Below are 143,721 nucleotides of genomic sequence, written 5' to 3'. Positions count from 1 at the left end.
GTCAAGTGATCCATCCCCTGTCATCCAGTCCCAGCTCCTGGCAGTCGGAAATTCAGGGACACCCACAGCATGGGGTTGTGTCCCTGACCCTCTTGGCTAATAGCCATTGATGGACCCACCATCCATGAACTTATCTAGTCCTTATTTCAACCCTGTTATACTTTTGGCCTTCACAACATCCGCTGGCAATGAGTTCCACAGGTTGACTGTGCGTTGTTTGTCTGCCTGAGGTCAGACTCCGCCTGGTCTCGGCAGTGTTACCCCAAGGGGGTAAAGTTCAGGAGACCTGAAGATCACAGGGTCTGCTCCTTGCTGGTTGCCCAGAGGGGGGAGAACCACCACTTGCTCCATGGTTTTGTGGCTTCCTCTGCACCCGTGTGCGGACCAGGTGAGCCACAGAGGGCTCCAACGATGCAATCTAGCCACAATTTGGCAGCTTCACATTGTCCCCAACATGGGCCCTCCTTGGCATAGTCTGGCTGGCCCAGAATGGACTGAACTGGGTCCCATCCCCTCTGAAGCTGGGGCTGGGAAGGCAGATGAACAATTGTTCCAGTGACAATTTTCCGAGCAACTCTGCTTGCTGTACAGTCACTGTGGCCAGCCAGCCACCCCCGGCATCCTTCTGAGGTCACCCCCATCACTTAGATTGACACTCGCTTTGGCTGGAGGGAGCTGGCCAGAATGGGTGTGGGGGTGAGGGGCCCAGGTTGGAGGGAGCTGGCCTGAGTCAGGGTGGGGGTGAGGGGCCCAGGTTGGAGGGAGCTGGCCTGAGTCAGGGTGGGGGTGAGGGGCCCAGGTTGGAGGGAGCTGGCCAGAGTATAAAATAAATATAAATTAAAAATCAATTAAAAGAATATAAAACAACATTTAAAAGCATAAAATAAAAAAATACATAATGATATTTTTAAATTTAAAAAATCCTTTGAAATGGAATCCAAACGTGCTGGGTGAGAATCAAGGGGATGTGTTCTGCTCTCCTCACACTAGAGGGGTGTCTGAGCACCCCACGCCCAGGCCCTCATGGACAGGTCTAGACAGCAGTCTCACCCCGGCCCTGCGGCCACCCCAGCCCCAGTTAGCAATGAACTGTGAGACCCTCCAGGCTAAGGGAATTAGACACCCAAATCCCATTAAAATCCCAGACCTATTGAAAGTTAATGGGGGACTTGGGGTCTTAAGGTTCCTTGAGACCCCCTCCCATACAACCTTGTTGTCTACACGTGGGTCTGTCCAGACACGCTGGATTGGTTGGGTTGTCTTGAAATTTGACCGGCTGATAGGATTTTAACCTGCGTCAACGAACGTGATGAGACTGTCAATCCAAGTGACAACGGGGTGTCCGCAGAATGACACGGGGGTGGCTGGGTAGCTGAGCTCAGAATCTGGCCCCACTGCCTTCTACAGCAGAATGGCTCAGATAATGGCCAGTGGAACCATTTTCCATCAGACTTCATAGCACCAGTGTCAGAGGGGCTGAGGTTCTGCTTTGGGCTTTTAGTTCAGTCCGTTCTGAGCCAGCCAGAGGGTGCCAATGAGGCCCATAACAGGGACAGGGTGGAGCTGTGGCAGGGTGGGTGGATAAAAGTAAACTTCATTACTGTTACCATCAAGCACCCTCCAGCTCCAGATCACAAGCACCTCACTATTAACCCGTGTGGACCGGACATTTAGCAGGGAGCAGCTGTCATCAGAGATGGGGCTGGAAGATGCTCAAAAGATGTGGATGCTCTCTCATACATCAGCGGCTGCTGCTGCCATGTTCTGGGCATCTCAGTGACATCTGTGCGGACGTTAGGACATCCAGCTTCTGGCATAGCTAGAGATATATAAAGCCGCGGTTACACCAACTCTGCTGTACCACCGTGAAACCAGGGCTCTGGGGCAGGCTGAGAAGTGGCGGAATAATGGTTTTTGATTCTCGTCTATGTTTAAGCGGGGGAATAGTCCCACTATTGTGGGGAACTTTCCTGGCTTCTGCACTACCCCGGTGAAGTGGGCTAGCGAAAGGATCTGAGTCCTCGCTCCCACTTCCTTTACCCAGTGGCTTCCCTGCCCTTGAGGCCTCCCCTTCTACTCTCCTGTCTGGCAGAGTCCTTGTAACCCCAAGAAGGCTGGGCCCAGGATTCCTGGGGGGCTCGACCCCCAACCCTGCTGTGGTCACCTAGGACAGGGGCTAGGGTGTCCCCACTCCGGGGTGCTCTCTCTGCACTGGGCACTTCTCTGACCCACTGACCATTACATACAAGTTAAAGTTATTTAATCAACAATTAATTTTAAAAAGAATAAGGGAAAATGGGAAAGGTTAAAGGAAACATCAGCCCGCTCTGTGGCAGGGAACATCACAAACTGTGTCTCTGGAACGTCAGGGCAGTTCACAGTCTGTCCCTTGTAAGTCCCAGGCCTTTTTCTCAGGCCCTGGCTGTGCTGCAGGGAAGCTGTGGGTTGGACACTTGCTCTGGTGGTGGCCACAAGCTCTCAGGCTCTAAGTGGTAGGACCCTTCTTCCCAGCGTTGCCCCCGCCCTGTCGGGGTTACGATCCAAGCCTGGCCTGCAGAGCCCCTTGGCTAAGGCATCTCCCTGTGCTGGGCCCGCTGCCCAGGGTCCCCCTCGCTCTCCCCAGCTGCTCACCGCACCCAGCTCCGGACTGCTCCAGCCCCAGCTCCACCACTCGGTCTCTGCACGAATGCTGCTGCTCTGCCTCCAGCTCCTGGGCTGCTTAGAATCATAGAATATCAGGGTTGGAAGGGACCTCAGGAGGTCATCTAGTCCAACCCCCTGCTCAAAGCAGGACCAATCCCCAATTAAATCATCCCAGCCAGGGCTTTGTCAAGCCTGACCTTCAAAACTTCCAAGGAAGGAGATTCTACCACCTCCCTAGCTAACGCATTCCAGTGTTTCACCACCCTCCTAGTGAAAAAGTTTTTCCTAATATCCAACCTAAACCTCCCCCACTGCAACTTGAGACCATTACTCCTTGTCCTGTCAACTTCTACCACTGAGAATAGTCTAGAACCATCCTCTTTGGAACCACCTCTCAGGTAGTTGAAAGCAGCTATCAAATCCCCCCTCATTCTTCTCTTCTGTAGACTAAACAATCCCAGTTCCCTCAGCCTCTCCTCATAAGTCATGTGTTCCAGACCCCTAATCATTTTTGTTGCCCTTCGCTGGACTCTCTCCAATTTTTCCACATCCTTCTTGTAGTGTGGGGCCCAAAACTGGACACAGTACTCCAGATGAGGCCTCGCCAATGTCAAATAGAGGGGAACGATCACGTCCCTCGATGCCCCTACTTATACATCCCAAAATGCCATTGGCCTTCTTGGCAACAAGGGCACACTGTTGACTCATATCCAGCTTCTCGTCCACTGTCACCCCTAGGTCCTTTTCCGCAGAACTGCTTCCTAGCCATATGGTCCCTAGTCTGTAGCGGTGCATTAGATTCTTCCGTCCTAAGTGCAGGACCCTGCACTTATCCTTGTTGAACCTCATCAGGTTTCTTTGGCCCCTCTGGCTCTGGTTGCTGCAGCTCTGCTCCCAGGACAGGCTCTGCTCTCTCTGGATCTGGCACAGCTCTGCTTCCCAGCTCAGCTCAGGCCCTTGCTTTCCCCTTAGCTCAGCCCCACTCTGTCCGACCCAGGCAATTCCAGCTTCCATGGAGGACAGGACCTTCTTGGCCTCCTGACCCCCTGATTAGCCTGCCCGACCTATCATTCAGGCTGACCTGGAGCATTGGCCTCTCCCCATTGTTCCTGGGGGCTGTCACTCTCAGGGTCCTGATTCCCCATCGACCCTTCCCCCTTTTTAGTACTGGGAGCTAACAACTAAAACACCCCCACTGAATGTCAGTAAGGGGGCAACAGTCCCCTTACATACATCAGCTGCTCCATATCAAGTGGCAGGATGAAATCAGGAATGAGGATGTTTGTAGCCAAATCCAGCAACTGCCTCCATCAGCACCGGTTCGGTTCTGGCAGCTTTCTTGGTACAGACATATTGTTAGGGTGGATGACCAACAAATGCCGAAGGGGGTTTACCAAGCACTGCCACTGTATGATCAGCAGTCACATAGTCACCGAAAGCTTCAGTGGCATTGTTGCCGGCACCCAGTGCCGAGAGGCTAAACAACAGCTGAGATTGGTTTGTTACCCGGTGTGCTACACCCAATAATCACAACGGGGTGGAGAAGCAGAAAAGTTTATTTGAAGCTGCAAAAAGGTACAGGGAGAATGAAATCTCAAATCCTGCACCCAGAGCAGGAAGTTACACAGGCTTTTATACATCCTTTTTCACAGCATTCTTATCCAATAGCAAGCTGCCCCAAGTATCCAGATAGCCAGCCAATCCAGTTCCCAGCTAGTTCCTGATTCTCTGTATCATTTGTTAAACTATACATAAAGCTGCTTTATTCAGCATTGTTCTTCCATATCTGCCTTGTTTGGCCTTGCTTAGTTTCAGGCAATCTGACTCTGCATCATATTGTTGCAGATCCTCAACATAACTGCTGTGTGCGCCTCCAGGCGGGGGGGCCAAGGACACTTGGGCCTAGTATGCAGAGCTGCTGCGAGTGCCTCCAGTCGGGAGGGGGGACCAAGGACACCTGGGCCTAGTGCGAGGGGGCTTCATCGACACTCGTGGTCTTCCATCCCCTCGAGTTACCTAGTGGCCATGCCCCAGTGTCCCCAACAACTCCCTCCTTTGAGAACACTCAACAGCCTTGGCTCTGAGTTTTCTCACTTGGGCTACTTATTTCTTTACAATAGGACTTTGCATAAGCACTTTGTGATAGCCCTGAAGAGAATGACTTATTAACTTTTGCAAAAGGGCCCTAACACATGATACTGCACAGCATAATACCAGTAATACAAGCAATACAGGAAAGAGAATTTTCAATAACAGGCTAAATAAACCACCGAGCCAAGACGACAAACCCCAGCCTGAAAACAAGGTTTGCAACCAATCGTTCTCTGGGGCAGTATAGGCAACCTGTGCTCCGGCTCGGGCATGGGCCTCAGCCTGTACCACCTTTTCATAGATCTCATAACTGCTATCATTTACATATACACAACATTGGGGCCCGATGAGGGCACGAACCCCTCCTTGGGATGCCAAGAGATAGTCCAAAGCCAGCCTGTTTTGGAGGGAAAATGTCCTGAGCTGCTGTACCTCTTTATTTAATGTTTTTACTGCTGACCCTAAATCACTAACCGAGTCCTCTAACTCTAAGGCCACCTTCTCAAGTACCATCTGCAGCCTTATAGTATAGCGGCCTATGCATGCCATGGCTGGCCCGGTAAACAGTGGCGCTATTCCCAGTACTGAGCACCCTACAAGCTTCTTGGTTGTGAGGGGATTCTTCATATTGCCCTCCAATGCCTTAGTCAGTCGCCGCAGGGTCTTTTCTCATGACTCAACAGAGGTGTCTCGGGCATTTCCAATCTTTCCTTTGGGCAGCGTGGCAGTTAAGGAAAGACGAGGAACTCCATGAGCTATATAACAGCTACCTCTCCAGTTGGCTGGCAGCACCTTTAAGCCTTTCGGCCACATACAAAATAGTGACCCTGTAGGGCCCAGTAAGGACTGTTTCTTAAGGGGATTCCTGGGATATTTAAGGCTGCTTTTCCAAACAGTTCATATGCCCCTAGGGGGGCATCCCATCCTCCTGATTGGGTACAAGTGGGGGCATTTCTAATTGTGCCGTTCAAATTACACTCGCCATAGGGACCACTACAAACCCACCACTGGCTTGCTACATAGGAGATGTTAACTGGACGGCAAGTTACATTTCCAAACCCCTTTTTTGTGGTAAGATTATTTGTAAGAGTTTCCCTAAAAGGGGAGGAACCATTACACCCACACTGTTGGCCTCCCCTGTTGGTCTTTATCCAATACCCATCAGCCCACTGTGTAATAACACAGGAGCTTTTTCCCACAGGACGCCCATAGTGATCAGATTGGTTTCGGGTAAAACATAACACTCCCTCAGTGAGTACTGCAACTGAATACTCCTGGTCCTGATAGGTGGCCTGCTGTAAAGAGGTCTTCTTCCAGAACGGCAAGTCTGTTCTTTTCCTGCTCTTTGGTGGTGGCTAATTCTGCTAGGGTCAAGGGCAGCATGTCAAGGGGCATTCCCGTTTTGGGGGATAGTGGAGTTGGAGCACATACCCAGCAATCAGTCTGGTTTGTTAAATTAGCAACATAGTGCGCAAGCAAAACAAAGGAGTTATGCTCCCGATATGCACAGTTTGGAAATACCAATACAGAGAATAACAATGTTACCCAATTAATTATCACCAGAGTCTTCCCAACCCAGGGTCTCCAGTACCTGGGTGGGCCCATTTTAGCATTAAGGTGCCCGTTAATTGTGTCTTTTAAACATTAGCTTTAGCCCGAGATCGTCACTAGATGAGGAGTCAGCAGGTTGGACAGTCCACTGTTCTGCTGACGAGAGGGCGGGTACTGCCTTCAGACGAGAGTGATGGATCCAGTTCTTGTGTCCCTCGATCTTTGCCGCTGTGTGGGAGATCAGCAGGACGGTATAGAGTCCTTTCCACTTTTCCTGGAGAGGCTCCTCCTTCCAGCTGCGAACAAGCACAGAGTCACCAGGCTGTAAGGAGTGGACGGGAGTGTCCAAGGGGAGAGGCTGGGAATCCTTGGTATACCTGTGAAGAGACAAGAGAACAGCAGACAGGGAACACATATACTGTAACAAAAAACCATTACCCAACTCCCATTCCCCTGACAGAACCGGGGTGCCATTCATAGGCCATGCCCTTCCAAACATAATTTCAAAGGGACTGAGCCCTAATCTACCCTTTCGGAGAACGCGGATACGGAGTAGGATGAGGGTCAAAGCATCAGGCCATCGCAGTGAGGCTTCTTGGCACACTTTTGAGAGATGCCATTTAAGGTCTGATTGGTACGCTCCACTACCCCACTGGCTTGCAGTCTCCAGGGCGTATGGAGTTTCCAGGGGATCTGTAAGGCATGTGAGATGCTTTGAATGATTTTTGACGTGAAGTGTGTCCCGTTGTCAGATTCCATCCACGGGGGGAGTCCAAAGCGAGGAATGATCTCCTTAACAAACTTGAGGGCCACTGTTCTGGCAGTGCAGTTATGGCATGGGAAGGCTTCTGGCCATCCGCTGAACTGATCCACTATGACAAGGAGATATTTGAACCCTTGGGTCCGGGGAAACTCAGTAAAGTCTATTTGCCACACTTGTCCGGGGCCCGGAGTGGGTTCTAGAGCAGCTGGTGGCACAGGATGTCCCGGTCGGGGGTTATTCTTTTGGCAGACTAAGCAGTCCGCTTGTACCTGGGCAGCCAGGGGTCGGAGTCCAGAAGTGATAAAGTATTTTCCCATTAGTTGGATAAGTGCTTCCCTGCCAGCAAGAGTGGTTTGATGTAGTTTCTGCAGCACTGGCCGGATCAGGCCCTTTGGTAAGAGGACCTGAAGTTTGTCAGTTAGCTGTCTCTCCTCCCCAGAGTACTGAGGGGTTGGAAGCTCCCCTACTGATGGGATAAGGGCATGCATATGGGCGTTCTCAGTCTGAGGGGATGGCAGGGTGGCAGCATGCTTAGCCTCTCTATCTGCCCTAGCATTAATTCTGGCCACATCTTGATGTTTCCTCTCATGGGCTTTACAGTGTACCACCGCCACTTCCGAGGGAAGTCGTACGGCTTCTAGGAGCCAGAGGATTTGGGGCCCGTACTTGACTGGGGAGCCTTGGGCTGTCAGCATTCCCCTCTGCTTCCACAGGCCAGCATGAGCATGCAGCACACCAAAAGCATACTTTGAATCAGTAAAAAAGTTGACCCGCTTTCCTTTTGACAGTTCAAGTGCACGGGTCAGGGCTATTAGTTCGGTAAGCTGGGCAGAGGTCCCAGCAGGCAAACCTTCAGCTTCCACAGTGTCATGGAGGGTCACAACAGCATAACCCGCCCTCCTTTGCCCATCTATTACAGTACTGCTACCATCAGTGTACCACTTATAATTTGCATTTGGGAGGGGTACATCCTTTAAATCCGGACGGCTGGAGTACTGGGCATCTATGATCTCTAAACAGTCATGTTTCTGTTCCTCTGTTTCTGGCAAGAGAGTGGCTGGGTTAAGGGAGGGGCAAGACTATAAGGTGACTTCAGAGTTCTCTAACAGCTTAGCCTGGTACCGAGCAATCCGAGCCTGGGTGAGCCAAAGCCCTCCCTTTGCATCCAATACAGCTCGGACCATATGGGGAGTATAGATTTGCATAACCCCTCCCAATGTTAGCTTCTTGGCTTCCTCAAGCAATAGGGCAGTAGCTGTGACCGCCCGTAAACATGCCGGCCAACCCTTTGCAACCTGGTCCAGTTGCTTAGAAAAATAAGCTACGGGACGTCTCCATGCTCCTAACAGCTGTGTGAGCACTCCTAGGGCCACCCCCCTTCGTTCATGTACATACAACTGTACATGAACGAAGAGAGATCCGGCAGGCCCAGAGCCGGGGCTTCCATCAATTTTCTTTTCTGGATTTTAAATGCCCTGTCAGCCTCTGGGGTCCAATAGAAGGGGTCATGATCTGCTCCTTTTACACAGTCGTACAGGGGTTTAGCCCACAGTCCAAACTCTGGGATCCATATCCTGCAAAAGCCTGCCATACCCAGAAATGCCCTGAGCCGCTTACAGTTACTTGGGGTAGGAACTTGACAGATAGCTTCCTTTCTTTCGCTTGAAAGCTGACGCTCCTCTTGCCTTAGCTGTAACCAGATCCCTCTCCACCTCAGACAACAGGGTTCTCAGGAGGATGCCAAGAAGGCCAATGGCATTTTGGGATGTATAAGTAGGGGCATAGCCAGCAGATCGAGGGACGTGATCGTTCCCCTCTATTCGACATTGGTGAGGCCTCATCTGGAGTATTGTGTCCAGTTTTGGGCCCCACACTACAAGAAGGATGTGGATAAATTGGAGAGAGTCCAGCGAAGGGCAACAAAAATGATTAGGGGTCTGGAACACATGACTTATGAGGAGAGGCTGAGGGAACTGGGATTGTTTAGTCTGCAGAAGAGAAGAATGAGGGGGGATTTGATAGCTGCTTTCAACTACCTGAGAGGTGGTTCCAGAGAGGATGGTTCTAGACTATTCTCAGTGGCAGAAGAGGACAGGACAAGGAGTAATGGTCTCAAGTTGCAGTGGGGGAGGTTTAGGTTGGATATTAGGGAAAACTTTTTCACTAGGAGGGTGGTGAAACACTGGAATGCGTTACCTAGGGAGGTGGTAGAATCTCTTTCCTTGGAAGTTTTTAAGGTCAGGCTTGACAAAGCCTTGGCTGGGATGATTTGACTGGGGATTGGTCCTGCTTTGAGCAGGGGGTTGGACTAGATGACCTCCTGAGGTCCCTTCCAACCCTGATATTCTATGATTCTATGTTACAATCATCCCAGTCCAGCTTGTGACTACTGAGGCACCCCTCAAAGACTGATATAAACCTGCTTGGGTTGGTGGAAAACTCTCCTGCCTGTGCTTTGAAAGCAGCCAAATCCACAGGATTAAAGGGCACATGAGTATAAACCTGCATAGTCGTGGCCGGACACCTGTCCAATCCAGATCGGGCGACTTTAGTTTCGGTGATTAAGGGGTATAGGCCAACTATTGGGGACTTACAAGGTGTGGGTGTAGGGGCTGAAGGGGACACCGGCTCTGCCATTACAGTGGGGGTGGGGGTCTGGGTCTGAGGACTAACATTAGCTGCTACCGAACCAGTCGGAGTCAAATTACAACTCTGCAGAATTACAGCTCTGTTCTATTTCTTAAAGCCATAAACACTTGTGTATACAAATATTCATTCCATTTACCCATTCACTGACAAAACAAAACTAATTGGAGGATCGTGTTGGAATTAATTGACCCTCCTGGTGGCCACCACTCCTGGTCCTCTAGTTGATATTGAGGACAGTCAACTGTACAGAATCGTTTTAATTGGCTCTTAGTCATCGGATCCGCTCCAAATACCTTCCAGTTTGCTAGAATGCACTCTAGGGGCGTACACCGTGCCCTAACCCCTGAGCTCTGTCCCTGTCCCATACCTACAGGGTAACTCTGGGCGTCCCCAGGTTCCAACAGAGCATACAATCCGGATTTCAAAAGGTTCCTACCTTATCCAAGGGACCGGTTCTTCACCGTGGCCTGCAGCTGCTCCTCCCCCATGTCTAAGGGACCGGTTCTTCACCGCCGTCCACAACTGCTTCTCCACTATATGAGTGCATTGCACCGTTGTGCCCTCCGGGGTCAATCAAATCACGTCTCCTCCGAGGCCCCCGATGAACTCACCAGTGCGCGCTGGGCATCGGTTCTCGCCGCAATCCCCGACCTCCAGGAGGGGTCCGGGCAAGGCTAAATGGCAGCCTCGTCGCCCACCCAGGGACGCCAAAAGCTGTTGCCGGCACCCAGTGCCGAGAGGCTAAACAACAGCTGAGATTGGTTTGTTACCCGGTGTGCTACACCCAATAATCACAACGGGGTGGAGAAGCAGAAAAGTTTATTTGAAGCTGCAAAAAGGTACAGGGAGAATGAAATCTCAAATCCTGCACCCAGAGCAGGAAGTTACACAGGCTTTTATACATCCTTTTTCACAGCATTCTTATCCAATAGCAAGCTGCCCCAAGTATCCAGATAGCCAGCCAATCCAGTTCCCAGCTAGTTCCTGATTCTCTGTATCATTTGTTAAACTATACATAAAGCTGCTTTATTCAGCATTGTTCTTCCATATCTGCCTTGTTTGGCCTTGCTTAGTTTCAGGCAATCTGACTCTGCAACATATTGTTGCAGATCCTCAGCATAACTGCTGTGAGTGCCTCCAGGCGGGGGGGCCAAGGACACTTGGGTCTAGTATGCAGAGCTGCTGCGAGTGCCTCCAGGCGGGAGGGGGGGCCAAGGACACCTGGGCCTAGTGCGAGGGGGCTTCATCGACACTCATGGTCTTCCATCCCCTCGAGTTACCTAGTGGCAATGCCCCAGTGTCCCCAACACTATCAAAGACACAGAGTTAGGTCTGCACTGAGTGCTTCTGAAACCCTACACTAAAATGGGGGATTTTACTCTTGGGGTTGAAAGGCAAGAGATGTTGGGGAGGATTCCCCAAAATGTCTAAGGCGATGTCTATGCAGCAAAGAAAACCCACAGCTGCCCCGTGCCAGCTGACTTGGGATCATGGGGCTCAGGCTGCGGAGCTGTTTCATTGCGGTGTAGACTCCTGGAACGTGGGCTCTAGGACCCTGTGATGTGGGAGGGCCCAGAGCTCGGGCTGCAGCCCAAACCTGAATGGCTTCACAGCAATGAAACCTCCCCTCAGCCCAAGTCAGCTGGCACAGGCCAGCCAGGGTTTTTCTTTGCTGTGTAGACACATCCTTAAGTGTTTAAGTGCACAGTTCCAATGGACTTTGATTGGGACTTACATTCCTAAGTCACTCAGACGCTTTGGAAAAATCAGTTATTGTTCACATCAGGAGTGTTGACATTGTTCCACCATTTTTCTTTTCAAGAAAATAGGTTTTCAGTAAAATGAACATTTTTGTGTTGGCTTTCCTCAAACATTTTAATTTTGTCAGAAACAGACAACCTCCAAATAAATAATAATAATAATTAATAATAAAATAATAATAATAATAAATCAGATACAAACAAACAAAATCAGTTTTCAGCTGCTAAGTGTTTAGTTTGCATCCCAAAATTGTTAGTCCTCCACAATCTTCAGCCCAAACATTATGGTTTGTGGTTGCAGGAAAACAGAACTTTTTTAGTTTTTCAACAAAAAATGTTATTCACAATTGCTGCAAAAAAACACTGTCTTTTGACCAGCTGTAAGTCACCTTTTTTGTATTGTGCTTAAAAACAACCCCCCATGAGAAAAAAATCCCATTTCCCAACCTCTTTTTCCATGCATCTCTGTGTTATGTTCACAGTTAGATAAAAACATAATACAGTCTTGCTTGAAGGTTGCAATGTAACATTACTATATTTCATAGAATTCAGACCTATACGACACAAAAACTGAGAGACAAAGCAGGCTGCTCCCTAAAACAGAGGCCTAACTCTAGACTGGGAGGCTGCAGAATAACTCAACAACCAGAGCATATGTTTCCATACAGAGCTCCACATTCTACAAGCAGGACCAGAAAAACCCCTTACACTCAGAATGATAGCTTGTAATTTTAACACAGTTTTCAATACACCACACTCTGGATAAGGATGAATTTCTTTGTGACAAACTTTCTGGCCTACAGGGAGAGGTGGCTGATCTAGGAAGAGAAACGAAGATTCATGATTCTCATACCTATGTCTTAACCACAAGACACACAACCTTTGATGGATAACCCATTCAGGGTGTATTTCTGACCTGCCAGATGTTCTGTGGCAGAAGATGACAATTAGAGCTCAGTGAACCAATGATTTTTCATTTCTCTGGCAGTTATGGAAAATAAAAGCCTTACCACCAGGCTATGAAGTCATTCTCACTTGCTTGTCCTAGCTCAATGACTCGTCAGTGTCATTCAAGATGAGAATGAATAGTGTGGCAAAATACCTTGTTTGCCTCAGTAGGCTCAGTCCTTTTTAGCCTTGGAGACTTAGGTTTGGGGCAAGATGAATCCTTATACGTGGCACAGGGTCCTGCTACTCCTCTCCTCAGTCACTCCCTTGTGCTTGTTTTCCTTCCCTTCTGGGGATCGAATGCAGCCTTCCTACTGGGAAGGTCTGGTGTCTTGCTGCAGACAGCCTACTGGCAGCTTCCTCGCTCCTCTCACTCTCCCCTCCTTCCACCCAGGGGAGGGTTTAAAAAGGTCCCAAGTAGTTGGAGTCAGCTGAACCTAATTGGTTCCCTAGCAACCCCTTTTCCAGCTGAACCTTATTGCCCCCTGGTTATCTCTCCTCAGTGGATATCTTTTAATCCCCGAGTACTAATTACTAACCCCCTTTTGTAGCTGTTTGTCCTGAGTTTACCACAATAGTCGTTGAGCTTGAAAGCAAGTCCAAGGATGACTCTGTAGCCTGGTAGTTAAGATGCACATTTTAGCTGCAGGAGATCGAGGTTCAACTCCCTGTTTCAGTGATTATTTAATTATTTATACCAAATGGAACCACTTTAACAGGAGCAAGAGAGAGTGAACTTGTGCAGAGAGTATTCCAGTGCGGGAGACTGAAGACTCCAGCCCCGCATCAGGTAGGGGGGATATTGAACGTGGGTGTTCCACATACACACTCCACATGAGTGCTCTAACCATCAGGTTAAATGTTATAATGGGCCGGGTTGCTGCCCAGCATCGAAGTCCTGAAAGATTTGGATTGATATTTGCTGAAAATATTCAGTTAATTTGAGTTAAATTCATGAATCACTTTGCGCTGACCAAATCAACTCTTCATCCAAACAAAGCCTGATACATGAGGCCACAAACTGTACGTACCCCTGTCTATGAACCCCACATGGCCCTGCATCAGGGGACAGCAGGAGGGTGGGATGAGTGGTCAGGATAGCAATGGACACCTAACCAGTTTCAAGGAGAGCAGGGAAATCATGATATTTTTTGGCAAAACACATGGCCCAAAAATTGGGAGGAAGAACAAAAATACCAGGGAGTCTCAGTGAGATTTTATTCTTTAATTCATTTTTTGTCAAACTTTGGTGGTAAATATTTTTATGTGTATAGCGTATTTCTGTCTGTGATGAGGGAGGCCCATGTGACACTATCTAGGCTGAGATTTGAAAAGTTTTCTAGTGATTTTGGTCTCATTTCCTATTCATTTTAATTCATTCCTTTCTTTTTATTTAGGTGGGGGAGGAAAGTCAGGTCTTATGAGCAGTTCAGGGACATTCCCAAATCCTAAGAGGATGAATTCCACAATGGGCTTTTGATTTCTTACTTCTGCTTTCTCCATAATATGTACCTAGAAACAGAAAATCATTAAATATTGATGGAGTACACACAGTCAGGTTGTGCTGTCGGTTACACTGGCAGAAACCTGGAGCAGGTAACCTCGTGCCACTGCATCTCTCCACTGGAAAAGTGACGTTGTCAATAAACAGAGGAAGACTCCTATCCTTAAGAGGTTGGCACTTAAAATTAATAAGGTAAGAGAGGTAAACTAAGGGCTGGGGGAAAGCCGACAGGTGCAGAGGAGCACATGGTTTGGACAGAGACATCTCTTAGGGGAGAGTCTAGTAATGGAGACTCTCTATGTCCTAGTAAGGAGGAAAGGATGGAAGATGGTAAAATACAGGTAGGATCTGATGAGAAACAGTCAAATGTAAAAAGGCACATTCAATTACATCATGTAATGGCAGACAGCTAAAAAGTGACAAGTTTTTAAAGTGCTTATATACTAATGCTAGAAGAAAGACTGTGAAATGCTCAGAGAGATTAGAGGGAAAATTAAAATAAAAACTCAATAATAATGGGGGATTTCAATTATTCTGATATTGACTGGTAAATATCACCTCAGGACGGGACGCTGAGATAAAGTTCCTTGTCACCTTAAATGACTGCTTCTTGGAGCAGCTAGTCCTGGATCCCACAAGAGGAGAGGCAATTCTTGATTTAGTCCTAAGTGGAGCACAGAATCTGGTCCAAAAAGTGAATATAGCTGAACCTCTTGATAATTGTGACCATAATATAATGAAATTTAACATCCCCGTGGCAGGGAAAACACCACAGCAGCCCAACACTTTAGCAGTTAATTTCATAAATGGGAACTACACAAAAATGAGGAGGTTCAGTTAAACAGAAATTAAAAGGTACAGCACCAAAAGTGACATCCCTGCAAGCTGCATGGAAACTTTTTAAAGGCACCATAATAGAGGCTCAAATTAAATGTATACCCCAAATTAAAAAATATAGTAAGAGAAAGAAAAAGGTGCCACCGTGGCTAGACAACAAAGTAAAAGAAGCAGTGAGAGGCAAAATAGCATTCTTTAAAAAGTGGAAGCTAAATCCTAGAGAGAAAAGAGAAAGGAGCATAAACTCTGGCAAATGAAGTGTAAAAATATAATTAGGAAGGAAAAAAAGAATTTGAAAAACTGCTAGCCAAAGACTCAAAAAGTAATAGAAAAAATATGTTTTAAATACATCAGAAGCAGGAAACCTGCTAAACAAACTGTGGGGCCACTGGATGATCGAGATACTAAAGGATCACTCAAGGATGATAAGGACATTGCAGAGAAACTAAATGATTTTTTTCAATTGGTCTTCACAGCTGAGGATGTGAGGGAGATTCCCAGACCATTCCTTTTAGGTCACAAATCTGAGGAACTGTTCCAGAGTGAGGTGTCATTAGAGGAGGTTTTGGAACAAATTGATAAATTAAAGAGAAATTGCAGAACTACTAACTGTAGTCTGTAACCTATCATTTAAATAAGTCTCTGTGCCAAATGACTGGAGGATAGCTAGTTTGACACCAATTTTTAAAAAGGGATCCAGAGGTGATCCAGGCAATTACAAGCCTGACTTCAGTACCAGGCAAACTAGTTGAAACTATTGTAAAGAACAAAATTGTCAGACACATAGATTAATGTAATTTTCTGAGAAAGAGTCAACACCGTTTTTGTAAAGGGAAATCATGCCTCACTAATCTACTAGAATTCTTTCAGGGGGTCAACAACTGTGAGGACAGTGGATATAGTGTACTTAAATTTTCAGAAAGCCTTTGACAAGGTCCCTCACTGAAGGCTCTTAAGCAAAGTAAGCTGTCATGGGATAATAGGGAAGGTCCTCTCATGGATTAGTAACAGGTTAAAAGATAGGAAACAAATGGTAGGAATATATGGTCAGTTTTCAGAATAGAGAGAGGTAAATAGTGGTGTCCCCCAGGGTTCTGTACTAGAACCAGTCCTATTCAACATATTCATAAATGGTCTGGAAAAAGAGGTAAACAGTGAGGTGGCAAAATTTGCAGTTGATACGAAACTACTCAAAATAGTTACGTGACAGGCAGACGGCGAAGAGTTACAAAAGGCTCTCTCAGAACTGGGTGACTGGGAAATGGCGGATGAAGTTCAATGTTGATAAGTGCAAAGTAATGCACATTGGAAAACATAATCCCAACTATACATACTACATGATGGGGTCTAAATTAGCAGTTTCCACTCAAGAAAGACATCTTGGAGTCACTGTGGATAGTTCTCTGAAAACATCCACTCAATGTGCAGTGGCAGTCAAAAAAGGTAACAGAAAGTTGGGAATCATTAAGAAAGGAATAGATAATAAGACAGAAAATATCATACTGCATCTATATAAATGCAGGGTATGCCCACCTCTTGAATAAGGATGGGAGAGGCTGAGGGAACTGGGACACATGACTATATAGTGCCTTGCATAATGACAGGTTTCAGAGTAGCCCCTTGCAAGCGGCTCCCGGCACTCTGCTGTTTGCTGTGCAGAGCAGGGGGGGCAAGGGGGGTGCTGATGTCAGGGTGTCCCCCTCCCTCACTCCCCCCTGCCCATGTACCCCATCTCTGCAGAGCGGGAGCGGTGGGACAGGAGAGCTTCTGGTAGCGGAGAGCTTCTGGTAGCTGCTTCAGTCTCAGCTTTCTATGGTGTACCCGTTATCTCCTTGGTCTGAAGAGATCCATTTCAAGCACCAAAGGGCATGAAAGCATCTGCTAGGCCTGTACTAGGGCAGAACAGACATATGTCTTGTCCTGTCTGGGTCATTCCAGTACACACCTGTGAAAATAACTCCCTAGCTGTCACTATGCTAAAATTATCATCTATCCTGATCTGGGCAACTATACAATCTACTTCAGACAAAGATGACTTCAGATAATGCAGGGTGTTATGGGATACTTAGAATAAGAGAATCGGGTATAGTTAAGGTGTAGGCCAATTTAGGCTATGCTGTATTATTTGTGCTTAATATTATTTGTGCTTAATGCACACTAATGTATATATGGTGTGGATAGTACATATTATTACCTAAATCATCTACCTGCCAGTTGGACTTGTATTTATAAGTCACTTAGGGCCAGGTCCTTATAGATAATAAGGTGCCTGAAGATCAGAACTGAGCGAAAAATTGATTTTGGTTCAGTGGCTGACTCAAAAAAAGAGGAAAAAATTGGTTTGTTTGGAACCAAAATTGGATATTTGCCAGGCAGCTGGGTTGGGTCCCAGTACTGTAGCCATGTGTGCATTACGCTTTCCTGGATCTCAGCAGGCTGCAGCATGGTTTCTCCTTTCTAACCCGTCATGGAAATGGAACGACATGGCCCAGTTACCTTAGTCCCCGAGGACCAGTGCTGCTGCCCCAGATGCCCTAGTAGGTCAAGGACCCCCCATCCCAAAGATCCACCCACCTAGGTGCTCTCAGTTTACAGTTCACTGCTCCAGGGGCAGATGAAAGATAAAGCAAACAGATGCACAGGCTTTGCGAAGGCCTCTAAACACAATTACTCTTTACCTAGATTGAATGAGAAATACACTGTGTTGAACAAAACAGTAGAAAAATTTACGCATATTTCCCTGCCTCAGTTTCCTCACCCATCTGGGGCATTCTTAGGACTTGGGCCAGAATCCTTTATGGTACCTAGGATTCCCATTCCTGTAGCTCATGTCTCCTTCTCTGAATTGAATTGAATCTCTATCTCTGACCCCTGCAGTCAATGTCCTTCTACTCTCTCTTTCAACTAACTGGTGAGAGACTCTCTAACCTCCCATCCCCTTTGTCAGGTGACCACTTCCCAAGTCAGACTGAGCATGTGATCAAAGCCATGGCCTACCCTTAACCACACCCCAAGCAATATTGCTATGCCAACAAAACCTTTGGTTTAGACACAGCTATGTGGACAGAAGAGGGTACTCTCTGCATAGCTAACATCATTTGGGAGGTGCTGTTCCTAGACCAGCAGAAAAACTCCTTCTGTCGGCGTATGCGGTGTCTAGATGAGGGGGCTCGGCCAGCATAGCTAGGGAATAGCTGTAGCACCATAATGTAGACACTTTCTTCATCATCAGAAGGGGATTTTCCATCAGTTTAGTTAATTCACCTGCCTGAGAGGCAGTCGCTAGTTTAATGGAATAATTCTTCTGTCGATCTGCATCTACACCAGGGGTTAGGTTGATCTAACTACAGCACTCAGTGCATAACATTTTTCATAGCCCTGAAAGACATAGCTAAGGCCATCTAACTTCTAAGTAGTAGTAATGTAGACCCAGCCTATGCACCCTACCAGGTGATTCGTTGTTGGACACTTCCACACCTCTGGAGTTCGGTGTTAAAAAGTGGGTTTGCCCCAGGTGGCAAGGCCGTTGTGCAAGGGGGATTGTGGAAGAGTGTCTCACCAGCATGCAACCCCCTTACGGCTGTGTGCGTTGTTGCACGGTGCTTTCCTCAGTTGCCTCCACCAGACACTATTCAGGCCTGCTAGTGGTCCATTCGTTCAGTGACTTGGCCCACCAGCCAGGACACTTTCTGTCCCATCCCTTCTGGGGTAAAACAAAGAGTCCAGCAAAATACAAAAGAACATAAATTCTTCTGTCCGCCCTGGGCCCAGTCCTTGGCAAACTCTTCATCAACTCTCCCAGCCTCTGGAAAATTGTTTCCTGATCTACTACAGATTGCTTGTTACCAGGGCTTTTTTTCTGGAGTTTGAGCTCCCCCAAGTCGCTGACCCTCAGGGCTGTTCCCTAGAATTCTTCTCCCAGGCATGCTTCAGGAGTCTCTTCACCCTTGCTGCCCTTCCCCCTGCAGGGCCAATACCAGGGTAAAAACTCCCTATGTAGTCCTTTTTTACATTAATTTTTTTTGTTAAAAAAACTATTTTCTCTATTAATATGGTTGAATTCAACTTTGATGACCTTTGAGTAACTTAGGATACAGGGGCCAGAACTTTAAAGGTATTTAGGCACCTACTGAGACTTTCAGGAGCATCTAGGTGCCTAACTCCCATTTGTTGCAATGGGACCGTAGATTCTCTCCATTTCATTTTATCCTAAATAAATTGGCTCACAGTGTCTGCATTCTCGTGCAGAGCACAAATTTACTTAACCTTTTTCTCAGGGCCTCTTTTTCCTCCCAGTTTCTCAGGCGGTAGATGAGGGGATTGAGCAAGGGAGTCAGGACCATGTTGAAGACCAAGCCCACTTTGTTCAGGTCCCCCAGGGTATCATTGTTGGGTAAGACATACACAATCATCAGGGTCCCATAGAAAGCTGCAACCACCATGAGGTGAGAGGAGCAGATAGAAAAGGACTTCTGCTTCCCCGTGGCAGACGAGAGTCTCAGGATGGTGCCTATAATAGCAACAGACAACATAACAATTAACAGAATTGGGGGGAAAGTGAAAATCGAGCCGAATATGAAAGCTGTAAGTGCCATCAGAAGATGTCAGTTCTGGAGAGCTTTAACACAGGGCTGAGATCACAGAAGAAATGGTCCATTTCATTGGGGCCACAAAAAGTTAATTGTGACACGAACAATGCTATTATGGTAAGAGCCAGAAATACACTTATCCAAGAGCCAGCTGCAAGCAGGAGACCGAACCCTATTCATAAGGGTTACATAGTGCAGGAGTTTACACATTGCTAAATAATGATCATACGACATTGCTGCTAGATTCTTTAGCTCCAGAGAACCAAAGAAATACATTTGTATGATGCAGCCCTCAAAAGAAATAGTTCTGTCCCAAGTCAGGAGACTGGCCAGTATCCTGAGCAGGGTGGGCTAGGTGTAGCAAGTCTCCAAGCAGGACAATTTTCCAAGGAAGAAATACATGGGGGTGTGAAGTTGTTGATCACCCACAACCAGAGCAACAATGAGGATGTTCCTGGCCATCGTCACAAAGTCGCTAATGAAAATAGCGGGAAGAGAAGAATCTGCAGTTCAGGGAGATTTCCGAATCCCACGAGGATGAATTTTGTGATGGTGGCTTGATTTCCCCACTCAGTGTTTTCCACTGATTGCATCTAAAGGAGATAAGAAAATCAATTAAATTTGTAACTAATATCTTCCATTTAATTCCAAAGATATTGAGATTCCCCTCTCTCGGCAATTTAGCTGCCCAGCAGTTGGGTCTAGAATCCTGAGCAGGAAAATGATTTGCCTGGCATTTCAACTGTATAACCAACATTTTTTCTATCTCTCTCTAGCCTTTTATTTAGCCCTCAACTGTTTGAATGTCTGATTTCCGTAGTATACAAATTCATTTTATCCTGATCGCCCACCTCCTCTTATGAGAGTTAACACAGGTATTCTGTTTATCCTCAGATACAGCTGCTGCCATGAAAGTTTGTTCCAGCTTAGCTCATGTGGAATATGGGTACCTTACTGCCTGTGACACTTTTTAAATAGATCCTCAGATTCCAAAGCCTGAAGGGAGCACTGTGATCAGCCTGTCTGACCTCCTGTATAGAACTTCCCCATAATAATTCCTGGAGCAGATCTTTTAGAAACACATCCCATCTTCATTTAACAGTTGTCAATGATGGAGAATCTACCCCGAATCTTGGTAAATTGTTCCAATGATTAATTATACTCACTGTTAAAAATGTACACCTTATTTCCAATCTGCATTTATCTAGCTTCAACTTCCAGCCACTGGATGGAGTTAGACCTCTGTCTGCAAGATTGAAGAGCCCATTATTAAATATTTTCCCCCAAGTAGATACTTATAAACTGTAATCAAGTAACCCATTCACCGTCTCTTTGTGAAGATAAATAGATTGAGCTCCTTGAACCTTTCACTATAAGACATGTTTTCTAATCCTTTAATCATTCTTGTGGGTCTTCTCTGAACCCTTTCTAATTTATCAATATTCTTCTTGAATTGTGGACATCAAACCTGGACGCTATATTCCAGCAGCGGTTACCCCAGGGCCAAATACAGAGGTAATATAACCTCTCCTTTCTGACTTGCCATTCCCCTGTTCATGCATCCCAGCATCACATTCGCTCCTGGGATGCATAAATAGCCCCACCCTCACTCTTTGATATGCATTTCTCCCTGGCTGTACCATTGGTCATCTTATGCCATAAATTCTGAAATTTGACATATCCCCAACAGTGGCCAGATCTAGTTGTTTCAGATGAAGGAACAAAAGACTCTAATTTACACCAGGTGTGTCAGAGGAAAATGAGCCTGATTCACTCCAGTGAAGTTACTCCTGATTTACACCATGTGAGTGAGAAGAGATTCAGCTCCATTCCCTCTAATAAGGAGTCAGTAAAAAATAAGGCACAGGCTCCAAAGGGATTACACACAGTTTTTACTGCACATGCGTTTCCTTCAGTTTAAGTCAATGAAACCGATCTCTGTCATGAATTTTCATAAGAAAAGGTGCGTGAGGTAATATCTGTTATTGGACTGACTTCTTCTTCAGCTCTGTGTAAACTAGAAAGCTGGTTTCTCTCACCAAAAGAGTTGGTCCAATACAAGATATCACCTCACCCACCTTGTCCCTCTAATACCCTGGGACCAGCACGGCTACAACAACACTACATACATTAATTTTCATAACCGTTACAGCTCTTGCATATGAAGGGTACATTAAAGACTATGCGATGCTCAGATACTATGGTGATTTTTTTTAACAGTGCACAATTGCACAGATGGGGGGAGGGCTGGCAGGGTCAGCTTCCTGTGAAGCCTCAGGGATTGGCTACAACTAGAGATGGGACATGGAATGGGATGAGACAGAGCTATGAGGTGGTTCGGATAATCGTCTTTCTAGATGGCTGGCTGGTGGGTCTTGCTCATGTGTTCAGGGTCTTCAAGCCACCAGATTTGGGATGGGGAAGAAATTTTTCCCCTAGTTCCTATTGGGCAGGGACCTTGAGGGTTTTCACCATCCTCTGCAGCGTGGGGCTCCTGCTGGGATCACCTGGGCATACCTCATCTAATCCATTCCGTGCCATTGCAGGGACCTTGGTCACTGGTGGAACTTCACTCTCTCTGTTTCTGCCTGGGCTCAAACAGTTTAGTCTCCTGCAGCCTGAAAGGCTTTAGTCTTCCCAGTTTATATGGGTCAGCACCAAGCTTTGCCCAGGGATTCATGTCTACCCAGTTATTAAGATCAATAACACTCCTCTCAAGTCTGTGGAGAAGTTTTGCTACGTAGGACATATCCTGTCAGCCACACTGCCATGAATGTCAATGGGGCCATAGCCCCACAAGCTTAAATTTATTACTGTGAAAAATTCCATCAGTTTTGTTCTTTGGAGCAGGAAGCATGTTTTTGTTCGGCATCTGTACAGCGCCTAGAACAACGGGGTCCTGGTCCATGACCGGGGAGCTATTGTAAGAAAAATTCAACGAATAAATGATAAAAATATAATATCTATGTCACTTAGGTGCTTTTGAAAATTGTACCCAAACACTGATCAAACAAGAGACTTAAGTCTTTTCAGATACAAGTGTGCGGAATACAAATTCATAGGAAATAGATTGAAAACAGAGACGGGAGAGGAATAAAGAAGTCACTGAGTGAGAAGGAGAGACTGAGGGCTCATCTACACACACAAATTGTACCACACCCATATTGTTAAAAGTGTAACATCCCCCTAGTGCAGATGCTATGGTACCAATGTGATACCAATCAGGGGCAATAAGCTATACCAGTATACGATACCAGTGTAAGACAGGCTCCTTTTCTTGATATACCTGGGTCTAACTGCAACATTTAACCCTGTTATTTACAGCCCGAGGAACAGGGAGATAAACTGTGCTCTGAGGAAATCAACAGGAAGGAAAAGGTTCCCTCAGGCAAAATCTATGGTATGATACTGTTGTGTGCTGTGCTTGAGAGACTCTGGGAGTGGGGAAATTATGCAGCTCCATCCTTGTCTTAAAGAGGTAATATTCATGTCTACACCGCCTTCAGTGTTCTCCTCTCAGACAGGTACAAATCATGAGTCTCTCCATTGAAGGATTATTTCTCCTTACGTTCACAGTCATGTAAATGCATATGTCAGTGAGACCCTCACTGGAATTTTGTTCCCAGTCCTGGTGGCCCTACATTAAAAACCATGCTGAATAACTGGAATGGTTTCAGAGAAAGGTTAGAAGACTGATTCATGGTCTAGAAAACTGTCTCATGGCAGAGACTGAAGGAGCTATCTGTATTTTGCTTATTGAAGTGAAGGGTAAGTAATAACTTAATTACAGACTGGAAATAAGGCATAATTTTTAAGAGAGAGAGTAATTAATCATGAAAACAATTTCCCAGAGGTTGTGGTGGATTCTCCATCATTGGCAAGTTTTAAAACAAGATTGGATTGGGTTTTTTTTAAGTTCTGCTCTAGTTCAAAAGGAATTATTTTGGGGAAAATTCTCTGGCCTGTTCTCTATAGGAGATTAGACCAGATGATCAGAATGGTCCCTTCTGGCCTTGGAATCCGTGTATTATCTCTGGGAACACCTTCCAGAGGGGTGGGATGTCTCTCTGAAAAGTATCCTCATGTTCAGCTGAACTTGCTGGGTTATACTGAGGAGCCGCCAGCTGAGATTCTACAGATGGGATTGCCCTAAACTCCCCACTGGCCTTAAAATGTTTGATTCTATGAAAAATTCACTCAAGTCAATAGTACAGATTCCCCTCTAATTTATACCAATGTAAAACAAAAGTCATTCAGCAGAGGTAAAAATTCAAGCCCATGTTAACCTCATCTAGGTTAGAAATGCCAAGCATTTTTATCACGTATGTATATCATGGGATTGCTGAAGTTTTGATGTATCTTAAAATGTCATTCAGTGGGATCGTAAACTCATTTCTTATGGAATAGTAATTTTCTGTGAAATTTTTAGCATACCTGTGTGTGCTATAAAATAATAAATAATGCTACTCAGAATAAAATAACTCTTTAAAACCTTAATTGTTCTTGCAATCTGGAGATATTCTGTGAATACACATAACATAATGTTTACCCATAAAGCTACCTTGGATTTTAAAGGGACCTATGGGAGTTAGAAGCCCAATTCTGAGAGATTTTCCATGGCAATTGGGCATCTAATTCCCTTTGGTTTCTTTGAACATCTCAGACATAAAGAATCATGAATTTCTGAATGTCTTCTCAAAGAAGATGGCATGGTTATTAATGAGTATGACTGAATGTTTAACTGGTACCCTTCTTTTTATTAATTAGCTGGTTAGTGACTGTATATACTTGAATTCTCATAACTACTCTACAGATAGACACTCCTATCCAGTCTAAGGGTATATAGTGATGAACAAACTAATATTGAGGAACAGGTCAGACTCCACCAAAAGTCATCAACGCTCCACCTATTGGCTTCACAGAGGTCCTAGGCCTGGAGCCGGAGCCATGGTTTTGACGTGTCCACTAGAAAATGGGCCAAAGCTACCAAATTGCCATCCCTTTTTACCAGCGTTTAGACAGTAGCAAAATCACCTGGATTCATATCAGTGAAAAGCGCAGCTGACTGTTCTGAGCCCCTTGCAACATCCAGGGAATTTGGGATTTAAATAACTGATTTATAAACACAACACAAGAATTCCTCGATGGACTCTAAACTGTGTCTTCACTAATATATCCCACTGGTGATGGAGGGTTTGCAGTTAGGACTTTTGGGTATTAATTTACAGCAACATAGATTGTGTCATGTCCCCTGAAATATTGCTAGTAAGTTGCAATGATTTTTCAATACTATGGGCCAAATTGTTCCCTGGTGTAACTCCTCTCATTTCACTGTGACTACACCAGGGTGTATCTGAACCAGGGGTTTATCACTGAGATACTGGGCCAGGTTCTGATAATGGATACACGACTGGAGTAAGAGGAAATCGTTTGTAATTACACAAGTGTAACTGAAATGAGAATCTGGGCCATTGTACAAAAAGTTCTCCTGCATCTCAAACTAATGTCTGATTAAAATACTATTATCAAAAGGAGAACACAGAAGCATTGCTACCCGTTATGCTTCCATTGTAACCAATCTGAGATGCCCATGGTCAAGAGGCACAGTTACTACGCAGACTGTAAAAACACACACACACAGCTGGGGAGCTTTAATAGTATTTATTTGCCTAAAGATGCAGATAGGAATGAGTGAAATTTTCAAAAGCAGCAGGGGGCGAGATACAAAATATGGACTTTGGCTCTTAACTACTGTAGGTGCCTAAATCACAGAATCAGGCCCAAGAGGGTTCTCTAAACCTCCACTCAACTGCTCCCAAACACTGTAGGCACCTAAACTCAACCAGCATCCTACTGTTTGCAATCAAATTCCCGAGGGTGACTAGGTTTCTGTCTCTGGGCATGCACACGGCAGCCTCAGACCAGACATCTGGACACATACATCCCAGAGTTCCCCCACCTAACTCACCCAAGGGGTCCCAGTTGGTAGGTGAGCTCACGCAAAAAGTTGGGGTGGAAGTAGGGACTCCCTTGTCACTTTTAGCCCAGTGGTTAGGGTACTCAGCTGGGATGTCAGCAATCCCTGTTCAAGTTCCTCCTCTGTTGGAGGGAGAAGAAGGGGGATTTGAACAAGGCTCTGCTACTTCTCAGGTGAGTCCCTCACCACTAGTCAATGGGATATTGCAGTGTGTGGGGTGCCCTCTATCACTCTGGTTGAAGCTGTTCTATGCTGGATAACTAATATGCCTAACTTCAGATATAACAACGACTCATACATAATAATTAGATAATCAGAATCAGTAAGTAATAACCTTTCCAATGATATCTCACAAGACCCATATTGCCTAAAACATGTCTTAGTTATACCAAATTCGTATTATAACAATATCTCCATGAAGAAGATGGGGTGTAGTGTCACACACCCCATATGGCCCTGCATCAGGGGACAGCAGGAGGGTGGGTTGGGTGGTCAGGAGAGCAATGGGAATCTAACCAGTTACAAGGAGAGCTGGAGAATGACTATATTTTTTGGTAAAAAAAACAGGGCCCAAAAATTTGGAGGAAGAACGAAAATACCAGGGAGACTCAGTGCGATTTTATTTTTTAATTCATTTTTTTTGGTCAAATTTTGGTGGTAAATATTTTTATGCATATAGCATATTTCTGTCTGGGATGAGGGAAGATTGTGTGACAATATCTAGGCTGAAATTACAAAGTTGCCTAGTGATTTTCAGTGCTCATTTCCTATTCATAGTAATTCATCCCTTTCTTTTTATTTGCGTTGGGGAGGGAAATTGGGTCTCATGAGCTATGAAAATTTTGGCCATACATCTTATGTTTGCATTTCATATATCTGTATTGATATCCATATTTATATCACTATTGATATAGATATTTTAATGTTGCCTTGACCCTGCAAAGATGTATGAACAGGCAGGAAATTTCACGTGGCAGGACACGGAGACTCCCAACCCTCCCCAGACTTTCATTTTTTGTTTACCCAGCTACAGATCTGCATAGAATACTGCCCAATCAAAGTTCTCCATTCACTGTGGAGGCAATATTTTTCACCTGCTGTTCAGAGGCATAAATGAAAATGGAGGGTCCTAAAAAGTGGAGAATGACTTTCATTGGCTTCAGTGGGAGTGGAAGAGACCCAGAACCACCCAAAAGATGGTAAGCTTCTTGCAGAATTTGGACATAGTGTTCATGTATGGATGAATGAGCCAGAGTGCTTTACTGAAAAGTGAGTTTGGAAAAAAAGCCCAATTTTTATAAAAAATGTTTCTTACAGTATGAAGTTTTGTATAAAGAAATGTCTATTAAATGTATGAAAGATGAATGCTCAAAAAGTAGCAGAGTAACAGGAAGAGAAAGAAAGAAAGAAAGAAAGAAAGAAAGAAAGAAAGAAAGAAAGAAAGAAAGAAAGAAAGAAAGAAAGGGGTAACCCTGCTATCAAGGACTCAAGTAAGAAACTATATCACCTCATCTCTATTTACTATATGCTAAAATTGATACTTTTACATTCTATGCCTGTTTCACTAAGATACTAGTTTAAGAATAGCTTTTCTTAGGGACTCTTTGACCTCCTTGTTTCTCAGGCTATAGATGACAGGGTTGATCATAGGAGTCAGGACTGTGTAGAAGACAGAGAATATTTTTTGTAGGACCTTGGGAGTGTTGGCTGTTGGAATTACATAGACAGTTAATACGGTCACATACAAAATTGCAAGCACAATGAGGTGAGAGGAACAGGTGGAAAATGCCTTTTGCCTCCCGATGCTGGAAGGGATTCTCAGGATGGTGGTGATGATACAAATGTAGGATGTCAGAGTCAGAAGAAAGGGCACAAATGTCCCTATGACAGCGATAATAAATGTCAACAGTTCCAGAGTCTGGGTGTCAACACAGGACAGCTTTATCATGGGTGAAAAATCACAAAAGAAATGGTCAATTTCTTTGGAATCACAGAATGTTAATTGGAAGAAGAAAATATTTACTATGGTGCAGAGCAGTAAGCTACTTATCCAGGCCCCTGCCACAAGCTGCCAACAAACCCTGCCATTCATCAGAGCAGCATAACGGAGTGGATTGCATATCGCTAAATACCGATCATAAGACATTGCCGTGAGCAGCAGATTTTCTGTATTTGTCAGGATACCAAAGAAATATAATTGCACAATGCAGCCCTTAACAGAAATGGTTCTGTCCCCAGTCAGGAGACTGGCCAGCAGCCTGGGCAGGATGGTGGAGGTGTAGCAGATCTCCAGGCAGGACAGGTTCCCCAGTAAAAAGTACATGGGGATGTGAAGTTGCTGATCAGCCACAACTAGTGCAACGAAGAGGATGTTTCCGGAGACAGTCACAATGTAGATCACTAGAAACACGAGGAAGAGAAGGGTCTGCAGTTCAGGGACATTCCCAAATCCTAAGAGGATGAATTCTACAATGGGCGTTTGATTTCTTACTTCTGCTTTCTCCATAATATGCATCTAGAAACAGAAAACCATTAAATATTGATCGAGTGCACGCAGTCAGGTTGTGCTGTCGGTTACACTGGCAGAAACCTGGAGTAGGTAACCTCGTAACACTGCATCTCTCCACTGGAAAGTGAAGTTGTCAAAAAACAGAGGGAAGACTCCTATCCTTAAGAGGTTCAGCTTCCAATATAGCTGAAATAAGAGCATGGAACCCTACTGAATTACGGAAACGTCCCATCTAACTCCCTTGGCTCTCTTCAACTTTAAATACTTTTAGGCTGGGATTTTGAAATATCTTTATCATATCAGTGTCACATCAAGAAATCTAGAAGACATAACAAAAGATCAATAGATTGGAAATGAAAGATATTTAGAGTTCAACCATGGGTACGTCTCCCCAGCAGCTGGGAGGTATAATTCCCACCTTGGGTAGACGTACATGCACAAGCTTTGATCAAGCTAGCAGGATAAAACAAGCAGTGAGAACATGGCAGCACATGCAGCCCTTTGGGATGGCTACCTGTGTACGTAGCTGGGATCTCAGATGGGATTGGGCTCGGGCAGCTAGTCTGTGCTGCCAAGGCTACGCTGCTGTTTTCAGCTCAATAGCTCAATCAAAGATAGTGTGTGTAGGTCTACCAGAGCAGGGAATTACACTGCCTAGATGCAGTGTAGACAGTCCCCATAAGACAGATACTGAAACACTAAGGAGGCTGTGGTTTGTATGAAGGTCTATCCAGCTGTCCTCTATCCCAGCAGATTCAAATTTTAATTTGCACCAGTTGATAGATGCAGCTGAGAAACGAACAACGACACAAACAAACCCTAAACACAGACTGCGGGCCGTTTCCTGATCTCAGTTACACCAGGGTAAATTGCATCGGCTTCATGTGGATTTACACAAGTGCAACTGAGATCAGAATCCAACCCCGTATAAAGAAACGTAAGTGAGGTAAAAATGAAAACTCATTAAGAGAGAAATAAGAGAGTCATTTTTATCCAGAAGGGAGAATGTGCCTGGAGAAAAATGAAAAATGGGAGAAAAAAGGAAGAGATACATAGACAGAATGAGACAAAAATACAGAGAGAGAAAGAGAGAGATTGTTTCTTTCTCCAAATTTTATGAACAATAAAATACAGATCTGTTTAAAGAGAAGTAGCAGATCCTTGCAGTTAAAGAAAAGGTATCAGAGCCAATAAGTCTGAAATCTCTTCTTTGGTTTTCCTCTACACTCTTCTTGATATATCCTGCCATCTGATCTCTTCATCCACTGAGTTCTGATGCACCCATATGAACTATGCCTACACCAGGAGTGGCGATGGTACATTGACACTAGTGCAACATAAATGTCTGACGGAAAAATGGAAATCCAGAAAAACACACACACACAGAGAAGACAGACAATTTTTTTGTTTCATAATTTTACGAGCAATAAAATGTACACACAAGGAGTCAATAAATTAGATAAAGTCATGGAGGATAGGTCCATCAAGGACTGTTCGTCAGGATGGGCAGGGATGGTGTCCCTAGCCTTTGTTTGCCAGAAGCTGGGAATGGGTGACAGGGAACGGGTCACTTGATGATTACCTGTTCTGTTCCTTCCCTCTGGGACACCTGGGACTGGCCACTGTCGGAAGACAGGATACTGGGCTAGATGGACCTTTGCTCTGACCCAGTATGGCCGTTCTTATGTTTTTACTTTCTAAATCTGAGAGCCATTCATTTTTCTTTCCTGGGCATGTTTTGCTTTAACCCTTCTACTTTTATTTACATTCCCCCTGGATTGAACAAGCAATCCTATTCTTTCTGACACACTAGATGCCTGAGCAGGTATTTTTCTTTTCTAAATCAGGTACCTGAGCAGGTATTTTTCTTTTCTAAATTATTTCATTTTAACTGTGCTGCTTTATCTGTCACACGGATAGTCTATTGCCAGCTGCCCCCTAACCATAACCCTTCCTTCAGATTTTCTGAGATAAGTTTATAGTCTTTGCACTACATTTTCCAATATCTTCTACTCCTGATAGTCTTCAATTATCTCAGCAAACTGAGCTTTGGGTTACTACTTGGATGTCTGGATCCTACAGTGCTCCTTGGTGTATTTTGTTGTTATTCCCTGTCACAGAAATTGTGGTCTCCCCCGGTTGGTAATTTCGCCTTCATGTGAGATGATGTAATCTTCCTTGATAGTTCTGCTAGTGGGAATTTGAAATTATTGCATAGAGAAAAGATAAAGTGTTCCCTCTAAGCTGCGTGGCTGTGCAACTGAGCAGGAGTGAATCAAGTGACGTGCACTGATTAGCAGAGCCGCCCAGGGTGGTGTGTTTTCAGGTACCCTTCCCCCCACTGCTCTGCAGCCACATTGCTCCTGCTCTCTGCCTTGGGGCCCCTTGCAAGCGGCTCCCGGGACCCTGCTGCTTGCTGTGCAGAGCACGGGGGCAGGAGGGGCGCTGATGTCAGGGTGTCCCCTCCCCCACTCCCCCCTGCCCACGTACCCCATCTCCGCAGAACAGGAGCGGGGGAAAGGGCTCAGGAGCAGAGAGCTTCTGAAAGCTGCTTCGGTCTCAGCTTTCTGGTGGGAGTGCCTTAAAAAGACAAAGCACAGTCTCTCCTACGTGTCCCCAGCAGCTGGCACACTCACACTCTGTCTCTGTGTCTCTCTCTCACTCAGACACACACACTGTCTCTAAGCTTTCGTGAGCTACAGCTCACTTCAAGCTTATGCTCAAATAAATTGATTAGTCTATAAGGTGCCACAAGTCCTCCTTTTCTTTTTGCAGATACAGACTAACACGTCTGCTACTCTGAACACTGTCTCTGTGTCTCTCACACACACACATACATTCTGTCTCTGACACACGCACTGTCTCTCTCTCTCACACACACACAGTCTTTGTGTCTCTCACACATACACACACTGTCTCTTTCACACTCACCTCCCAACACATACTTGTGTTGTTGTTGTTACTTCCCGCAATGCACATGTATTCTCTGAAATTTCATTCTTTCCAAGTGCTGTTATTGCAGTTTTTGACTGGTCTGTGCATTACATAATTTTATTTCTCTCTTATGCTTAAATTTAATTCTTTGACTAGTTAGTATTAAAATGCCTAACCTGTCCTGGATGGAGTAATTATCCCTATGGTAATTTTTCAAAAATATATATTATAGCTACGGTTTTTTGTTTTTACTGGTGTCACACATCACCTCTATATTGGTGTACATAACAAAATTCACTCTGCACATGGATAGAAAAAATTAAAGGGAACATTGATGTGAAGGAATATGCTGTGTATGTGGGATGGGAAAGGTGGAGATGGATTGCTCTACTGTAAAACATGAATATAGTCTGTGATAGTTTATTTTGAGAGTGGGCAGGGGAGACATGGATCCTAGCCCATGTCAGACATGAAGAAAATATCTGTTGCCTTTGCCCTGTAAGGGGCCTGGCACAAAACCCCTTGTACTCAATGACTGAGAGTCTTTCCCTTAACTACAAAGGACTTTGGATCTGGCTCATGATTATAATATGAGATGCAAGATGTTGGCGCATGTGAGCCATAGTGAGATAAAGAATGGCTTGGCCCCTATTTTGTATCTACTAACAGGATGACAACTCATACAGTAGGCGTCTGGTCGGTGATGGGAAGTTGACTCGTGGGGAAGTATTGATCTGATGACGTGAACAAACCAGTCCAACAGATACCATTCTCTCTTTAATTATATTGCAACCAATACAATGTTGTTTAGTGTTGCTGAATTGTATAGTAAATGGCTTCACTCACTTTGGTTTATTATAAAATATAGTCAAGAGACTAAATAACCAGTAATAACATGGTACAGGAAAAAGGGAATGGATGACAGGGGATGGATCACTTGATGATTACCTCTTCCCTTCGTTCCCTCTGAAGCACCTGGCATTGGCCACTGTCAGAAGACAGGATACTGGGCTAAATGGACCTTTGGTCTGACCCAATCTGGCCGTTCTCATGTTCTAAATCTGAGAGCCATCCATTACTCTTTCTTAGGCATGTTTTGCCATTACCCATTTTTGATGGCTTCCCCACGGGGTGCTACTTGGAACTGTGGTTCCACTGAGCCCACCCAGTCGGGCTCCCTCTGGCACTGTGCTGCTGTGGCAATTTGCAGACCCGCTCCCAGTCCTACACTTCCTCCAGCATTTACACAGTTAGGGACACACCCAGCTCATTTTCATGCAGGCTCTCTGACCAGCCACTGCATGAATCAACAATAGAGAAGCCACAAAAGCTCCAGCCTAGGACCACAGAGCTGTACCACCCTGGCCTGGTCAAAACACCGACCAGTAGGAATTTGTTACCCCGTTTGCCTCTCCCTCAATGTGGAGAGGAATATGCATACTTGTGCTAACCAACCTGAGATTTTTCCCAAGATAGTTCACTTAAAGGCACACTGGTTTATGTTAAACGACAAACAAGTTTAACTACAAAACACAGATTTTGAGTGACAATAAGGGATAGGAAACAGATCAAAGCAGATTACCAGCAAACAAACGAAAACACAAACTAAGCATAACACACCGGTTAGATTGACTATGAATGAGCAGTTGCTCACCCTGACTGATGATACCGGCGGTATTGCAGATTCTCAAGGCACAGGCTGCATTTGCTTTGCAGTTAGGGTTTCTCAGGTCTCATACACAGGCTAAAATCCCTTTAGCCTGCTTCAAGCACTTCCCCAGTTCAGAGTTTGTTCCTTAGGTCTTTCCAGGAGTCCTCTTGTGTGGGGAGTGAAGAAGAACCGTTGATATCGCTCCCTGCCTTTTATAGCCTTAGCATAGGGCGGGAACCCTTTCTTTCAAAACTTGGTGCCTGAACCAGTGTGTGAAAAAATAAAGACACCCCAAGATGGAGTCCAGAGCCATGTGGTCTGGTCACCTGCCCTTGTAGAATCATAGCAACCATTACTTACAGGCTCTCTGGAGTGTTCTCAGGAAGGCTCACCAGGTGGGGGATAAGCTTCTCCTCAGGCCTATTGTTTTCCCTAATGGCTCATTACCCTGAATAGGCCCTTCCCAACCAGATATGTAGACTGAAAGCATCTTGCCTAGTGGGAGTTACCAAGGTGTAACTACATTTGAAATACAGATACATAGTTCATATTCATAACTTCAGATACAAAAATGATACATGCATAGAAATAGAATAATCATATTAATCAAATCACAACGTTTCCAACGACACCTTACGTGACCCATCTTGCACAAAATGCTTCATAATTATGCTATAATCATAACATAATAATATCGCTATGAAGAATATAGTGTGCAGTGTCACCCCATCAAACTTCATTTACTTTCCCCCTGGATTGAACACGCAGTCACACTGTTTCTGACATGGTGGATGCCTGAGTAAGCATTTCTCTTTTCTAAATCAAATTAGTTCATTTTAACTGTGCTGATTTACCTTTCACACTGATAATCTATTGCACCTTAACCCTAACCCTTTCTTCAGATTTCCTGAGATAAGTTTACAATTTTTGCACTACATTTTCCAGTCTTATCTACTATTGATATTGTTACATTATCTCAGTAAACTGAGCTTTGGGTTCCTATCTGGGTGTCTGGGTCCTACAGCTCTTCTTGGTGTAGTTTGTTGATATTCCATTTCACAGAAATTGTGGTCTCTCCTGGTTGGTAATTTCTCCTTCATATGAGATGATGTAATCTCCCTTGATAGTTCTGCTGGTGGGAATTTGAAATTATTGTATAGAGGAAAGTTAATATTTATTTTCAGAAAGGAAAAACAACAGTACAAAGACAGTCTTATTACTAAATTCAAAGGGGACGTTATGGAAAACAACTGATACCACAGGGAAAATAACAGCGATAGGAGAACTGTTGAACCAAAAGACAAAGCAACAGAAAAAAGGGAATGTCTCATTTCAAAGGAAATTAATGCAGACAGAACTTCTGATCTCAATGGAAATCTCTGTTCTTCTGATGTATTAGATGAGTAGATCTGCTAGAATAATAGCAAAAAAGGAACCAATGTCAATTCTATTTTATAGTAACAAGAAAATGAAATGTTCCCAAGTTAAAAAATTCTTGGATAAAGCTCCCAGGTCGGTCTGATCTCTGGACCTGGAACTACAAATGCAGGCCTAGAAGACCCTAAACCTGCCACATGAAAAAAGTTCAAATCTCCTTGTTGACATTGGCTGTGATTTTTTTAGAAATCTAAGGGAGTTAGGTACCCAACTGCCTTTGAATATCAAAGGGAGTTCAGCAGCTAACCTTTCTATGCTCCTTTGAAAATCCCCACTTAGATGCTTGATGACCTAATTTTCACTCATCCTTCTGGTCTTTGCTGAAAGAGCGAGGGGTTCCTTCTCCCACAGTGTGAGGGAATATGCTGTGTATGTGGGATGGGAAAGGTGGAGATGGATTGCTGTATTGTAAAACGTGAATGTAATCTGTGAGTGTTTATTTTGAGAGCGGGCAGGGGAGACAAGGATCCTTGCCCATATCAAATGTGGAGAAAATATCTGTTGCCTCTGTCCCGTATGGGGCCTTAAACAAAAACCCTTGTAGTCAATGACTAAGGGCTTGTCTACACTGGCACTTTACAGCTCACTCAGGGGTGCGAAAAACCACTCTCCTGAGCGCAGCAAGTTTCAGTGCTGTAAAGTGGCAGTGTAGACAGTGCCCCGGCGCTGGGAGCTATTCCCTTCGTGGAGGTGGGTTTTTTACAGCGCTGGGAGAGCTCTCCCCCAGCCCTGGTGCCGCAACTACACAGCCGCGTTAAAGCGCTGCCAGGGCAGAGCTGTAACGTTGTCAGTGTAGACATTCCCTTAGAGTCTTTCCCTTAACAACAAAGTCTTTGGCTCTGGCTCCTCATTATAAGATGTGCGATGTTGGAGCATATGAGCCATAGTGAGATAAAGAATGGTTTGGCCCCTATTTTGTATCTACTAACTTATACAGTAGGGGCTGGGTGGTGATGTGAGGTTGACTCCTGGGGAAGTATTGACGTGTACAAACCAGTCCAACAGACAACATTCTCTCTTTAATTATATTGCAACCAATACAGTGTTCCTTAGAGTTGATAGATTGTATAGTAAATCACTTCACCCACTTTGGTTTATTATCAGATATATTCAAGAGACCAAATAACCGGTGTCAGCCAAGTTTATTGCTATAAACCAGTAATAATATTGTACAGGGGAAAGGTTCTGAATGATACCAATCTCAGGGAAGCCATGTCATGCAGTCATGTCACATCCACCTTACGCAGAAGGTGTGCTCCCAAAGTTATACTCCTAAAGCCATCTTTTGATACCTGCCCTGTTTACAAGTAAAAGATGCTGCACACATCATTTGAAACTACTTAGCTTTGTACCTTGTTTTTCTGGTACCATGGTGTACCCCTTATTTCCTAGGTCTGAACTGATGCATTTCAAGTACCAAAGAGCACGGAAGCACCTGCTAGGCCTGTAATAGGGCAGAACAAACATAAGTCTTGTCCTCTCAGAGTCTTTCCAGCACAGGCCTATGAAAATCATTCCCTAGCTGTCGCTGTGGTAAAATTATCATCTATCCTGATCTGGACAACTATCCAATCTACTTCAGACAAAGATGACTTCAGATAATGCAGGGTGTTATGGGATACTTAGCATAAGAGAATAGGGGTATAGTTAAGGTGTAGGCCAATTTAGGCTATGTAACAGCTATACTATTTGTGTTTAATATTATGTATGCTTAATGTCCACTAACATATACATAGTGTGGATAATACAGATTATTACCTAATTCATCTAAGTGCCAATTGGGGTTGTATTCATAAATCTCGTAGGCCTGGTCTTTATCGATATAGAGGTGCCTGAAGATTAGAACTGAGCGAAAAATTGTTGGATTTTTTATTGATTTTTATTTATTTATTTATTTATTTATTTATTTATTTATTTTTGGTTCAGTGGCTGAATCCAAAAATCCAGGAAAAAAATTGGCTCTTTTGGAACCAACACTTGGCATTCGCCAGGTAGCTGGTTTGGGTCCCAGTACTGTAGCCATGTGTGCATTCAGCTTTCCTGGATCTCAGCAGGCTGCAGCATGGTTTCTCCTTTCTAACCCTTCATGGAAATGGAACGACATGACCCAGTTGCTTTAGGCCCCAGGACCAGTGTTGATACCCCAGATGCCCTAAAATGTCAAGCACACCCCGTCCCAGAGATGGACACATGTAGGTGCTCTGAGTTTATGATTCACTTCTCCAGGGGCAGGTGACAGGTGAAGCAAACAGATTCACAGGCTTTGCAAAGATCTCTGAACATGAGATCACACGACAAAATACACTGAGCTGGACAGAACAAGAGAACACCTGCCTTGGTTTCCTCACCCATGTGGGGTATTCTTAGAGCTTGGGCCAGAGTCCTTTAGGGTGCCCAGAATTCCCATTCCTGCAGCTCATGGCTCCTTCCCTGAATCATGGAGTCTCTATCTCTGACACCTGCAGTCAGTGTCCTTCTACTCTTTTTTTCAAATAACTGGTGACAGACTCTCTAAACTCCCATCCCCTTTGTCAGACTTCTCCTGTGATCAAAGCCTTGCTCTACACTTAACCACACACCCAAGCAATGTTGCTATGCCAACAAAACCTTTGGTGTAGACACAGATTCGCTAGGGCCCAGGGCAGAAAGTCGAAGTCCTGCCAGGCGGGACTGCAGCCAAGGATCCCGAGCCCTGCCACCTGGGGCTCAAGCCAAAGCCTGAGAGTCTTAGCTTTGTGTTGCCCCCTATGGTGTGGGTCCCGGGCAATTGCCCTCCTTGATACACCCTAACACCAGCCCTGGCTTTTATATGCAGAAAATAGTTGTTAGGGGCACAGGTGGGCTGTGGAATTTTTATAGCATGTTGGAGGGGCCTCAGAAAGAAAAAATGTCGAGCACCCCTGGGCTAGGAGATTGATCCATGGTCTAGAAAACAGTCTCATGGCAGACACTGAAGGAGATTTCTGTATTTTGCTTACTGAAGTGCAGGGTAAGTAATAACTTCATCCCAGACTGGAAATAAGGCATAATTTTTAACACAGAGAGTAATTAATCATAGAAACAATTTCTCAAGGGTTGTGATGGATTCTCCATCACTGGTAAGTTTTAAAGCAAGATTGGTTTGTCTTTTTAAAGTTCTGCTCTAGTTCAATCCCGGATTCATGATATTAGGTTTTTACATTAGTATTTGGCTGTGGAAATTAACTTTAGAAACCCATATTAAAAAATGTTATGCCTGAATTCATGATGTTGTTTTGCATTTGTTCACACTGATTTTCCCAGCTACATCTGATAGTTTCAGATGTGGAGATGTGCACACTGTAGTTTATTATGTGTTGAAGGATCTTCGTGCAGCAAACCACTCACATCGTCCTCATTTTCTATCACCACAGCCTGATTAAACAAGAGGAAAACAACACAGAAGGCAGAAGCCAGTAAGCTATACCTCTCTGACTCATTAAACCAGCAGAACGTATCCCCCTTTCTTTTAAATTTAAAAAAAACACACACATTCCCTTGGATTCTCTTAACTCATGTGCATGGCAGAAATTTACCCACAGAATTTCTCAGGGCCCCCTTTACCTTTGTATTTTGCAGGCTGTAGATGAGAAGATTATCTAGGGGTGTGAGCACTGTGTAGAAAGGACAGAACGCTTTGTTCAGGTCTCTTGGTTAGTTGGACTTGGGTAACATGTAGACAATAATCAAAGTCCCACAGAACAGTGTAAAAAAGATGAGGTGGGAGAAGCAGGTGGAAAAGGCCTTTTGCCTCCCAGTGCTGGAAGGGATTCGGAGGATGGTGGAGATGATGCAGCTGTAGGATGATAAAAGAAAAAAGGGAGCAGAGTGAAAATATAGGCAAAGGTTATTTTATTTCTTAGAATTCAGACCCATAAGAGGCAAGAACACAAAAACTCAGAGACAAAGCAGGCTGCTCCCTAAAACAGAGAGGCATAACTCTGGGCTGGCTGGCTGCAGAATGACTCCCAACAACCAGAGCATATGTTTCCATATAGAGATCCCCTGTCTCCAAGTGGTACCAGAAAAACCCCTTACACTCAGAGTGATAGCTTGTAATATGAACACAGTTTTCAATACACCACACGCTGGATAAGGATGAATGAGTTTGTGACAAAGTTTCTGGCCTACAGGGAGTAGGTGGCTGATCTAGGAAGAGAAATGAGGAGTCGCGATTCTCACACCTCTGCCTTAAGCACAAAACACACAACCTTTGATAGAAAACCCATTCAGCATGTATTTCTGTCCTGCCTGCTCTTCTGTGTCAGAGGATGATATTTAGAGCTAATTGAACCACTGATTTTTCATTTCTCTGGCAGTTCTGGGGGGAAAAAGCCTTACCACCAGGCTATGAAGTCAATCGCACTTGCTTTGCCTAGCCCAGTGACTACTCAGTGTCATTCAGGATGAGAATGAATAGTCATTGGGTCAGAAAGCAAGTCCAAAGATGACTCTGTAGTTTGGTAGTTAAGATGCATACTTTGGCTGCATAAAATTGAAGTTCAACCCCCTGTTTCAATGACTATTTAATTCGTTATACCAAATGGAACAACTTTAACAGGAGCGAGAGAGAGAGAGAGAAAGAGAGAGAGAGAGAGAGAGAGAGAAAGAGAGAGAGAGAAAGAGAGAGCTTGTGCACAGAGTATTCCATAGGCCAGTGCACTTGTTTCCAATGTGGGAGACTGAAGACTTCCCCTCATCAGGCAGGGGGGGATATTGAAAGTGGGTCTTACACACGCACGAGTGCTGCAACCACCAAGTTAAATGTTATAATGGGGGCGGGTTGAAAATATTCAGCTAATTTCAGTTAAATTCATGAATCACTTCGAGCTGACCAAATCAACTGTTCATCCAAATAAAGCCTAATACATGAGGCCACAAACTATATATACCTCCATCTATGCACCCTGTCATAAATATAAAGGGAAGGGTAACCACCTTCTGTATACCGTGCTATAAAATCCCTCCTGGCCAGAGGCAAAATCCTTTCACCTGTAAAGGGTTAAGAAGCTAAGGTAACCTCACAGGCACCTGACCCAAAATGACCAATGAGGGGACAAGATACTTTCAAAGCTGGAATAGGGGGGACAAAGGGTTTTGTCTGTCTGTGTGATACCTTTGCCTGGAACAGATCAAGGATGCAAGCCTTCCAACTCCTGTAAAGTTAGTAAGTAATCTAGCTAGAAAATGCATTAGATTTCCTTTTGTTTTTTGGCTTGTAAAATTTGCTGTGCTGGAGGGAATGTGTATTCCTGTTTTTGTGTCTTTTTGTAACTTAAGGTTTTGCCTAGAGGGATTCTCTCTGCTTTGAATCTGATTACCCTGTAAAGTATTTACCATCCTGATTTTACAGAGGTGATTCTTCTACCTTTTCTTTAATTAAAATCCTTCTTTTAAGAAACTGATTGATTTTTTATTGTTCTTAAGATCCAAGGGCTTGGTTCTGTGTTCACCTGTACCAATTGGTGACGCTATTATTATCAAGCCTTCCCCAGGAAAGGGGTGTAGGGCTTGGGGGGATATTTTGGGGGAAGACATCTCCAAGTGGTCCCTTTCCCTGTTCCTTGTTTAAATCGCTTGGTGGTGGCAGCATACTGTTCAAGGACAAGGCAAAGTTTGTACCTTGGGGAAGTTTTTAACCTAAGCTGGTAAGAATAAGCTTGGGGGTCTTTCATGCAGGACCCCACATCTGTACCTTTGAGTTCAGAGTGGGGAAGGAACCTTGACACACCCTGTGACAGGTTACCCTCACTCTGGGGTGCCACCTGATGTACTGGGTTCCCTCACCCTGTCCTGCTGACTCAGGCCCTCAAGCCTCCTCTACCACACAAACAGGTAGGGCTATACCCTGCTGAAGAAAGACAGACACTGAGATCAACTCTCCATGGGAAGACTCTGCTAGAGAATTGCACAGGACTCAATTGACTATGTATCAAATACAATCACAGAGTACTGTACAGCGTAAGCTAATTGAAATTTGCCTCCTCCCTTGATGTGGAGGAAGATATGCACAACATTCTGACCCCCAGTTATGAATTCTACAAACTGGTTTAGAGGGAAAAAAACAGGTTTATTAACTACAAAAGATAGATTTTAAGTGAGTATAAGGGATAGCAAACTGATCAAAGCAGATTACCTTAGTAAATAAACAAACATGCACGCTAAGCTTAATACACTAATGAAATTGGTTACAAGTAGTAATTTATCACGCTAAATGTCATTTTAGGCATCTCTTTCACAGGCCAGACATCTTTTCCAGCCTGGGTTCAGTTCTTCTCCCTGTCCGTCCCCCCGTCCCACCCACCTTTCTCTTTGTTTGTTAGATCTTTCCAGCAGTCATCCTGTGTGAGGATTCAGTGAAGAAAAGAATGCTAATTATTTCAATTCCCTGCCTTAAAAAGGTATAAATATGGTGGGAATCCTTTACTTCCCAGTTTGATCCCAAACCCCTATACTAGTAGTTCAAGATGGAGTCCAGTACCAGGTGACATGCCCCTGAAGTGTCAAAGCAGCCATGAGCCAAAGGCCCTTGGTAGTGTCCCAGGAAGGTGGGAAATTAACATCTTCAAAGTCCTATTGTTGGTGCACCCAGACTGATTGCATTCTGTCTGGTGGGCATTACCCACTTGAAAATACTTTTGTAATTGATACATAGTTAATATTCCTAACTTCAGATACAACAATGACACATGCATACAAATTGGACAGTCATAATCAGTAAGTCATAACCTTTCCAATGATATCTCACAATACCCATCTTGCATAAAACATGTCTTAGTTATGCCATATTCACTGTAATAATAGCTCTATGAAGAATATGGGGTGTAGTATCCACCACAAATGGCCCTGAATCAGGGGACAGCAGGAGGGTGGGGTGGATGGTCAGGAGAGCAGCGGGCATCTAACCAGTTACAAGGAGAGCAGGAGAATGATGATTTTTTGGGCAAAAACCAGGACCCAAAATTTTGGAGGCAGAACAAATATACCAGGGAGACTCAGTGAGATTTTATTCTTTAATTCATTTTTTGTCAAAATTTGCAGGTAAATATGTTTATGCATATAGCGCGACTCTGTCTGGGAAGAGGGAGGCCCGTGTGACACTCTCTATGGTGAGATTTGAAAAGTTGCCTGATGCTTTTGGGTGCTCATTTCCTATTCATATTAATTCATTCATTTTAGTTGGGTGGGGGAGGGTCTTATGAGTTTTGAAAATGTTGACCATATATCTTATCTTTGCATTTTATATATCATTATTTATATAGATATAGATCTTTTAAAGTTGCCTTGACCCTGCAAAGATGTATGAACAGACAGGAAATTTCACATGGCAGGACAATGAGACTCCCAACCCTATATGGATTTTCAGTTTTGGTTTACCCAGCTAGAGATTTGCACAGAATACTGCCCAATCAAAGTTCTCCACACACAGTTGCGGCAACATTGTTCACCTACTTTTCAGAGGCCTAATTGACAACAGAGGATTCTAATCAATAGCTCAATCAGAGATAGAGTGTGTAGATCTATTGGAGCAGGGGATTACACTGCCCAAGTGCAGCACAGACATATCGCATGAGACACATACCGAAACACCAAAAAGACTGTGGTTTGTTTGAAGGTCTATCCAGCTGTCCTCTATCACAGTAGATTTAAAGAAAAATTTCCACCACTTGATAGATGAAGGTGAGAAACAGAGAAAGACACACAAAAAACCCTAAACACACACCACGGGCTATTACCTGATCTCAGTTACACTAGGGTAAATTGCATCAACTTCATGTGGATTTACACAACCGCAACTGAGATCCGAATCCAACCCCATATAAAGAAATGTGAGTGAGATAAAAATGAAAACTTAACAAGAGAGAAAGAAGAGTCATTTTTTATCCAGACGGGAGAATGTGACTGTAGAACAATGAAAAACTGGAGAAAAAAGGAAAAGATATATAGAAAGAATGACATAAAATACAAAAAGAAAAGGAGTACTTGTGGCACCTTAAAGACTAACAAATACAGAGAGAGAAAGAGAGAGATTGTTTCTTTCTCCAAATTTTATGAGCAATAAAATACAGATATGTTTAAAGAGAAGTAGCAGATTCCTGTTCTTAAAGCAATAAGTCTGAAACCTCTTCCTTTCTTTTCACCTACTCATGTCTCGAGATAGCATATCTTCTGATCTCTTCATCTACAGACTTATGACATACCCATATAAACTATGTTTACAACAGGAGTGGCAATTGACACTGGCACAAAATAAATGTATATCAGAAAAATAGAAATCCATAAAAACATACACACAGAAGAGAGACTATTTTTTTGTTTCAAAATTTTTACGAGCTATAAAATTCATGTTTGAGGAAAAGAAACAGTGTCCTGTGGTGAAAAATAAAATACACATGCACGGAGTCAATAAACTAGATATATTGATGAAGGATAGGTCCATCAATGGCTATTAGCCAGCATGGGCAGGAATGGTGTCCCTAGCCTCTGTTTGCCAGATGCTGGGAATGGGTGAAAGAGAATGGATCACTTGTTTATTACCTGTTATGTTCATTCCCTCTGAAGCAGCTGGCATTGGCCACTGTCGGAAGACAGGATACTGGGCTAGATGGACCTTTCCTCTGACCCCGTATGGCCGTTATTATGTTCTAAATCTGAGAGCCATTCATTGTTCTTTCTTAGGCTTGTTTTGCTATAACCCATCTACTTTCATTTACTTTCCCCCTCGATTGAACAAGCAATCATATTCTTTCTGACCTGGTGGATGCCTGAGCAGGTATTTTTCTTTTCTAAATCAGATTATTTCATTTTAACTTTAGCAGCATGTATGATTACCTGCCCTATGGGCAGGTGGCATGCATGTGTGCATTTAGTGCAAGGAACTCCTGGCCCTCAGAGAATGTCTATGGGCTTTGGAGACCAGAATGGCTGAATTGGAGGAGCTAAGGGAGATAGAGAGGTACATATATGAGACTTTCTGGGACACAGTAGAATGGTCCCACCCCCCGGTCTGATAGCCTCTGTGCTGTTGAGGAGGATGAAAGTCTCAGGGATGAAGGACATCCAACTGGAGCTGAGGGAAATGATCCCATAGTGGGCAGCCTCCTTCCAGACGATGTTGTCGTATCCTCTCACACTGAGGATACCTCTTCAGGGGAGGAAACTCCAGTGATTAGGAAGAGACAGATATTAGTAATGGGCAATTTGAGCGTTAAAAACATAGATAGCTGGGTTTGCGATGACTGAGAGAACCACGGTGACATTCCGTGAAGGTTGCGGATCTCTCGAGACATCTAGATAGACTTATGTGTAGGGCTGGGGAGGACCTGGTGGTTGTGGTACATGTAGGTACCAATGACATAGGGAAGGATAGGAGGCAAGTCCTGGAGGCGAAATTTAGACTGCTAGGTAAGAGATTGAAGTCCAGGACCTCTATAGTAGCATTCTCTATAATGTTTCCATTTCCAGGCACTGGGCCAGGTAGAAAGGCAGAACTGCAGGGTCTGAATGCATGGATGAGACAATGGTGTAGGGAGGAGGGGGTTAGATTTATTAGGAACTGGGGAAACTTTTGGGAAAGGGGGAGCCTATACAGGAAGGATGGGCTCCACCTAAACCAAAATGGAACCAGGTTGCTGGCACATAAAATTAAAAAGGTCATAGAGCAATTTTTAAACAAAGGGCTGGGGGAAAGCCAACAGGTGTGGAGGAGCACGTGGTTCGGACAGAGACATCCCTTAGGGGAGAGTCTATTAATGGAGACTCTCTATGTCCTCGTACGGAGGAGAGGATGGAAGATGATAAAATACGGGTAGGATCGGATGAGAAACACTCAAATGAAAAAAAGTTGCAGTCAATTACTTCATATAATGTCAGACAGCCAAAAAGTGACAAGTTTTTAAAGGGCTTCTATACCAATGCTCGGAGTCTAAATAGTAAGATGGGTGGCGTAGAGTGCCTCCTATTAAATGAGGAGATTGATATAACAGGCATCACAGAAACTTGTTGGAATAAGGCTAATCAATGGGACACAGTAATACCAGGGTACAAAATATATCGGAAGGACAGAACAGGTTGTGCTGGCGGGGGAGTGGCACTATATGTGAAAGAAAGCATAGTATCAAATGAAGTAAAAACCTTAAATGAACCAAACTGCCATAGAATCTTTATGGATAATAATTCTTGAATAATAAGAATATAGCAGTAGGGATATATTACCAACCACCTGACCAGGATGGTGACAGTAACTGAAATGCTCAGAGAGTTTAGACAGACCATTAAAATAAAAAGCTCAGGAATAATGGGGAATTTCAACTATCCCCATATCGACTGTGTACATGTCACCTAAGGACGGGATGCAGAGATAAAGTTCCTTGACACCTTAAATGACTGCTTCTGGGAGCAGCTAGTCCTGGAACCCACAAGAGGAGAGGTAATTCTGAATTTAGTCCTAAATGGAGTGAGTACAGAATCTGGCTGAAGAGGTCAATGTAGATGAACCGCTTGGTAATAGTGACCATAATATAATTAAATTAAACATCCTTGTGGTGGGGAAAACACCACAGCAGCCCAACACTGTCGCATTTAATTTCAGAAAGGGGAATTACACAAAAATGAGTAGGACAGTTAAACAGAAATTAAAAGGTACAGCGCCAAAAGTGACATCCCTACAAGCTGCATGGAAACTTTGTAAAGACACCATAATAGAGGCTCAACTTAAATGTATACCCATATTAAAAAAACATAGTAAGAGAACCAGAAAAGTGCCACTGTGGCTAAACAACAAAGGAAAAGAAGCAGAGAGAGGCAAAAAGGCATCCTTTAGAAAGTGGAAGTTAAATCCTAGTGAGGAAACTAGAAAGGAGCATTAACTCTGGCAAGTGAAATGTAAAAATACAATTAGGAAGGCCAAAAAAGAATTTGAAGAACAGCTAGCCAAAGACTCAAAAAGTAATATAAAAAATATTATGTACATCAGAAGCAGGAAGCCTGCAAAAGAACCAGTGGGGCCACTGGACGATCAAGATGCTAAAGGAGCACTCAAGGATGATAAGAACATTGCAGAGAAACTAAATGAATTCTTTGTGTTGATCTTCACACCTGAGCATGTGAGTGAGATTCCAAAAATAAGCCATCCTTTTTAGGTGACAAATCTGAGGAACTGTCCCAGATTGAGGTGTCACTAGAGGAGGTTTTGGAACAAATTGTTAAACTAAACAGTAATAAATCACTAGAACCAGATGGTATTCACACAAGAGTTCTGAAGGAACTCAAATGTGAAATTGCAGAACTACTAACTGTAGTTTGTAACCTATCTTTTAAATCAGCCTCTGTACCAAATGACTGTTTAAAAATAGCCAGAGCCTCGCGAACCAGCTGAGCGGCAGCGAACCAGCTGAGCAGCGGGGACAGCAGAGCAGCTCACAGCAGGAGTTTGCCTGGGAGTTCGCCTGGAGTGAGCCCAGGGAGGCTTACATCTTGCAAACGTCTCTGAGGAAGCTCATAGTAGGTAGGTGATATGGAAGGGGGGGGTTCAGCTGTTGTGACCTGCACTGGATGTGCCATGTTTGTCTTTCTTCCACAGGACAGAAGCGGCTTTGTCTGTACAAAGTGCAAGCTGGTCTCCATATTGGAAGAGAAGATTGAAGGTCTGGAGCAACAGATAACGACCCTGCATTGTATACGAGAAACTGAGGATTTTCTGGACAAAACTCAGGATAGGCTTCTAGGGGCACAAAGCTCTAAAGATATAGAGCAGGTTGCACAGAGGAGCCAAGAGGCCAGTGAAGAAGCTTGGCAACATGTGACCTCCAGAAGAGGTAAGCGGAATGTCCGGGTTCCAGTAACACAGACACAGGTAACCAACCGCTTTCATGTTCTCTCCACAGGTACCATTGCGGAGAGTGGACCAGATGATATGTCTGGGGGGAGAAAGCAGAAGGAGACTCCGCTGGTTGGAAGGCATGAGATGCTATGTCCTGAGGTTGGGGGTTCCACGACCACCACTCCCAAGAGGAGAAGGCGGGTGGTGGTGGTCAGGGACTCTCTCCTCCGGGGGACTGAGTCATCTATTTGCCGCCCTGACCGGGAAAACCGAGAAGTTTGCTGCTTGCCAGGGGCTAAGATTCGCGATGTGACGGAGAGACTGCCGAGACTCATCAAGCCCTCGGATCGCTACCCCTTCCTGCTTCTCCACGTGGGCACCAATGATACTGCCAAGAATGACCTTGAGCAGATCACTGCGGACTACGTGGCTCTGGGAAGAAGGATAAAGGAGTTGGAGGCACAAGTGGTGTTCTCGTCCATCCTCCCCGTGGAAGGAAAAGGCCTGGGTAGGGACCGTCGAATCGTGGAAGTCAACGAATGGCTACGCAGGTGGTGTCGGAGAGAAGGCTTTGGATTCTTTGACCATGGGATGGTGTTCCATGAAGGAGGAGTGCTGGGCAGAGACGGGCTCCATCTTACGAAGAGAGGGAAGAGCATCTTTGCCAGCAGGCTGGCTAACCTAGTGAGGAGGGCTTTAAACTAGGTTCACCGGGGGAAGGAGACCAAAGCCCTGAGGTAAGTGGGAAAGCGGGATACCGGGAGGAAGCACAGGCAGGAATGTCTGTGAGGGGAGGGCTCCTGCCTCATACTGGGAATGAGGGGCGATCAACAGGTTATCTCAAGTGCTTATATACAAATGCACAAAGCCTTGGAAATAAGCAGGGAGAACTGGAGGTCCTGGTGATGTCAAGGAATTATGACGTGATTGGAATAACAGAGACTTGGTGGGATAACTCACATGACTGGAGTACAGTCATGGATGGTTATAAACTGTTCAGGAAGGACAGGCAGGGCAGAAAAGGTGGGGGAGTAGCACTGTATGTAAGGGAGCAGTATGACTGCTCAGAGCTCCGGTACAAAACTGTGGAAAAACCTGAGTGTCTCTGGATTAAGTTTAGAAGTGTGTGCAACAAGAGTGATGTAGTGGTGGGAGTCTGCTATAGACCACCGGACCAGGGGAATGAGGTGGATGAGGCTTTCTTCCGGCAACTCACGGAAGCTACTAGATCGCATGCCCTGATTCTCATGGGTGACTTTAATTTTCCTGATATCTGCTGGGAGAGCAATACAGCGGTGCATAGACAATCCAGGAAGTTTTTGGAAAGCGTAGGGGACAATTTCCTGGTGCAAGTGCTAGGGGAGCCAACTAGGGGGGGCGCTTTTCTTGACCTGCTGCTCACAAACCGGGTAGAATTAGTGGGGGAAGCAAAAGTGGATGGGAATCTGGGAGGCAGTGACCATGAGTTGGTTGAGTTCAGGATCCTGACGCAGGGAAGAAAGGTAAGCAGCAGGATACGGACCCTGGACTTCAGGAAAGCAGACTTCGACTCCCTCAGGGAACAGATGGCCAGGATCCCCTGGGGGACTAACATGAAGGGGAAGGGAGTCCAGGAGAGCTGGCTGTATTTCAAGGAATCCCTGTTGAGGTTACAGGGACAAACCATCCCGATGAGTCGAAAGAATAGTAAATATGGCAGGCGACCAGCTTGGCTTAATGGTGAAATCCTAGCGGATCTTAAACATAAAAAAGAAGCTTACAAGAAGTGGAAGGTTGGACATATGACCAGGGAAGAGTATAAAAATATTGCTCGGGCATGTAGGAAAGATATCAGGAGGGCCAAATCGCACCTGGAGCTGCAGCTAGCAAGAGATGTCAAGAGTAACAAGAAGGGTTTCTTCAGGTATGTTGGCAACAAGAAGAAAGCCAAGGAAAGTGTGGGCCCCTTACTGAATGAGGGAGGCAACCTACTGACAGAGGATGTGGAAAAAGCTAATGTACTCAATGCTTTTTTTGCCTCTGTCTTCACTAACAAGGTCAGCTCCCAGACTGCTGCGCTGGGCATCACAGAATGGGGAAGAGATGGCCAGCCCTCTGTGGAGATAGAGGAGGTTAGGGACTATTTAGAAAAGCTGGACGTGCACAAGTCCATGGGGCCGGACGAGTTGCATCCGAGAGTGCTGAAGGAATTGGCGGCTGTGATTGCAGAGCCCTTGGCCATTATCTTTGAAAACTCGTGGCGAACGGGGGAAGTCCCGGATGACTGGAAAAAGGCTAATGTAGTTCCAATCTTTAAAAAAGGGAAGAAGGAGGATCCTGGGAACTACAGGCCAGTCAGCCTCACCTCAGTCCCTGGAAAAATCATGGAGCAGGTCCTCAAAGAATCAATCCTGAAGCACTTACATGAGAGGAAAGTGATCAGGAACAGTCAGCATGGATTCACCAAGGGAAGGTCATGCCTGACTAATCTAATCGCCTTTTATGATGAGATTACTGGTTCTGTGGATGAAGGGAAAGCAGTGGATGTATTGTTTCTTAACTTTAGCAAAGCTTTTGACACGGTCTCCCACAGTATTCTTGTCAGCAAGTTAAGGAAGTATGGGCTGGATGAATGCACTATAAGGTGGGTAGAAAGCTGGCTAGATTGTCGGGCTCAACGGGTAGTGATCAATGGCTCCATGTCTAGTTGGCAGCCGGTGTCAAGTGGAGTGCCCCAGGGGTCGGTCCTGGGGCCGGTTTTGTTCAATATCTTCATAAATGATCTGGAGGATGGTGTGGATTGCACTCTCAGCAAATTTGCGGATGATACTAAACTGGGAGGAGTGGTAGATACGTTGGAGGGCAGAGATAGGATACAGAGGGACCTGGACAAATTGGAGGATTGGGCCAAAAGAAACCTGATGAGGTTCAGTAAGGATAAGTGCAGGGTCCTGCACTTAGGACGGAAGAACCCAATGCACAGCTACAGACTAGGGACCGAATGGCTAGGCAGCAGTTCTGCGGAAAAGGACCTAGGGGTTACAGTGGACGAGAAGCTGGATATGAGTCAGCAGTGTGCCCTTGTTGCCAAGAAGGCCAATGGCATTTTGGGATGTATAAGTAGGGGCATAGCGAGCAGATCGAGGGACGTGATCGTTCCCCTCTATTCGACATTGGTGAGGCCTCATCTGGAGTACTGTGTCCAGTTTTGGGCCCCACACTACAAGAAGGATGTGGAGAAATTGGAGAGAGTCCAGCGAAGGGCAACAAAAATGATTAGGGGTCTGGAACACATGACTTATGAGGAGAGGCTGAGGGAACTGGGATTGTTTAGTCTGCAGAAGAGAAGAATGAGGGGGGATTTGATAGCTGCTTTCAACTACCTGAGAGGTGGTTCCAAAGAGGATGGTTCTAGACTATTCTCAGTGGTAGAAGATGACAGGACAAGGAGTAACAGTCTCAAGTTGCAGTGGGGGAGGTTTAGGTTGGATATTAGGAAAAACTTTTTCACTAGGAGGGTGGTGAAACACTGGAATGCGTTACCTAGGGAGGTGGTAGAATCTCCTTCCTTAGAAGTTTTTAAGGTCAGGCTTGACAAAGCCCTGGCTGGGACGATTTAATTGGGGATTGGTCCTGCTTTGAGCAGGGGGTTGGACTAGATGACCTCCTGAGGTCCCTTCCAACCCTGATATTCTATGATATTCTATGATGATATAACTAAACTGAATCTTCTCTTTCTGCTGGCTTTCTTGTCAGACCTCCCCTTATCTGTCCCCTTCGTGGCCGGTGTGAGGAATAAATGCAACAAGGCTTGTCTACGCATAGAAATTGCACCACTTAAACTACATTGGCCTATCCCTGCACTGGTTACAGAAGGGTCCCCACATGAGGGGAAGTAGGCCATTTCCAGTAAAGGGCAGAAGGGGGATGGGGGAAGAGAGAAACTCAGGACACTGAAGTGAAACTTCAGAGAGTGAATGAGGGAAAACCCTGCAACCGGGGGAATTGCTCCAGCTAGGAAGAGCTGGGAGTGGCCTGCTAAGGCAGACAGGACTCAGACTGAACGGGGGGAGTTTGGGGTGTAGGCAACTGGAGGGAAGGTGTCATCTGCATTTTAGTTTTGAATGTTAAGTTAATAAATGAAACCTTAATGGGGGCTGTTGTGATTGGACTGGAAAAATCCCATGTGGAGTTTGTTTGCGGAACAAAGAAGGGAAAATGAGGTGAGTGGCTGAGTTCTGGGCTGCCCTGAGGCCTCCAGTGGGCGCCGTGAGGGGGCCACTCATCTAATCTGACTGGATGCAACTACACTGAGGTAAAACTGCTTGTATCAGGATAGTTCATTCCGAAGGGGAATAAGCTATACCAGTCCAAGGGACCTCGCTATTGGTGCGCTGTGTCCGCGCTAGAGGTTGTACTGGTTGAACGATTTCCAAAACAAAAGTCACACCACTGACACGAACAGTGATCCTGGTGCAAAATCTGTGTGGAGACCTCGCGTAAGTGAGTCTCTGTGAGTCTACGTTAGCACATTCGTGGCTTTGAAAAGATCTGCGGGAACCCAAGGAACCTGTCTGTCTTCTGCATTAAAATGGCGTGCAGAGAAGTGACGTTGATTTGCCAGGTCAAAAACAGCTGATTGATGGAAAGAGGCCTGACTGAATAATTCATTTACATATGTGGGGTGCGTCTACACTGCAGGCAGGGGTGTGAATGGCATCTCCTGTAGCCGCTCTAGCTGTGCTCTAGCTCGCTCGCTAAAAGTAGAAACCGCGGTACCAGCTTCAGCGCTGGCTGCGCAAGCAAGAATGTACGCAGGGCCAAGGGGCATTGGGGGCTGCAGAGATGGGACAGGGCAGTCGTACTGTATCATGGAGACTAGGGAGAGCAGAGGGTGACGTTTGGTAAGGGCGTGGCCATGGTGTACAATGGGCATTGAAAATAAAATTAGGAGGAAGCCAAGGGTAATAAGGACAATGTTTTCCGTACGCTTCCTATTGATGTCTACGTGGCAGCTGATCACAGTGAATGGTAAATAGCCAGTAATAATGATTCAACCCCTGATTTCAGTTAAAAAATATTCCTTAAATTATGGAGTCAATCAACTTGGAATTAAAAATTTAAACCAGGGTCTGAGAAGATTCTGGTCTGTCTCTGTATTCTAACCAGTTTCAGATTAGACGTGCATCCTTCGAAGAGTTAAGCAATGGGATTTCATCCCTGTCTGCAATATTTTTTGCAGAGATTAATTTTTTAAAAACCTCTTTTTCCAAACAGTTGTGTGAGCCACGAACATGTGGGCATTATGAGCCTCAACGCTTTGGTGACACAAAATTATTCAAACTGGTGATAAATTGGATGAGACCTTACTGCATGATTAGGGAGGAAATCATGCTAAAAGAGGACTAAGAATATCAATCGTCTAGTTTACCTTACATTGAGTAATAATTGGATATCTGTGTTCTTCTGTAAATGCTGGAACACACATTCTGATGGTTATCGTTCTCTCCAATAAACCAACAAGGGGCCTATAGTTCTGGCACAAGATTCTCTAATATGTGCTAATGAAGAATAATAATTTTCTGATGGAATGGTTTTACCATCAGAAAATGCCAAATTGTCAAGATCAAAATGTTCCATGGGATATTTCTACAACATTTTGTGTAGGGAGAATAAATAATTTTATAAAATAATTCAAAATGAAATATAATATAAAAAGGAAACAGTAGAATAGAATTGAAAATAAAATAAATGACATAAAATGTAATAAAAAATTGAATAAAATCTCAAAATAAAATTTAAAATAAGAATTCAGAATTGGAATGAAAACAAAAATTTGAACTCATGGCATTTCCCATGAAATGAAAATTCTGGTCCTAAATAGCTCTAATAATGAAAAAATCACCCCCACATTTCTTATAAATTTCACACAGAATTTATTCGTCCCTAAGAGGGTAAATTTCCAGCCAAAAAATAATTTGCAGCTTTTTGGTTTGTGTTTGTGACCAGAAATACTGTTTCTACTCCTGGGAGCTAAACACAGGGATTTTCAAACTTTGTTCCTTTTGGTGTAAGATGCTCTCCTGGCTGGGTCTCTGTATCTAGTGAGCCCTACTGTGGAATAAGGAACCACAGTTAAAGAGAAGGAGAGAAGCGTGTATGTAGTGCCATACCCACCTCTCTGTGGATATGCCATGAGCGTCTGGAGGAAACTGGACAACAATGATTTTAGGCATCAGTTCTGCTGTACTCATGTCTCCCTCACAGAGCACCTGCCCATCAAGCTCAGTTCTGGGACCTACCTCAGGCCTAATTTGGTCCAAAGTGTTGGTGCCAGGGACCTGGAACTGATGGGGGATCCTACACTTGACCAATGTGAGCAGACGGGATCCTACGTAGCACTGAGTGCTCCAGCCCCCAGGCAGAAAAACATTTAAGAATATGCTTAATTGTAAACGCCAGGGTATTCCCACTGAGGTCACTACAGTTCAAGGTGTGTGAGTGGTTTGCTGGACTGGCATCTGGGGAGATCTGTTCATTATGCCCATTACTGCCAGGATATTGAATCCAGTGGAGTAACACAAGGGTTGTCTGTGTCTAACACTGATGGAAGGAGGGGAGAGATTGGCGATTTCAGGGTTGCTGGTGGTGAGTGATGCTGTACTGCACTTTGGTTATGCTGCTTACTTGCGATGGGTATTTCGGTCATCTCAAGGGCACTTACAGACAGATTTTTAAAGGTATTTAGGTGCCTAGTGGGTTTTTCCAAAGCACTGAGGCTCCTCAAGCTCACTGATTTCAAAGGGTGTTCACAACTTCGATGCTTTTAAAAGTCCCACCCAGGGCTGGATTCACAAAGGGTCTGTGATAATTGGCCTACAAACTTACCCTCAGTGCCAGCTCAACTGGGAGAAGTGAGTGACAGTTCACAGAGCATCACGGTGACCAAGAACAACAAATGGGGATGGAAAAAAGATGCAAAGAAGAGACAAAAGACTGAATTAGTCCAAGCAAAAAGCCCTTTTGCTGGAACTCAAGGACGGTGTTACGGTCCTGCCTGGTAAACGAGAACAGCGTGAAAGTGCAAGTCAATGAACCAAAACTGGTGTGTGGGAAATTAGAGCTAATTGAGGAACAAGACAGTGAGGGGATGGGCTATTGCCCCATCACTCCCTTTTGGGTTCTCGGAGAAAGAGACTCTGGGAGGAAAGTTGGCCATCGCCATGCTGGCTAAGCAAAGGACAAGAGATGGGGAAGGGTCATACTTCAACAGTGTGGGCTCCCACCCCCACCGTCTCCTGGCACCCTGGACTTTCTTCTTAATGAGGAGGTGTGGGGTAAAGCTACATGCCAATGCTACTCTGATTGGAGTCCCAGTGGGAGCCAGCTATGGTCACTCAATTAGGGTGAACTGCAAAGAATGGGGCAGAGAATCCCCATAAAGCTGGTGGATTTTCCAATACTTAGATTTACCAAGCCAGCATAAAACAGCTTCTTTATTACCTTACTGGTTACTCAGAAGTCCAAACAAGACAGTTCCCTTAAAGTGATCCATCCTCAGGCCCCCATCCAGGTACCCACATCAAATATGATGATTTCTGAAAATCTTATTTCATCATATAAAAGAAAAGGTTCTACTAATCCCAAAGGATCGGACACGTTACCACCCAGGTTAATGAAAGTTTCAGATCTTACCCAAATATACGCTACAGCCATTTCTTATTAACTAAACTAAAATGTATTAAAGAACAAAAGAGAGAGAGAATGGTTAAAAGATCAATATACATACAGACATAAGTTCAGTTCATTGAGGTTCAGATTCATAGCAGAGATGGTGAGCTTTGTAGTTGCAAAGAGTTCTTTCAGAAATAGTTCATAGGTTATAGTCCAAAGTCATTGCAGGGTGTTCCAGCTTAGGACTGGGATTTAAGTCCTTTTGTCTAAGCTTCCCTTGTATGAAGCCTCAAACAGATCTGAGATGACAGAATCAGGACCCAAGGGTCTTTTATACAATTTCATGTGCTCTTTGACAAGTTGGAAGTTCCTCCAGGAATAAAGGGTAATTAGGATGATTTTGAAGGAGATCGGTCACCGGTATTAAGCTATAGAATTAACATACGGCAATTTGCTTGTTCCTCCACCATTCACAGTATATTTCAGAGAGAGATGAATACCGAGATATCTTGTGTTTACAATTCATTTAAATGCTAGGATGCTCTTTTGATCTCTGAAGTATCAGAATACAGCATAGACAGGGGCTGTTGATTACATTGTCAGCCCTACTCATACATATGTACATACACAGAAACACAAACATTATTCCTCCACATGTCTTTTGAGGGTTATTTATTCTGCAGGATGTTTAACCCTTTCTAGCCATGTGTCACACTATCGTAACTCTGTGCTCCTTCAGCAAATACCTGACCAACCATAACCCACACGCACGCTCATTCTGCCTTTACGGTGTGCTCAGGCACCTCGGCACAGGACAGCTCTAGGGCACAGACAGGACGTGGAGGAGGCGTATGAAATAACTACTAATTGCAGCAAGGGGACTGGAGCTTGGGTCTCCCCGCTCCTACAATAGTGCCCCAAACAGTGGGCTAGAGCGTAATTCTCAGTCTGTCTCTTTGGTCAAATGAATATCTAAGTATTTCACACACACCTTCAACAGGCCAGAGTGAGAGAGGCCTGGGGCAGGGACCATCTCTTTCTTCTGGGTTTGTACAGCACCAAGCACAGTGGGGCCCTGGTCTGTGTCTCTGGCTTCAAATAATACAGACTTTTTAGTTCTGAAGCTTTTCCTTCTCTGGTCCATTCCCTGAGTGGCCGGAAGACGTTTGAGTCTATTAACATATTGTCTATTAGGTCAAAAACCTAAACAAAACATGCTATTCACTTTTCCTTCCTGGTAATATAATGTACCCATTAGCAAAGTCTCAAGGGGAAATTCACCTGCGGTGTTTGCAGGGTAAACAATGACTCAGGAGAGACTGTCTGGTGAGAGATACAAGGCAAAGCAAACCAAGAGTCTAAGCACAGCTAGGGTGTCCAGCCAGGAACATGCAGGTCTCATGACTGCTCTGCTCTGCAGTGTGTAGCTACACAGACCCTAAACGCCTCTGCCAGTAGTGTGCAGGGTAGATGTACCTTGAGACAACTAAAATAGGTGAAGGGAGTGCAGACTGGAGACAAATCGTGCTCTCTGAAACGCCAAGGGAAGAGGTCATGTCACAGATTCCGGCTTCTTCTATGCCAACTTTAAGGTAAACAAACCTTTCACCTCATCTTCATTAAAAATAGATCATTCAGGACAGGGAAGAAAATGTCACCATATCCATCACCTGCACAAAGGCATCATTTCCTTTTGGATGACGCCAAGTCTTTTCCCCAGGCCATGGACAGAATTAATGGGTTCATGTTGTAAAGCATTTTGGTGCTGGAAAGCTCTCAGTGATGAGAATGAGAACATTGCTGAGGACTTTCCATCTTCAGTACTGAACAACGTTGCCGATATTTTACCACCCAAAACATGCTGGATTTGTACAGCTCCAAGCACAATGGGTCTTGGTCCATGACTAGGTCTCCTAGGGACCACCACAATATCAAGAATAATGTCCATCAAGAATTGAGTCTTATAATAATTCACTTAATTATTAGTATAGTGTTGTGGCTGATATTGCAATGGCAAGTAGTGTCTTTGGGGAACCCTCCTGTATTAAGTTCATGGATCACTGTGGCTCATGGCTTGTGTGGTGCTCCAGGGGGGAAGGTTACCACAGCTCCATCAGGAATCAAAAACTGGGGGCGGGGGGTGAAGAAGGCAAGTCACTGAGACTAAGTGGCATGTCTACACTACAAGAGGTATAGAGGCACAGCTGCAGCTTTCTCCAATGACTGAAAGGGGTTTTCCATCTCTGTCGTAAATCCACCTCCCTGAGAAGCGATAGCTCGATCAATAGAAGAATCTTACCCTCAAGCTAGTGATGCCTACTGGGGGGCGGGGGTCAACTTAACTATACCACAGAAGGTGTGAAATTGTTAGCCCTAGCGATGTAGCTAAGTCGATCTAAGTTTTGAGTGTAGACCAGGCTGAGGAAACACAGAAAGGGACAAGATCTCTGTCCAAGGGGGGCAGCCAAGAAGACTTTGCCACACTCGGGCCCTGTAAGGTTGCTGGGTGACTCCTGGGGTGTTGTGTGTTTAAATCTGTTTGTTGTCTTTAATGATCTTTTCCTCTGTAATGATTTCACCTTGAAAATAAATGTGCCATGTGGTACCTCGTGACCGTTGGCAATACCTGTTCATCACCCTTGGTGAGAAAGCAAGGCAGAGGTGCTGGGCGTTAGACAGACTGGATTGCTGGGGATTCCCGGTCGGCAAGGCAGGGAGCTGTACAGTCCTAAAACCTGATGTCAGATGGAACTGGGACAACGGTCCCTGCCCGTAGACAGGTGATGGCTGGAGACCTGACTGGGAACTCCCAGAGTGGAGCATGAAGGGGGAAAACTGGTGCCATTACCCTGAAATCGTGACAATAATTACATTAATTCTACACGTTGTTCCATTGTATTCATAGTGGTACCTATTTTAATATTATTATTTGAATATTAAGAGAGAAATTGGTAACTGTCTAGAAGACCAGGAGAAATGAGCAACACAGTGGACTGAGCGGCTATAAAAACAACATGCGTGCCGTTATTGTCAGCAGAACAATAAGCTGAGCAGTGGTTGTGGGGGTTACACTGATGTGATATGTTTGGGTGTAATGCGGTGATGGGTGCTTTGTATCACTAGGATACTCTTTGAAAATATCCAGTTGACTTCGCTAGTGACACTAAGTGGCTCAGTTTCCAAAACCAATGGGATTCTCTAACAGAGCGAAGCCATGAGCTGGGGAGCTGGGGTGTTGGATAAAATAGCATTAAAACAGAGCGATCAGAGAGTGTGGGGCAGCCAGTTGTGGGAGCGAGCTCACTGGGTTGTGGTCCTGTGCAAGTTCATAATCCCCCTTCACCCGGAATGTGAAGTTAATCACGTTGGTAGACAACACCAGCAGGGAGCAGGAGCAAACTCACAGCAGGACTGAGGAACGATTCAGTTGCAGATAAAAACAAAACGAGATTCAATTGATGAGTGTTCCTGAGGGAAAGTGACTGAAACACCCCGGTGGTTGTGATGCTGGCAAATGAAACCGTAAGGGGAATGAAGTGTAAATTTGGCATCAATTTGTGATGCAACAACTAAGTGACGTGTCTCTCCCCCTCTATCACTGGAGAGGTCCAGGATGAATGTCAAAAAATGGAAAAACATAAAAGCAGGAAAGGGCTGGACCTTGCTTTGACAGCATGTTGATCAACCTGCTTTGACAGCATGTTGATCACTGTCCCCGCTCTTGGCTGAGTCCACTAGAGCCTGCTGGCTGTTAGCAGAAATGATCATATGTTTGCAATGCAAGAAGTCACAGTCCACCCTGGTGAGCCATGGGGACCACTTGTCAAAGTTACAAACGACTAATACAAAATGGCTTTGCCAATTTTGACATCAGTATGCACAGCAGTGTGTGTGGTTTTCTGCCTGCATCGATCTCTTCGCTGACCGAAGGGGCGGGGGTGATAATGGTATCTCAAAGATCTAAATAGGAAATTTGCCTCCAGAGTCTTGGTTCTTCACTGACCCCACAGGACGAGGGGCCTTGTCAAGGTTCCTTCCCCACTCTGAACTCTGGTGTACAGATGTGGGGACCTGCATGAAAGACCCCCAATCTTATTCTTACCAGCTTAGCTTAAAAACTTCCCCAAGGTTCAAACTTTGCCTTGTCCTTGAACCGTATGCTGCCACCACCAAGCAACTTACACAAAGACCAGGGAAAGAGCCCACTTGGAGACATCTTCCCCAAAAATATCCCCCCAAGCCCTACACCCCCTTTCCTGGAGAAGGCTTGATAAGAATCCTCACCAATTTGTACAAGTGAACACAGATCCGAACCCTTGGATCTTAAGAACAATGAAAAATCAATCAGGTTCTTAAACGAAGAATTTTAATTAAAGAAAAGGTAAAAGAATCACCTCTGTAAAATCAGGATGGTAAATACCTTACAGGGTAATCAGATTCAAAACATAGAGAATCCCCTGAGGCAAAACCTTAAGTTACAAAAAGTCACAAAAGCAGGAATATACATTCCATTCAGCACAGCTTATTTTACCAGCCATTAAACAAAAGGAAATCTAATGCATTTCTAACTAGATTACTTACTAACTAACAGTTGTAAGGTTGCATTCCTGATCAGTTCCAGGAAAAAGCATCACACAGACAGATGAACCCTTTGTTCCCCACTCCCACCCCCCCAGATTTGAAAGTATCTTGTCTCCTCACTGGTCATTTGGGTCAGGTGCCAGAGAGGTTATCTTAGCTTCTTAACCCTTTACAGGTGAAAGGCTTTTGCCTTTGGCCAGGAGGGATTTTATAACACTGTATACAGAAAGGTGGTTATCCTTCCCTTTATATTTATGACAGGCCTTGTGGAATATTTATGGAACTAAATTGATGCTAAAGTGTAATGAAAATGTATCATCTTCAGATTCCGTTGTAAATGTTGGTTTCTTTCCCCTAGTTGGACCAAATGGCGAACCCAGAGCAAGTGAATCAAACGGTTCTCATGGAATTCATCCTGCGAGGATTTGGGAGTCTCCCTGAGCTACCAACTCTTCTCTTCCTGCTGTTTCTCATCATCTACATCACAACCCTGGCTGGGACCGTGGCTGGGAACGTCCTGATCTTTGCGCTAGTTGTGGCTGATCAGCACCTTCACACCCCCATGTACTTCTTCCTGAGGAGCTTGTCCTGCCCGGAGACCTGCTACACCTCCACCATCCTGCCCAGGCTGCTGGCTGGTCTCCTGACTGGGGACAGAACCATTTCTGTCCAGCGCTGCCTCACACAATATTATTTCTTTGGTTTCCTGGCAGTTGTAGAGTGATATCTCCTGGCTGCGATATCTTACCATCAGTATTTAGCAATCTGCAAACCACTGCACTATGCAGCCCTTATGAATGGCAGGTCCTGCCTCCAGCTAGCAGCTGACATTTGGATAAGTAGCTCTCTGGTTGCTGACAAAACAGTATATTTAATGCAAGAATTAACTTTCCACGGCCCCAGTGAAATTGACCATTTCTTCTGCAACTTCATCCCAGTAGTAAAATTCTCCTGCCATGACACACGTATGATGGAGCTTTTCACTACCATGCTAGCTGCTGTATGAACTCTGCCGCCGTTTCTGTTAACCCTGGCAACATAGGTCTGCATCATCTCCACCATTCTGCAAATGCCTTCCACCACTGGGAAGAGAAAAGTCTTTTCCACCTGCTCCTCCCACCTCATCGTGGTGTTGGTTTTCTATGTGACCCTCATGATTGTCTACATGCTCCCCAAAACTGACACACTGCAAGACCTGAACAAACTGTTCTCTGTCTGCTGCACAGTCCTGACTCCCCTGGCTAATCCGCTCATCTACAGCCTGAGGAACACTGAGGTCAGAGAGGCCCTGAGGAAAGTTGTCACTACATGCTCGGCTGGCAAAAGGATTCAGAGCTTCCTGCTGTAGCTTGTTCAATGCATGTGAAATGGGAACAAGCTGGCTTGCTGTAATGCGTTTGATGCATCACTCTCACTGGCCAGCTGGTTCTCTAGGTGAGGCCAGTGACAGCTATCACTCGCACTCGATATGAGGCTGATATTTCTGCTGTCTGGACTTGGGGTTTGGTTGGGGTTAGGGTTTGATTAGTCTGATAGTTCACTGTTGTTGTGAGTTACTTTCCTGTACATTACTGTACAGCCTGTAATTACATGAGCACACACTATGTTTTATATCAAGCCCCTTTACCATGGACTACACCTGATGCTCAATATTTCTTTTTATCCTCATCCTTCAATGTGCAAAGTTAATGTGAGATGAGAACCAGGGCCCAGGGCCCAATCTCTCTGTAAGAACATGAGCCCTGAGGTGGGACAGTGAAGAAGAAAGGTCCGTACTGTGATAGTGGCACAGAGAGACCTGGCTACTAGTCCCTGTTTTGTCCCTGGGATCAAGGACAGCTGACTTCACCTCTCTGGACCACAGTTTCCTCATCTGTACAATGGAGCTTCTTGAGATCCCAGTGTGAACGGCTGTTCTGGTCCCTTACTGCCCGGGGCACCCTTGTTTTGCAGATATCCAAACTTCATAGCTCTGAAGTCTGATCTGTCAATACTACAGCAGAGAAAGTGTCTGGTGTCCATGCCTGCCGGGTGCTGGGTGTCTTCTGTGTAATGAGGAGCTTTCCCAGCTCTCAGTGAAGCCAGTGGGAATCGAGGGCACGCGGAATCCTGTAATGTGAAGTCCCAAGGTGAGCATGACTGTGGGTGAAAACAGCCGGCCTGGGACAGCCCCTGGCAGGTACACCAGGTTCTGGGTCCACAATTCACTGACGCCCCATTAGGGTTGAGGTGATAGCAGAATATGCAGAGTGCCAGCTGTAGTGTATTTAGGCTTGGAAGGAGTCCATTTTTATTGGTAAATGTCGCTAGATGTCGATTTCCCTGCACGCACACAACTATTTCCATCAATCATCATGGAAACGTGCAGAGAGGCAAAGAAAGAAAAACACTGCTTGAGGATGTGTTGGAGTTTGATTTAAGGTTATGGTCTCTGTGGAGTTTGACATGGGAGTTGACAATTGGTGTTTTAATGGTTATAAAACTTTACCGGTTTGAATCTCCACGCCGGCTGTCATTACACAATTATTGTCTGACCCTCCCATGATTTTGCATGACTGTGAAAATCAAAAACTCAAAATAATGCTGGAAACTAAACACCAGTATTATCCCTCTGACAGAGTGCGAGGCAAGAAAGGCTGAGTCCGGGCTCTGGGTCAAGCCCTGCAGAATGGAGCTGACAAAGCAGAGCTGTGCCTAATTCGTAGGTGAGGATGGGCAGGAAGGCTAATTGAGCCACTAGGCAGAGCCCACAAATAGGCACAGGAAGGAGGTAGAAAGCGGGGAAGCAGGTAGTAAGGGGAAAGAGAGATTGCTCTCCCAGGCATCGGCGCCGACTCCGTGGGTGCTCCAGGGCTGGAGCACCACAGGGAAAAAATGGTGAGTGCTGAACACTCACCGGCAGCGCCCCCATCAGCCCCTCTCTTTCCCCCAGCACCTCCCACCCACAAGCGGGCCCAGACGATCAACACCTCCCCTTCCCTCCCTGTGCCTCCTGCCTGCCGCGATCAGCTGTTTCGTGACGTGCAGGAAGCTCTGGGGGTGGGAGGAGCGAGGATGCAGCACGCTCAAGGAAGAGGGCGGAATGGGGCAGGAAGAGGTGGGGATTGGGCTTTGGGGGTGGGGATGGAGTGGGGGCGGGGCCTGGGGCAGAGCCGGGGGTCAGGCACCCCCCAGCACATTGGAAAGTTGGCGCCTGTGCTCCCCAGCTTCTTACAGGAGCTGTATATCTTACGAAGGTGGTGGGACTCCATCTGTAAATAAACTGCACAAAGTATTGGTCCAGCACAGGGGTCTCTGCGTAGTTTGTAGACTGAGACAGAACCAGGACCAAGGAGGCCCTGTTGCCCCAGCAAATTGTTTTTTTAAATGAATTCTGCCCAGCCTAGCTGTAATTAGGTTTGAGCTTCCCTTTCTCTTTACAGAGGTATCAATCTAAGTGCTTCTAAATTTGCCCTGCCTCATGGGGCAGCTAGGTAACATTAGAGCTCCAAATCTGAACCAGAGATTCCTGAGATACAAACCTCCCCTTTCCCCCAAAGCAACAACATTTGCAAAACCAATAAACTCCTTAGAAGAACAGCTGAGGCTCAAACTATGGCTCAGCTCTGCCCCAAACTTCTCAGTCGCTCAGGATTTATCTCGGCGAGTGCACAGCACCTGCTGTCCCTTTGGGTGAAGCCTGTGTGACACAGAGACCTCAGGGTGTAAACTGGCAGATGGGTCCATAGACTTTTACAGGGATCCCTTAGGTCAGTTATATACAGTAGCCCACTGGTCATCATAATTACTGCAAGATGTTTGCACAGGCGACAGTTTGAGAGACGTAAACTCTTTGGTTCCAAAACCGTTAAAGTCACCCGAGTCGAGCATATCAAACACTGACCATCCGGGGAGATGGGTGGCTGTTTGCTGTCTGGGCCAGGTGCGGGCCTGAGGCTTTACGAAGACAAAGGAACCCCAAGAGAAGTCCCTGAGGTGGAGACCTTTTAAGAAAGAGGGGTCACAGCCAGCCTGCCCGTGAAGCGTGGCTTAGCAATACTGTAGCACAGCGTTTTTCAAACTTCAGGTCGCAACCTAGTCCTGGGTGGCGGCATGTCAGGCACTGGGTTGCTCTGGTCAGCACCGCCAACTGGGAAGTTAAAAGTCCCCTTGGTGGTGCTGCCCAGCTAAGGCAGAGTACTACCTACCGGTTTCGACACCACGCTGCGCCCGGAAGTGGCCAGCAGCGGGTCCGGCGTCTAGGCAGTGGGGCCATGTGGCTCCACGTGCTTCCCCCGCCCTGATCACTGGGCTTCACTGGGGGTGGGGGCGGTGCCTGTGGGCGAGAGTCACGAAAAGCTGCTTGCGTGCCTCCACCTAGGAGCCAGACCTGCGCCTGGCCGCTTCTGGGGTGCAGCATGGTCCGCAGTGCCAGGACAGGCAGGAAGCCTGCCTCTGCACCCCCACTGTGCTGCTGACCAGGAGCCGCCGGAGGTAAGCCTGCACCCCTACCCCGCACCCCAACCCCCTGCCTCAGCCCAGAGCTCCCTTTCATACCCTGAACCCCTCATTCCCGGCCCCACCCCAGAGCCCTCACCCCCGCACCCTAACCCTCTGCCCCAGCCCTGAGCCCCTCCCACACCCCAAACCCCACATCCCCAGCTCCGTTGGGTCGTGGGCATCAACAGTTTTCTTCAACTGGGTCCCCAGAAAAAATGTTTGAAAACCACTGCTGTGGCAGACATGAGAGTATCTTGTGAATTACGTCTAGGCACCAGGATGCGTGTTTTGATTTTATTTTATATGGAACCGTTTGTTTCCAGTGCTTATTCAGTGCGTTGTTAATTAAACCTATTTTTGATTTCACTATAAGCAGATCTGTGTTAAGCAGAGCGATGAGCTGAGGTTGTCTTCTTTGTATATGCACGACGTGCCTCAGGCAGCACGTGAGTGGATTCATCGCCGAATTTGGTCCGCTGGTTGGATGGTTACTCCCCCAGCTCGGGCCGGGCCCTGACAGGGAGTGCAATGTCAACGCTGATCCATACCCCCCACGAGCTGAGGTGAAACTGGTGAGAGGGGTGCACGGCTTCTTTGGAAGTCGCGGATCTGTGAATACTGTGAGGGCCCAGTGAAACAGGGGCTGGATGCTCCGGAGGGCTCAAGGATCAGAGCAAGCCTATCGCTCGCCTGTAGATTGACAGTGGGCCTGCCTAGGCCTAGGAGGAGTGCTGGTATTGCCCATGGTCGGCAGATTCTCGTCAGACACAAGACTTCCTCACACTCAAGGCAAGTGGTAACAGGGTACCACACAGCCCTGGGTACCCGCAGGAAGCGTCACAGCTCTTGAGGGTTACTTTAGGGCCTCCAGGTCAGCGCATCAGGAAAGCAGGTCAAAGAGAGTGAACGTTTGTGGGTCTGCTGTCCCAAGAATTCGAAGGTCACACGCGATGGTTGCTGAACCGAAGGTACACCCGTGCACTGTGAGTCTGAGCCCTGTCCTTGGCAGTTCTCGGAGCATGGGCCCTGGGCACTGTCCCCGCATTCTGAAGGGTTCCTGTGAGGAGTTTTGCCCTGAAACCAAAATTTCTGGTTTGACAGCATCATGTCAAAGGGCTCTAAAATCGTTGTGCAGCCCCTGGTTTTATTTTAGCAGCATTGTCAAGTACATTAGCCTTGATCAAACAGAGGGAAATGGAAAGACTCTACTAACCAGTGAGTATTTCTGCCATGCTGAGCAATGGAACCGAGTGCAATGTAAGACAAACAAGTTGAAGGGTCATTTGGTCAAGGGATTTCTGACATACCCTGCCTCTAAGGTGAGCTACTCATTGCATTTCCAGGTCCTTATTTTGGATTCAGAGCTAGGAAATATTAGAGGGTGAAGAGTGATGGTGAATGTGTGGGGCAGAGGTGGGAGACAGGAGATGGGTTTGGGGCCATGGCAAGGGGTGGGGCTTGAGGGAGATAATCTTGTGCCAATATTCAAAAAAGGCAAGCAGGGTGATTGGGTACTGATAGGCCGGTTGTCCTGACAACAATCCTGGGCAAAATACCAGAAAAGCTGATCCAGGGTTCAACCGATAAAGAATTAAAGGCTAGGAATATAATTAATGTCAGTCAACATGGTCTTATGGAAACCCGATCTTGTCAAACTAACCTGACTTCATTCTTTGAGATGACAAGTTGGGTTGGCAAAGGGAACTGCGACATGATCTACTTAGACTTGTGCAAGGCATTTGATTCAGTATCATCCTCTGTACAACAGCAGTAACAACAGCCGAGAGAGGAAGTACAAGAACCAACGGTTGGAAGATGAAGCCAGACCAATTCAAATTAGAAATAAGTCCCATCTTTTTAGCAGTGGGGGTGATTGACCATTGGAACAAACCAGTGGTGGATTCTCCATCTTGTGATATCTTCAGACCAAGACTGGCTGCCATTCCGCAAGATACTTTAGCCAAATGCTAGTTATTGGGTCCAAAACATGGGTAGCCAGGTGACATGCAATGGCCTGTGCTATACGGGAGTCAGACTAGAGCTCCTAATGGTCCCTATGGTCCCTTCTGGCTTTGAACTCTACGACTCGTGGGTAAATGTGGATGGGAGATAGGGGAGAGGATTGAGGGTGGGGGAGAGTGTCAGGCCAGGGGAGGGGAGAAACACTGGAAGGGGGACATGGCTGTGGATGGAAGGGAGCTTGTCACCTCCACATTCTCCTATCCGGTGTGAAGCCTCCACCCCTTGCCCCTCCCCTCCCCTGCTCCCATCCAGCTGGTTGGTATGGGGGTGGGGGAGGTAAGGAGAGACACCTCTTATTCACAGCCCCATTGCTCAGGGCAATGGCCAGGAGACAGAGAGGGACACACCTCAGACAAAGGAGGGAATAGGCAGCAGCTGCCATAGCCCCAGCTGGGATCTGGGGGGGACCTCCTTCTCTGGGGGTGTTTGATCCCCTATTCCTGTCCCCCGTGCATGAGCCTGGTCCAAATAGTTCCATTGGCCCCTCCGACAGGACTCAGTGCTGCAATGAGCCATCGATCTCTCAAAGCGCAGCTTCATAGCACAGCAACAGATCTGATCACAAGCTGCTCCAGCAAATCCCTCCACGGTTCAACACAGCTACGCCTCATACCGCGAACACACTTGGAGCACAGGCAGACACAGGCTGGATTTCAAATCTGTGGGACACCCCCCCAACAACACCCTATTCTTTTAGTCCTTCCTCACATCTCTCGATTATGGGTTTGTAGATTTCAGAATCAGAGGGGACCGACAGACCCTGTAGCCTGACCTCCTGTATAACAAGCCAGAGAATTTCTCCAGTCACTTTTGCATTGAGTCTAATCACTTATGTTTGACAAAAGCATATTCTGGTCTTGATCTGGAGACATTAAGAGCTAGAAAATGCTACCACTTCCATTGGTGGTTTAACCTTTGCACCCCCACGACATACTTAGATGTGATGGCTATTGCCTGCTCCAGGAATCAGAGTTAAAGTCATGTTGCAATGACATAGGTGTACTTTAACTCTCCACTGCCTGGTTTTCAGAGGTTTAAGTTTAATGACTTTCCTCATTCTGGAAGGGCACGATTCACCTCTGGGAAACCTTAACTCTGCTTTCACAAAGTTTGGGGGCATTTAATATACGTGGTAAAGAGAGAGAAAATGAAGAAGGTTAGAAGTTCTATGTCCTCCAACTCGTTCCTTTTGAGGTTAGGAGTTTGACGTTCTTAACAATGTCCCAGTTGTCCTAGACATGGATTCAAAAATCCCATCTGCAGAAGTGTCCTGGGAGATTTCACCTTCTTGCAGGAAGGGTAAATAATGAGACACCAGAGACTGGCACTTTTAGACAAGGCACAACGTACACCAAACACGCAGCAGAACTAGGACATCCAGACTGGAATCTGCTTGTTGAAGGAAATCAGCTACATGGAGAGATGACATTAGAAGACGGACAGTCAAACCTTCATCCTGAAAAAAGGAGTCCTATCAAACGATTCCAGCTTGAAATAGACCCTTTTTAGAGGTGAATCAACCTTCAAGACTCTTTTCAGTTAAATCAGAATTGCAGATGGACAAGAGTGAGCGGCTGATAAAGTCCATCCTCCCTGCTCACGGCTGTGTTTTACCTTTCAGGAGGGGATTTGCCTCCCTGAGCTGTTGAGAAACTTAGTGCTAGATAGATGCTAACAATGTTTTAGCTGTATAGGCTGAGCTTTGCATACCCTCTTTACTGTGCACCCCGCTCCCCAAGGCAGGTTTGGAACTATCAGCCTGAGGAGTATAGTTTGGAACCATAGGAACGGCTTGATCAGATGAGATCATTGATCCACACAGTGTAGTATCCTGTCTCCTGCACAAGCTACTTAAGAGGTAGGTGCACAAATCAGCTTTCTTCCAACCCACCCATTTAATTAGCCATTTAATTGTCCTATACGCTAAGGCAGGGGAATATCCCTTTTCAAACCTCTGAATTTTATCTTTGGGTTGTTTTTGAACTCTTGATAGTGTAACTCTGGCCATTCTGGTTCACCATGTAAATGCTCGGTCCTTTGAAATCACGGTTTGATGCTCCTGGCTTGCATTCTGCAGACCAGGGCAGCATGGGGTGGGATCAAACAAAACACCCTTGCAGAGAATACACTGAATGGGCTTTCCAAATATTTTAATGTTCTGGTTCTCAAACATTTGTATTGGTGAGCCCTTTCACACAGCAAGCCTCTGAGTGCGACCCCCCTTATAAATTAAAATAACATTTCAAAAAAATTTAACACTATTATAAATGTTGGAGGCAAAGCGGGGTTTGGGGGTGGAAGCTGACAGCTCACAATACCCCACATAATAACCTCATGACCCCCTGAGGGGTCATGACCTGCAGTTTGAGAACCCCTGTTCTAGAACATGACAAATTCATGCAGCTCCATGAAGCTGACCAATTTTCTTAAAGCCAGCACAAAAATAAAATAAAAGATTGTTGTTATAGAATCATAGAATCATAGACTTTAAGGTCAGAAGGGACCGTTATGATCGTCTAGTCTGACCTCCTGCACAACGCAGGCCATGGAATCTCACCCACCAACTCCTGTAACAAACCCCTAACTTATGTACTGAGCTTAAATAATTCCTCTCCCTCTCTGGAATTTATCCCTCTGATATATTTATAGATAGCAGTCATATCCCCTCTCAGCCTTCTTTGAGTTAGGCTAAACAAGCCAAGCTCATTGAGTCTCCTTTCATAGGACAGGTTTTCCATTCCTCGGATCATCCTAGTAGCCCTTCTCTGTACCTGTTCCAGTTTGAGTTCATCCTTCTTAACCATGGGAGACCAGAACTACACACAGTATTCCAGATGAGGTCTCACCAGTACCTTGTATAAAGGTAACGGTATAATGGTACAACTAACACCCCCTTAGCTCTACTGGAAACACCTCGCCTGATGCATCCCAAGACCACATTAGCTTTTTTCATGGCCACATCACATTGGCGGCTCATAGTCATCCTGTGATCAACCAATACTCCGAGGTCCTTCTCCTCCTCTGTTACTTCCAAGTGATGCGTCTCCCGTTTGTAACAGAAATTCTTGTTATTAATCCCTAAATGCATGACCTTGCACTTTTCATGATTAAATTTCATCCTATTACTATTATGCCAGTTTAAAAGGTCATCCAGATCTTCCTGTATGATATCCCGATCCCTCTTTGTATTGGCAATACCTCCCAGCTTCGTGTCATCCGCAAACTTTATTAGCACATTCCCACTTTCTGTGCCAAGGTCAGTAATAAAAAGGACTTCCGGTGCTTTCCATGCAGTTCTTCACGCTGATATAACCTGTACTTCTTTACCAGATGAATATCTAGCCTGATATTTGGTGTCAAAAACTCAGCGTCCATCTAGAACGACAGTGTCTTTAAGCTGCTGTTCTTGGAGATCAAAAATCTGTTACAGACATTGAGTTGTCTGTCAGTTTACAGCTTGGGTTGCATTCCTCTAGTGACCAGCAGAAGACATTAAAAAAAAGAAACTTATGGCATTAATTGCTGCTGGTGAGTTAATCTTCACATGTATTTTATGTTCTCTTTCAGGGGATGTGGGATTTTCTTTAACTACTACCTATGGCCAGTGCAGTCTGGAGCAATAAAACGGCTACAGAATTCATTCTACTGGGATTTGGGGATCTCCCAGAGCTGCAAATTCTTCTCTTTCTTCTTTTTTCAGTGATCTACATTTTGAGCATGGTAGGGAACATCCTCATCATTACACTCATTGTAACTGATCAGCACTTGCACACTCCCATGTATTTCTTCCTGGGGAACTTGTCCTGCTTGGAGACCTGCTACACCTCCACCATCCTGCCCAGGCTGCTGGCCAGTCTCCTGACGGGGGACAGAACCATTTCTGTCCAGCGCTGCCTCACACAATATTATTTGTTTGGTTTATTTGGAGCCACAGAATGTTATCTCTTAGCTGCAATGTCTTATGATCGGTATTTAGCAATATGCAAACCACTGTACTATGGAGCCCATATGAATGGCAGATTCTGTGTCCTGCTAGCAGCTGGGTCTTGGATAAATGGGTTTTTGCCTGTTACCATAATAACTTCTTTGATGTCACAACTGCCTTTCTGTGGCCCCGGTAAGATTGATCACTTCTTTTGTGACTTAACCCCAGTGATAGATCTCTCCTGCAGCGACACCCGTCTGATAAAACTTTTGGGTGTTGTCCTGTCGGGTGTATGTTCACTGCCCCCATCTCTACTAACTGTAACATCTTACATTTGTATCATCACCTCCATCCTGAGAATCCCTTCCACCACCGGGCGGCAAAAGGCCTTTTCCATCTGCTCCTCTCACCTCATTGTGATTACAACTTTCTATGGGACCCTGATCATTGTTTATCTCCTCCCCAAAACTAAGACACTACAAGACCTGAACAAAGTGTTCTCCATCTTCTACACCATCCTGACGCCCCTGCTCAATCCATTCATCTACAGCCTGAGGAACAAGGAGGTAAAAAAGGCCCTAAGAAAAGCAGTCAGTAAATTTACAGCTTTCACAAGAATTTAGAGACTGTTCGGTCATTGTTTTAGCTGTCAGTGAAATGGCAATAAACTGAGGAGTGGGAAATGTGGGAAATGGATCTTTCTCTTTGGTGTTGTGTGGTCATTTCTTCAGAATAGCTAGTGATGACTTGTGGCAAAGAAGAAGGGAGTTGCTAACTGGATAGAGTGAGATCATCAAGACTTCTCCAGGGTCAAAAATATTGGGTGATATCCTGGCCCTGCCGAAATGAATAGCAAAACTGCCATTGACTTCAATGGAGCAGGATTTCACCTATTAAAATAACATGCAATTCAAATATAATTTACCCATTGTACCCACTTTATATAATAATTGTTGTCCACAGTACAAAGAGGCTTAGAAGCATTCGATTTTAATCTGTAAATATCAGTACGTGTTGATTTCACCGTGCACACTCAAACTGACGAAAAAAATATTTCCGTAGAAAATTATAGAAAGCTACAGACCGGCAAAGAAAGAAAAATGCAGCTTGAGAACATACTACAATTTGATTTAAGGCTGTTTACTTTGTATGTTTTTGCATGTGCTGGAGACAATTTGTGTTTTAGCAGTTATAAAGTTTTAACTTTTTCAGTCTCAGTGTCTAGAGTCATTCAATAATTATTGTCTGGTTTTGTTCAGCCTAAAACTCATCATGAACATGGGTTAGTGTACTCACCGGGGATGTGGGAGGCCCAGGGTCATTCCCCACTCTGCCTGATGCAGATAATGGATTTGAACTTGGACTCCCATCTCTCAGGTGAGTGGTTAGGGTGCTGCTTAGGGGGCTTGGGGTGGGGACAAGAGGCAGGATGTGTCCCCATCTCTCCTGTCAAAACTCTTCCACTTTGTTAAAATAATTAAATAATCATTGGACCAGGGACTTACCTGTGGTTTTCCCACCTCCCAGGTGAATGCGCTAACTACCAGGTTATGAATCCACACACTCTCTCTTTGGCCCAATGACCATTCAAATGGTCTCTCATCACAGAGCACAGAGATCTGAAACCAGCCAGAGAAACACCTGGAGATTTCTTCCTCTGGAGGGGGAGTCCCCAGCCAGGGCAATGTTGATGGGTTGTCTGACAGGGACAACAACCAAGTGCTATCACCAGTCCTGAGCAGTGTAGCTAGGTCAACCTAACTCTTAGGTGCAAACCTGAGGCCCATGGTCCATGCAGAAAAGATCTCTCTTTCTCTCTCTTTCTGAACTATGTTATTATCTCAAGGGTATTCCTGACAGAGTTACTGACTGAGGGATCGCGGGGGAAGAAATGCGTTTGGAAGAGGGATCTGAAGGAGGGGAGAGAGTTTGCCTGGGCCCCAGGACAAGGGATGCCCATTTAGATGGAGGCTGCTGCATGGCAAAAGTCACTAGTCGGGAAAGGAAACAAAGCTGATGTAGCAGCAGCGGAAAGTGCTGTCCGAAGAGGAGAGAGATGAGCAGCCAGGTAGACGTCAGGCAGTAAAAGGAGGGGGCAGTGGAGTGCTGCTGACATTTTACCTGGGGCTCCTGCAGAGCCGCTCCTCATTAACTTCTGGAGCTGATAGTGAATTCAGAGGAGACAGATGAGATATCCTCCTATTTGTTAACCACCTTGTTACTCGCACGGCTCTAACCTGGGATTTTCATAGGAGGGGGACTGAAAATCCCAGACTGAGAGGCGAAAGGGGAAACAGAGACCCAACATCAGATAGCAGAGCTGGGAACAGAACGCAGCTCTCCGGATATCCAAGCCAGTGCTGGTTTGCAAGGACCATGTGGCCACACATTTGAAATGTGTCTTCAAGCCCATTAGTAGGTAGTGTCCCTAGGTGACCACACGTCTGTTAAGAACAAATCCTTGGGAATAGTGCTGTCTCGTTGCTGAAATGGAAGCAGAATGCTTTTAGTTCGTGGCATATCCCCTTGTTTAACTTGGGCCATTTGAAATGGGGTGGGTGGGTGTGTTGGCAAAAGCAGTATCCCCCGGCAGGGATGCCGAAGAGTTCCTTGGTTATAGTGGGTTATACTGGGAAGGGAGAGAGCTGAACTCAAACTCTTCTTCAGTAGCTGTCACTGAAATGCAGAGACAACTAAAAGGGAAGAGTGGGTGACACGAGGTTGCAGGTTGTCATGTCCTAGTGCCTGAATGAGAAGATGCTGGAGATGAGAGGTTTAAAAATCTGTGGAGAAAGCAAGTACCAACAGAAGAGCCCCTCCCATAAACAGAGGGGAATCAAACTGCTAGCTTAGGAGTTTCTAAAACAAAATCTAGAGGGATATTATTTAAATTAGGAATGGAGAGAAAGCTGCCAGGGAGAGAAGCCAATCAAAGCTGTGCATTAAGAAGAACGAAGATATCTGATATGTGGCTGGACTGCATACAAGATACATAGTCGACTCCTTGATGAAAACAAGATATTCTGCTATGCGACTGGAGGAGAGTCGCAAATAGAGTGAGCTGCTTGGGAACTGTCCATCACAATGCTTTTTCAACAGGAAATGCAGTTTGGCTATGTCAAGGTTCCTTCCCCACTCTGAACTCTAGGGTACAAATGTGGGGACCTGCATGAAAACCCCCCAAGCTTACTTTTACCAGCTTAGGTTAAAACTTCCCCAAGGTACAAACTATTTTACCCTTTGCCCTTGCACTTCCACTGCCACCACCAAATGTTTATCTGGGTTTATTGGGAAAATGTTGTTTGGAAACGTCTTTCCCCCCAAAATCCTCTCAACCCTTGCACCCCACTTCCTGGGGAAGGTTTGGTAAAAATCCTCACCAATTTGCATAGGTGACCACAGACCCAAACCCTTGGATCTTAGAACAATAAAAAAAGCATTCAGTTCTTGAAAAGAAACATTTTAATAGAAGAAACAGTAAAAAGAATCACCTCTGTAAAATCAGGATGGTAAATACCTTACAGGGTAATTAGATTCAAACCATAGAGAATCTCTCTAGGCAAAACCTTAAGTTACAAAAAGACACACAGACAGGAATATCCATTCTATTCAGCACAACTTATTTTCTCAGCCATTTAAAGAAATCATAATCTAACGCATATCTAGCTAGATTACTTACTAAGTTCTAAGACTCCATTCCTGTTCTGTCCCCGGCAAAAGCATCACACACACAGATCCAGACCCTTTGTTTTTCTCCCTCCTCCCAGCTTTTGAAAGTATCTTATCTCCTCATTGGTCATTTTGGTCAGGTGCCAGCGAGGTCATCCTAGCTTCTTAACCCTTTACAGGTGAAAGGATTTTTCCTCTGGCCAGGAGGGATTTTAAAGGTGTTTACCCTTCCCTTTATAATTTTGACACGCCCCCCCAAATCACAGCTAGGGTGAAACGCTGGCTGGGATTTCTTCCTGGAGCTCTAGGAAAAAACAGAGTTAATAAGACACATGCACCTCTAAATATACTACCAAGTACATAAAGACTAATAATATTTTCCACATCTCAAGGACAATTTTCACTAGTTGATTCTGGGAAACTTTCACGGGAGAGTGCATCAGCCACTTTGTTAGAAGCTCCTGAGATGTGTTGGATGTCGAAATCAAAATCCTGGAGAGCTAAACTCCACCAAATAAGTTTTTTGTTATTTCCCATGGCGGTATGAAGCCACCGTAGCACAGCATGGTCGGTTTGCAGGTGGAAACGCCATCCCCAAACATATGGGCGTAGCTTTTCCAGAGCGTAGACAATGGCATAACATTCTTTTTCACTGACTGACCAGTTGCTTTCCTTCTCAGACAGTTTTTTGCTGAGAAACACTACAGGGTGGAATTCTTGATCTGGTCCTTCCTGCATTAAAACTGCTCCCACACCACGCTCGGACGCATCTGTGGTGACTAGGAATGGTTTGTCAAAGTCTGGGGCCCTTAGTACAGTGTCAGACATGAGTGATGCTTTAAGCTGGTTAAAGGCCTTCTGACACTCTTCAGTCCACTGAATGGCATTTGGCTGTTTCTTTTTGGTTAGGTCTGTCAGTGGGGCGGCAATTTGGCTGTATTGCGGTACAAATCGTCTGTAATAACCGGCCAAGCCTAAGAAGGATTGAACCTGTTTCTTTGACCTTGGGACAGGCCACTTTTGGATAGCATCCACTTTGGCCTGTAGGGGGTTGATAGTTCCTTGACCCACCTGGTGTCCAAGGTAAGCCACTCTGTTTAGGCCTTTTTGACACTTCTTAGCCTTAACAGTTAGTCCTGCCTCCCTTATGCGCTCGAAGACTTTTTGTAGATGTTCCAGGTGTTCTGCCCAGGAATCCAAAAATATGGCCACATCATCAAGGTAGGCGACAGCATATTCTCCCAACCCTGCTAGGAGACCATCTACAAGTCTTTGGAAGGTGGCGGGTGCATTTTGCAGCCCGAAAGGGAGTACATTAAATTCATACAGCCCAACATGGGTGGTGAAGGCTGACCTTTCCTTGGCAGATTCATCTAGAGGTACGTGCCAGTACTCCTTGGTTAAGTCCAAGGTAGAGATGAACTGGGCCCGTCCCAGTTTCTCTAATAGTTCATCTATGCGTGGCATTGGATAGTTGTCTGGGCAAGTTACAGCATTTAGCTTATGGTATTCCACGCAAAAACGTATCTCCCCATCTGGTTTGGGAACTAGAACCACTGGAGATACCCATGCACTTCCAGAGGGGTGGATCACACCCATCTGTAACATATCCTGGATCTCCCGGTCTATAGCAGTTTTAGCTTGAGGAGACACCTGGTAAGGTTGGACTTTAATTGGGTGAGCATTACCTGTGTCAATGGAGTGGTACACCCGTTCAGTCAGTCCTGGGTGAGAACGTCGGCGCGTAGCTAGCGCACAGCTCCTTGATCTACTCTCGCTGCATATGTCCACGGGTCATGGAGAGGTTCACTTCTTCCACACCACCAGCACTTTTCCCTTCGTAGTAGACACCTTCAGGCCACTCAGCTTCGTCTCCTCCCTGGGCTGTAAACTGACAAACCTTTAATTCTCTGGAATAAAAGGGCTTTAGAGAATTAATATGGTACACCTTAGGCTTTCGGTTGGAGGTGGGGAATGCTATGAGATAATTAACAGCTCCCAGGCGCTCCTGGACCGTGAATGGCCCTTCCCATGAGGCTTCCATTTTATGGGCCTGGAGCGCCTTTCAGACCATGATCTGGTCTCCTACTTTGAAGGAACGCTCTCTGGCATGTTTATCATAACAGGCTTTTTGCTCTTTTTGAGCATCCTGTAGGTTTTCTTTAGCAAGGGCTAAAGAGGTTCGGAGGGTGTTTTGTATGTTGCTTACAAAGTCCAGAATGTTAGTTCCTGGAGAAGGTGTAAATCCCTCCCATTGCTGCTTCACCAACTGTAATGGCCCCTTAACCTCGCGGGCATACACAAGTTCAAATGGTGAAGACCCTAAACTGGGATGTGGTACAGCTCTGTAGGCAAAGTGTAACTCCTGCAACACTAGGTCCCAATCACTGGAGTGCTCATTTACGAATTTACGTATCATGGCCCCCAAAGTTCCATTAAACTTCTCCACCATGCCATTTATTTGATGGTGGTAAGAAGTGGCGACCAACAGATTTACCCCATGAGCTTCCCAAAGGTTTTCCATAGTTCCTGCCAGGAAATTAGTCCCTGCATCTGTGAGGATGTCGGTGGGCCAACTTACCCTGGCAAAAATGTCTGCTAGTGCCTGGCACACACTTTTAGCACTTGTGTTGCTTAGAGCTACTGCTTCCGGCCATCGGGTGGCAAAATCCTTGAAAGTCAGTATGTACTGCTTTCCTCTGGGTGTCTTTTTCGGAAAAGGACCCAGAATATCCACAGCTACTCGCTGAAGTGGAACTTCAATGATGGGGAGTGGCTGGAGAGGGGCTTTGACCTGGTCTTGGGGTTTTCCCACTCTTTGGCATACTTCACAAGACCGGACATAGGTAGAAACATCCTTGCCCTTTCCCTCCTAGTGGAATGACCCCCCCCCCAGAAGGTCTTTGGTCCTGTTCACCCCAGCATGGACACTAGGATGATCGTGGGCTAAGCTCAAGAGCTTGACCCAGTACTTAGTTGGAACTACCAACTGTCTCTGAGGATGCCAGTCTTCCTGGTGTCCACCAGAAAGAGTTTCCTTGTATAAAAGTCCTCTTTCTACAACAAACCTGGATCGATTAGAAGAGCTGAGAGGTGGGGGGTTGCTCCGTGCCGCCGTCCAAGCTCTCTGGAGGCTTTCATCTGCTTCCTGTTCAGTCTGGAACTGTTCCAGACTGGAGCTGGAGACATCAGTTCCTCATTGGATTGTGGACCTAGGCTTGGTCCTCTGGAAGCGATGTAGGGGATGGGGCTATTTCCGTTGACTGTGAATCACTCTCCGCTGGAACACTATGTTGGGGTTCAGGCTCCGGCTGAGCCTCTTGTGTAGGGTTATGGGCTGTTGCCGGTTCAGGTTCGGTGGGGCCCTCGGGGGTGTTGAGGTTGCAAGTTCTGGATTCAGTGCTGGCAATGGGTCTGGTGCTGGTTGTTCCGCTGGTTCCGGTTCTGGGACTGGTTCCGTCTGGGTCTCTGGGACTGGATCCACTATTGCTGTTGCAGACATGGACCCGGGGTCCAGGTCCATCACCTCTGATCGGGTCCTGGTAGAAGTTTCCAGAACAGAGCTAGACTTGAAGGCTGGTTTAGTCTGGCTGCGGGTGACTGTTCCCACCCTCTTGGCCTGCTTCACATGATTGGCCAAGTCTTCCCCCAACAGCATGGGGATGGGATAATCATCATAGACTGCAAAAGCCCACATTCCTGACCAGCCCTGGTACTGGACAGGCAACTTGGCTGTAGGCAAATTGAAAGAGTTGGACTTGAAGGGTTGAATTGTCACTTGGATCTCTGGGTTGATTAAATTGGGGTCCACTAAGGAAGCATGGATAGCTGACACTTGTGCTCCGGTGTCCCTCCAGGCGCTGACCTTCTTCCCACCCACACTCACAGTTTCCCTCCGCTCCAAGGGTATCTGGGAGGTATCTGGGCCTGAGGCCCTCTGATCCGGTGCAATGAACTGTAATCTGTTGGGGTTCTTGGGGCAGTTGGCCTTTACATGCCCCAGCTCATTACATTTAAAACATCGTCCAGCTGACGGGTCACTGGGGCGAGGTGGGTTGCTGGAGAACAGTGTGGTGGGACGATAAGGTGGCTGGAGGGTTCCTTGGGGGGTAGGTGGAGCCTTGGGCGGCCCCCGGTAATAGGGTGTGGTCTGAGGTTGTCCCTTCTGGTATCCGCTCCAATTTTCTCTTCTCTGCCACCTCCACCCATTTGGCTCCAATCTCCCCCACCTCGATTACTGTTTTGGGTTTCCCATCTAGGATGTATCTTTCTATTTCCTCAGGAACACCCTCTAAGAACTGTTCCATTTGCATTAGGAAGGGCAAATTTACTGGAGATTCAACACTTGCTCCTGATATCCAGGCATCCCAATGTTTCACAATGTGGTAGGCATGTCGGGTAAATGACACGTCTGGTTGCCACCTTAGGCCTCTGAATCGCCGACGAGAATGCTCAGGTGTTAGCCCCATTCTGACTCTCACCTTGGTTTTAAACAGTTCACACTGGTTCATTTGTGCCTTAGGCATTTCAGCCGCCACCTCAGCTAAGGGTCCACTGAGCTGCGGCCTCAGCTCTACCATGTATTGGTCGGTAGAGATGCTGTACCCAAGGCAGGCCCTTTCGAAGTTTTCTAAGAAGGCCTCAGTATCATCGCCTGCCTTGTAGGTGGGGAACTTTCTGGGATGAGAAGTGGTACCTGGAGAAGGATTGCTAGGGTTTGTTGGTATATTCTGCTGAGCCCTTGCCTTCTCCATCTCCAGGTCATGCTTCCTCTCTTTTTCCTTCTCCTCCAGTTCTTTGGCCCTTGCCTCCATAGCTCTCCTGTGACCAGCCGCTTGGTGTTGTTCTGCCTCTTTCGCTGCCTCCCTTTCTTTGTCCTTTGCCTCCATTTCTCTCCTGTGAGCAGCTTCTAGGGCTTTTTCAGCTTCTTTCACTGCCTCCAGTTTGGCTAACTCCAATTTGTGTAGTGCCTTGGTCTCTGTCATCTTTACCTCTCTGTTTTTAACTAACTTTACACCTGAGGGTTAGAAATAAAATGAACAAAACTTGACTTGTAAAATTTTTCTGTGCTGTAATAGGATACCTATATTCTCTCATAGTGATTGTCAACCTACAGAAAAATTAAAAAAAAAATAAAAAAACCTTAACACCTTTGTCTCCAGGCAAATAGTCAGAAAACCCCTCTAGTTACTTTTAGGTAAAAAAAAAAAAAAAAACTTCAGGTCTGTGAAGACTTGTGAATTTCCCTGCAGGAGGTTAACACTGCAGCTCACAAAAAGACAATTCCCTTTTGTCTCTGTTTTGGCCCCAAAACAAAGCAAAAAACCTCCAACTATTTGCAGTTGGAAACCTGCTTTCCAGCAGCCCAAAGGAAAAAAAATTTTCCTTTTCAAATCTGTGCTCCTTGTTCAAAAAAAAAATCAAAATCCTAAACAAAACAAAAACTAACACCTTTGTCTCCAGGCAAATAGGTAGAAAACCCCTCTGGTTGCTCTTAAGAAAAAAAACAACTTCAGGTCTGTGAAGAATTGTGAATTTCCCTGCAGGAGGTTAACTACTCTGCCTTTAGGTAGAGAAAACTGCAGTTCCCTTTTATCTCTGCTCTGGCCCCAAAGCAAAGGAAAAAAAAAAAAAGTCCAACTATTGCCAGTTGGAGACCTGCTTTCTAGCAGCCCAAAGGATTTTAAAAATTTCCTTTTAAAATCTGTTTTTCTGGTTCAAAAAATCTCAAATTGATCTCAAAATGATTTCAAGTTAATCCCACCGCTCTGCCACCAAGTCAAGGTTCCTTCCCCACTCTGAACTCTAGTGTAAGGATGTGGTGACCTGCATGAAAACCCACCAAGCTTACTTTAACCAGCTTAGGTTAAAACTTCCCCAAGGTACAAACTATTTTACCCTTTGCCCTTGCACTTCCACTGCCACCACCAAATGTTTATCTGGGTTTATTGGGAAAACGTTGATTGGAAACTTCTTTCCCCCCAAACCCTCCCAACCCTTGCACCCCACTTCCTGGGGAAGGTTTGGTAAAAATCCTCACCAATTTGCATAGGTGACCACAGACCCAAACCCTTGGATCTTAGAACAATGAAAAAAGCATTCCGTTCCTGAAAAGAAACATTTTAATAGAAGAAACAGTAAAAAGAATCACCTCTGTAAAATCAGGATGGTAAATACCTTACAGAGTAATTAGATTCAAAACATAGAGAATCCCTCTAGGCAAAACCTTAAGTTACAAAAAAGACACAAAAACAGGAATATTCATTCTATTCAGCACAACTTAATTTCTCAGCCATTTAAAGAAATCAGAATCTAACGCATATCTAGCTAGATTACTTACTAAGTTCTAAGACTCCATTCCTGCTCTGTCCCTGGCGAAAGCATCACACAGACAGACCCAGACCCTTTGTTTTTTTCCCTCCTCCCAGCTTTTGGAAGTATCTTGTCTCCTCATTGATCGTTTTGGTAAGGTGCCAGCGAGGTTATCCTAGCTACTTAACCCTACAGGTGAAAGGGTTTTTCCTCTGGCCAGGAGGGATTTTAAAGGTGTTTACCCTTCCCTTTATATTTATGATAGGCTGAATCAACATTTTCCACAGGAAGTTCAACCAAACAGTTTCAGGGGTTTTTTCCTGAGGGAGAATTGGAAAGAAATATTTTATTCTGGATCAGGAGGATTTGAAATGAAAATGGCAGTTTGTCCAATCCAGACACAGCATTTTATTGCAGGGCTGTTGGCCATCAATGGGCATCCAGCTGAGCTGCCACAACAATTCATGGGAGCCGCAGTTCAGGTGCCTCTCTCCTTCGTTCTCCTCTGGGGGCCGGGCTCCGGGCCTGGGCTCCAGTGAGTCTCCCATGATTCAGTGAGGACGCTCTTCTGCTGGCACTATTCAAACATACACACATTCCAAGGCCAGAAGGGACCACTGTGGTCATCTAGTCTGGCCTCCTGCATAACACAGGCCATAAAACTTCCCCCAAGTAATTCCTATTTGAATTAGAGCTCATCTTTTAACAAAAATCCCAATCTTGATTTTAAAATGTCAGTGATGGAGTATCCACCATGACCCTTGATAACTTCTTCCAATGGTGGTTTACCCTCACTGGTAAAAATGTACACCTTATTTCCAGTCTAAATTTGTTCAGCTTAAGTTTTCAGGCATTGGATCTTGTTAGCCGTTTGTCTGCTAGATTGAAGAGCCCATTCTGACGGGTTCCCCCCAGGGTGCCACCTAGAACTGGAGTACCACTGAGCCCTCCTGACTCACCAGCCTGGGCTCCCTTTACACTGTATTGCTGTGATAGGCCCTCAATCCCCCTCCAGCACACATACAGATAGATAGACATACACCCAACTGCAGCTACACACAGATGCTGAAATCAGCTCTGCATGGGAAGGCTCAGCTAAGGCACCTCCCAACTCCTAAGGCATGCACTCCCCTCTGGAGTGTAAACCCAACATGATACCATCTTGCACCGCACAGAGAACTGTACAGCATAAGCTCATGAAATTCACCCCTTCCCTCAATGTGGAGGAAGATATGCAACAGCTTTCTGGCCCCCAGTTATGATTTCCACACACTGGTTTTAGACAAAACAAAAACAAGTTTATTAACTACAAAAGGATAGATTTTAAGTGATTATAAGTGATAGCAAACAAATCAAAGCACATTACCTTAGTAAATAAACAAAACCATGTTGTAGGGAGAGTGAGGTACCATCATGATGTCATTTCTCCCCTTTTATATCTTCTTCCCACTTTCTGGAAAGCTCTTGTGCTGTGACCTGGGTCAAACAGTCCCCATTGTGTAGTGCTATCTCTGAGAGGTTTCTATTGTACACAGTTCCTGGGGTAATCCTTGTGTTTTTGTGCATTTATTAATCCATTAACATTGTTTGGCCTTTTTACTGTTGTACCTGAAAGTCTGCTTGTGGGTGTTTTCAACTTCAGAACATGTTTCAATAACACATACATAGCCAAACCTCATAATTTCATATATCACAATAACACATACAACCCAATGAGATATTAATGTCTAGCAGATCAAGACTTTTAGAATGATACCTCACAAGGCATACTTTGTGAAAAACATATCCTAATTACATGACGGTGGTGAATATTGGGGTCCCAGGGTGTCACACCCATTCTTGGGACATGTGTATATCTATATCTATATCTATATATCTCTCTATATATATAAATATACATATATCCATATATCCATGTAATGTGTTATAGGCCATCAAGGCATAGTATGGATGGAGTGTGTCTGACATAAATATGTGCATTGCGTGTTGGCAACTGAAGCAAGAACTTAAGATTTCAAGTGGGTAAGGACGATTTGTACAAAACAACTTTGTTATGTCCCTGGGAAATATATGAAGAATCAGCAAATAAGGAACAACACCAGCTGGATTGCTATAAAAAAATGTATAAGAATCGGAGGAAATGGCATGTCTTGGATCATGGTGGCCTGCCTGGAACTGAGTTGTGGGTGTGTCAGGGTTCCCTCCCCACTCTGAACTCTGGGGTGCAGATGTGGGGACCGGCATGAAAGACCTCCTACGCTTATATTCCACCAGCTTAGGTTAAAAACTTCCCCAAGGCACAAATTGTCCTTGTCCTTGGACAGTATTACTGCCACCACCAAGTGATTTAAACAAACATTCAGGGAGGGGCCACTTGGAGCCCTATCCCCACCAAAATATCCCCCCTAACCCCTTCACCCCCTTTCTTGGGGAGGCTTGAGAATAATATACCAACCAATAGGTTAACAAAGTGAGCACAGACCAAATCCCTGGTTTTTAGAACACTGAAAAGCAATCAGGTTCTTAAAAGACGAATTTTATTTTAAAAAAAGTGAAAGAATCACACCTGCAAAATCAGGATGGAAGATAACTTTACAGGGTAAATAAAAAGATTTAAAACATAGAGAATTCCCCTCTGACTCTGCTTCCCAGTTACAAAACAGGAATAAATTTACCTCTTAGCATAGGGAAAATTCACAAGCTAAAACAAAAGATAATCTAACACATTTCCTTGCTATTACTTCCAATTGCTGTAATTTTAGATGGATTATTTCAGGTTCTTTTTAGGAGCTGGTTTACCTGCTTGGTCTCTCTCTTTGTCCCGAGAGGGAACCAAACAAAGAGAGCACAAACAAAACCTCCCCGCCCCCCTGATTTGAAAGTATCTTCTTTTCCCAGTGGTCCTTCTGGTCAGGTGCCAACTAGGTTAATTGAACTGATTAACCCCTTACAGGTAAGGGGATTCTGTACCTCTGGCCAGGAGGGATTTTAGGTTACTGCATACATAAGGGTTGTTACCCTTCCCTTTATATTTATGACAGGGTGAAAGGCCCAAACATCGAGACAAACGACTAATGATGTCACAAAGTGGATAATAAATGGAGGTTTCACACATTTGAAATTTGGAGTCTTTCAACAACCCCAGAGCCCTGTTTGGAAATAGATGTGGTCTTTCCGCCAGCTGCCCGCATCTGATCTGATCTGGTCTGGTGGAACCTCGACTAGCCATCGGGACTTCATTCTGATCTGCGTATTCTGGTGTTGTATGTTTGGGGTATGATTGTGGCATGAATGAGGTTTATTTTGTAAGCAATAAAGAGTACTTAGAGTATTATATACCAATACTGTGACCGGTACCTGCCTGTTCCCCCATACCATATGGAGGCCCCTGCTGCGGGTCTAATACCATTATTAAATATTTGTTCCCCGTGTAGGTTCTTATAGACTGTGATCAAATCACCCGTTAACATCTCTTTGTTAAGCTAAATAGATTGAGCTTTTTGAGTCTATCGCTAAGGCAGGTTTTCTAATCCTTTGGTCATTCTTGTGTCTCTTCTCTGACCCCTTCCCAATTTATCTACATCCTTCATGAACTGTGGACACCAGAACTGGACACAAGATGCCAGTGATGGACACACCAGTTCCAAATACAGAGGTCAAATAACCTCTCTACGCCTAGTCGAGATTCCCCTGTTTGTGCCTCCATTGCAGTCGATCAGATGAGATGTAATCAAGCCAGGGGGTCCAGCTCAGAAAGGAAAATGAGAGCATGAGGCACCCACACTACAATGCCCATGAACCACTGAAACAGCCAAGGAGGAGAGTGTTTCATGTCTAACTGAGTTTCAATTTGGTTCAAAAAAACCACCCAGAATGGATCAGTCTAAGAATGTTTATTATTGGCGGGAGACAGGTGGAGACATGCCTGTGGATGAGAGCCTAGATCTTCCATCTCCCACTCCTTTGCCTTAACGCAAAGACCATCCGTCATTCCCATGCACAGAGTTTCACATAATGAAATAGCTTTCATTTACCCCCTTGCAGGAGAGTTCCTCTTCAAGCAGAGAAATGGACAATGGGACAATTGTGGCCAAATTCGTCCTTATGGGACTTTCTAATTGCCCAGACATTTGCGTCTCTCTTTTTAGTGCCTTTCTGTTGATGTACCTCATAACCCTCAGTGGCAATGGCCTCAAATCCTAACCATAGGGACCAAGGCTAAGCTGCACAACCTGCTGGACTGCATCTGCCACAACTTCTCCTGGTAAGACATCTGCTGCCCCACTGCTACCACACCCTAGATGCTTGAAAACCTCTTGTCAGAGAGCAACATAATTTCCTTCACTGGCTGCATGTTGCAGGTCAACTTCCTGGTGGCTGTAGCAGGGAGGGAGGTTTTCCTCCTGGCGGTGATGGCCTATGACTGGTACGTGGCCATGTGTAGCCCTTTGCAGTACGTGGTCATTAGGAACCAGAGACTCTGCGTTCTGATGACTGCCAGGAACGTGGGTCACCAGATTCCTCAACTCCCTCCTGCACACAGTGTCTACCTGCACCCTGCCTTTCTGCCACTCCAACAAAATCAACCAGCAGTGTGTGGAACATGGAAGTGAAAGAGGTTTTGAGGAGAGTGATGGGTCATAAATGTCAGGGAATAGGCATTTTGGGCACCCCTTTGCAGACTCTGTAGCGACCTTCACTGGGGCACTGGTCAGCCTTGGAATGAGATTTTCAGAGCCACCAAAGGCATTTGGATGTGCAGTTCCAATCAAATGCGATGGAAATTTTGCCTCCAAATCCCTTGGGTAACTCTGAAAATCTCATCTTGGGGGTCCCAATTGCACTGATGTCACAGGGCTAGATTCTGGACTTCTCACTCAGGGCCTGATTCTGCGACTCCTATGGGGCCTGATTCCCCACTGTGCTACTCCAGGTTTATGTCTATATGACTCCACTGAATACGGATGGAGTTACACAGCACAAAGTGGAACAAAGCAGTGGTAATTCAGGCCCATTAGATAATGACTTACAGCTGTGATTTTCAAAGTGGTCTTGAGGAATTAGGTGATCTACCCCACACATTTTTAATGGGGTTTGGATTCCTGACTCCCTTTGGCCCATTTGAAAATCCAAGCCTCACTAAACAAATGGTCCCATAGATTTCAATTGCAATTTGGAGAGCAAGGACCTCGTCCTGCATTTTAACTTCAATGGGGTACCAAGTATAGGGCAGGATTCCACCCTAGCAAAACAGCTGCCACACTCCCCAGTCTGAAGAAGGGGGGTAGGAAACAGCTTGTCACTTTGAGCTGAGTCCTTATTCCAGCAGAGCATTGACTTTCACGAGCGTTGATTGAGTCAAACATCTTGTGATTCGTTCTCATTAGTTTTGAACTTTGATTAGTAAATTCACAGTAAATCAAAGTAGGGTTTTTTTAAAATTAACAGTATGTAAAAAGTCATGGCAACAATAGATCAGTCGTTCTGATTTCCTACATATGGGTCAGGGAGGTACTTGCAGTTTAAATGGTGCCTTGGGTGAAGCGCTGTTAACTGGTTGAAGGTACTTTTGGTCAATAATGTCTATTGGGCTTTTGGAATTCATGCGATAATATATGAGAACCTAATTCTCTACAGTACAGATGGCCCAAAAATGTCCAACCAAAAAATGTGCATTGGAAAATTAGGGTTTAATCAATTTTTTCCTTTACTTTTTTATTTTCAGAAATATTTCATTGAAATTGTTCCTCATCCAGACTTTCAACACCATTTTTTCTTCTGGAAAAAAAAGCTGAACATTTGTTGGTATTTCTGAAATTATTTGTTTCAAAATTGTGGGATTTTCTGCACTTCCTGTCTGTTTTCCAACTTGCAAAAGTTACTTAAGTTGTGCATGTAAGTAGCATTTTCACTTTTCCTACCTGGGAAATGTTGGGAAATGGTAAAGTGTGAGAGAGAGGGTGGCACAAAATCTTTCCCACATTTTCAACATTTCTCACCCTGGAGTTTCCTGGTGGAATTTGTCAAATGGGAATTTTTCCTGTAAAAATTGTCATGGGAAAAAATCTTAATTTTCCAATTAACTGTAATAATCGGAGGTGTAGAGTCTGGTGTACATTGTCCTGTGACATCAGTAGAGTGCCACTGATTTACACCAGTTGAAAATTTGGCCCACCATGCTTCATATCTGCTTGTCAACAAGATGTTTTTGCTTTAACATAAAGTCCAAAATTCTGCCTATTGACACACAACTTCAATATATTTGATCATTTAGAAAACAAAATTACAAAAATAAAGGAAATTATGTGGCTTGTGTTCCTTTCAGTGTTTCAAATGGCGTTTATTTTGCAAATAATTGCATCTCTGCAGTGCCTTCCATGGAAAGCTCTCATATCCATTTCTACAGACATTAGTGAATGAAACTTTCCAAGGCCTCTAAGGTACACAATGGAGCTGGTCAGAAAATGGGGATGGAATATTACTAAAGTGTTCATGAGTTCCACCCTCAGGGTATTTTTCCTCCAAACTTCATTTGACCGCTATTTTCCAACCATCTCTATTACCCCTTAGTGCAATGTAAAGATGTGACTCTGATGCACATTGTACACGTGGATAATCAACTGAGTCAGATAAACCAGTTTATTGGGGCTGGTCAAAAATTTTCCATCAAAACTTATTCCAAACAACTTGAAGTTTGATTAAATAAAATTTGTCATGGAAAGTACAGTCTTCCCTTGCAAAATATTGATTTTTCATCAGAAAACCGAAACCCCCAAAACAAAAACAAAAATGGTAGAGGGTGGCAGTTTTTGTTTGAAAATGTTTTAGTTTTCAGCAGGTTTTGGCCAAAAATTGTCCAATTTTCAACTGAAAGTTTTTAGATTTGTGATTGTTGAAAACTGAACATTTTCCCAAACCCAAAACATGTTCTGACCAGCTGTACAGATTGTTTGTTTGTCAAAACCTGTGTGCCATGGTGAGGAATGAGAGGTTGATACTGAGTGATTATTCTGTATTTCCAAAGTCTCATAGATGATATTCAGATATTTTCTTCTGTTTTTCCAACCCTTGCATGCAGAAGACTGAGATTTTTCAGAGGCCCCTGCAAGATTTGGATGATTCCCATCAGTTTTGAGAACTGGGCTTCCAAATTCCTAACGCAACTTCAAGAATTTTAATCATTGGCTTCTCCACAAACTGAGTCTACAGTTAAAGTAGTACCCCTTTTGTGTGTAGAAAAGGCCTTCTCCACCCAGGAATTTGCACCCATTTAACTGAATCAGGGCTTGTCTACATGGTGAGTTGTACTGGATGGAAATTTAATCTGATTTATTTCAAGCAACACAGCCCCCAATTGTGGACACTGTTATTTTCTTTTAGGAGTAGCGTGTTTGGGTTTAGTTTAAGTCAATTAGGAACAAATTTAAGCAAAAAAAAAATGAAAAGGACTCAGAAAAGGGCTGTGAGAATATTTCAAGGCCTGGAAAACCTGCCTTTGAGTGAGAGATTTAAGAAGCTCCATCTGTTTAGTTTATCCAAGAGAAAATTAAGAGTAGAAGTGGTCCAGAATTTTTCTGCAAAACTTTTTTCCAGTCATAAAATGCCAACTCATCAAAATCAAAACTTTTCACTGAAAGTTATCCCAGTTCTGCTAATGTTTCTCACACAGAAACAAGAGCCTAGAGTAGGCAATAGTGGATGTTGGTGATGTCGCTTCAAGTTCTTACTCTCAGGCAATTTTTTTTACTCACGAGCATACTTAATTATTGGAACTATTTATCTAGCAATGTGGTGAATTCTCCATCACTTGGAGTCTTTACATCAAGACTGATTTCTTGTCATTGCCCTGTGTTCTGCAGAAGGTCAGAGTTGATTTACTAATGGGCCCTTCTCCCCTTACAATTTATGAATGAGCCACTCATACCCTGCAATAAGTGTGTTCACACTGGAGTTTGCACCAGTCAGACTAAACCAGTTTAATTAAAATGCTGCACGTTTGTGTGTAGAGAAGGCCTCAGTTTAAAAACAACAATTGAAGTTAAACCCAGGGCTATTTCTGTGTGTGGACAAGGCTTGGAAAACAGAGAGAACATGCAAGCGCTTAAAAAACATTTGATGTCAATACCACTTTCCAATACAACTTTCCGGTTCCCATGAGACATAAAGCTGATTTAATGAGCCCATCTGAGATCCAGAGCTCTGAGCAATTCAAGGACTCTGTCCTCAAATGCCATGATTTCACGTATAAAGAGCATACCCTGCAAACCACATGTGTGATCATAACAAGATCCATCTGCACGCCAGCATGTTGGACTTCTATCTCTCCCACAGACAGTAGGTTTGGTAACAGTAGCCTCTAATAGCTCTGGAATACGTTTTGGTTCTACTGCCTGGAACTACCTCTGATTTCAATCGGATCTGTTTGTTCAATGAAATTAGATCTCATTAAAAGATTGGGTACTGGTATTCATTCCTGAATTGTTCTCTTGTTCATTTATTTTTCTATTTTTGTGTAAATTAGGAGAGAAAACTGATGCAAGGTTGGCAATACCCTGAACCCTGCCAGGACTGAGCGGGTAAGTACATGCTATTTATATTCTATTGCACCATGTGAGATGTGCCAGAAGGAAATTATAGCAAAAGAGACTATTCTGCAATTTTTGCCATTTTCCAAAGTGACATCCTGGTTAATAGCCACTGATGGACCTATCCTTCATGCGTTTATCTAGTTCTTTTTTGAACCCTGTTATAGTCTTGACCTTCACAACATCCTCTGGCAAAGAGTTCCACAGGTTGACTGCGCATTGTGTGAAGAAATACTTCCTTGTGTTTGTTTTAAACCTGCTGCCTATTAATTTCATTGGGTGACCCCTAGTTCTTGTGTTATGAGCAAATAACACTTCCTTATTACTTTCTCAATACCAGTCATGATTTTATAGACCTCTATCATATCACCCCTTAGTCGTCCTTTTCCAAGCTGAAAAATCCCAGTCTTATTAATCTCTCCTCATACGGAAGCCGTTCCATACCCCTAATATTTTTTGTTACCCTTTTCTGAACCTTTTCCAGTTCCAATATATCTTTTTTGAGATGGGGTGATGACATCTGCATGCAGTATTCAAGATGTGGGCATACCATGGATTTATATAGTGACAATATGATAAATTTTGTATACGATTCATCCAACTTGACCACTTCATGAACGATTTTATTGTCTCCACAGAGAGAAAACTGCCGCAGGGCATGGCTAGCAGGAACCACACAGCCATGACACAGTTCTTCTTTGTGGCTTTGTCCAACATCCTGGGGCTCCGAGTTTCTCTTTTTTTTCTGGTGCTGGTTTTCTACCTCATCACCTTGGTGGGCAACATCGTCATCATCACGATCACAGTGGTGGACCCTGCCCTTCACTCCCCCATGTATTTCTTCCTTCGAAATTTGTCCTTTCTGGAAATCGGCTACACCTCATCCACCATCCCCAAGATGCTGGTGAACTTCATCTCCGAGGACACGAGTATTTCCTTCCTGGGCTGTGCCATGCAAATGTATTTCTTCTCCTTCTTAGGGATCACAGAGTGCTGCCTGCTGGCCACCATGGCATATGACCGTTATGTGGCCATCTGTCACCCTCTGCGCTACACGGCCATGATGAGCAGAGGTGTGTGTCTCCAGTTCTCAGCTGTGTGCTGGCTCATTGGGATGCTGGTGGGAGTCGGGCAGACAACTTTCATATTCACTCTGCCCTACTGTGGGCCCAATAGGATCAACCACTTCTTCTGTGACCTGCCCCCGCTGCTGAAGCTGGCCTGCGTGGACACCTACAGGAACGAAGTAGCTGTTTACACCATTGCTGTTGCCTTCATCATGGTCCCCTTCCTGCTCATCTTGGTGTCCTACATCCGTATCCTCCACGCGATCCTCAGTATTCCATCAGCCGAGGGCAGGAGCAAAGCCTTCTCCACCTGCTCCTCCCACCTTATTGTGGTGACCTTGTTTTTCGGGTCCGGCATCGTGATGTACCTGAGGCCCAAATCCAGATACTCCCTCAACACCGACAAACTGCTTTCCGTGTTCTACTCAGTGGTGTCCCCAATGCTGAACCCTTTGATCTACAGCCTGAGAAATAAGGACGTGAAGGAAGCTCTGAGAAGGGTGATGGCCAGGAAAATATTCATTTGAAAACTGGGGGAATAAATAGGTTATTTATTTTCATATTCTTCTGATGGTTTTGGAGTTGCCCCTTGTAGCCCAATCTATGAATCATATATTAATTATATTGATTATTTAAGAATTCTCAGTCATCACTCTGAGGTATTCACAGGTTCTTGTTCCAACATCAGACCTGGTATTATTAAAATGGCTGTGGAGTTGGGAATTCCGATGTGTTCAGTTGCAACCCCCACACTTTAGAAATCCTTCTGTATTTGTCATAATTCACTAACACATTTAGCCAAGTTACAAACACTCTAACCCAGAGAGGTAGATACAGATACTACAGAATGTCCACCTGAACATCCATCCCTTGCAGAACAGCCTGAAATGTCAGCCATTGTCTTCCTCATCACCTGTTGCCATCATCCTGGCACAACACAAGGGCTACGCTCTCTCTCCTCTTGCCCACAGTCTGGGTTGCAACTTTTATAATCAATAGGAGGACCATGGGCCAAATCCACACCACCAGGTGCTGTGAAATCTTTTTTTCCCCCTTATTATTAGCATGATTGTTATTGCAGTGTGAAAAAAGTTTCTCTAAAGTCTGCATCTTGACCAAGAAATTTGGACCTTAATAAAAAAAAATTGAATACCCTTGTCTTACAAGGTCCAGGCCTGTAGGTTCCTTGCGTAACTGCTGAATAAAATAAATGCTAAAGCGAGCTCTAAGGGTTGCAATCTGTGAATACTGTATGAGCCGTGTGTTTGTCTGAAATCTAATATTGTACAGGCAGTCTTGTATGCATATATTGAGTTAATTCAACAGCTGGGTGTTCAGGAAAGCACCCAGGAAGATGGACAGTGACTCAGATAAGAGCTCCTCTGCAAACAGCAGGACAATTAACTGTGATATGCTATCTCCATCCACCTGCCCATAGGGGACCCACCGTAGAATCATAGAATATATCAGGGTTGGAAGGGACCTCAGGAGGTCATCTAGTCCAACCCCCTGCTCAAAGCAGGCACAATCCCCAATTCTTTTTGCCCCAGATCCCTAAATGGCCCCCTCAAGGATTGAACTCACAACCCTGGGTTTAGCAGGCCAATGCTCAAACCACTGAGCTATCCCTCCCCCCCCAGACCAGCTTCCCCAAGATCAAAAGACTGAGAGGGATTTCAAAAGAGAAACTTCCTGATTTAGAGGAGAGCCTGATTTTATGGGACAAAATTGCCTCCTGACCCCCCAGAGGCTGAGAGGTTCCTTAGGGAAGCTTAGCTTGCCTAGGGGCTTTTAACCTTGTCTCTTGCTGTTCTGCATTTCTACTGTTAAGATTAAACAACACTTTGTTTTAAACAGGCTGTTTTGGGTCACTATTATCACTGCAGGTCACAGCTCCCCAAGGGGACACACACCTCTACCGAGTCCAGTCGGACCTGCTGAGCGATCCTGGCTGGTACCTACGGTGCTGTCACCCAGGAACCCACTCTGGGCGTGGGAGAGTCCCACGATTCCTCACCAGAGAGGCGAAGGCTCATGACATTACACCTGGAGCGGGGGTCCATTCAGTGAGACCAGGGCAGAGGCTCATCTAGCCCTGAAGCAAGACAATTCTTTTCTTTTCTATCTTCTTACATTTTTTCCCTTTCTCTCTCTTCTTTTTTCTCTTTTCTCTTTTTTCATTTCCCCATTTTGGGGGGTTTTTTTAGTTTGTCTATCTTTTCCATTCTTTTTTCTTTTTTTCTTCTTCTTTTTCCCCCTTCCCCATCCCTGCTTTTCGTTTTATAAGGAGGTTGTTGACAAAGCCCTGGCTGGGATTATTTATTTGGGGTTGGTCCTGCTTTGAGCAGGCGGTTGGACTAGATGACCTCCTGAGGTCTCTTCCAACCCTAGTCTTCTATGATTCTGTGATTCTATGAATGAACCAAACTCCTTGTTGCATTTTTATTCACTCGTTCACCGCGCTTTGAAAGAAGAGTAGATTAACGCGCACTAGGGAATGTTAGTGCGTGGCACCAGGGTCTACATGGACACTCCATGTGTGTCACACTAGTGAAGGGTAGATTTATACCCTGGCTTGCCGCAAACTGTCTACACGAGCCCTGAGAAATGAGGCTGAAATTTTTCCAATCTGCCTTGGGGGGTTTCAACAGGAAATGGAAATAATTTTTGTTCTCAACGTGTGTTGTTTTGGGGGGGGGGAATGACAAAAAGCCAACATGTTCTGCTGAAAAATTCTGTGGAAAAAAATATTTTTGTCAAAAGTTTCCATGGCAAAACAAACAAACAAAACTGCTCCAAACCATTCCAGGGGTGAGCCAAAACCATTTAATGTGGATTTTGAGCATTCCCTGCAAATGCTGAGGGGCTCTGAACTGGAGTTTTGCTTTCTCCGAATACAGAGGAAAGGACAGCTGTGGAATTAGGAGCACCATTATTTTCCCCTACACAGAGAGCAGAGCATGGGCGTTCAGTCCATATATTTCTAAGTAAGGCTTCGATTTAGTCACGGAGGTCATGGATTCTGTGACTTTACTGGACCTCTGTGACGAGCAAGTTCTGTCAGCAGCTGAAGCCGGGGCTGGAACTGGGGCTGTGCACCCCTGCACCGCTGCTTGTGGAGGGGACTGGAGCCGGGGTCATGCCCCACCCCCGCCATGGGACTCCAGCTGTGATTCCTTTTCCCCCCCCACCTAGCCCTGCCCCCTGGTTATTTTTAGTAAAATCACAGACAGGTCACGGCCCCCATTATTTTTTGTTGCTCGTGACTTTTACAAAAAATAACCGTGACAAAATCTTAGCTTTACTTTGAAGAAAAAGAGAGAGAGAGAGAGAATATAGACCAGGATTCACCACAGACTCTAAGCCTGGGCCTACGCTAAGTATGTGATTGGTCTCATAGAAGTCAGTGGGATGATTCCCATGGCAAGGTTTAGCCACATATTTACTGTCTTATTGGGCCAGGCCCACAAACTCTCCATGCCAGTGTGAACACAGTGTGTTAGTGACTGTGAGTGACCCACACCACTGCTGCCCCACAGACCCACCCCAAGAGGCTTCCCATCACGTATAACTATAAGAACCACTGTGTGCCTCCGACACAGCGCCTGAGCCTTCAAGTTTCAGCCCCACAGCCCTGTCACTGGCGCGTCCCGGTCAGCGGTGATTGTTGGGGGCGGGCTCCTCTCACTTCTGAATGCAGCCCCTGTAACTTCAAAGTGACTAGAACTAGTGTTGTGGCTGCTCGGATACAGCTAATGAGACTAAGTCCCCCGGTGGCAGCCCGAGCCCGTTTCTAAAACTGCTAACAATGCCTTTTGGAGAATGGGTTAGGAACCGTGTCCCCCAGGGCCTCTGCCCTGTCACACAGGGAGAGATCACGGCAACAAATGCATATAGGCCAGTGGGGACAGACTGACAGAAAAGTTCTTCAGCTGAGGACGTTCAAGTGTTTTCCAAAAGAGGCAAAAGCAGGAAGGCGACAAGCGCAGAGAGGGCCGCAGAGAATCTCTTACTGGGAGTGTGGATTCACTCCTCTTTCATCTTCACTCCTGCAGCAGGTAAAACCCTCTCTTTTTTTTCAACCGATCTCTTCCCCCACTTTAGGCCAAGGAAAACGAACACATCTGTGTCCAGGAGTCTGGCTGTCTCAGAAGACCCGGCTGAGAGACCCAGGGGGCCATGGGCAGTGTAACTTCCCTTGCACATTACCAGCCTCCGTCAAGCTAAACCTGTGTTGGGCACTTGCTTGCCTGGTCTGACACATCCGACTGAGCCTCCATAGTCATCTTGTGTGCTCTGGTGCTACAAAACCGATGCCTGTGACTCACTTCACTCATGCAAGTGACCCTGCTGAGAGCATGTGAAAGGAGTTACTCCTGTGTGTGTCAGTGTCCTAGCTTCCTGTGACACAGCGACAAGCAATTTAAGCTGGATAGATAATGGGCTGGAGCCGGTCCAGAATTTTTTGATAAAATGTTTGTTTCATTTGTAAATGCTGATTCTTCAAAAACACTTAAACTAAACATTAGTTTTGACTAAAATTTTGCCAGGAAGGTTTGAAAATTGCAACCTGAAACCAAATTTTGAAACACTGAACATTTTCATAAAAGTCAATTCTTATTTTCCACCCAGCAGTGGTAAGGGGCTGGATGGGTGGGTGGGTGAGTGGATGGATAGGAAAGCTGATATTTTCTGTGAAAATAAAATGTGAATGCTGAATAGAACTTCTTAGAAAATTTTAATTGCAAAAATTATTGAGGGAAGGATGAGAATCAAAAGCACCAAAGGGAATTAGGGACATACGTTGATTTGAAAGTCAGGGCTCCTAACTCCCTAACACACTTTTGAAAATTCCCCCAGAAGACACATAATTTATTTGTTTATTATTTATGTATTTATTCAACAATAGTTCAAGATTTTTTTCTTGTCCATTTTCTGGCCAGCTTGACTCATCCTGAACATGTCAGGGTTGGATTTTCAACAGTAGCTAGGGGCGTTAGGCACCAAACCGGACTATCAACAGGAACTACTGAGCACCTCCCTCTCTAAAAAAAATAATTCCCCTAATCCACATTCCCACCCAAAACCTTTGTTGGTGCAGAGTTCAGGCACCCAGCACAGCCTCACGCTCTTCCAGGGACTAAACTTCAATCTCTGAAGAGCAGGAAACAAAGCATTAAGGTACATGCCACCCCTGCAGAGTAACCTTAGCTCTGCCCCTTTTGAGCTGGCCCTAGCCATTGGGAGTGAATGGATTTAAATATGCTGCTGGGTGGCTATCAGAGCATATAACACCCTTTGGGACCTTTAGAGTGACACAAACTGAACAGTGAGGGGGCAAGTCGCAAAGTAGTGCCCTTAATTTGGGACATTTCCAAAAGTTGCTTTTAAACAAGACAGGTCTGCTCAGAAAATGACAGTCTTGGGAGATTCCTCTTTAGCTCAAATACCACCATCTCTGGTTAATTTCCCTTTCATGGGGGTTAGATTCATTCAAGGCAATGACCTCATCATCCATCTAAATAATTCATTTTTATTTTAGGTCATTAAAAAAAGAAGCTATAACATAACAAAGGTATGAATTTTCCATGCAAAAAGCAATATCAAGCTCATGTGTTTGACTTGTGAGTTTGTGCACAGGTGTTTGATGGGGAGTCCAGGGCTTTATTGCACAGTAATTGCTGGATGTGTTTGATGTAAGATTTATGTGTCTGTAAAAGTCCTCATGTATGTTTATAACTGTCATAAATATAAAGGGAAGGGTAACCACCTTTCTGTAGACAGTGCTATCAAATCCCTCCTGGCCAGAGGCAAAACCCTTTCACCTGTAAAGGGTTAAGAAGCTAAGGTAACCTCACGGGCACCTGACCCTAAATGACCAATAAGGAGACAAGATACTTTCAAACCTGGAGCGGGGATGAGGAACAAAGGGTTCTGTCTGTCTGTGTGATGCTTTTGCCTGGAACAGATCAGGAATGCAACCTTACAACTGTTAGTTAGTAAGTAATGTCGTTAGAAAATGCATTTGATTTTCTTTTGTTTAATGGCTGGTAAAATAAGCTGTGCTGGAGGGAATGGATATTCCTGTTTTTGTGTCTTTTTGTAACTTAAGGTTTTGCCAAGAGGGATTCTCTATGTTTTGAATCTGATTACCCTGTAAAGTATTTACCATCCTGATTTTACAGAGGTGATTCTTTTACCTTTTCTTTAATTAAAATTCTTCTTTTAAGAACATGATTGATTTTTCACTGTTCTTAAGATGCAAGGTTTGGGTCAGTGTTCACCTGTACAAATTGGTGAGGATTCTTATCAAGCCTTCCCCAGGAAAAGGGTGTGTAGGGGGATATTTTCAGGGAAGACATCTCCAAGTGGGCACTTTCCCTGTTCTTTTTTTAAAACGCTTGGTGGTGGCAGCATACAGTTCAAGGCCAAGGCAAAGTTTGTACCTTGGGGAAGTTTTTAACCTAAGCTGGTAAGAATAAGGCTGGGGGGGGGTGTTTTTCCCCCTGGAGCCGCTAGAGACTTTTGGAACTCGGGCGTAGAGATGGTCTGTCGTTCGCCCTCCTGTCTCTCGATCAGGAGAAGGCGTTGGATAGAGTAGACCATGAGTACCTCCTGAGCACTCTGCAGGCGTTTGGATTCGGACCTCAGTTTGTGAGTTTTCTCCGGGTGCTGTATGCCTCCGCGGAGTGTTTGGTTAGGCTCAACTGGACCCTGACCGAGCCGCTCAGCTTCGGGCGAGGAGTGCGGCAGGGGTGCCCCCTCTCAGGCCAGCTGTACGCTCTGGCGATCGAGCCTTTCCTCTGTCTCCTCCGCAGGAGGTTGACGCTGCAGGAGCCGGAGCTGCGGCTGGTCCTGTCGGCGTATGCCGATGACTTACTCCTCATGGTCCAGGACCCGGGTGATTTGGCAAGGGTGGAGGCTTGCCAGGCCATCTATTCGGCAGCCTCCTCCACCCGAGTCAACTGGGTCAAGAGCTCTGGCTTGGCGGTGGGGGACTGGCGGCAGGTGAGCTCCCTCCCACCTGCGCTTCAGACCATCCGGTGGAGTGCGGGTCCACTGCTCTACCTAGGCGTTTACCTTTCTGCCACGCACCCTTCCCCGCCGGAGAACTGGCAAAATTTAGAGGGCGGGGTGATAGAGCGGCTCCGGAAATGGACGAGGCTACTCCGATGTCTCTCCCTCTGAGGGAGAGCACTGGTGCTTAACCAACTAGTCCTGTTCACGCTCTGGTACCGGCTCAACACCCTGGTCCCGGCCCTGGGTTTCCTGACCAACCTCCGGACAACGATTCTAGAGTTCTTTTGGTCAGGAATGCACTGGGCCCCTGTTGAGGTTCTTCATCTACCCCTGAAGGAAGGAGGGCAGGGCCTGAAGTGTCTGCACACTCAGGTCCATGTCTTCCGCCTCCAGGCCCCGCAGAGGCTCCTTTATAGTGCAGGTAGTTCGACGTGGAGCATATTGGCGCACGCCTTCCTGCGCCGTTTCCAAGGGCTCCGATACAACCGGCAGCTCTTTTCTCTTTCTCTGAGAGGTTTTCTGTGAGACCTCTCCAGGCTGCCGATCTTCTACCAGGACCTCCTCCAGACCTGGAAACTGTTTTCAACAACCAGGTCCGTGGCGGCCACTGTGGGAGCAGATCTCCTCGCAGAGCCCCTGCTACACAACCCCCAGTTCCATGTGCAGGTGGCGGAGTCCCGCTTGGTGCGCCAGAGTTTGGTCCTGGCAGAAGTCACGAGAGTCGGAGACCTCCTGGACTACGACCGGGGAGACTGGCTGGATCCCCTGACGCTCGCTCGGTGCATGGGGATCTCCAGACCTCGTACCCCCCGGCGCGTACTTCAGGAGGTGAAGGCCGCCTTGACGCCCGCTGCTCGGGCTTATCTCAACAGAGCCCTGGGCGAGGGCGCACCCCACCCACCCTCTACCCCAGGCCTGCCGGACCTTTCAATTGGGCCCCTACCCCTTAGATACCAAAAAACCCCTCACCCTTTCACTGCGAGCCGGCTGCCTGAACTGCAGCCGGTCAGCTTCCAAATCGCACCACGGAAATATTTATACACACTCATGCTTCACACCCTTCACGCCCACACCCTGGTGTCCCACCCCGATACAAAGTGGCGGGACCTACTGCCACCCCTGGAGGGTGAGCAGCCCCGGTGGGCCAGCCTGTATTCCACCTTGATCCCGAGGCCCGTCGGGGACATTAGTTGGTGGCTCCTTCATGGAGCTGTGAGCACGGGCGTGTTTTTGACATGGTTCACCCCCATCCCGGATACTTGCCCTTTTTGCAACGTGAGCGAAACCCTGGCACACATATATTTAGAGTGTGCCAGGCTGCAGCCCCTTTTCTGGCTCCTCACGAATATTTTACTACGCTTTTGGCTACACTTTCCCCCTCACCTTTTTATTTACACACTCCCCATCCGTGGCCCCACAAAGTCGTGGGATCTCCTGGTTAACCTCCTCCTAGCCCTAGCTAAAACAGCCATTTATAAAACCAGAGAGGGGAGGCTGGCCAATGAAGCGTCCTGCGACTGTGGGGCCATTTTCCAATCCTCAGTACATTCACGTATCCGGGCGGAGTTCCTCTGGGCGGCGTCCACCGACTCCCTTGATGCCTTCGAGGCGCGGTGGGCGCTGTCCGAGGTTCTCTGCTCAGTGACCCCGTCCGGTTCCCTCCGTCTGATCCTTTGATTGAGGGGAAGAGCGAGAGACCCCGGCCCCAGCCGTTGCCACTCTGGATACCATCATCACTGTCACCTAGGAGGGGTCCCATCACACGTGGGTGTACGTCCCCTCCACCCCCAAACCGCCCACCCCGCAGCCGTGCCCATCTTGTTGGGCACTCTCAGGAGAGGAATAGTTGGTGACACTGGGCGTGGCACTCGGTAACTCGAGGGGGTGGAAAACCATGAGTGTCGAGGAAGCCCCCCCGGCTCTGGGCCCAGGCAAGCCTGAACACTTCTCTCCCCTGAAGGCTGCTGTGTTATACATTGTGTTTGCTTTTGTTTTGTTGCATAGCTTTGTTTTATCTTCTTTTGTTATTTGTGTAAGTGTGTTACGCAAATAAATTTTTTTCTGCTTTATAAAAAAAAATTACTCTCCTATAGCCATCTGGCCCAACCCTGTCACAATAGATAGAATGAATATGGGAAATACCAGTGGCAAAATCAGCCCTTTGGTAGGTGGTGCATTTTCCTCACTAATTTCAGTCCCTGATCTCTGCATGGTGACCCAGGCAGTGGGTGAGCCAGCAGGTTAGAGACATTCCAGGATTTAACTATGGACAAATGCCAAAGGGACTGTGTACTGGCTGAAGCACGGTACCTTGGAGCTGAATGTGTCTTGTACATAATAAACCTTCCCAGATGTTCAGGAGCCAGCAGGAACATTCCCCCCCTTGATATCCCCCACCCTTTTGTTTTGTTTTAAACAAACGATTGTAGAAAGCAAACAGACCTGCTTGTGCTACTTCATCCCTTTTGCTAAGCGAAGAATCGCGTTGGCAGCAGTACTGCTGATCTTCCCTGCGTGCTCTCATTCCCACTACAACCTGCTCATATTTAATGGGCCTCCTCCTCTTAATACACTGGGGATTAACATCAGAGAGTCGCTGTTTACTGGAGAAAACATCAGGCACTAGTTAACTCTGACTGGTCTCCCCAGTGTGAATATTTTGCTTTTTGTTGGGAGAACCCCTCTCTGTTGGCTTCCATGCAACATTTAATCATGCAATAGCTTCATTGTCTGTCTATCCATCCAGTGGTGAGCTGGAGCCGGTTCACCCCGGTCCACTGGAACCAGTTGTTAAATTTAGAAGCCCTTTTAGAACCGGTTGTCCGCTGAGGCGGAGCGGAGGGGAGCTGGGGCGGGAGGGTGTGAGGAGGGCTGCCCGCGCAGCAGGAGGTAACCCGTGGGGGGGGCGCGCAGGGGAACTGCTCCCCGCCCCAGCTTACCTCCGCCTCCCTGGGCCTGAGCGCGAAGCCGCTACTTGCTTCTCAGCCCTCCCAGGCTTCCTGCGCGAACAGTTGATTCGCGGGAAACCCCCGGGGGGAGCGGAGAAGCAGAGTGGGGCGCGCGTTCAGGGGAGGAGGCGGAGCGGAGGTGAGGTGAGCTGGGGCAGGGCGAGGAGCTGCCAGTGGGTGCTCTGCACCCACCAAATTCTCCCGTGGGTGCTCCAGCCCTGGAGCATCCAGGGAGTCGGTGCCTAAGGCTCCACTTTTGATGTGATCGGTGGGGGGAGCGGCTGCTCCCCCTGCTCCCCCGCTAACTACGCTACCCCACCTCTCGGAGCCAGAGAAACCTGCCGGATGCTTCCTGCAAGCCGCCCCGGGTAAGCACCGCCGGGACTCCCCACCTCACCCCCCGGCAGGTCCCTCTGACTCTTAGGGGCAGAGCATGGTGGGCACCCACTACAGTGGCCCACGAGACCCTCCTGCCCGGTTCTGGGGGCAGTCAGGGGACGGGGGAGGGGGGTGGATGGGGCAGGGGTCCCGGGAGGGGTGTCAAGGAACACAAGGGGTTGGATGAGGCAGGAGTCCTGGAGGGCGGGGGCAGGCCACGACCCCCTTGTGCGGTGAGGAGGGAACCGGTTGTTAAGATTTTGGCAGCTCATCTCTGTATCCATCCATCCGTCTATCAGTTTGTACTGGTGCCTGCCCATCCTGATATTATCTGAGGCCTCCCAGGGACACAGACTGGCATAACAGAGTCCCTACTGGACTTCACTGAGGCGGCTCCCCTTCCCCTGGTTATGCTCAGATGCTGAAAACAGCTATTAGGACAATGGGAGGAATGGAAGGCCTATCTTCTGAGAGGAAACAGGAAGAGGCTGTCTTGTTTAGTCTAGTGAAAAGAAGGCAGAGAGGGGCTCTGAGTGCTCTGGATAAATACACAGGGTGGAGGTTAAATACCAGGAGAGGGGTGAAGAGCTATTGAAACTAAAGGACAAGGCTGGCTCCAGACAGGGGTGAAAGTGAGCTGGTACGGGCCAGTACGGTGTACCGGTAAGAACCTGCACCTGCCCGTACCCAGCCCACATTAAAGCACTGCAGCAGCAGTGTCCGGAGCCCCGGACCCTTTAAATCAACACGGGAACCCCCGGGCAGCGCAGGCCTGGCAGACTGGAAGGTTGGCTGGGGGATGCTGACTCCCCCAACCCCTCCCCTTCCACCCAAGGTCCCACGCCTTCCAGGGGCCAGAGCCACCCCGACCCCATACCAGTAAGTGTCCTGTGTTACTTTCACCCCTGGCTCCAGAACAAATGGAAATGAACTGGCCATGAGCAAATTCAGCCTGGAAATGTGAAGCTGGTTTCTAACCACCAGAGGGGTGAGATTCTGGAGCAGCCTCCCAGTGGGAGTTGGGGGTGGGGGAAAACAACTGAATCAGTTTTAAGAAAGAGCTGGAGAAATTTCTCAGTGCAACTGTGAGACAGGGCTGTGTGTGGTGGGGGGCAGGGCTCAGCAGCCCCGGGACTCACTTCTGATTTATGTCTCGTGTTCCCACAAGCTCATGCATCAGAGTTTTCACCAAGCACCCGCAGGGGTCAGGAAGGGATTCTCCCCCTTCTATAAATTTGTGACGGGTTCTTCCTGGGGTGCCACCTGGAACTGGGGTGCCGCTGAGCCCCCTGACGCACCAGCCTGGGCTCCCTCTCCCACTGTACTGCTGTGACGAGTTGCAAAGCCCTCCAAGTTTGCACTTTCACCAGCATTTACCCAGGTAGGGACACACCCAGCTGCAGTCACATGCAGGCTCTCTAACCACCAGTCTAGGACCCCAAAGCAGTACCATCCTGCCCTGGTCAAGTCTGGCCAGTATATGGATTTAATACCCGGTCCACCACTCCTTCAATGTGAGGAGGACCATGCAAACTGGTGATAACCAAGCTGAGATTTTCCCCAGACACCTCAGTCAAAAGCACACTGGTTTGGATTAAAACATAAAATAAGGTTATTAACTACAAAAGGATAGAATTTTAAGTGATTATAAGTGATAGCAAACAGATAAAGCAGATTACCTAGTAAATAAACAAAACTGCAAACTGAGCTTAACATACTGGATAGGTAGGATATGAATTAGCAAATTCTCACCCTGAGAGACAAACAGGCTGGCAGATTCTTAAGAATTTTCAAAAGGGCCAAAGTGACTTAAGAGTCTGTGTTCCCCTTTCAGAAGGGCCCAGAGACTTGGGAATCTGTCTCATTGAAAGTCAATGGGATTTATGCTTCTCTGTCAATTAGGCGCTTTTGGAAACTACCCACTGTGCTTCAGGATGAAGGATGCCAGCAGTTTTCACATACCGACATGAGTGGCATTTCCTACACACCTGCCTGCTGTGTTTTACTTGACCTTGATTTTGTTGTAGCAAAGAGATGTGTCAATAACAATCGTTCACATCATTTATTTTATTTTGATAGCATTCATCTGTGTAGGCTTGGATGCACTGGGCCTTGAGGAACGTCTACACAGCAAGGTAAGCCCAAGCTCAGCTCAGGCACGAGGAATTCAGTCTCCTGAACGCACCATTCTACACCTACTGAGAGCGTAATTAAACCTTCTTTTGCCAGGGCCTCTGTGATCAGGATCCTGTTCCATAAGACAAGCTAAAAGGGGTACACAGGATCCCCTAGAGTAACAGTGGGGACAGCTACTCCATTTATGGCATTGTCCTTTGAATAGTATTCCGGCCTGGCCAAAAAGTACACGGTGACTGGCAGAAAACCCTGGCAGCCTGAACTTTTCCAGTGCAGCCCTCGTTGGTGTCCAGAAATTGACCTCTGTGGTCCACAAGGGCCCGTATAACAATGAAGGAAAATGCTTTGTGGTTTATGTATTCGTGCTCCTTGATGAGGGCAAACTATGGGCTCGTGAGTCCCATCAGTGGCCCCGGAGCAGTGTGGGAACACCATTCTCTCAAAACCAGCCGTTATTTCAAATATGCCCACCACCTTTGGGTAAATCCCACGCCTGATCGCCTCAGAAACCGCGGCCACCACTTTGCCTTCCAGTCAACTTTCCAACACCAAACTGGTTAGCCACAGACCCGTAGCAGATTTATTAACTACAGAAAGATACATTTTAAAAGGTCAGAGATAGTTACCAAAGAAAATAAAAGATAAGTGCATAATCTAAATCTTAAACCTTATTACACTAGGCAGTATTTAGAAGAAGCAATTTTTTCACCCCACTGGATGTTACAGTTCACAATACACAGGCCTCTTGCTCAAGCCTGGGTCCAGTCTCCTCTGTTGAAATCTTCTGTCTCTCCAGCATTCTTGTTGCTCCCAGCATAGATGAGGGAGGAGAAAGGCCCAAGCATGATGCCCTAGTCCTCTGTTTTATATCTTTAGTTCATGTGCCTAGAAGACACTTGTCCAGACATGTCCTGGTGGGTGTTGCTGAGTCACAGTGATCAAGTAAACCCCCATTGTGGTGGACTTGTATAACTGAGTCATAGAGTTGATTAGTGGTTGGTTAACACCCACCTGGCAGTAGAGGCTCTCAAACTTTCAACATATTTCAGTGACAACAATATAGCAAAATCTCATAATTTCATACACACTAACGACATACATATTTGGACAGAACAACAGGTTTCAGCAGATCATGACCTTTCATATGATATCTTACATGGTATACTCTGTATAAAATATCACAACCATCTATGAATGATGAACATGGGGGTTACAGGGCACTATTTTGAGGTTCAGTGTGTCACACCAGGCTCTCGTGTTTTCAGGGTTTCTGGTGAAAGGACTCTGGAAATGCTCCATAGTTGCCTTGCTGGGCAATGGCAGACACATATAAACCACAAAGGACTTTAAGGAGGATGGCTGGCTTTTTGCTGACTTGCTCATTTTTGTCTAGCCCTTTTCTTTCATTTTTCTTATTTAGTGCTCCTTTAGGTCACTTGGAAAGTTCCAGTTTAGAAGCCGTTCTTTGGGCTCCCATAATTGAAAGTCTTGGCCACATAATTACCTCTCTTAAAGAAATCTAAGTACAATCTCTGTTTGTATTAATTCATCTCCTGAATCTTTCTCCCTCCACACCAGTACTCTCTCTCTCTCTCTCTCTCTCTCTCTCTCTCATTCTCTCAATGCAAATGCCCGCAGAAAGAAAAGGGCAAGTTGTGTGCAAGGTGTGCTTTTGGCGAGAGATAAATGATTAACAGATCGCAAGGCCAGAAGGACCATTGTGGTCATCCAGTCTGACCTGCTGTATAATATAGGCCATTATATATCCCAAAATAATTCCCCAAGCAGATCTTGATTTAGAACAAATCCCATGTTGATTTAAAAATTGTCAGTGATGGAGAACCGGCCACAAACTTTGTTAAATTGTTCCAATGGCTCATTGCCCTCATTGTTAAATATTGATGACATATTTCTACTTTTATTTTTAAAAATGAAGGCCCAAAAACTAATAGGAAAATAAGAAAAAAAACCTATTTTTTGTATTTTGAATACCTTTAGAGAGTTTAAGGCAGTGGTTCTCAAACTTTTTTACTGGTGAACCCTTTCCCATAGCAAGCCTCTGAGTGCAACCCCCCTTATAAATTAAAAACATGTTTTTATATATTTAACACCATTATAAATCCTGGAGGCAAAGCAGGGTGTGTGGGGGAGGCTGACAGCTCACGATCTCCCATGTAATAGCCTCATGACCCCCGAGGGGTCCTGACCCCCAGTTTGAGAACCCCTGAAGGTCAGACGGAAGCATTATGCTGAAAAATTGGGTTCAGAGAAGAGTCACAAGAATGATTAAAGGATTGGAAAATATGTCTGATAGTGATAGACTCCTGGAGATCAGTTATTTAGCTTAACAGAGAGAAGATTAAGTGTTGACTGGATCACAGTCAATAAGTATGTACATGGAGAACAGAAATTGAATAATAAAAGGCTCTTCAATCTAGCAGACAAAGGTGTAACAATAGCCAATGGCTGGAAGTTGAAGCTAGACAATTTCAGACTAGAAATAAAGCGGATATTTTTATCAGGGAGTGTCGTAAACCATTGGAACAACTTGAAATGTTTAAATCAAGTCTGGATGTATTTCTAAAAGAGCTGCACTAGATCAATCACAGCTGTTGCCCTTGAAGCAGTAATTAATTCACAGAAGTCCAGTGGCTACAATGCTGAGCTGAGAGGAGCAGGTGGAAAAGGCCTTTTGCCTCCCACTGATGGATGGGATTCGCAGGACGGTGCAGATGACACCAACATAGGATGTCAAGGTTAATAGAAATGGGGAAAATGAATCGAGGAAGATAAATATATAAAGAACCAGGGTGATCAGGCTGGTGTTGCCGCAGGAGAATTTTAGCAGCAGGGTGAGATCACCAGAAAATGGGCTGTTTCATTGGAGTGTGTGATAAATGAAGGGAGGGGAAGCTCCCTTTTATGGACACCCAGCCAGCCAAGCATTAAAAACTCTCCCTGGCTAGGTCAAAGAAAGGGAGTGGTCACCTGACCAAAAGACCCAGTGGGACGGCTAGAACATTTTAAAATTGGGGAAAAAACATTCCCCCTGTGTGCTGTTGTTGTTCTCCAGAGAGCAGAGACCCAGAGAAGCAACGCTGTAAGCAGCTTTAAAACCAGCTATAAAAAAGCACCAATTCATACCTCGAACCACTTATTTTACAACCCAGATACGTAAATAGATCAGGAATGTTTAGAAAGACGCGATTCGGTTTATTTCTTATTGGCTTGTGGACTCCCCTCTTCTATCCCCAAATCCTTTTTCTTTTGCTTGTAACCTTTAAGCTGGACCTCAAGAAGATTATTCTTGATGTTTAATTTTTGTAAGTGGGTTTTTTAAATCTAGCAAAAGCCTAAGTTCCAGTTGAATTTTCTTTCTTTTTGTTTTCAATAAAAATTTACCTTTTTTAAGAACAGGATTGGAGTTTTGGTGTTCTAAGAGGTTTGTGCACATGTTGTTTAATTAGCTGGGGGCAACAGCTAATTTCCTTTGTTTCCTTTCTCAGCTCTTCCCTGACAGGAGGGTGAAAGGGCTTGAGGGTACCCCACAGGAAGGAATTCCCAAGTGCGCCTTCCTGACTTCCAAGGGGTTTTTTTGCACTTGGGTGGTGGCAGCATCTAGCCATCCAAGGTCAGAGAGAAACTGTGACCTTTTACATGAGGTGACCTGAGGCAGCCACCTCAGGTGCCAGACTGGAGGGGGCGGGGGGGTGCCACTAGGACCCAGAGTGTAGAAAATTGTGTCTGCTGCTGGTGCGTATGTATTCTCTCCGCTCTAGATGCACAGAGATGGTGGAGAGCTGTGCTGGAGGAAGGACGGCACAAGAGACATAACAGGCAGGCAGGAGAAAAGGTGAGAGGGAATAACAGAAAGCAGCAGAAGCTGCAGGGAGAGAGAGGAGGAGGAGCCGCCTCTCATGTACCTCTCCAGCACCCCCAGGAGCCGGGACTGATTAACACCAGCTTCGCAGGGAGCTGCCTGTTTCCTGCTGCTTCCCTGAACCCACTTGAGGAGAACAGGCAGTCAACTGAAGTGGTAGGAGCCAGTTAGGCCCTTAAGACGCTGATATCTTCCATCACTCAGGCCCTGCTACCAGCCTGCTTACCATTCAGGCCCTTCAACTGAGTGTGGAGAGCCACTATAGCTGGCACAGAACAGCAGTCATGAGTGAAAGAAGAAAACGCCTCTCTGGGGCAGCGTTCAGAAAAAGCAAGCAAGCAAAGGAAGCTTTTCTAGCTAAGCAGGAAGGAGCTCTCCTGAGATACATAGACACAAATGTTCACGGTGAGCCTTCTGGCCCCAGTGAGGATGTGAGTGGTGAGGAGATGCCTGATCTTCCAGTTAGTCAGAGTGCAGGTGACCTGGCAGCTACTGCAGCATCCATAGCTCCATCTCAAATGGATGTAACCATGCACATTCCTGAAGAAAAGCGTAGATCAGAGAAGAGTGTGGTGGAGGCCCAAGAAACAGCTGCTGCTGAGTTTAGTTCCTTAAGTCTAGATGATCCAGAACTGTGGACCCACTTGAGCAGTAGCCTGAGGGACTTCCGTGTACTGCATGGGCCACAGCAAGTGAAAAACTTCATGTTCCCCAAAGACAATGAAAATAGAAGTTTCCATCCAACACATTACTGGCGTGAAATTCCCAATGGTGACAAAGTGGAGAAGGCCCCTCAACCACACCCAGACATTCTCCTGCCGCTGCTCACCATCCGCCCAAGCCCCATTCCCCAATAACCCACCTCTGAAAACTGCCTCTACACCCCCATCCCCCACCAGCTTCAAACCACTTCCCTCCGCACAGCCTCACTCTATCTACACCCCAGCTTCCCACCAGCACCCCTTACTCCCCCCAGGGCCCTTCTCCAGCCCCCAACACCCAGGTCCATCTACCCAACATATCAGCCCAAATACCCGCAACTCCTCGCTGCACCAAACCCCTCTCCCTTCTTCCATCACTTCCATCCCCTGGGGCTCACCCGGATTCCCTCCCCCTCACAGGGCCCCTCACCCTTTTACCCAGGTACCAGCATCCCGCCTTCACTGTATGTGGGGCTGGGGACCTTTCCCCTCCTTAAAGCTCCTTCTCCTTGTCCCCTTGGGGTGGTCCGCAGCTTGGCCCCACTCACTCAGAGGCGGACCCACAGCAAATCAGTGAGTGAGGAGAGCCAACATACCGGAGTGGGGAGCTGAACCCAGCCCCACAGGCAAGGACCCACTGCTGTGGAGTGAGTGTGGGGTGAACTCGCTCCCCAATCCCCCACTCTTCCCTTGCTCGGGCCTCACAGCCACACCAGGCTGGGGTAGAGACAGCAAGAGCGGGGCCTGGCAGTTTTACCAAGCTCCCCCAAAGGAGATCTTCACCAGCCCCCAGTGAATTGGCGCTGAGTCACCAATCCCTGGCTGGCCTGCTCGGGCCTCTGCTGGGCAGCAGCTGTGGCTAAAATGATCTAATGGACATTTTCACCTTAAAAACTATACATCTCTGAGTTTCCGTCCCCTGCACCCCCCACCCCCACCCCGGAAGAGTGGGTTAATGGCGAAGTGTGACTCTTGCAGGGTGGAGAGAAGGTGTGTGCATAGGGTGGGGGGGTAGGGTTGGGAGTCCAGGGCCCCCTCTTTCTCCCGTCCCTGCACTTCTGAGTAGAAAGGGGCACCGTGTAAACCATGCTGATCTCCTTGGGGCACAAACCATTCCTTCTCCCAAGCTGGGAGGGGTTGCAAGTGCTTTGGAGGATAGGAATAAAATTCAAAATGATCTGGACAAACTGAAGAAATGGTCTGAAGTAAATAGGATGAAATTCAATAAGGACAAATGCAAAGTACTCTACTTAGAAAGGAACAATCAGTTACACACATACAGAATGGGAAATGACTGCCTAGGAAGGAGTCCTGCGGAAAGGGATCTGGGGATCATAGTGGATCACAAAAGCTAAATATGAGTCAACAGTGTAACACTGTAGCAGAAAAAGCAAACCTCATTCTGGGCTGTATTAGCAGGAGTGCTGTAAGCAAGACACGAGAAGTAATTCTTCCGCTCTACTCCGTGCTGATAAAGCCTCAGCTGGACTATTGTGCCGGTCCTGGGCACCATGTTTCAAGAAAGATGGGGACAAACTGGAGAGAGCCCAGAGAAAAGCAACAAAAATGATGAAAGGTCTAGAAAACATGACCTATGAGGGAAGATTGAAGAAACTGGGTTTGTTTAGTGGAACAAATTGCCTAGGGCGGTTATGGAATCTCGATCATTGGGGGTTTTAAGAACAGGTTAGACAAACACCTGTCAGGGATGGTCTAGATAATACGTAGTCCTGCCATGAATGCAGATGACCTCTCGAGGTCCTTTCTAGTCCTACACTTCTCGGATTCTAGGATTCTCTGCTTTCTGGAAAGAAGCAAGCACAGAGCAATGCGATCATGAACAAAAAATAAATCATAAACCTTGCCTATTGGCCAGGAGTCTCCCATGGGACTGAGATGGGGATTGTTAAGAATTTCACATAAAGAACTGAGCAAAGGAAGCCAATTTGCAGTGTGCAACAATAATTGTATTGGTCCTACAAAAAACATGATACATATTCTTGAACACCATCTACCAGCTCCTCATCCATTCACTTACTATTTACTCGAGCTGGTGAAAACTTTTTAGTCAAAGCTTATTTCAACAAAAATAGGGATTTGACAAAACAAACTTTTTCATCAAAAATGTCTGCTTCCCTCAGAGATACTGACTTTTTTTTGTGACAGAAAATCAAAAACAAACAACAGAATCATTTTTTTTCAACTTCCAGACGAAAGTTTTCGGATTTCACCTACCAAAAAACAAAACTTTTTCCATTTTCATGTTTTTTGGTTCTTTGACAGAAAGTCAAAAGTTTCTGCCAAAAATAACCCCCCCCCCAAAACAAACTGTCTCGATAATTTTCAACTATATTTATGCACACGCACGGCTGTCATACAGCCCTTCGATACCAGGGGCCACTTGGACCCTGCTGCTTTGACAATAGAAACCTGATTGACGGATCCTCATTTCAGTCAACTAAGCTGGATTCTTTGTAAGGGTCACAGCTCTCCTGATAGCATTTCTCAGGGCCTCCTTGACCTCTCTGTTTCTCAGGCTGTAGATGAGTGGATTGGCCAGGGGCGTCAGGACTGTGTAGCAGACAGAGAACACTTTGTTCAGGGCTCTCAGGGTACTGGATTTCGGTAGCATGTAGGCAATGATTATGGTCCCATAGAAGATTGTAACCACACTGAGGTGAGGGGAGCAGGTGGAAAAGGCCTTTTGCCTCCCAGTGGTGGAAGGGATTCTCAGGATGGTGCTGATGACACAAACATAGGACATCAAGGTTAGCAGAAATGGGATAACTACATTTAGGAAGGAAAATATATAAATCACCGGTGTGATCTGGCTGCTGTCACTGCAGGAGAGTTTCACCATTGGGGTGAGATCACAAAAGAAGTGGTCCATTTCATTGGGGCCACAGAAAATTAACTCTGATATGAGACATACTAATATTGTACAAGCTAGAAATCCACTTATCCAAGACCCAGCTGCTAGCTGGAGGCATAGCTGGCCGTTCATAAGGGTTCCATAGTGCAGCGGTTTGCATATAGCTAAATACCGATCATAAGACATCACCACCAAGAGATAACTCTCTGCAGTAACTAGAAAACCAAATACAGCCAATTGTGTGATGCAGCCCTCCGCAGAAATGGTTCTGTCCCCAGTCAGGAGACTGGCCAGCATCCTGGGCAGGATGGTCGAGGTGTAGCAGGTCTCCAAGCAGGACAAGTTCCCCAGGAAGAAGTACATGGGGGTGTGAAGGTGCTGATCAGTCACAACTAGCACAACAATGAGGAGGCTCCCAGCCATGGTCACAACGTAGATCACTAGAAACAGCAGGAAGAAAAGAATCTGCAGCCCAGGTTGATTCCCGAATCCCAGCAGGATGAATTCTGTGATGGGCGTTTGATTTCCCCCTTCTGCTTTCTCCATGAGCTGTACTAGTAGGAAGAACAGCACCAAACAGTGGAATAATTTCCTCTGCTATTAAACAATAGAAAGTTTCCTCCATTCAATTACATGAAAGTTCAAAGAGGAAAATGAGAAAGAACATAAGAACATAAGAATGGCCATACTGGCTCAGACCAAAGGTCCATACAGCCCAGTATCCTGTCTGCTGACAGTGGCCAATGCCAGGAGCCCCACAGGGAGTGAACCTAACAGGTAATGATCAAGTGATCTCTCTCCTGCCATCCAGCTCCACCCTCTGACAAAGAGAGGCTAGGGATACCATTCCTTACCCGTCCTGGCTAATAGCCATTAATGGACTTAAACTCCATGAATTTATCTAGTTCTCTTTTAAACCCTCTTATAGTCCTAGCCTTCACAACCTCCTCAGGCAAGGAGTTCCACAGGTTGACTGTGCGCTAGGTGAAGAAGAACTTCCTGTTATGTGTTTTAAACCTGCTGCCCATTAATTTCCTTTGGTGGCCCCTAGTTCTTATATTATGGGAACAAGTAAATAACTTTTCCTAATTCACTTTCTCCACACCACTCACGATTTTATATACCTCTATCATATCCCCCCTTAGTCTCCTCTTTTCCAAACTGAAAAGTCCTGGCCTCTTTAATCTCTCCTCATATGGGACCCGTTCCAAACCCCTAATCATTTTAGTTGCCCTTCTCTGAACCTTTTCTAATGCCAGTATATCTTTTTTGAGATGAGGAGACCACATCTGTACGCAGTATTCAAGATGTGGGCATACCATGGATTTATATAAGAGCAATAAGATATTCTCCATCTTATTCTCTATCCCTTTTTAATGATTCCTAACATCCTGTTTGCTTTTTTGACTGCTGCTGCACACTGTGTGGACGTCTTCAGAGAACTATCCATGATGACTCCAAGATCTTTTTCCTGATCAGTTGTAGCTAAATTAGCCCCCATCATATTGTATGTATAGTTGGGGTTATTTTTTCCAGTGTGCATTACTTTACATTTATCCACATTAAATTTCTTGGGCCATTTTGTTGCCCAATCACTTAGTTTTGTGAGATCTTTTTGAAGTTCTTCACAGTCTGCTTTGGTCTTAACTATCTTGAGCAGTTTCGTATCATCTGCAAACTTTGCCACTTCACTGTTTACCCCTTTCTCCAGATCATTTATGAATAAGTTGAAAAGGATTGGTCCTAGGACTGACCCTTTGGGAATACCACTAGTTACCCCTCTCCATTCTGAAAATTTACCATTTATTCCTACCCTTTGTTCCCTGTCTTTTTACCAGTTCTCAATCCATGAAAGGATCTTCCCTTTTATCCCATGACAACTTAATTTACGTAAGAGCCTTTGGTGAGGGACCTTTTCAAAGGCTTTCTGGAAATCTAAGTTCACCATGTCCACTGGATCCCCCTTGTCCGCATATTTGTTGACCCCTTCAACGAACTCTAATAGATTAGTAAGACATGATTTCCCTTTACAGAAACCATGTTGACTTTTGCCCAACAATTTATGTTCTTCTACGTGTCTGACAATTTATTCTTTACTATTTTTTCAACTAATTTGCCCAGTACTGACGTTAGACTTACCAGTCTGTAATTGCTGGGATCACCTCTAGAGCCCTTTTTAAATATTGGTGTTACATTAGCTATCTTCCAGTCATTGGGTACAGAAGCTGATTTAAAGGACAGGTTACAAATCATTGTTAATAGTTCCGCAATTTCACATTTGAGTTCTTTCAGGACTCTTGGTTGAATGCCATCTGGTCCCGGTGACTTGTTACTGTTAAGTTTATCAATTAATTCCAAAACCTCCTCTAATGACACTTCAGTCTGTGACAATTCCTCAAATTTGTCATCTACAAAAGATGGCTCAGGTTTGGGAATCCCCTTAACATCCTCAGCCGTGAAGACTGAAGCAAAAAATTCATTTAGTTTCTCTGCAATGACTTTATCGTTTTTAAGTGCTCCTTTTGTACCTCGATTGTCCAGGGGCTCCACTGGTTGTTTAGCAGGCTTCCTGCTTCTGATGTACTTAAAAAACATTTTGTTAATACCTTTTGAGTTTTTGGCTAGTTGTTCTTCAGACTCCTTTTTGGCTTTTCTTATTACATTTTTACACTAATTTGGCAGAGTTTATGCTCCTTTCTATTTACCTCACTAGGATTGGACTTCCACTTTTAAAAAGATGCCTTTTTATCTCTCACTGCTTCTTTTACATGGTTGTTAAGCTACGGAGGCTCTTTTTGAGTTCTTTTACTGTGTTTTTTAATTTGGGGTATACATTTAAGTTGGGCCTATATTATGGCGTCTTTGAAAAGCTTCCATGCAGCTTGCAGGGATTTCACTCTAGTCACTGTACCTTTTAATTTCCGTTTAACTAACCTCCTCATTTTTGCATAGTTCCCCTTTCTGAAATTAAATGCCACATTGTTGGGCTGTTGAGGTGTTCTTCCCACCGCAGGAATGTTAAATGTTATTATATCATGGTCACTATTTCCAAGTGGTCCTATTATAGTTACCTCTTGGACCAGATCCTGCGCTCCACTCAGGACTAAATCGAGAGTTGCCTCTCGCCTTCTGGGTTCCTGTACCGGCTGCTCCAAGAAGCAGTCATTTAAAGTATCAAGAAATTTTGTCTCTGCATTTTGTCCTGAGGTGACATGTACCCAGTCAATATGGAGATAATTGAAATCCCCCCACTATTATTGAGTTCTTTATTTTGATAGCCTCTCTAATCTCCTTAGCATTTCATCGTCACTATCACTGTCCTGAAAGTCACATATTGTCTTCTAGGGCCACGTAACTTGGACCTGTGAGACTCAGTCAGGAACACAGGTCCTGACACACCCGAGAAGAGCAGTGATCCCTCTAATTTGGAGTCCTGTCTTAAAGAGTGGCCAATACCAGATGCTCTAGAAAAGTATTCAGCTCCCTTAAAGGCTTTTGCACAATCTCATATATATGGGGAATGTTTTCCCCAGACAGTGATGTTGTAGCCATGTTGGCAGCCGGATATTACAGAGACAAGCTAGGTGAGGTAACATCTTTTATCGTTCCAATAAAATTGGTCACCCACCTTGTTTCCCCAGACAGTTAATTCTTGGCCTATGGCATGAAACCTTCCATGTTTTATACTTTGTTGGTGTAACTAGACATCTTCATGCCTTCTCAGGTGATTATCAGGCCCCAATTACTGTAGTATCTGAGCACCTTACAGTCCTTAACGTATTTATCCCCACAATGCCGCAATGAGATTGGAAAGCCTTTTTGTGCCCATTGTACAGATGGAGAACTGAGGCCCTAAGTGATTCCCCCAAAGGCCCCCAGGCCCTGACCCTGATGGAGCTTCTCAGTCCCATTCATCAGTCCTTAACCTCTCGCACATCCCCTTTTTGTTCATCTCCTCCTTAAATTAAACTCCCCCTGAGTCTTTTCTGAGATTGGGTTATTCAAAGGGACCTAAAGAAATTAGAAAATCAGGGGGATTTGGCCACTGGACTCCGTTGAAATTCCCAGCCCCATTAAACTCTGCCCATCCAGGCACCTGCCTCTCCGCTCCATTCCCAGCCCCATTCAGCAGGTGGGAAAAGAAGAGACGCTCTCATCCCCCAGCTCTGAGACACCAGGCGCAGCGCAGGAGCCTGCAGGTCAGCGCCAGCAGAACAGGGCGGGAGCCTGCTCGCCTCCTGCTAGTGCCTGAGACACTGACCAGCAGCACAGCAGGGAAACTGCCTCTGCCCTGCCCCGTGCACAAAGGGAACCCCCAGCAGCCATGCACAGACCCCTCGCCCTCTCCCGCTCCTCCCCTCCTTGGCCACCAGAGACACTCTCCACCCCAGCTGCACTCTGCAGCCCAGCTGAGGAGTGAGTGTGTCTGGGCCCAGATTCAGTGCAGCGACATGCTCCCAGCCATGCTCTGTAATGCCACAGGGGAAGGGAGTAGGAAGTGAGACAGAGCAGGAAATGCACAGTCCCGGTGTGCACCTGAGAGACAGCTCCAGCTGGTCTCCTTCCCACTACGGCACTGTTTCGTCCTCCGTGAGAGCCCCAGGATCTCGCCTAAGGGGTGTGACTCTCCAGCGCACTAGCCTGCCACGTACTAACACTCCAAGGACTCTGCAGCAGCGCACTCAAGATTCCCAAGCACACTTTGACCTTCCCCCGTTTCAAACACCACTAGGGCAAAGTCCACTAGGGGACTTTTAGTGCATGATAGCAGGGTCTGCATGGCCCCTTACTGCACGGCAACCTAGAACACTGCAGATTTCCACCCTAGCCTGCCATGCTCCCTGCGTGGACAAACCCCAGGAAGGATCAGATTTAAATTGAATCCACAGCAGGAAACTGCAATGCTGAGTGGATGTGGGGATTGGGACGTGGTTTCCACTTCCAGGTTGCTTCCCTCAGTGTCTCCAGCTCTCAGAGCTTGTCTGCAGGGTGAGAGAGCACACTCAAGAGCACTGGGATTTCTAAAGGGCACCAGCAAGTTGCACGTGAACTGACTCGTATAGACTCTTGCTGGCGCCCAGTGAAATTTCCTTTGTGCACAACGTTTGGTGCACTGTAGAACTGACACCTCACAGTTGTGCACCACCACCCCACATGGACAAGCCCGCATTCGCTCGGCAAAGACACCTACCTTCTACTGCCGCTCTGGGCTGGCGCTTACTTTCTTGCTTGAAATGCACATATCTTCATGCCTCCTGCTCTGGAGTCTTCCAGGGTTTATAGAGGAAAGCTGCCTCTCGCTGGCTCAGGCAGCTGTTGGGATCTCCACTGAGGCTGCTGATAATGATCCCATTGAAAGAGCCCTCAGGAGGGAATTCAGTGCTATATTGCTTGTTAAAACAGTGTAAACATCAAGGCCACTGACTACTGAGGCCTGGTCTACACTACAGAGTTAGGTTGACGCAAGGCAGCTTATATCAACCTAACTGTGGAAGTCTCTACACTTAAATTTCGCTCCTGCCAAAGTAACTGCCCTGCTACGCTGACTTAATAATGCTTCAAGAGGCGTAGCGTCAAGGTCAATGTAGTTAGATCGATGCAGTGTCAGTGTAGACGCTGCCTTGCTTATGTCGACTGTTACTGGCTTTCAGGAGCCTTCCCCACAATGCCCTGCACTGACAGTACAATCAATACCAGCGCTCCTGGTGAGGCCGCGCACCGCCGAGACAAGGAGCAAAGTGTAGACACGCACAAGCGATGTAATTACTGCAGCAGCGGTATATCGACATAAGTTAGGTCAACTTAGTTTTGTAGTGTAGACATGGCCTGATGAGTAGAGCAGAATGAGTTCCTTAGGATTAGGCCCCTAGAAGTTATTCTTTGCTGACTGTCTGGGCTAGATTGCCCATTCAGGGATGAATGGACAGGAGTGATATATGTAAGATATGGGAGGGAATTGTTCTGCTCTATTCAGCTCTGGTGAGGCCTCGGCTGAAGTGCTGTGTCCAGTTCAGGGCGCCACACTTTAAGAGGGATGTGGACAAATTAGATACAGTGCAGGGGAGAGCAACAAAAAATGATAAAGAGGTTTAGAAAACCTGACCGATAAGGAAAGGTTGAAAAAATTGAGCATGTTTAGTCTACAGAAGAGAAGGGTGAGGGAGGACATGATCCCAGTCTTCAGAGATGTACCAGGTCATTGGAAAGAGGGTGATGATCAATTGTTCTCCATATGTACCAAGGGTAGGACAAGAAGGAATCTATAACAAAACATGCAGGAGGTGGGAGACACTGTGGAATCACAGAGCAACCTTGTGGCCCAGCAGAGAGACCACTGGACTGGGACTGTTCCCAGCTGTGCACCTGGCCTGCTGGTTGACTGTGAGCAGGCACATCGCGGCTCTGTGCCTCAGTTTCCCATCTGTAAAATGGGAGTATTGCTGTAAAGCTCTTGGGGATCTGCTGACGAAAAGGACAATAGCAAAGGTCAGTCTTTTGATTATTAGCGAGCCCCAGTAGCACGTCAGCTGCAAACTTAGATGAGAACTACAGCTGTCTAAAAGGCATCACCTTTTACCAACCTTTTTCTCCTTCTGTTTAAAAAACTAGGAAATAAAATGTCAAAAAACTTTGTCAATGTAGAGTTAAAGTGTCTGGTGATAGCTCGGGCCCTTCTAGAATGCTGTGTTCAGCTAAACTCAGACTTCTGAAAACCAGGAAACACAGAGAGAAGGTGAATGCCTACACAACCTTAATTCTGCCCTACTTGAGCAATGCCCCACAACTCCCATAATGCACACACTCCCATTCTGCTTTTTCACTAGAATAGACAGGCGCTACCTGCACTTCCCCTGTGCTCAAACACTGATCCCACTCCCCCAGCAGAACACTACCCATGTATAATGTAGAAGCTTCTTCATCCCCTTTCACAACCCCTTCACACAGGGCACCACTTAAACCTAGACTTCCCCCTATCCAGACGTAAATCCACAGACTGTTCTCATGTCCCACCTCACTACTGACAATGCCCATTCCAACACAGAACTGTGTCCGCTGTGGCAGGAGCAGGGCACTGGGGTTGTCTAGTCAGGGGTATCGTCAGTGGGGAGGTGGGTCTGTGCATTCACAAAGGGACTTGGGCATTGAGTGTCGCAACTCCTATCTTTTTGGTGCCTAGAAAAATCACAGGGCTCCACAAAGCCTGTGTGGTGCCCCCACAACGAAGGAGGAGAGATCAGCACCTAAGAATGGGATCCACAGAAGGACAGCACACTCAGCTGAGAGACGCCTGAGCTAGCTAATGGGAGATGATGAGGAGGGGGGGTGTCCTCAGCACCGCCCCTCTCAAGAAGTTCAGCACCTAAATCTGGGCTGGGGAGGAAGCCTTGCTCTGCTTGGGACTCTCAGCCCCTCTCTTTGAGTTAGACACAGATGCCTCCTAGCTTGGAGTCCAATGTTTAGGCTATGCCGGCGTCACACCCTGGGTTCAATTCCCCCTGCCCCAGAGTGGAGAAGGGATTTGCCATCCCTCAGGTAAGTGCACTAACCAATGGAGTTATTGGCGATATTGGTGGGAGAAGGACTCCCACAGTCTCTCCCATTGAAGCTGTTCCTCTTGGCATAAATAATGAAAGAGGCCTTGGCCCAGAGACAGCAAATATGAAAAGGGCTCTGTAGCCTGGAAGACCAAGTGTTCCCTGGGATGCAGGAGACCTGGAATCCGAATGACTCTTTCATTATTTAAAATCTAGGAATCAATTAATTCAGATCCACCCATCTAACCTCTTGCTGCCCCATCCCCGAATTAACCCACCCCAACAGAATTAACCCACCCCTCCCACACCCCACCCCAAATAAATCCCACCCCAACAGAACCTCCTGCCAGGGCTCCCCGCCCATCCCACCTCCCTGACACACCAACCCCTATCTCGCCAAAAAAACTCATGCCACAAAGTCCCCTAATAAACCCCCCCGCCCAGAAAACATCACCCTGCCCATACCCTTTCTGATGGGTTCCCCCAGGGTGCCACCTGGAACTGGGGTACCACTGACCCCTGCTGACCCACCAGCCTGGGCTCCCTCCTACACTATACTGCTGTGACAAGCTACAAAGCCCTCCAGGCTGTCTGTAAGCAAGGACTGGCCTGTCTCCCAAGATCTGTGAGACTGATGGGTCGTCCTTCAGGATAGGTTGTAGAGACTACCTATCCTGGGGGGGAGGGATAGCTCAGTGGTTTAAGCTTTGGCCTGCTAAACCCAGGGTTGTGATCTCAATCCTTGAGGGGGCCATTCAGGGATATGAGGCAAAAATTGGGGATTGGTCCTGCTTTAAGCAGGGGGTTGGACTAGATGACCTCCTGAGGTCCCTTCCAATCCTGATATTCTATGATTCTATGACTACAATACCCACCTGCCGGAGACTACAATACCCACCTGCTGGAGTGAAGAAACAGATTGACAGAGCCAGAAGAGTACCCAGAAGTTACCTACTACAGGACACGCCCAACAAAGAAAATAACAGAACGCCACTAGCCATCACCTTCAACCCCCAACTAAAACCTCTCCAACGCATCATCAAGGATCTACAACCTATCCTGAAAGACGACCCATCACTCTCACAGATCTTGGGAGACAGGCCAGCCCTTGCTTACAGACAGCCCCCCAACCTGAAGCAAATACTCACCAGCAACCACACACCACACAACAAAAACACTAACCCAGGAACCTATCCTTGCAACAAAGCCCCTTGCCAACATATCTATTCAGGGGACACCATCCTAGGGCCTAATCACATCAGCCACACTATCAGAGGCTCGTTCACCTGCACATCTACCAATGTGATAGATGCCATCATGTGCCAGCAATGCCCCTCTGCCATGTACGTTGGCCAAACTGAACAGTCTCTACGTAAAAGAATAAGTGGACACAAATCAGATGTCAAGAATTATAACATTCAAAAACCAGTTGGAGAACACTTCAATCTCTTTGGTAACTCGATTACAGACCTAAACGTCGCAATTCTTCAACAAAAAAACTTCAGAAACAGACTCCAATGAGAGACTACTGAATTGGAATTAATTTGCAAACTGGACACCATTACGTTAGGCTTGAATAGAGACTAGGAGTGGATGTGTCATTACAGAAAGTAAAACTATTTCCCCATGTTTATTTTCCCCCCTACTGTTCCTCACACGTTCTTGTCAACTGCTGGAAATGGCCCACCTTGATTAACACTACAAAAGGTTTTTTTTTCTCTCCTGCTGGTAATAGCTCACCTTACCTGATCACTCTCGTTACAGTGTGTATGGTAACACCCATTGTTTCATGTTCTCTGTGTATATAAAATCTCCCCACTCTATTTTCCACTGAATGCATCCGATCAAGTGAGCTGTAGCTCATGAAACCTTATGCTGAGTCAAACAGTTCCCATGGTGTAGTGCTATCTCTGAGAGCTTTTGTCATAAATATAAAAGGAAGGGTAAACATCTTTAAAATCCCTCCTGGCCAGAGGAAAAACCCTTTCACCTGTAAAGTGTTAAGAAGCTAGGAGGACCTTGCTGGCACCTGACCAAAATGACCAATGAGGAGACAAGATACTATCAAAGCTGGAGGGGGGAGAAACAAAGGTTCTCTCTGTCTGTGGGTTGCTTTTGCCAGGAACAGAAAGGAATGGAGTCCTAGAACTTAGTAAGTAATCTAGCTAGATATGTGTTAGATTCTGTTTTGTTTAAATGGCTGATAAAATAAGCTGTGCTGAATGGAATGTATATTCCTGGTTTTGTGTCTTTTTGTAACTTAAGGTTTTGCCTAGAGGGATTCTCTATGTTTTGAATCTGATTACCCTGTAAGGTATTTACCATCCTGATTTCACAGAGGTGATTCTTTTACTTTTTCTTCAATTAAAATTCTTTTAAGATCCTGATTGCTTTTTCATTGTTCTTAAGATCCAAGGGTTTGGGTCTGTGGTCACCTATGCAAATTGGTGAGGATTTTTATCAAGCCTTCCCCAGGAAAGGGGGTGTAGGGTTTGGGGAGGATTTGGGGGGGAAAGACGTTTCCAAGCGGGCTCTTTCCCTGTTATATATTTGTTAGACGCTTGGTGGTGGCAGCAATAAAGTCCAAGGGCAAAAGGTAAAATAGTTTGTACCTTGGGGAAGTTTTAACCTAAGCTGGTAAAAATAAACTTAGGGGGTTTTCATGCAGGTCCCCACATCTGTACCCTAGAGCTCAGAGTGGGGAAGGAACCTTGACAGCTTTCTATTGTACACGGTTCCTGGGGTAATCCTTGTGCTTGTCTGCATTTCCGCAATAAGCCATTAACATCGATTGTCCATTGTACCTGAAAGGCTGCTTGTGGGTGTTTTAAACCTCACATTTTCAGTCACACATACATAGCCAAACGTCATAACTTCACATAAGACGATAGCACATACAATCCAATGAGATATTACTGTCGAGCAGATCTAGACTTTTAGAATGATACCTCACAAGGCCTACTTTGTACAAAACATATCCTGGGGAATATTGGGGTGCCAGGGTGTCACACTCTGCATGCCCCAAACCCCTTCCTCCCCCACTACTCACCATCCCCCTCCAATTCCTCAATAAACACACTTCTTAAAACCTCCTACACCTCCGTCCCCCACCATCCTCAAACCACTTCCGCCACCCAACTCCTGGCTGTACCGACCCCCCCGCCCGCTCACTTCTTCAGCCTCTCCTGTCCCCGGGGCTCACCCCGGAACTCCCTGCAGGCCTCCTCACCCCTTTACCCTGGCACCAGCATCCCACCTTCACTGTATCTGGGGACCATTCACCTCCTTAGCTCTCCCCTTCCTTGTCCCCTTGGGATGGTCGGACGGCTCAGCCCCCACTCACTCAGAGAAGCCCCCACAGCAAATCTGTGAGCGATGAGAGCCAACGGGCCGGAGCAGAAAGCTGGGCCCAGCCCCACAGGACACTGAGCGGGAGGCAGGCTGGCTCTCCAACCCCCCTTTCCCCTCGCTGGTGCCTCATCTCTGCACCAGGCCAGGGTAGAAACAGTGAGAGCAGGACCTGTCAGTTTTACTGACCTCCCCCAAAGGAGATCTTCACCAGCCCCCCAGGGCACTGGCTCTAAGGGAGCAATCCGTGGCTGGCCTGCTCTGGCCTCTGCTGAGCAGGAGATCAGACTAAAACGACCAGAATGGACTTTTTTCACCTTAAAAACTATGAATCTCCGAGCTCCGATCCCCTCAGGAAGAATGGGTTAACAGGAAAGCATGACTCTTGCAGGGTGGAGAGAAGGTGTGTACATGGCGTGGGGGGATTGGGAGTCCAGGGCCCCCTCTCTCTCTCCTGTCCCCTACTCAGCTGAGAAGAAAAGAGCACAATGAAAACCACAGTGATCTCCTTGGAGCACGGACCATTCCTCTGTGGAAAGTGCCCAGGACTGAGCAGTGCACCGACAAGCTAGTAATAAACCATAAACCTCAAACGTCGGCAGGGAGTCTACAGTGCGACAGAGAAGGGGCTGGTTAAGAACTCCACATACAGAGCTGAACAGAGGAAGGCCGTCTGCAGTGTGCAACAGCAACTCGCATTGGTCCTACAAACCCCATGAACAACTATACAGATTCTTGAGCACCAGCTCCTGGCTCCTGGTCCGTTCACTTACTATTTATCAGAGCTGGTGACAGCTTTTCAGTAACAGCAAATTCCAAGACAAAATTGAATTTTGCTTAAACAATTTTTTCATGGGAAATGTTTCCTTCCCTCCCAGATGTTGATTTTTTTTTTTTTGGCCAGGAACCTGAAAACACCACAGCCAATTATTTTTTCCAGTTTCCAGCTGGAAGGTTTTAAATTTTGCCTGCCAAAAAACAAGACTTTTTCATTTTCCAGGTTTTTGGGTCCTTGATGAAAAGTCCAAATTTTCTGCCAACCCCTCCCCCCAAATATATTTTCAAACATCTCTGTTCTTTACAAATATGTATGTGCACAAGCATGTCTTTCATACAGCGCATTTGTATCAGGGTCATTTGGCCCTGCTGCTTTGACAACAGAAACCTAATAGATTGACCCTCATTTCATTCAACTAGTCTGGATTCTTTGTAAGGGTCACAACTCTCCTCACAGCGTTTCTCAGGGCCTCCTTGACCTCTCTGTTTCTCAGGCTATAGATGAGCGGATTGGCCAGGGGAGTCAGGACTGTGTGGCCGATGGAGAACACTTTGTTCAGGGCTCTCCAGGTACCAGATTTTGGTAGCATGTAGACAATCATTATGGTCCCATAGAAAAGTGCCACCATAATGAGGTGAGAGGAGCAGGTGGAAAAGGCCTTTTGCCTCCCGGTGGTGGATGGGATTCCCAGGATGGTCGCAATGATACAAATATAGGAAGCCAGGGTTAATAGAAAAGGGGAAACTGCATCTAGGAAGGAAAATATATAAATAAGTGGGGTGATCTGGCTGGTGTCGCTGCAGGAGAGTTGAATCAGTGAGGTGAAATCACAAAAGAAATGGTCAATTTCATTTGGGCCACAGAAAATTAACTGTGGCATAAGACACATGAATATTCTACAAACTAGAAATCCACTTATCCAAGACCCAGCTGCTAGCTGGAGACACAGCCTGCCATTCATAAGGGTTCCATAGTGTAGCGGTTTGCATATGGCTAAATACCTATCATAAGACATCACTGTCAGAAGATAACACTCTGTAGTTACCAGAGAACCAAATAAAACCAATTGTATCATGCAGCCCTCCACAGAAATGGTTCTGTCCCCAGTCAGGAGACTGGCCAGCATCCTAGGCAGGACGGTGGAGGTGTAGCAGGTCTCCAAGCAGGACAAGTTCCCCAGGAAGAAGTACATGGGGATGTAAAGAAGCTGATAAGCCACAACTAGCGCAACAATGAGGATGTTCCCAGCCATGGTCACAATGTAGATCACTAGAAAAAGCAGGAAGAGAAGGATCTGCAGCTCGGGGAGATCCCCAAACCCCAGGAGGATGAATTCCGTGACGGACGTTTGATTTTCCCCTTCTCCTTTCTCCATGAGGTGCATCCTGTGACAGGGAAAAAGTCATGAGCATCGAAAGATTTGGCTGTACCGGGAAATTCAGTTGATAGCCATCATTTGATCCCCTAAGAGTTCCCACTGCAAACGGAGAGCTGGGTTTATATTCTCTCACACCAGAGAAACTGCTTCAGGAGCTGGAGACTCCACCACTTCCCTTGGTGCTTTCTTCCAATAGATAATCACCCGCCCTGGCAGCAGACTGCACCTTATTTCCCATTGTCGTGTGTCTGGGTCTAGCGCCCAGCCCTTGGTTCTAGCTGTGCCTGTCCCTGGGAAATGGAAGAGCCCTTTGGTAACCAGTGGTTTCTCCCCACGGAGATATTGAGACCTCTACTCAAGTCACGTCTCCACAAAACTGGTTTTGTGGCTCTATTCTGCAGCCACCCCAACCTCTCCACGTCTGTTTTACACCGTGGCCCCAGCCCTGCACACGGTATTCCAGCATCGGTGTCACCAGGGCTCTCTGCAGAGATGAAACCCGCCCCCTGCTCCTGTTCTCTGCTCCCCTGTTTATACAGCCAAGGACAGCGTCAGCCCACGGCCCACCCCACTGCTCTGGGAGCTGATGTTGGGTTTCTCGCCCTCTGTAGCCCCTACCCGTGCTGTGATGGGGGCCATGGTCACACCCACGAGCTGCCTGGGGAAGGGCAGGAGGGAGGTGGCACCATGGCCATGCCTGCGAAGAGGGAGTGATGCTGACCCACAGCACAGACGGGAAAGTGACTCTGCCTCCGACCGTGACCAGGGCACAAATCAAACCACCCTCGGGGCAGACGCACACGCAGACTCCTCTCCTTCATAGCACAGTAGTGACTGGTCCAGAGACACTGACACTGCTGATAACGAATTACCAGCTATGACTGTTAACTATTAATTACTGGCTGTCCATCACTGATTGTGTTGTGGCAATGGCAGGGGACCAGGTTCTTACTGCGCTGGGTGCTGTGTAAACACCCAAGAATTAGTAACAATTCCCGGCTCGGAGGGTGCTGTGTTGAACTGCAGGCAGAGTCGGTGCCGTATCCCAGCTGCCACAGGGACCCCCTAACTCAGCCCTGCCAGCCGCTCTCTCACTGCAGCGGTACCGGGGCCTGGGGTGGGAGATATGGGGGGAGAATGGAAAGTCTGCCTGTGCCCGGTACTCATCCGCCCCCGTTACGGCCATGTCCGAGCTCCTCGCAATCTGTAACGTGTTGATCTTCACACCACTCTTGTGACTTAACATTGGGAGCTTGGGTGCTTCTGAAAATCCCACTCAGTGGCTAAATACCTTTCAAAACATGATCCAAACTGACTCAAAGTCACCCAGCAAGGCTGCGGCTGAGCAGAGAAGGGACCCCAGGTCTCCCGTCACAGGCTGGGGCCCAAACAGCTGCGGGCCCCACGCTCTGGAGGAAATGAAGGGAGAGCAGTCAGTGCTCGGGCAAAGGCTGTGAGACAGACACAGGGAGCGCTGCTTCCTGACCTGTAAGGATTCCAGTCTCTGTTCCGTGCATTTCTAACGTACACCCCTTTCCTGGGGAAGTTCAGGACTACCCACAGAATGCTGATACCCTCTCTGCTCCCACGGAAAGCCACGGAGGAGACGCTCAGCAGGAGACACAAAACATCTCAGTACTGGGCTGGGAAGGTGCATCGGAATCTGTCCCCCTAGGAAAGGCTGGAGAGGCAGCTGAGAAGCAGCTGAGAACCTGAGGGTCCCTGAGCAAAAAATGAGCTGTCCAGACAAGAGAGGGGACAGCCAGCCAGAGCGCAAGCGGGTGCGGGGAGGAGAGACAGAGGGATGTCTAAGGGCAGAGATGAGAGCTGGGTCTCCTTATGATCCATCCATGTCTCTAGGTGCAAACCACAAAGCAATCAACTCTGAAGTCCTTCCTCCGGCAGAGCTCCCAGCATGTGAGGACACTGCACAAGGGGGTGTCTCAGACCAAGGGCTGCATAGGCATAAGGACCTGAAGATCTGCCCCGAGGCTAGTGACACTCACCTTCAATCCTCAGCATGCAGCAGCGTGCTCTCCGTGGCCAGGGATTGGGGCTGGTGTCAGTCAGCCTTCGTATCTCAGTTCCTGGCAGCCCCCTACCTGTGGCTGCTGGGACAGGAACCTCTCACTGCCCAGGGTGATTGCTGGCATCACACAGACCCTTAGTGCCTCCTGCTCTGGGTTCTTGCTGGGTTTATCAGCGAAAGAAGCTGCCCCCTGGGCCTTGCCACTGCTGTTGGGATCTCCCCTGGGACTGCTGCCGGCGATGCTCTGGGTTCCCTGCAGAGGGGAATTGATGCTTTGTTCCATGTTTAAACAGTGTAACTTCATAAGAACGGCCATACGGGGTCAGACCAAAGGTCCATCTAGCTCAGTGTCCTGTCACCCAACAGTGGCCAGTGCCAGGTGCTTCAAAGGGAATGAACAGACCAGGGCAGTTGTCAAGTGATCCATCTCCTGTCATCCAGTCTTAGCTCCTGGCAGTCAGAAATTCAGGGACACCCACAGCATGGGGTTGTGTCCCTGACCCTCTTGGCTAATAGCCATTGATGGACCCATTGTCCATGAGCTTATCTAGTCCTTATTTCAACCCTGTTATACTTTTGTCCTTCACAACATCCGCTGGCAAACAGTTCCACAGGTTGACTGTGCGTTGTTTGTCTGCCTGAGGTCAGACTCCGCCTGGTCTCGGCAGTGTTACCCCAAGGGGGTAAAGTTCAGGAGACCTGAAGATCACAGGGTCTGCTCCTTGCTGGTTGCCCAGAGGGAGGAGAACCACCACTTGCTCCATGGTTTTGTGGCTTCCTCTGCACCCGTGTGCGGACCAGGTGAGCCACAGAGGGCTCCAACGATGCAATCTAGCCACAATTTGGCAGCTTCACATTGTCCCCAACATGGGCCCTCCTTGGCATAGTCTGGCTGGCCCAGAATGGACTGAACTGGGTCCCATCCCCTCTGAAGCTGGGGCTGGGAAGGCAGATGAACAATGACAGTGACAATTTTCCGAGCAACTCTGCTTGCTGTACAGTCACTGTGGCAAGACAGCCACCCCCGGCATCCTTCTGAGGTCACCCCCATCACTTAGATTGACACTCGCTTTGGCTGGAGGGAGCTGGCCAGAGTTGGGGCAGGGGTGAGGGGCCCAGGCTGGAGGGAGCTGGCCAGACTGGGGGTGGGGGTGAGGGGCCCAGGTTGGAGGGAGCTGGCCTGAGTCAGGGTGGGGGTGAGGGGCCCAGGTTGGAGGGAGCTGGCCAGAGTATAAAATAAATATAAATTAAAAATCAATTAAAAGAATATAAAACAACATTTAAAAGCATAAAATAAAAAAATACATAATGATATTTTTAAATTTAAAAAATCCTTTGAAATGGAACCCAAACGTGCCGGGTGAGAGTCAATGGGATGTGTGCTGCTCTCCTCACACTAGAGGGGTGTCTGAGCACCCCACGCCCAGGCCCTCAAGGACAGGTCTAGACAGCAGTCTCACCCCGGCCCTGCGGCCACCCCAGCCCCAGTTAGCAATGAACTGTGAGACCCTCCAGGCTAAGGGAGTTAGACACCCAAATCCCATTAAAATCCCAGCCCTATTGAAAGTTAATGGGGGACTTGGGGTCTTAAGGTTCCTTGAGACCCCCTCCCATACAACCTTGTTGTCTACACGTGGGTCTGTCCAGACACGCTGGATTGGTTGGGTTGGGTTGAAATTTGACCGGCTGATAGGATCTTAACCTGCGTCAACGAACGTGATGAGACTGTCAATCCAAGTGACAACGGGGTGTCCGCAGAATGACACGGGGGTGGCTGGGTAGCTGAGCTCAGAATCTGGCCCCACTGCCTTCTACAGCAGAATGGCTCAGATAATGGCCAGTGGAACCATTTTCCATCAGACTTCATAGCACCAGTTTCAGAGGGGCTGAGGTTCTGCTTTGGGCTTTTACTTCAGTCCGTTCTGAGCCAGCCAGAGGGTGCCAATAAGGCCCATATCAGGGACAGGGTGGAGCTGTGGCAGGGTGGGTGGATAAAAGTAAACTTCATTACTGTTACCATCAAGCACCCTCCAGCTCCAGATCACAAGCACCTTACTATTAACCTGTGTGGACCGGACATTTAACAGGGAGCAGCTGTCATCAGAGATGGGGCTGGAAGATGCTCAAAAGATGTGGACGCTCTCTCATACATCAGCGGCTGCTGCTGCCATGTTCTGGGCATCTCAGTGACATCCCTGCGAACGTTATGACATCCAGCTTCTGGCATAGCTAGAGATATATAGAGCCGCGGTTACACCAACTCTGCTGTACCACCGGGAAACCAGGGCTCCGGGGCAGGCTGAGAAGTGGCGGAATAATGGTTTTTGATTCTCGTTGTCTACGTTTAAGCGGGGGAATAGTCCCACTATTGTGGGGAACTTTCCTGGCTTCTGCACTACCCCGGTGAAGTGGGCTAGCGAAAGGATCTGAGTCCTCGCTCCCACTTCCTTTACCCAGTGGCTTCCCTGCCCTTGAGGACTCCCCTTCTACTCTCCTGTCTGGCAGAGTCCTTGTAACCCCAACAAGACTGGGCCTAAGATTCCTGGGGAGCTCGACCCCCAACCCTGCTGTGGTCACCTAGGACAGGGGCTAGGGTGTCCCCACTCCGGGGTGCTCTCTCTGCACTGGGCACTTCTCTGACCCACTGACCATTACATACAAGTTAAAGCAAATGCAAGTTATTTAATCAACAATTAATTTTAAAAAGAATAAGGGAAAATGGGAAAGGTTAAAGGAAACACATCAGCCCGCTCTGTGGCAGGGAACATCACAAACACTGTCTCTGGAACGTCAGGGCAGTTCACAGTCTGTCCCTTGTAAATCCCAGGCCTTCTTCTCAGGCCCTGGCTGTGCTGCAGGGATGCTGTGGGTTGGACACTTGCTCTGGTCATGGCCACAAGCTCTTAGGCTCTAAGTGGTAGGAGCCTTCTACCCAGCGTTGCCCCCGCCCTGTCGGGGTTACGATCCAAGCCTGGCCTGCAGAGCCCCTTGGTTGAGGCATCTCCCTCTGCTGGGCCCGCTGCCCAGGGTCCCCCTCGCTCTCCCCAGCTGCTCACCGCACTCAGCTCCGGACTGCTCCAGCCCCAGCTCCACCACTCGGTCTCTGCACGAATGCTGCTGCTCTTCCTCCAGCTCCTGGGCTGCTTAGAATCATAGAATATCAGGGTTGGAAGGGACCTCAGGAGGTCATCTAGTCCAACCCCCTGCTCAAGGCAGGACCAATCCCCAATTAAATCATCCCAGCCAGGGCTTTGTCAAGCCTGACCTTCAAAACTTCTAAGGAAGGAGATTCTACCACCTCCCTAGGTAACGCATTCCAGTGTTTCACCACCCTCCTAGTGAAAAAGTTTTTCCTAATATCCAACCTAAACCTCCCCCACTGCAACTTGAGACCATTACTCCTTGTCCTGTCAACTTCTACCACTGAGAATAGTCTAGAACCATCCTCTTTGGAACCACCTCTCAGGTAGTTGAAAGCAGCTATCAAATCCCCCCTCATTCTTCTCTTCTGCAGACTAAACAATCCCAGTTCCCTCAGCCTCTCCTCATAAGTCATGTGTTCCAGACCCCTAATAATTTTTGTTGCCCTTCGCTGGACTCTCTCCAATTTCTCCACATCCTTCTTGTAGTGTGGGGCCCAAAACTGGACACAGTACTCCAGATGAGGCCTCACCAATGTCGAATAGAGGGGAACGATCACGTCCCTCGATCTGCTGGCTATGCCCCTACTTATACATCCCAAAATGCCATTGGCCTTCTTGGCAACAAGGGCACACTGCTGACTCTTATCCAGCTTCTCGTCCACTGTCACCCCTAGGTCCTTTTCCGCAGAACTGCTGCCTAGCCATACGGTCCCTAGTCTGTAGCGGTGCATTGGATTCTTCCGTCCTAAGTGCAGGACCCTGCACTTATCCTTGTTGAACCTCATCAGATTTCTTTGGCCCCTCTGGCTCTGGTTGCTGCAGCTCTGCTCCCAGGGCAAGCCTGCTCTCTCTGGGCTGTGCCTCTGGCTTTGGGGCTGCAGCTCTGCCCCCAGGACAGGGTCTGCTCTCTCTGGATCTGGCACAGCTCTGCTCCCCAGCTCAGCTCAGGCCCTTGCTTTCCCCTTAGCTCAGCCCCACTCTGTCCGACTCAGGCAATTCCAGCTTCCATGGAGGACAGGACCTCCCTGGCCTCCTGACCCCCTGATTAGCCTGCCCGACCTGTCATTCAGGCTACCTGGAGCATTGGCCTCTCCCCATTGTTCCTGGGGGCTGTCAGTCTCAGGGTCCTGATTCCCCTTCCCCCTTTTTAGTACTGGGAGCTAACAACTAAAACACCCCCACTGAATGTCAGTAAGGGGGCAACAGTCCCCTTACATACATCAGCTGCTCCATATCAAGTGGCAGGACGAAATCAGGAATGAGGATGTTTGTAGCCAAATCCAGCAACTGCCTCCATTGGCACCGGTTCGGTTCTGGCAGCTTTCTTGGTACAGACATATTGTTAGGATGGATGACCAACAAATGCCGAAGGGGGGTTACCAAGCACTGCCACTGTATGATCAGCAGTCACATAGTCACCGAAAGCTTCAGTGGCATGATAAGGTCTCCAGTGATGGACATACACTGAACATCCAGCCAGAAGTCAGGGCCTAGCTAGAGATGGAACCGGCAGGCAAGAGCACATCAGGGCCTAGCTAGGGATGGATCCAGGCGGCCAAAGCGCATCAGGGCCTAGCTAGGGATGTATCCAGGCAGCCAGAGCACCTCAGGGGCTAGCTAGGGATGGATCCAGGCAACCAGAGGACATCAGGGCCTAGCTAGAGATGTATCCGGACGGCCAGAGCACGTCGGGGCCTAGCTAGGGATGGATCCGGGCAGCCAGAGCGCATCAGGGCCTAGCTAGAGATGGATCCGGGTGGCCAGAGAATGTCAGGGCCTAGCTAGGGATGGAGCCGGGTAGCGCTCAATGTGCAAGGAACCTACATCCACCCTATGGGATTGTTGCCCTGATGCTCAAGTTGGTGGCTGGGTGAAAGTATTCCTAGCTACGCCAAGGCTGGGTTACCTTTGGGAATTGCCTCCATTCTCAGTGCCTCAGTTGTCTCGCCTGTGAAATGAGGATGGGGGCACTCGCCACTCTTTGCGACATACGTTGAGACCCATGTCTGGAAAGTGGTATGTAGGAGTTCAATCTGATCATTAAAGGGATTGAAGCCACTGTTGGATGACAGGACACTGAGCTAGATGGACCTTTGGTCTGACCCCATATGGCCATTCTTCTGATGTTACACCATTTAAACATGGAACAAAGCATCAATTCCCCTCTGCAGGGAACCCAGAGCATCGCCGGCAGCAGTCCCAGGCGAGATCCCAACAGCAGTGGCAAGGCCCAGGGGGCAGCTGCTTTCGCTGATAAACCCAGCAAGAACCCAGAGCAGGAGGCACTAACGGTCTGTGTGATGCCAACAATCACCTTGGGCAGCGAGCAGCCACAGGCAGGGGTCTGCCCAGGAACTGAGCTACGAAGGCTGACTGACACCAGCCCCAGTCCCTGGCCATGGAGAGAACGCTGCTGCATGCTGAGGATTGAAGGTGAGTGTCACTAGCCTCGGGGCAGATCTTCAGGTCCTTACGCCTATGCAGCCCTTGGTCTGAGACACCCCCTCGTGCAGTGTCCTCACACGCTGGGAGCTCTGCCGGAGGAAGGACTTCAGAGTCAGTTGCTTTGTGGTTTGGTGCTAGAGACGCGGATGAATCAGAAAGGAGACCCAGCTCTCGTATCCCTCTGGCTGGCTGTCCCCCTCTGTCTCCCCGACGGCTGGTTGTTTGCTCAGGGACCCTGCTCCTCAGGTTCTCAGCTGCCTCTCCAGCCTTTCCTGGGGGGCAGATTCCAATGTACCTTCCTGGCCCAGTACTGAGATGCTTCGTGAGTGACTCCTCCGTGGCTTTCCGTGGGAGCAGAGAGGGTATCAGCATTTTGTGGGTGGTGCTGAGCTTCCCCAGGAAAGGGGTGTACGTTAGAAATGCACGGAACGCAGACTGGAATCCTTACAGGTCAGGAAGCAGCGCTCCCTGTGTCTGTGTCACAGCGTTTGCCCGAGCACTGACTGCTCTCCCTTCATTTCCTCCAGAGCGTGGGACCCGCAGCTGTTAGGGCCCCAGCCTGTGACAGGAGACCTGGGGTCTCTTCTCTGCTCAGCCGCAGCCATGCTGGGAAACCTTGGGAAAGTCATTTTGGATCATGTGTTGAAAGGTATTTAGGCTGAACCAGGGGCCCAGCTCCACCAATATTTGGGGCCGGGTGTCCCCCCAGGCCCACCTGCCACCCCCCCGTGCCTCCCCTGTGTGTCCCCCGGCCCCCCGCTTGCTGCACCCAGCCCCTCCGCGTGCGTCCCGGGCCCCGGAGCAGAGCGTTCTGTGCAGCTCCATGCGCCCCACTTCTCGACTGCCAGGGCAGACTGACTCTGAGCCTGCCTTTCCACCTCAGACCCTTCCCTTTTTCGGCGGGACCCTCCACCACCCCCGGGGGCTCCCCCACCCGCAGTCACCGCTCCTGCCCCATGCTGGGCAAGGAGGCAGCCGCATCCCTTACCCCCAGTGAGGCTACAGTCAGGGGCAACAGCAAGGGAGGAGGCGCACGGAGCACCCCCAGCACCCACCACGGGGGAGGCCAGGGAGATTCCTGGACCTGAGAGGGGCCCTAAGAGCACATGCAGAGACAATGCTGCTGGGGAGGTCGGGAAAGGGGGGCTCCTCCTCCAGTGCTCGCTGCTGCCGGCAGGGAAAGGGCTTGGGGGAGTCCTCCTCTCTGGCCCCTGCCCCGGAGCAGCCTGCCTGCACCCCAAACTCATCCTCAGCCCTGCCCCACCCCAGAGCCCACACCCCCAGCCAGAGCTTTCACCACCCCCCACCGCACCCTCAACCCTCTACCCTAGCCCTGAGCCCCTCCAACACCCCAAACACCTTATCCCCAGTCCCAGCCAGAGCCCTCATCCCCCTACACCCTAACCCTCCTCCTGAGCCCTGAGCCTCCTCCAACACCACAAACCCCTCATCTCCAGCCCCAGCCAGAGCTCTCACCCCCCTCCCCGCACCCTAACCCTCTGCCCCAGCCCTGAGACCCTCCAACACCCCAACACCTTATCCCCAATCCCAGCCAGAGCCCTCATCGCCCTGCACTCCAACCCTCTGCCCCAGCCCTGAGCCTCTCTAACACCCCAAACCCCCCAACCCTAGACAGAGCCCTCACCCACCACATTCCTACTCTCACCCTGAGCCCCTCCCACACCCCAAACCCCTCATCTGCAGCCTCACCCCACAACCCTCACCCCGGCACCCCCACCCTCCGCACCCCCTCCCATCCCCAAACTCCCTTCCAGAGCCTGCACCCTACACCCCAATCCCCTGCCCCAGCCTACGGCCTGCACCCCAGACCTCCTCCCCCACTCAAACTCCCTCCCAGAGCCTTGGGCACGTGGGGGGAGGAGTTTGGGCAGAGGCGGGTTCTGGGCACCACCAAAAATTATACAAACCTGCCGCCCGTGCCTGCAGTTCCACCCAGCGCGCTCCGAGCCGTCTAGCAACTGGGAATTGTTTCTAAATGTTGGGTGTTTACACAGCACCCAGCGCAGTAAGGACCTGATCCCCTGCCATTGCCACAACACAATCAGTGACGGACAGCCAGTAATTAGTAGTTAACAGTCATAGCTGGTAATTCGTTATCAGCAGTGTCAGTGTCTCTGGACCAGTCACTACTGTGCTATGAAGGAGAGGAGTCTGCGTGTGCGTCTGCCCCGAGGGTGGTTTGATTTGTGCCCTGGTCACGGCCGGAGGCAGAGTCACTTTCCCGTCTGTGCTGTGGGTCAGCATCACTCCCTCTTCGCAGGCATGGCCATGGTGCCACCTCCCTCCTGCCCTTCCCCAGGCAGCTCGTGGGTGTGACCATGGCCCCCATCACAGCACGGGTAGGGGCTACAGAGGGCGAGAAACCCAACATCAGCTCCCAGAGCAGTGGGGTGGGCCATGGGCTGACGCTGTCATTGGCTGTATAAACAGGGGAGCAGAGAATAGGAGCAGGGAGGGGGTTTCACCTCTCCAGACTGGTGACTCCGATGCTGGAATACCGTGTGCAGGGCTGGGGCCACAGTATAAAACAGATGTGGAGAGATTGGGGAGGGTTCAGAAAAAAAGCCACGCAAATGATGTGTGGGCTAGAGGAAATACCTTCCAGTGAGAGACTTAAAGAGCTGGGTCTGTTCGGTGTATGAAGGAGAAGTGACTTGATTACAGCATCTCAGCACCTTCATGGGGACAAAACCCTGGTTACCAAAGGGTTCTTTCATTGCCCAGGGACAGGCATAGCCAGAGCCAAGGGCTGGAAGCTAAAGCCAGGCACGTTTCAATGGGAAATAAGGTGCACATTTTGTTAATTTTCCTGGTGAGGGTGATTATCCATTGGAAAAAACTGGCAAGGGAAGAGGTGGATTTTCAACTCCTCATATCTCCAGATCAAGACTGGCTGCCTTTCTGGAAGGTCTGTCTCAGCCAAAAACAAGTTATTGAAATCAGTGCAGAGTAAGTGGGGAAATTCTGTGGCTTTTGTTACATAGAGGCTCAGCCTGGATGATCCAATGGTCCCTTTTGGTCTTAAATCTAAGAATCTGTGAATGAAAAATGTTGGGGTGTGGGACAGAAGAGTGGCAAATTAACTGGGTGCCAGTGCCCTGAGGTGGAAGTGAAGCAGTCTCTCTGGTCTGAGAGAATATAAACCCAGCTCTCCGTTTGCAGTGGGAACTCTTAGGGGATCAAATGATGGAAATCAATGCAATTTCATGGTACAGCCAAATCTTTCGATGCTCATTGCACTTTCACTACCACAGCATGCAGCTCATGGAGAAAGGAGAAGGGAAAAATCAAACAGCCATCATGGAATTCATCCTCCTGGGGTTCGGGGATCTCCCTGAACTGCAGACCCTTCTCTTCCTCATTTTCCTGGTGATCTACATTGCGACCATGGCTGGGAACATCCTCATTGTTGCGCTAGTTGTGGCTTATCAGCACCTTCACACCCCCATGTACTTCTTTCTGGGGAACTTGTCCTGCTTGGAGACCTGCTACACCTCCACCGTCCTGCCCAGGCTGCTGGCCAGTCTCCTGACTGGGGACAGAACCATTTCTCTTCCCGGCTGCATCACGCAGTTTCATTTCTTTGGTTCTCTAGTAACAACAGAGTGCTCTCTCCTGGCAGCCATGTCTTACGATCGGTATTTAGCCATATGCAAACCGCTGCACTATGGAACCCTTATGAATGTCCAGCTGTGCCTCCAGCTAGCAGCTGGGTCTTGGATTAGTGGATTTCTAATTTGTACAATATTCACATGTGTTATATCACAGTTAATTTTCTGTGGCCCTAATGAAATTGACCATTTCTTTTGTGATTTCACCTCACTGATTCAACTCTCCTGCAGCGACACCAGCCAGATCACCCCACTTCCTTATATATTTTCCTTCCTAGGTGCCGTTTCCCCTTTTCTTTTAACCCTGGCTTCCTATATTTGTATCATTGTGACCATCCTGGGAATCCCATCCACCACCGGGAGGCAAAAGGCCTTTTCCACCTGCTCCTCTCACCTCATTGTGGTGGCACTTTTCTATGGGACCCTAATGATTGTCTACATGCTACCGAAATCTGGTACCTGGAGAGTCCTGAACAAAGTGTTCTCCGTCTGCTACACAGTCCTGACGCCCCTGGCCAATCCGCTCATCTACAGCCTGAGAAACAGAGAGGTCCAGGAGGCCCTGAGAAACGCTGTGAGGAGAGCTGTGACCCTCACAAAGAATCCAGACTAGTTGAATGAAATAAAGATCAGTCAGTCTGGGTCCGATTGTGAAAGAAGGAGGGTCTAAGTGAGCCCGGATACAGAAATGCAGTATACAAGAGATGTTTGTGCGCACACACACACACACAAAATAAGAGGGAGACCGATAGTTGGAATTTTGCAGAGGAAAGGTGGGGGAGAAGATTTTGACTTTTCATCAAAACAAGTGAAACCTGAAAAATTTTGCTTTTTGGCAATTGACATCTGAAAACCTTCTAGTCCAACCCCCTGCTCAAAGCAGGGCCACTCCCCAATTTTTGGCCCAGAACCCTAAATGGCCCCCTCAAGCATTGAACTCATAACCCTGGGTTTAGCAGGCCAATGCTCAAACCACTGAGCTATCCCTCCCCAACCAAAGTTACTTGCTTTGCCCAACATGGGGCTTGAACCCACGACCCTGAGATTAAGAGCCTCATGCTCTACCAACTGAGCTAGCCGGGCTGCTTATAATAGACTGCTCAGATGGAAACTGTCAAAAAAAATGCCACGCACTGTAGTGATTGTGTTTAACCCCAGATGTTACAGAGACAAGAGGGGTGAGTTAATACCTTTTAATGGACCATCTTCTACTGGTGAAAGACACAAGCTTTCAAGCTTATACAGAAGAGCTCTTCTTCAGGTCTGGGGAACATAGAGTGTCACAGGTGGAACAGATTGTTTAGCATAAGTAGTTAGAACATATTGAAAAGGACTGATATCAAGTGATCACTTTATGAAAAAAGTGTTCTCATCAGGTGATGGGGTGTTTTTGTCTTTTATCATTTTTCAGTGTGTTCATTTGAGAGCGCAGTGATTGTCTGGTTTCATCCACATAATTGTTATTGGGACATTTAGTGCACAGGATGGAGTACACCACATGTTGTGATAGGCTTGTGTAGGATCCATAGATCTTGACAGGTATGTTGTGGTGGGTGTTGATCATTGTAGCAGTGGAGATATGGCTGCTGCTGTTGTTCTGGCCGGGTCTGGCGTCGCTTTGAGTTGGTTCTGGCCGGGTCTGGTGGTCGCTTTGAGTCTGTAGGGAGCTGGCTCTGCTGATGAGGTTGGAGAAGTGAGGGGGTTGTTTGAAAGCCAGACGTGGGGATTCAGGAAAGATTTCTTTCAGGTTGTGATCCCCAACGAGTGTGGATTGCAATTTTTTAAATGGCAGGTTTCAGAGTAGCAGCCGTGTTAGTCTGTATTAGCAAAAAGAAAAGGAGGACTTGTGGCACCTTAGAGACTAACAAATTTATTTGAGCATAAGCTTTCGTGAGCTACAGCTCACTTCATCAGATGCATTCAGTGGAAAATACAGTGGGGAGATTTATATACACAGAGAACATGAAACAATGGGTGTTACCATACACACTGTAACCAGAGTGATCACTTAAGATGAGCTATTACCAGCAGGAGAGTGCGGGTGGGGGGGAGAAAACCTTTTGTAGTGATAATCAAGGTGGGCCATTTCTAGCAGTTGACAAGAACGTCTGAGGAACAGTGGAGGGGGGGGAATAAACATGGGGAAATAGTTTTACTTTGTGTAATGACCCATCCACTCCCACTCTCTATTCAAGCCTAAGTTAATTGTATCCAGTTTGCAAATTAATTCCAATTCAGCAGTCTCTCGTTGGAGTCTGTTTCTGAAGTTTTTTTGTTGAAGAATTGTCACTTTTAGGTCTGTAATCGAGTGACCAGAGAGATTGAAGTGTTCTCCGACTGGTTTTTGAATGTTATAATTCTTGACGTCTGATTTGTGTCCATTGATTCTTTTACGTAGAGACTGTCCGGTTTGGCCAATGCACATGGCAGAGGGGCATTGCTGGCACATGATGGCATCTATCACATTGGTGGATGTGCAGGTGAATGAGCCTCTGATAGCGTGGCTGATGTGATTAGGCAGATTCTCACCCTTAGGCCCTGTCTACACTGGAAAGTTTCTGCCCAGTAAAGCGGCTTCCTGCTCTGTAACTCCCAAGGTGTACACACGACCAAGCCACTTAGTGCGCAGAAACTGCACAGTTGTAGCACTTTAAAAACACCACCCCAACGAGAGGCGTACAGCTTTCAACACCGGGGCTACAGCGCTGCGGTGCCAGTGTAGGCACCCTGGTCGATTACAGCGCTGTGATTGGCCTCCGGGAGGTGTCCCACAATGCCTGTTCTCACCTCTCTGGTCATCGGTTTGAAGTCTACTGCCCTGCCCTCAGGTGACCAACCATCATCCCCATCCCATAAATTCCTTTGGAAATTTGAAAGTCCCCTTCCTGTCTGCTCGGTGACGCATGCAGTGGTCTCAGTGCACCTTTTCAGGTGGCCATGACTGCTCCATGGACCAGGCGATTCCCCGCTTGGAGCACTGCCGAGCTGCTGGACCTCATCAGCATTTGGGGAGAGGAGGCTGTGCAGTCCCAGCTGTGCTCCAGCCATAGGAATTATGATACCTTCAGACAGATTTCACGATGCATGACAGAATGTGTCCTGGTCATGGCCCCTCTGCAGCGCAGGGTCAAAGTGAAGGAGCTGCAGAACGCCTACCACAAGACGCAGGAGGCAACTCCAGTGCTGTGCCCATGAACTGCTGGTTCTACAAAGAGCTGGACACGATACTCGGAGGCAACCCCACCTCCACTGCGAAGGCCCCTGTGGATACTTTCTTGGCTCGCATGCCAGCTGAGAGTGGACCAAGCCAGGAGGAGGAAATCTTGGAAGAGGATGTGGGGGGGAGGGACAGGGGGACCCAGAGGGAGAGGATGACTCGGAGGCTGGAGATGCATGCAGCCAGGAGCTCTTTTCTACCCCGCAGGAGGCTAGCCAGTCACAGCTGTCAGAGCTTGGTGAAGCAGAAACAGGAGAGGAGGCCCCTGGTAAGTGGATCTGATTTTGGGAATCGCCGAAGCAAGTTGTTGGGGGTAGGAGGGTGGAAGAAAGCAGCCTTGTCTTCCATCTCATGCCTACCCTGAGCGGTGGAACAGGCTGTTTATTGACTTCCTCACTTCACGGGAATCTCCCTCAGCAATCTCCAGGAAACTCCCGTGGAGATACTGCGCAATCTGCTGCTGCAGGTTCTTCGGCAGAGCTGCTTTGTTTCTTGCCCCATTAATGGTAACTTTCCCACGCCACTGTGCCATCATAGACAGGGGGACCATTGCTGCACACAGGTGAGCCGCATGGGGCCTGGGCGGAAGCCACAGGCTTGGAGAAGACCCTCCCTTCATTCCCTGCTCACCCTCAGCAGTGAGATATCTTCCATAATGATCACCCCCTGTGTAAAGTGTGAGGACAGGAATGATTATCAGGCCCCCCCAAAGTGCTGGCTCTCCCCAAGAGCCACATGCCCAGTGTACAGCAGGCTCCGGGAAGAGTGGTTTACCCTGCCCCTGTGGCTACTCGCCATTTGGGGGTCTTGTGGCTCATGTGCGCTTGCCTAGGGTCAGACAGTTAGTGACAGGTGTGTGAGTACTTGCTGTGTTTTAAAGCACTGAATCAGTGCTGTCTGTGTTGCAAACAATACTGCTTCTGTAAAATGTTGCATTTAAACTTCACAGAGATGACCTTGGGAGCACAGCCTCCCTCTTGGTTATTGGCAGCAGAACGGCTGGGCAGAATTAGAAAGTGTCCAAGAGGAACTAAGGAGGACTTTCTGCATGAGGTTATGATGCACTCTGCTGCCAAGAAACAGGAACTGGAGGAGTAGCGGGACAGCGAGAAGAGGGACCAAAAGGAGTATGCGGCACGCCAGAATGAAGCCACAGAGCGGGTCTTCAATGTTATGGAACACCAAGTGAACACGTTCCAGGCAATACTCGCTCTTCAAAGCGAGCAGCTCTGCGCCCGCCCTGCCCTGCAGCTGCCGTCGCAAAACTCCTTCCCATGCACCCCCTAGACAATGCCAACAAACTCTTATCAGCCTCCTGGCTCCAGTCTGTACCCGCGGCATTCCACTCCTCCCCATCACAGTCCAGCCCTGTGGACTCCCAGTACCCACTGCACTCAACACCCGTCCCTCTGCAGTTTGGCTCTGCTGAAGTACAGTACCCGCTGCACTGTATTCCAAAGGAGAAGGTTGGATATGATCCCTGGACATACACAAATCTTTAGCTGTCCTGAGACCCCTCCTCCTCCTGGGACCTTCCCGTTCCCCTCCCTGCTGATGTATTTTTTTCATTTGACTCTCTCCTCCAGTTGTTGTCTTTTAATAAAGAATTGTGTTTGTTTTAAAGCAATCTTTATTCTATTAATTGAAAGCAAAAAGAGCACTGCAAAGCAACATACAATTATGTTAAACCCCCTTATTGCATCATGTGCACCAATCACCTCCTAGCATTACAAGCACTGCACTCCCGAGCATAGCAACACATATTAGTGGCTTTCAGCTTCAAATCGCTGCCTCAAGGCATCCCTGATCCCTATGGCCCCCTGTTATGCCCCTCTAATAGCCCTGGTCTCTGGCTGTTCAAACTCAGCCTCCAGGCACTGAGCCTCTGCGGTCCAGCCCTGAGTGAAGCTTTCACCCTTCCTTTCACAAATATTATGGAGCATATAGCATGCGGCTTTAAGCAAAAGAATATTGTCATCGGCCAGGTCCAGCTTCCCATAGAGGCATCACCAGTGGGCTTTTAAATGGCCAAAAGTACACTCACAGTCATTCTGCACTTGCTCAGCCTGTTGTTGAACTGCTCCTTGCTGCTGACAAGTTGCCCCATGTACGGCTTCATAAGCCACGGCATTAAGGGGTAGGCGGGGTCTCCCAAGATCACAATGGTCATTTTGACTTCCCCTTGGCTGATCTTCTGGTCCAGGAAGAAAGTCCCAGCTTGCATCTTCCTGAACAGGCCAGTGTTATGCAAAGTTATGCACGTTATGGAAAGCTATCCACAATGTCATGCGTGTTGCTCAGAGTCACGGTCTTTTGGAGCAGGATGTGGTTAATGGCCCTGCACACTTCCATCAACACGAGTCCAGTGGTCGACTTTCCTGCTCCAAACTGGTTAGCGACTGATCAGTAGCAGTTTAGAGTAGCCAGCTTCCACAGTGCAATCGCCACGTGCTTCTCCAGTGACAGGGCAGCTCTCGTTCTCGTGTCCTTGTGCCGGGTGAGCTCATCACACCCCATGAATGTGGCTCTCTCATCCGAAAGTTCTGCAGCCGCTGCTCATCATCCCAGACGTGCATGACGGTGTGATCCCACCACTCAGTGCTTGTTTCCCCCAGCCCAAAAGCGGCGTTCCACAGTGGTCAGCACCTCCATGAATGCCGCAAGCAATCTCGTGTTGTAGCTAGTACGCATGGCAAGATCAATGTCGCACTCCTCTTGCCTTTGTAATTTAAGGAATAACTCCACTGCCACTCGTGACATGTTGGTCAGAGCGAGCAGCATACCGGTCAACAGTTTGGGATCCATTCCTGCAGGCCGAAGGGGCAGGGCATGCAGTACACAAACTGTTGAAAGATGGCACCAAATGTGGACAGAAGCACAGGGATTGCTGGGATGTGAAGCAATGCATCACGGGGCATTGGGACTGGACCCAGGATGCCCCATGACCCCTTCCGCCTTCCCACAAGTCTTAGCAGCAGAAGAGAAAGAGGTGCTCTGTGGGATGGCTGCCCAGAGTGCACCACTCCGAATACCGCTGCAAGTGCCACAAGTGTGAACACGCTATTGCGCAGGCAGCTGACAGTGTGAACACACAACAGCGGTTTCCCTTCTACACTCTCTGAGCGGCGCTGTAGCTGCCGGTGCTGTAACTTTGCCACTGTAGACGTGCCCTAAGAGATGATACAAACAGGCTGCAGACTCTTCAGGGGAAATCTGCACTTGCTTACAGCTTGGAATCCCTGGGTGTTCCATTCACAGGCTAAAAGTCCCTTTAGCCTGGGTCCAGCACTTCCCTCAGTTCAGTCTTTGTTCCTCAGGTGTTTCCAGGTGTGTTCTTGTAGGGAGAGTGAGTCCCAGCATGATGTCATTTCCCCCTTTTATATCTTCTTCCCGCTTGCTGGAAAGCTCTTTTGCTGTGATCTCAGTCAAACAGTTCCCATTGTGTAGTGCTATCTCTGAGAGCTTTCTATTGTACATGGTTCCTGGGATAATCCTTGTGCTTGTGTGCATTTCCTCAGTAAGCCATTAACATTGTTTGTCCTTTGTACTGTTGTACCTGAAATGCTGCTTGTGGGTGCTTTCAATCTCACAATGTTTCAGTAACACATACCTAGCCAAACTTCGTAACTTCACATACAATGATAGCACATACAATCCAATGAGATATTACTATCTAGCAGATCAAGACTTTTCGAATGATACTTCACAAGGCCTACTTTGTACAAAACATATCCTGGGGAATATTGGGGTGCCAGGGTGTCACATCCTGCATGCCCCAAACCCCTTCCCCCACCACTACTCACCATCCCCCAGCCCGATTCCTCAATAAACCTACTTCTTAAAACCTAGTACACCTCCATCCCCCACCGTTCTCAAACCACTTCCTCCCCCCAAACCTCCCTCTGTCTTCACCCCAGCTCAGGGACCCTCAGGTTCTCAGCTGTTTCTCAGCTACCTCTCCAGCCTTTCCTGGGGGGCAGATTCCGATGCACCTTCCCAGCCCAGTGCTGAGATGTTTCATGTCTCCTGCTGAGCGTCTCCTCCATGGCTTTCCGTGGGAGCAGAGAGGTATCAGCATTTTGTGGGTGGTACTGAGCTCCCCCAGGAAAGGGATGTACTTTAGAAATGCACGGAATGGAGACTGGAATCCTGACAGATCAGGAAGCAGCGCTCCCTGTGTCTGTGTCACAACCTTTGCCCAATACTCAGAGTGTCACAGCTAAGTACAAGGTGGAACAGATTGTTTAGCATAAGTAGTTAGTACACATTGAAAGGGACTGATATCAAGTGATCACTTTGTGAATAAAGTGTTCACAGCAGGTGATGGGGTGTTTTTGTCTTTTATCCTTTTTCAGTGAGTTCATTCGAGAGCGTGGTGCCCAACTGCCAATGGGGTCCAAACCCCAAATAAATCTGTTTTACCCTGTATAAAGCTTATAGAGGGTAAACTCATAAATTGTTCGCCCTCTATAACGCTGATAGATATGCACAGCTGCTCCCCCATTGAAAGTTCCCCCACATTGAAAGGGACTGATATCAAATGATCACTTTGTGAATAAAGTGTTCACAGCAGGTCCAGAATTTTTTGATAAAATGTTTTTTTCATTTGTAAATGCTGATTCTTCAAAAAAAATTAAACTAAACATAAGTTTTGACTAAGCTTTTCCCAGGAAGGTTTGAAAATTGCAACCTGAAACCAAATTTTGAAACTCTGAACATTTTCATAAAATTCAATTCTTTTTTTCCACCCAGCAGCGGTAAGGGGCTGCATGGGTGGGTGGGTGAGTGGATGGATAGGAAAGCTGATATTTTCTGTGAAAATAAAATGTGAATGCTGAATAGAACTTCTTAGAAAATTTTAATTGCAAAAATTATTGAGGGAAGGATGAGAATCAAAAGCACCAAAGGGAATTAGGGACATACGTTGATTTGAAAGTCAGGGCTCCTAACTCCCTAACACACTTTTGAAAATTCCCCCAGAAGACACATAATTTATTTGTTTATTATTTATGTATTTATTCAACAATAGTTCAAGATTTTTTTCTTGTCCATTTTCTGGCCAGCTTGACTCATCCTGAACATGTCAGGGTTGGATTTTCAACAGGAGCTAGGGGCGTTAGGCACCCAACCGGACTATCAACAGGAACTACTGAGCACCTCCCTCTCTTAAAAAAAAATAATTCCCCTAATCCACATTCCCACCCAAAACCTTTGTTGGTGCAGAGTTCAGGCACCCAGCACAGCCTCACGCCCTTCCAGGGGCTAAACTTCAATCTCTGAAGAGCAGGAAACAAAGCATTAAGGTACATGCCACCCCTGCAGAGTAACCTTAGCTCTGCCCCTTTTGAGCTGGCCCTAGCCATTGGGAGTGAATGGATTTAAATATGCTGCTGGGTGGCTATCAGAGCGTATAACACCCTTTGGGACCTTTAGAGTGACACAAACCGAACAGTGAGGGGGCAAGTCACAAAGTAGTGCCCTTAATTTGGGGCATTTCCAAAAGTTGCTTTTAAACAAGACTAGGTCTGCTCAGAAAATGACAGTCTTGGGAGATTCCTCTTTAGCTCAAATACCACCATCTCTGGTTAATTTCCCTTTCGTGGGGGATAAATTCATTCTAAGCAATGACATCATCATCCATCTAAATAATTCATTTTTATTTTAGGTCATTAAAAAAAGAAGCTATAACATAACAAAGGTATGAACTTGCCATGCAAAAAGCAATATCAAGCGCATGTGTTTGACTTCTGAGTTTGTGCACAGGTGTTTGATGGGGATTCCAGGGCTGTGTTGCACAGTAATTGCTGGATGTGTTTGATGTAAGCTTTATGTGTCTGTAAAAGTCCTCATGTATGTTTATAACTGTCATAAATATAAAGGGAAGGGTAACCACCTTTCTGGAGACAGTGCTATCAAATCCCTCCTGGCCAGAGGCAAAACCCTTTCACCTGTAAAGGGTTAAGAAGCTAAGGTAACCTCACGGGCACCTGACCCAAAATGACCAATAAGGAGACAAGATACTTTCAAATCTGGAGTGGGGGTGAGGAACAAAGGGTTCTGTCTGTCTGTGTGATGCTTTTGCCGGGAACAGATCAGAAATGCAAGCCTTCCAACTCCTGTTAAGTTAGTAAGTAATGTAGCTAGAAAATGCATTTGATTTTCTTTTGTTTAATGGCTGGTAAAATAAGCTGTGCTGGGGGGAATGGATATTCCTGTTTTTGTGTCTTTTTGTAACTTGAGGTTTTGCCTAGAGGGATTCTCTATGTTTTGAATCTGATTACCCTGTAAAGTATTTACCATCCTGATTTTACAGAGCTGATTCTTTTACCTTTTCTTTAATTAAAATTCTTCTTATAAGAACATGATTGATTTTTCACTGGTCTTAAGGTCCAAGGGTTTGGGTCAGTGTTCATCTGTACAAATTGGTGAGGATTCTTATCAAGCCTTCCCCAGGAAAGGGGATGTAGGGCTTGGGGGGATATTTTCGGGGAAGACGTCTCCAAGTGGGTTCTTTCCCTGTTCTTTTTTTAAAACGCTTGGTGGTGGCAGCATACTGTTCAAGGACAAGGCAAAGTTTGTACCTTGGGGAAGTTTTTAACCTAAGCTGGTAAGAATAAGCTTAGGGGGTCTTTCATGCAGGTCCCCAGATCTGTACCCTAGAGTTCAGAGTGGGAAAGGAACCTTGACATGGTGGCAGAGAGGTGGGATCATTTTGAGATCCTTTTGAACCAGAAGCACAGCAGAATTTTAAAAGGTTTTTGTGACAAAGTTCCTCCTCTACCTTGGTGGGTCTTCCGCTTATTGGCAGGTTTGCTCGCCTTGGAGCTTCACTGCAGCCCTCAGTTTGACCGTTTTCGTGAACCCACAGTCCAGGTCAACTCCTCCTGTGTCTGACCATGAGTTGGGAGGTTTGGGGGGAACCCGGGCCCGCCCTCTACTCTGGGTTCCAGCCCAGGGCCCTGTGGAATGCAGCTGTCTAGAGTACCTCCTGGAACAGCTGTGTGACAGCTTCAACTCCCTGGGCTACTCCCTCATGGCCTCCTCCCAACGCCTTCTTTATCCTAACCATAGGACCTTCCTCCTGGTGTCTGATAATGCTTGTTCACCTCAGTCCTCAAACAGTCCGCGTTCTCACTCTCAGCTCCTCACACATGCACCACAAACTGAAGTGAGGTCCTTTTTTAAACCCAGGCACCCTGATTAGCCTGCCTTAATTGATTCTAGCAGCTTCTTGATTGGCTGCAGGTGTTCTAATCAGCCTGTCTGTCTTAATTGTCTCCAGAAGGTTCCTGATTGTTCTGGACCCTTCCCTGTTGGAGGACGGACCGTCCCTAGCTTGCTCCCCAGCTATCTGCTTTCTTTTCTTTCCTAAAGACCCCTGGCCCGGATTTTTCTTACTTTTGGACCCTGCCTTAGTCCCCCCCCCGGACCGGGCTGGACGCTTTGCTGATTTAGTTTGATTCTCCGCCGTTTTTTTGCTTTTTCCTTGGATTGCTGACAAGTCGCCATCTTGCAGTCAACACTACCCCCCCTCGCCTGCTTTCGGGCGCAGCTATTTGTCTCAGCTGAACCCCCGGAGGAGGGGGGGGAAGATTGCCGATTTTGCTGTTTGGAGGGGGAGTGAAAGCCCCCAGACCCAGCCGCTTTGCTGGCAGCTCGGACTATCTTTACAACATTCTTAGCATGCCGGAAGCCTTGGAACACAGCCAACACGGCCGGAGAAGAAGGATTTCAGAAGACAGGAGACATAATTATGAATCATCGTGAACGGGTCGTAAGACTGAGTTTTTTTTTCGAATTCTACTCTCGTGGGGGGGAGTTTGACTGTGTTTTAATTGCATTTGTGGCGGCACAGGGGGTGTGGCAATAAGCTGCCCCCCGATCCATCGGTGCCCGCTCCACCCCCCCCACCATTACTACAACTGTCACGACCCCCCCGCCGCTTCGTCCCTGCTGGCAATTTGCCATCCGCCTTCGGATCCAGCTGTTTGCTTTGAACTTTGCCTTTCGGACCGGACATAACAGCTGACCAAACAAGACTCTTTGGACAAATGTGCGTGGGTTTACAGCCCCCCCCCCGGATTGCTTAGCTTATAGCTTGCCCCTATTATTGGATTTTCCCTCCCCCCCCTTGTTCACCCCATTTGGTATTCCTCTCCCCTCCTGTAGCTTAGTAGGGAGGAGTGGTTATTTTGTTTCCCCCCTCCCCCTTTTTCCTTCCGGTGTCTCTCCGTCCCTCCCTGCTTACAATGGCGGGGAATGAGGAAGGCGAGGCCCCTTTAAAAAATTTAGTTGTTTTTCCCCCA

At 46.8% G+C, this 143,721-nt stretch overlaps 5 protein-coding genes, 1 non-coding gene and 2 pseudogenes across 8 annotated transcripts; 4 read left to right on the top strand and 4 right to left on the bottom strand.

Moving 5' to 3' along the window:
* Positions 1-26,876: 26,876 nt before the first annotated feature.
* LOC141997447 (olfactory receptor 5V1-like) lies at positions 26,877-27,827 on the bottom strand. Its single transcript, XM_074969829.1, has one exon. The coding sequence runs from the start codon at positions 27,825-27,827 to the stop codon at positions 26,877-26,879; it is 951 nt and encodes a 316-aa protein (XP_074825930.1).
* Positions 27,828-58,283: 30,456 nt separating this feature from the next.
* On the top strand, positions 58,284-59,264 carry LOC141997684 (olfactory receptor 10A4-like; annotated as a pseudogene).
* An 8,750-nt stretch (positions 59,265-68,014) lies between these two features.
* LOC141997446 (olfactory receptor 11A1-like) lies at positions 68,015-68,965 on the top strand. Its single transcript, XM_074969828.1, has one exon. The coding sequence runs from the start codon at positions 68,015-68,017 to the stop codon at positions 68,963-68,965; it is 951 nt and encodes a 316-aa protein (XP_074825929.1).
* A 13,426-nt stretch (positions 68,966-82,391) lies between these two features.
* On the top strand, positions 82,392-88,502 carry LOC141997445 (olfactory receptor 10A4-like). 3 transcript variants are annotated; one of them, XM_074969824.1, is made up of 2 exons: positions 82,392-82,470; positions 87,640-88,502. In XM_074969824.1, exons 1-2 carry the CDS (start codon positions 82,392-82,394, stop codon positions 88,500-88,502), a joined length of 942 nt encoding a protein of 313 aa, XP_074825925.1. The 3 variants fall into 3 exon arrangements, with proteins under 3 accessions (XP_074825925.1, XP_074825927.1, XP_074825926.1); XM_074969826.1 differs by having other exon boundaries at positions 82,422-82,455; XM_074969825.1 differs by lacking the exon at positions 82,392-82,470 and having other exon boundaries at positions 87,564-88,502.
* Positions 88,503-107,496: 18,994 nt separating this feature from the next.
* LOC141997683 (olfactory receptor 11A1-like) lies at positions 107,497-108,459 on the bottom strand. The gene has a single exon (XM_074970117.1). The coding sequence runs from the start codon at positions 108,454-108,456 to the stop codon at positions 107,497-107,499; it is 960 nt and encodes a 319-aa protein (XP_074826218.1). The 5' UTR covers positions 108,457-108,459.
* An 11,527-nt stretch (positions 108,460-119,986) lies between these two features.
* Positions 119,987-120,970, bottom strand: LOC141997444 (olfactory receptor 11A1-like). Its single transcript, XM_074969823.1, has one exon. The coding sequence runs from the start codon at positions 120,953-120,955 to the stop codon at positions 119,987-119,989; it is 969 nt and encodes a 322-aa protein (XP_074825924.1). The 5' UTR covers positions 120,956-120,970.
* A 10,823-nt stretch (positions 120,971-131,793) lies between these two features.
* Positions 131,794-132,811, top strand: LOC141997443 (olfactory receptor 11A1-like; annotated as a pseudogene).
* A 397-nt stretch (positions 132,812-133,208) lies between these two features.
* On the bottom strand, positions 133,209-133,281 carry TRNAK-CUU (transfer RNA lysine (anticodon CUU)). The gene has a single exon. It is a non-coding gene; the product is annotated as a tRNA-Lys (tRNA).
* Between the last annotated feature and the right edge of the window lie 10,440 nt (positions 133,282-143,721).

The sequence above is a fragment of the Natator depressus genome, chromosome 13 (assembly GCF_965152275.1).
Source record: "Natator depressus isolate rNatDep1 chromosome 13, rNatDep2.hap1, whole genome shotgun sequence".
Lineage (NCBI taxonomy): Eukaryota > Metazoa > Chordata > Testudines > Cheloniidae > Natator > Natator depressus.
This window is presented reverse-complemented; position numbering and strand designations above follow the sequence as displayed.

Bases quoted from the DNA above. Each gene is read 5' to 3' on its own strand.
- LOC141997447 (XM_074969829.1), bottom strand. From the start codon at position 27,827: ATGCATATTATGGAGAAAGCAGAAGTAAGAAATCAAACGCCCATTGTA.
- LOC141997446 (XM_074969828.1), top strand. From the start codon at position 68,015: ATGGCCAGTGCAGTCTGGAGCAATAAAACGGCTACAGAATTCATTCTA.
- LOC141997445 (XM_074969824.1), top strand. From the start codon at position 82,392: ATGGACAATGGGACAATTGTGGCCAAATTCGTCCTTATGGGACTTTCT. The intron at 82,471-87,639 runs GTGCCTTTCTGT...TGGGGCTCCGAG, and splicing joins CATTTGCGTCTCTCTTTTTA to TTTCTCTTTTTTTTCTGGTG.
- LOC141997683 (XM_074970117.1), bottom strand. From the start codon at position 108,456: ATGGAGAAAGCAGAAGGGGGAAATCAAACGCCCATCACAGAATTCATC.
- LOC141997444 (XM_074969823.1), bottom strand. From the start codon at position 120,955: ATGCACCTCATGGAGAAAGGAGAAGGGGAAAATCAAACGTCCGTCACG.